At 39.9% G+C, this 142,516-nt stretch overlaps 2 protein-coding genes across 11 annotated transcripts; both read left to right on the top strand.

Annotated features, from left to right (window-relative positions):
* Positions 1-6,566: 6,566 nt before the first annotated feature.
* Positions 6,567-27,309, top strand: MYOZ1 (myozenin 1). 2 transcript variants are annotated; one of them, XM_032982144.2, is made up of 6 exons: positions 6,567-6,810; positions 12,289-12,390; positions 14,022-14,203; positions 22,485-22,716; positions 25,048-25,207; positions 26,053-27,309. In XM_032982144.2, exons 2-6 carry the CDS (start codon positions 12,315-12,317, stop codon positions 26,282-26,284), a joined length of 882 nt encoding a protein of 293 aa, XP_032838035.1. In that variant the 5' UTR covers positions 6,567-6,810; positions 12,289-12,314; the 3' UTR covers positions 26,285-27,309. The 2 variants fall into 2 exon arrangements, with proteins under 2 accessions (XP_032838035.1, XP_032838036.1); XM_032982145.2 differs by lacking the exon at positions 12,289-12,390.
* Positions 27,310-33,827: 6,518 nt separating this feature from the next.
* USP54 (ubiquitin specific peptidase 54) lies at positions 33,828-141,144 on the top strand. 9 transcript variants are annotated; one of them, XM_042799133.1, is made up of 23 exons: positions 33,963-34,120; positions 83,932-84,780; positions 87,479-87,571; positions 97,901-98,035; positions 100,295-100,408; positions 100,570-100,652; positions 104,115-104,220; positions 107,653-107,799; positions 109,157-109,306; positions 110,614-110,782; positions 116,221-116,391; positions 120,481-120,612; positions 120,918-121,298; positions 122,776-123,010; positions 123,873-124,012; positions 125,134-125,307; positions 128,344-128,463; positions 129,607-129,799; positions 132,074-133,530; positions 135,888-136,006; positions 137,116-137,256; positions 138,796-138,982; positions 139,703-141,144. In XM_042799133.1, exons 2-23 carry the CDS (start codon positions 84,634-84,636, stop codon positions 140,362-140,364), a joined length of 5,256 nt encoding a protein of 1,751 aa, XP_042655067.1. In that variant the 5' UTR covers positions 33,963-34,120; positions 83,932-84,633; the 3' UTR covers positions 140,365-141,144. The 9 variants fall into 9 exon arrangements, with proteins under 9 accessions (XP_042655444.1, XP_042655401.1, XP_042655341.1 ...); XM_042799261.1 differs by lacking the exon at positions 33,963-34,120 and adding an exon at positions 58,410-58,509; XM_042799215.1 differs by lacking the exon at positions 33,963-34,120 and adding an exon at positions 58,460-58,637.
* Positions 141,145-142,516: the final 1,372 nt, after the last annotated feature.

Genomic DNA, 142,516 nt, shown 5'->3' with positions numbered 1-142,516 from the left:
AAACATAGTTACCAGGTCTGGGAGCAGTTTGCCAAAGAGGGGCATTGAAGGGACTTGGTGGGGCTATCACAAATTGGAAAAACTGGAGAAGGAATGATCAATTTTTGAGGATACACAAAGTCAAAGCTAAGGCTAGGCAGTGGCTGGTTGGCACAAGGAGGGCCCTGCAGCATTAGTCCCACTGGAACAGGATACAGATGCTGTAAGTACAAAGGAGGACTGCATAGGAGAAGGTACAGTTGGCTTTAAAAGGAGGCAGGACTGAATATGCAGTTGTGCATCACCTTTTAGTTTAGGACAGAAGTATGGCTAGATTGGAAATGGGTCATGACATAAAAGTTGCTGAAAACACTGTGATGAGCTGGAAAACAGCCCCTTTACAGGTGCTCTCAGTATGGGAGTAGAAGACAGGGAAACAGAAAGTCACAAATAGAATTTTATACTAAACATTTTAAGTATCCTTGGTGTCTATTTGCTAAGAATTGAAGTGTTCTAAGAGTCCCAGAGGATCTGTACTCACACACACATACAGAGCTCAGTTTGCTGGCGATTCTAGGGAAACAGGACTGGTTATTCCTTGAATGTCTCAGGCTAGCATCAGACTTAATCCCTACACTAAAGTCATACAAGAAGAAAGCATTCCCTTTCCCAAGGAAGAATTCAGGATATTAGTAGGGACTGTGCATGTGTGTGTGCGTGTCATCTGTGCTCTGGTTTGCACACACCCCTGCTATTTGCTTTCTACCTGTACTCTCTCTTTTGTAGCAACCACCTTCACAGTGTGAAGTACACCAAGAAATCATTGCTCCTGGAGCACTGGCTCTCAAACACAGCAGATGCCCCAGCTGCAGGGAAGGGACTTGCCACCACTTCCTGGGCAGGGGTTGCCCAGCCTTTTGCTAGACCCTCAGGAATGCGTAGTGGAGGCAGGATAAGGGTCTCACAGCCCTGCTTGAGATATGTCTCCACCTCATTAGAGACATCTCATTGCTCCTCTTCCTCAAGCAGAAGCTGTTCTCTGACTAGACTGAGCACAAACTTTGGATGTACAAAACCGAAGGTTCTGGGGAGAAAAAAAGGAGTGCAAATGGGGCTGATGTCAAGCAGTGCAGCTAGTGTGGTTTTACACTAAGTCCAAGCCAAGATTCCTCCACGCAGTTGGAATTTACAATGCATAGCTCTTTTCATGAATGCTGGGGGGCTCTATTTTTTCTTGGAGGTTTTAAAGTGCTTCTCTGTGAGCACCTGAAGATTTTGCATGTGTGCTCTCCCACAAAGAAAAAGAGAGCTGGAGAACTTAGCTAGCAGCTCTAGTCCTGGACAAGCTTGGGAGGGAGAGGAGAGAAAAGGAAAAGTAATACACAATCCTGCCTTTGAATCCTTCACACTGTGGCTGGGCTTGTTCTGCAGGCCTGTGCTTGCAGTGCACATTCCTCGGGGCCCTGAAACATAGGATGAGCATGCTGAGGAGAGAGGAGAACAGCACTTACACCTCACTTGTCAGACTATCAGCCATGAGAGAGGATGCAGGGAAAACCTTTGGGAATGCCTTGAATTAATGAACAAATGTGTGGCTGAGCCAGAAGAGGTGCTGCACCTGGCCGTATGACACAGGAGCAGCCAACCTGAACTGTTGAGGTGATTGTATGTGTTCTTGGAAAGCCAGAGGGGAGGTCTTAGGTCAAGTCATCACTACAGAGCTAATTCAGATCACCAGCATACACTTAGCTCTGGTGAAGGGGAGCAGCTGTGCTACAAAACCTAACTTGGATGATTGCTTTCTCACTCATCCTGTGCTGCATTGCATTGCCAGTGTTCCTGAAAAAATTCCTGTGTGCTGTAGCAAGCTGAATCTCTGTGATTTTTTGCAAACACAGAAGGAGGAGTTCTCTGTTTTTCTAGAAAAGCTGTGGGAAGGAACTCAAGGACTAGCAGTGCTCCAGAAGTTTTGTCTGTAGTCTCCTTGTGGGGGGCTGTCTGTCACTGGCTAGTGGTTTTAGCCACTAGCCTTAGACAGACAAGTTAGCCCAGGTTGAAAACATTACTGAACTCAGGTGTAGAGAGGGGTTGTGTGGACCAGAGAAAGGGTGCTCAAGATAATTCTGCAGTGAAGAAATAACCTCAGAAAGTCTGAATCTTACTCCAGTGTCCCTTTTCCCTCGGGCTCTAAAGGTAAGTGCTCTCAGGGCCTGAGTGTCTCGGGAAATTCATTTTGCCACTGGAAAAAAAGAGATATCTGGCTTTGGGATTACATGTGATTACACGTGGTTAGTATTTCAGTAGTCCCACTCCAGATTTCTGGAAGACACCGATGCAAGCCAAGGAGTGATGGCAAAACAGTGCTGAATATCAGATGTCAGGAGTCAAGTGAGTGGAATAACTGGATTTGGCCCATCATTTCTGATGATGTAATAGGCAGAAGATGAAAAAAGTTAGGTCCAATTGGAGAACAAATATTAAACATCAGAGCAAGGAAAAGAAGCAGGAGCCTGGGGATCCTGCATTTCATTCCTAACATCCTTGTTTCAAAGCTATGTTTAGAAGCAAAACCAAAGTAGTTTGATGGAGCCCCTCCCAATCTTTTCTGGATCTTATGCTGACACAGGACTTGATCTGCAGAAGCATAGAGTGTTGCAGATGAGGCCTACAGTGCTTGTGGTGTATCCCAAATAAGGCCTGTGGCTGCAAGTAGCATGAGATGAGAAATAATACTGAGATGCATCTGCTAAGCTATAAGGAAGAAACCTGCACTACCGCTGGCTTCAAGCAGCTCTACTAGTGTCTGCTCATGAAAATATTGTGGCTGGCCTGTTAGAAAGGTCACAGGTGAGGTTACAAGGAATACTTTTGAGCCATATAAGCTTGTCTTGAACCTCTCCAAATTTCTAATTCCTCAGCTGTTGAACAAGCACAGACATAAACAGTTGTTTGACAAGTTTTAGCTCCCACCTGCTAAGTTATAAGCTGCAGTAGTAGGCCAAACCCCAGTGTCCCCTTGTTAAGCATTTGAAGATGTCTGCATGGGCTCTGATTTAAAATTGCCTATCATCCCTCCTCTCTAGCATGCTGCAGGTTACACACTGCAGCTACGACAATTCTGGGGGTTTATCTTTGCTTCAGAAGTATCAGTCCTTTCCCTGTGAATATATGGGAACACTTGTCAGAGAGAACCTCAAGATCCTGCTGCAGCTGAGAGGAAGAATCTGAGAAGAGACTGGTGTGATGAGGAGTCACAGGTCACCAGACATGAGTACAATGCAAGCTAAGATTGCCCCTCGGAAAGAATATGCTCCCTTTCTGCAATAATATCCAGCATCCCCTACCAGACCCTCTTCCTAGAAGAGACTTGTCAGTGCTCAGAAAATGGGAGCCCAGCGGCAGTGCTCTGTCTGATGGAAGATGTGATCCCAGAATAAGAACACAGTTGGCATCTTTGTTTATGGAAATACATTTTTTCCTTTTGTTTTGTCTTTTTTTTTTTTTTTCCAATTTACACTTTCTATTTGTTTGTGCAGAAGAATAAACTTGTGATATGCACTTTACATGTGGCATTTTGTCACCTTCTTTGCTTGGCACCCAGGAGCATCTGCTATGTGTACAGCACAAGCAGTTAGAACTACCAACAAACTACTAAAGCCAAGAGAATATAAGGAATCCAAAAAAAGGATAGGATGCCTCAGCAACAGAAACACCTAAGTTGGACTTAAAACCCCTATACAATAAAAAATTCCCATGCAAGCAAAAACTTAAGTGAGACATAAAACTTTGGTACTACAGGCTACAAAACACTTACTGACAGGGTGAAGAAATTCATGGACCAGCCCCAGCAGGCCTGCCCCAGCCCTGCCCCTCACACTGCTCTAACCTAAATCCTACTCTCTGCTTGTAAATATATCAGTGTAAGTTTGTCAGCTCTGGTAAATCCAAACATAAACTCACATTGAATGATTAAACTTATTTTTAATATTAACCAAGAGATCAGAAAACCAAATCAGTCAGAAAATCAAATATATCCCATTGTATCTCAGGCTCCAAGCATAATCAATCCTAACTCTAGCGCTAACCCAATTTGTATTAAAGTCTACTCAATTTCTGTGTCCTGAGAGGTTCACTGTGCTTAGTTTAGGAGAAGCGCTAGCAGGTCACCTTTCCCAGATGCATGTCACTCCCAGACAGCAATTCCTGAGCACTGCAGGAGATGCTCATGTCAGGTGTAGGGTTAGACTGCACTCTGGACACTTGTCCAGGTACCATTATGTGGATGTTTTTCAGATTAATTACCAGGAGGGGTCTTGGGACTATCCAGCATATTTCTGATTGATTTGCAGACAGGAAATGCACAAAGGGGCAGCGATGTTTGCTGATGCTAAATTTGAGCTTCTCCCCAACCAGAAGCACAGCTCCCAAAGAACTAGGTCTGCAGATGAACAGGCTGCAGATTATGACTGCATCTTGTTTTGCTTAATAAAGCTGACATAGTAGGATTATGAGCTACTCCAGATGGTTTGACACATTGCAGGACAGTTGCTGCGTCCAGGGCTCTGATTAAATTCCCTGTTAACCTCTACAACTTTCTCAAGTGAGAGTCTTCTCGCAGCAGATCATGTCAGAAGGAGCCTAACAAACAGACTTTCAAAGGTAGAATGGGAGCCAGCCCTGAGGTTATTGGCCCAAAGCAAAACTGAAGGATTGTTCCCCAATCATACCCGATGGAAGAAGTGTCCAGCAAAGAGCACAGCAGGGCAAGTATGTGTCACGTAGAACAGTAATGGTATTCCTAGGCACTCAGACCTATAGCTTCCACAGCCACTAGATGTTGCCACTGTTCTTCTCTGAGTTACCTGGGGTTTTGGCATTCGCCTGATGTAGTGTTAAATCTGGAGGGTTTCAAATCTTAGGAAATCCTTTCTTCCTAATCTATCCTCTTTTGGCATTCGCATATGGTGTTGCTCAGTCCCACGTAACAGAGAAGGCCATCCTCATACCAGGGAGTTTTGGCAGCGAGAGGCTTGCTGCAGCTTGGAGGAGATTCCTGGGTGGTAGCAAGTGGGACATGCAGGCATACAGGCTGCCCAGCAAGTACCACAGCATGGGCATGCCACACACTCCAGCTCTGTGATCAAATCCAACATATTTCTGTCTCAGTCCTACAACTCATCGAGCATTAAGCCCACTCAGTGAAAGGAGGGAGCCTGGCATTAGCTGTTTCTCCTATTGTGGTGCTACAAACTACTGACAAGTCTTCCTGATGTCTGTGTGAAAGTGGACGAGATTAAGCATATATTAAATATTTTAAAATAACAAATATTATATATGGTGAATTTAAAAATAATAATAATAATAAAATAATAATAATATTAAAAAAAAAAAACAGAAAAAAAAAAGCCAAATCAAGACTTCTGCAACTTTTTTTTCAGAACAGATTGAATCATGTTGAAATCTGCTGTTTATAAATACTTTCAGCACAGATCAGTCCTGGGCTCGAAGGAAAAGGGGGAGCAGGGTCAAGGTTTAATTCCCTGTCTTTGGAAAATTAAAATGGTGAAGGTTATTTGCCAGACTGACACTGTTTGCCAGACTTCCACATGATCAAAATGAGCTCAGCCGACAGCTTTGCTGACAACACCTGTCTTAGCTACTGCTTATGTCCATCTTGCACTGTGTAACAAGGCAGATCTCATCTGCTGCTCTTGAAATGATTTTGCAGGCATCAATAATTTGAAGTTAGACCATTTGAAATTAAGTGCAGAAGAATGCAGTGCAAAAGAAAATTAATTTTGAAGATACATGTCAGAGAAAGCAAAACTGTGCGGGCTGTTCCTAAGGCCACCTAAGCAAAGGGTGTATCTGGAAAGAGGGAGGTAGTTACAGGGAGATACATGACAGTTTCTTGTATGATTAAACACTCCTCCATGAAGAGCTGAAATGTCCTACAGGCAGCGCATGTACTACTCCACTGACCTAACTGGAAACTCCATGTACTCAAGCAAAGACTGAATTTAGCCACCTAGCTTCACCACACACCAGGTAAATCCCCCCACCAGACCAAAACTAAAATGGCTCATCAAGCAAGGCCTGTAACGATTTAAAACCTTGAGCATTGAGTAGCATGAGTGGGTAACATAACAGTAAGAGCCCTACATAACTTATCTATGCTGAGTTAGTTGTATTACTTATGGCAGAGATATCAGACTGGTACAATATTCCCAGCAGAAAAAGCCACTGAGCTGCTGAACCTGACACCATGGCAGAGCACATGTGAAGTCTCTGCTAGACCCACCACTGACATTTCTAGATGAGTGAACTAGACACTTCTATCTCTCAGGAGAAACTGTGCATAGAGAGGAAAAAGGAGCAGGATTTAGTTTGCAGCCTGCTAACTGAAAATGGATGGAGACATATAATTTTATTTGAAGGTCGAGTAGGAGGTGAGAATCTCAGTTAAAGATGTGTCTTGGTGCATTAGTGTCAGACTCAAGACTGCTTTATACAAATCATCCTATAAATCCTGCTGCCATACTAATAGGATAAACCCTCTCTTACATTCCTTCTAGGTTCAAGGCTTAGGCTCTGTGAAGTACACTCCAGCTGCACTCTTAGGTCCTGTGTCTCACCCGGTGAATGTATATATGCACATGCAGATGAAAATAACCTCAGGATGATCAGGGTTGCAAGGACAGAACGGGACTTCACATAGCACTGAATGAGGACTACCGATCATCTTTCAAAGTGGAGGTGGCCAAGGTCTCTTCAGAATTTGATCCTGACAACAGCCACAGGCACAACAGCACTGAAAAACCTGGACAAGAGGTGGGTCTAAACCTTGGATTTTGCTACTGGAGTTTCTGAGGAGTCCAGTGATTGCTCTAGGAACCTAAATACTACCTACTAGCATCTAGGGAATAAAGGAATCTCCCCATTTGATCGTTTCAGCTTCCAGATACTATTTCCGAGTCCTGGATAAAGACCCTACTCTGTACTCTCTACTCCTAGCTTACTTTGCTTCATATGCCTGCTCAGCCTGTCTCATTTCCCGTTCCTCACCACTCTGCCTACTTCTCACATGAGACCTTGACATGGCACACAAATATTTTGTTCCCATCAGAGTACAGTTCCCATCAGTCCTTGAAGCTGGACTTCAAGACCATTGGCCTCACCCCTAACCCTGCTTTCCTCTTGCCCTTTGGGCTGGGGATCCACAGAGGAGTCTTGTCTCCTGAAGTTGGCTCGCCCTGAATTGCTATCAGTGCCTTGTTCCTGGTCCTAATCACTGGTGATGTCTGCTCATATCCTGACTGAGATCCTCACACACCATTCTAGACATGCCTTTCCTTCATCTCCTTGCTATTGCTTTGCCCTGGTCTTTCTTGAGTTTTCTAAGAGGGTTCACATCTGTTTCCTGCTCACCTCCAATTACCAGCTAGCCATGGGGCACCTGCTCAGCAACTCTCTCCCTGCAGCTGCCTGCTGGAGCAGCTGTGAACCCCTGGTGTGGGAGGAGGCAGAGGAGCAGCAGGTCATGTTCATGGCAGGGAAGAGCAGCAACACACTTCCCTGCTACATCATCTTTTGGGGTTACACCATGCCTCAAAAACCAGCAGGTTTCCACATGACATCCATCTGGCACAAACTGTTCCCCTAAGGTTTATTTTGTGCTCAGGAAGGCACAGGAGATGAATGGAGAAATAATACAGCAGCTATAAGCTGGTCTCCAAAAAGCTGCTGGAAGCAAGTACAGAGGAGGCAGAGTTTAGCATCACTCTAGTGGCTGCAAGAAAGTGCCATATAGTGTGAGCTGCATTTCTCAGCTTCTCACCTCATAATATAGATTACATTAATTTCCTAGATGATTATCAAAATGGAGCTAGAAACCTCTTAAAATTAAGAGGTAAATGTACCTCATGCCTTTGGGAAAGGAGAGGCAAAGGGCTGCTGATTTTAAGCAATAGAGCAGCACATTGTCTCTGTTCTCACTATGCCCCCCCTAATACATGCCATCCCCTTGTGACAGGCAATAGCTCCCTAGATAAATAGAGTTTAGAATGCAGGGAACTTGAATAGGAGAGCAGCATCTCAAAGAGCACAACTGGACTTAACAGCAAGTATTGGGCACTGGGCAAATGCTCAGCATGGTACTAAACCAATCCAAGAGAAATAAATGTGATGAAGAAATAATCCTCTTTGTTCAACCTGCAGTGAGCAGGGCTTGGCCAACACTGAGAGACCTGCTCCTCTATGGCCACCTGCACTTGGGCAGAGTGGGTGTGCAGTGTGGACAGATGGTCTGTTGTGATAGTAGTATCTGACACCTTCCAGATTTGTGCAGATGTAAATGCCTTCACCAGGCATGAAGCTCTGTGATGGTGCCCAGAGCAGGCAGTGCGTGTTTACAGTTCAACTGTGACATCCCCTACACCTGCTTTACACCGGCACAGCTCCAGGGAGTTACTCCCAGACCACTGGCATGGGAGTGTGGGGGCATGATGCAGGCTGTCCAGCCACCACGAATCATCCTGGTGTATCTGCTGGGCTCAGTGAAGGATGCAACATTCTTGGATAGTGGAAAGTTTACAGCACTGTGTTACAGTAGATACAAATAAGGGAGAATAAGAGCTGTGCTATAGGCACAATGTGAGGTATACATAGTGGTTATATGGATGCAAGCGAGAGGAGGATGGGAAACTTTAGGCCAGGAGATCGCCATACATGCCCTGATTCCTGCCATACATGCCCTGATTCCAAGCAGGGTATAAAGGCTGATTATTGCCCATAGTATGTTACAGCACTCTTATACAGGACCTTCCAAACAGTACTGGAGTTAATGCTTTGTGCTTTCAACTCACCTATCACACTGGGAAGTTTTATACACATTTGGTGCAGGCAAAAACAACTGCAAAATCTAGGGAAAAGGGAAAGGGACTGTTTCCTGATATTCCTTTATATCAACTTTTCCTGCAATTCTATGTGCAGATTAATTTCTACTGCAATCACAGCTGTGTTTTGTTTGGATTGTTTTGGTTTTTTGGTTTTTTGTTTTTTTGGTTTTTTTTTTTTTTTTTTCCCCACTAGACTCTAGGTTTATTCAGTGAACAACTTGATTTTGATCCAATGTGAAATAGGAAGACAGTGTTTTCTGTAGAATTTCTGCTTTACATAGAAGCTGAAAGATATGTGCATCTTTGAGAAATCCAGTAAAATGAGACACGTTTCCGTCATCCTAGAACCAGAACTCAACTGGGTATGGGGGAAAAAACAGGGAGAGTCATCTTAAAATGAACAGGAGCTAAAGAAGGGGAGTCATCTGCATGTACAAAGATACACCAAATGCAGGCATCATCTGCATGTACAAAGATGCACCAAATGCAGGCGTCATCTGCATGTACAAAGATGCACCAAATGCAGGCAATCAACCCTATTGCTGTTGTGAATCACGAAATTTAGTTTCCTCGCTATTTGATTCTGCTGGGTTTCCCCATACACATTACACAGCTACTTCCTAGGACTCTGTAAATCGCTTTCTAGACTTTGTGGGTTTCCTACTATCTCTTGCTTCATTAATGCACTTATTACTCTTCCATGCTTTCTGATGTATTGTTGGAACATGTGGCATTTCAGGAGTTATGCGTGAGAGCCTAGAGGACACTGGGTTGAATGATGCACGGAGGAGGGGGCAGAAAGAGGGTGTAAACCAGAGCAAGACCCAAGAGAGCTTTTGAAGCATTACTGACAAACAGGATATTGAGAAGGTTTTATGAATTTCATTAAAGTACAATAGGAGGAAGAAAGGGATCGGCATGTTGATTTGCACAGAGAGGAAGAAGCGAGGTACCTATGGAGTGCCTGGTCATCCTCTGAGGCAGTGACTGCAGGAGGCCTGAGGAGCAACCTTTTCCTTTCCCTTCTCCTTGGGGCTGGCGGCAGTGCTATCCGAGACTTTGCCCTCTGGGCCATTGGCTATTAATAACCGCAGGATGCCTGTGCGAGCAGCCTTCAGGAGTCAAATTCACAGCACTTCGCATCAGCACTTTGTGCTGGGCAGAGCTCGCCTGCGCCCAGGCACCCTGGGTGAGCGGGGCTGCTGGACAAGCCTCCCCAGCAGCACCCAAGACGGGCTGGGAAGAAGCAGCCTGTTGCCGAGCTCTGGGGCAGGCACGTGAGCTGGTCTGAGCCTGACCCTGCAAGCCTGAGGTGAGTTGACCGGGCAGCAAAATAGTTTAGAGCAGATGCTGGAGAGGGTAAATACTGGTTTGGTTTGCAGCAAAACCAAAGAAATGACTGCTGCATAGACCAATGCAGAAAAAGACAGAGAAATTGAACCAAGGGGTAGAACTTGGGGGAGAAAATTATAATTGTGGCCCTGGCTTTAGATACAGGATAGTGGGGAGGATGGGAACCGAGGCTCTAGCAGCCTCCCTGTGGTGGGGTGACTGAAAGAGCAGTAGTCCCAGTGTAGCTCTGAACCTTGTCCATAGCGAAAGACTGCTGCCCCTTTCCTTACGCTAGACCAATTGCATGAAGCAGGCTTTACACTCCCCAGTTCTGCTGGATTAGTAATGGAGGACAGCAGAATGGGATGGAATTGCCCTCATTGCTCCTTGGGAATGGATGTGCTAGAAGAGCATGGTTCCCCACCAGGGCAAGCCCTTTCTGCCTTGCCCCAGGGAGTCCACGTTTGGGGCATACGGATGATTTCCCTCTGTTTTGCCAGTCTTATGACACATCAGATGGGCCATAACCTCCCACCCCCCCTGCCTGCTGGCAGCATTGCTCCTTTCCTGTCAAGCAGGGCCTGCTTCTTTTATATAGCCAAGCAGATGTCCAGCTGCTCGAGGAGAATATGCAGCGCATGCTTTATGGCTGCACCTGCTCACGCTTGCTTTGGGAATACACCAGGATGGGCTATTTTATGATGTGAACTACATAGGCAGCATCTCAGTGAAAATAAAAGCTTGGAAATCTGAAAGAAAACTTAATCCAAGAGAGTATCTGTCAATATGATTGGAGCTGGTTTGTTGTGGCTGGGCTTCCTTTAGCAGTTATCACCTCATCACATGAAAATCATGTTGCAGAAGGAGCAATGCTGGAATGAAACTGCAAAATACATAGGAGATAAAAATGTCTTGGTCACAACAAGGGCAGTGTACAAACTCCTAGAGCCAGCCGTTTGCTTGCTAGTTTTAAAAAATAACTTACAGTTCAATGTCTTCAGTTCTGAAATTTTAAGCAACTAAAGTGCAAAGAAGCACAAAGACAAAGATGGTTAATTATGTGTCCCCCCTATATGCTGTTGTTTGGGCATGGACAGTGTTGAAGTGAAGGCAAGACATTTGCCCTACTTACATTATGTGTGAGAACCCCCAAGGAGAACTCTGAGAAGCTGCCTGAAGTGGAATTGCTGAGAGTTCTCCTAATTTTCCCTGACTTTCTAGTACAGCTCTCTCATCCTGTCTGGGGACAGAGATGGGGAACACTGTACCAGAAGAAATGTCCCCCTTTCCCTCCTACCCCCTCAAAAATTATATGCGACAAGATCATTACATAAGATACAGGAGCAAGTGACTTCAAACAAATTGGGAGAACATCTTTCCTTTTAACAAGTTTGCCTGTGCCTTCTTCCTCCAGTCCTGCTGTAACAAAACAGTAGCAGTTATAAAAGACAGAATTACTTAGGGTTTTGGTTTGTTTCTTTGCTTTTTTTTTTTTTTTTTTTTTACCCCCAGAACGTGCAGTCTAGTGATTTTCTGAATACCTATTCTGATTGTAATAGCACTACCTAAGTATCCAAACCAAACTTGCACATTATTCAAAATGCTCCCAAATAACTCATGGACAGACCCTAAATTTTTATACAAATACATATACTACCATCTAATGATAACTGCATGGTATTATAATATGGTATGATAGAGCAAATTTTCAAACTGACATTCTGTTACTGCAGCACAAGATGATAAGAGTACCACTGTGGCACATGTGGGTGCTGGGAGTCTGCCATGTTGCAATCAAAATGCATAGTTTGGATGACAATGCTATATGACACCTTGGTAATGCTTCTGCTGTGATCTGCTGCCATATTTTGTTTCATAATGCTAAGTCTACAGAGAACACCACAATGGCCTGCTGATGAAATCCTGTATGGGAAGATACCATTCACTAGCTTCTTCATGTGGAAGGGATAGAAAACCTGTGTGAAATGAAGACTGTGTATCTCTTAACTGTAGATGGCAACTAAAAGAAAGGCAAGAAATACCTTTCCAGTGTTTCATTCTCCATTTCCTTTGTGTTTAGAGCAAAGCAGAGAACCATTTGTGGGAATGCCCCTTGCAGGGACTCCTGCTCCTGTTAAAAGGAAAAAGTCCACTAAACTAATTGGGAAGCTGACACACGAAGGTAAGGTATACAAAATTGCATGCATGAGAATTGTTTGGATTTCAAAGCGTTTAAAATTTACCACCCTGTCTGAGTGAACTCCTAGAGCAAGATGGGCAGTGAATGTATCAGGAGGCAGAGCCACAAACGTTACTAAACCTCAGCCTTCAACCACATCACATTTTCTAATTTACTGTTTGAAAGCATCGCACACACACTCAGGTCAACTGTTGACCTAGATTACACTTTGTAAACCCATAGTCTCCTGCAGTGTTAATTTGGATGTACATCAGTGTGAATGGAAAGAGAACACGATCTTTTATGGATATCAATATGGCAGTGCCTAGTTATACCCTATGTTGTTCTCTCTCATATAACCTTTGTCTCTAATTTGGTTTTTGTCTATGTGGGAGTATTCCATTGATTCCAGCACTTATTAGTTGAAAAAGTCAAAGTGGGTAATACACCAGGAAAAATATAACTTGGGACACTTTTCTTTCTACAGAATACCTGTGTATTAGGTAGGGTGAGTTTTAACTAACTGTGATATCCTCACCTTCTCTTTACTTTTGACAGCATGGGGAAGGTTTTTCGAGGTTTGAAAAGTAGTAATTCAGTGTCATCCCTTTCTTCAGCCCCCAAACAGATATGTAGAAACTTCTTTGCTAGGGTACAGGTATATATTTTTTTGTTTGTCCCTAATCCTTTATTCAAGTAAACAAGTAAGTAAAAATCCAATTTTCGGTTATAGGATATTTCCTTCTGTGCTATGAAATAGTGCTATATAAAATTGGCTTGCTAAAAAAAACCCCATAATTTCTTCAGAGAATGTCTAATAAAATGAATGGGCTTATATCAATTTTATACCAGTTTAAGGATGGAGGTTCATTCTCTGTTGCAAATGAGATGTAGAGGTGGATAAGTGGTCTTAATCTTGCTTAATACAGAAAAAAGAAAGCCTGGGAAAGGTTGTTTGTTTCTGAACGAAAAGCTTTAACTTAATTTCTGCAAGATTTTTACACTGAAAATGTTTGAATCCATTGCTTTGATGGAGAATTGGTGCTACCAAATTAAATGGAAAAGGACTTATCAAGTAACCAGTGTATTAAGACTTGAAGAGAACTTCAGCTACTTTTCCCTTTAAAACTTCTCTTTAAAACAAACAAATAAAAAGATATCATAACATTGAATCTTGCCATGGTTTCAGGATATGTTTAAACCAAAGCATGCTAGAGTGGTTTATTTATTGTATGTCAGCCCAGTTCGAAGAGCTGACTGCCACTCATCTAATTCCAGTGGAGGGGAGGTGTGTAGGGCAGTAACCAGACAAGGCAGTGTTGCATTTTGAGGCAGTACTAAGGAATCCTGCTGCACTGACTGAGGTGCTTCAGATATGGGACACACGCATCTAGCTCCACACTTACGCAACTCTCCTCTGTGCAGATTCGCCCTGATTACAATCCAGAGTAAATTCTACCCATCTACATCCAAAGTGTCATCAATGTAAAAATTTAGTGCATAGGCTATTTCCTAAAAATTTAATTTAGGAGAGATTTTGCCTGCTTTGAAGTCACTACTGATGCTGGGAAGCAATGGACAAGAGATGTGGACCAGAACACTTCCTAAAGCATCCCGTTTCATATGTTTTGTAGTCATGCCACAAGAGGTGTCCAAGCTCAACTTGGGGAAGAAGATCAGCATCCCCAGAGATGTAATGTTGGAAGAGCTTTCTCTCCTCACCAACAAAGGATCCAAGATGTTCAAATTACGTCAGCTGAGGGTGGAGAAGTTCATTTATGAGAATAACCCTGATGCCTTCACCGACAATTCTGTGGTAGGTTGGAGATTAAAACTAAAAAGCTATTCCATACACCCAGGGGAAACAGGAATGGAGTGTATACCAAGCTCTCCTCTCTCTGTATGTGCATGGGCTGTGGAGTGTGGGGAGTGGGAATGATCTACTGGTGAAGAAGTGCAGGAAAAAGCCAAAATTATATAAACACACAAGTTTTAATTCCTTTCATCAGCAGCATTAGTTTCCTTCAGCAAATATTTGGTATCACACATGCAGAAGCATTAGAAAATTCAGTACTGAGTGATAAGGGAGGATTGCATGCTTGGCAGGTGTTCAGAGCTTTGCAGGGCAGGAATAATTGTTTTTGTAACCATTCCATTTCTTTTTTGCAAGATGGAAATGATCCATCCATGTCTGACTTCAGCTCCAGTAGGTGTGGTTCTATTTTTAGCTTAGGATATACTTTTATGCTTCCTGCTGGACAGAGTCCTCTGCTAATTTCTGCAAGAAGTTCCATACATTAAAATTCAGACAGAAACCTCTAACCTGACACTGCAATATCTTCAGTATATTTTCCAGAGGCTATGTTTGTTTTCTTCTATTTTCCTATCAGATATGGTATATAAATTCAGCCATTATTTTTTTTCCCCTTTTTATGAGTTAGTACTGTTATTTAATCTTTGAACTTCTCTCTACAGTTAGTTGCCTGTGTAAGTCATCTGAAGATACTTAAACTCTTACAAATTAAACTCTTCTTTCACATAGTTGTCAGCAGTTCAGTAAAACAAATAGAAAATGTTTCAGGTTCATATGCATTTTGGTGTAGCAACTTCTCTTCTGAAGTTCTTTAAAATTTATTTGGTGTCATTTTGTCCCTTTATGTCATCTATTTTCCAGTCCAAGGAAACTCAAGCAAAATAATAAGAATCAAGCTGAAGAAAATGTTCTGCCAAACAAAAATGTGCTATTTTTTAGCCCTCTGTTGTTTTCAAAAGCAGCAATAAGTAAATCCTTGTAGTTCACTTCTAAAAATTACAGTTTGGGAAGCAGGATGTGGAAAGATGCCTGAAAAAAATAAAAGTCATTAAAATTACAACAGTAGGTCAGATTACAGATCAGGGACGACAGACCAGAAATACAGCAAACATATCTGATGGTGTTAGACTTGGGGCAGTTTCTTCATCTCTTTGTGATTTAAGTAGTTCATCTCTTCAGTGAGTTATCTCCTGGAAAGGATGTAAGAATAAATGGTGTGTTGAACTTCGAACTCCAGATGAAAATCCTAGACAAATGCAAGCTTTTTTTATAAATACTCGGCAATTTCAGAGCTCCTAAAAAATATGAAGGCCGAGTTCATATGTCAGAATCTGCTGCAGTGAGGAGAACTGAGAAAATAACAAGGTGAGGTAATAAAAAGACCGAAGTCCAAACTTCCAGAAATTTGAGAGTGTTGTTTAAGGGTGTCCAATCAGAGAAACACAAAGCAAATGAGTTGTGGCAAACTGATTCAAAACTGGCTATGCAGAGTCCCTCCAAGACTGACATTACAAAGGCTGATGACAATCACTTCTTTTTTGTTAGATGTTTTTCCTCCTTTGTTTATTCATCCATGCCTGACTTTCACTCCATACCCTTTCTGTAGTGAATCTCTCCCTCTGTTCTGTAAGAACACCCCTGCTCCCAAGCTATTTGAGCAAGACTGTAAGATGCTGTGCTATGGAGAAATGTATTTGGGGTTAGACAAGATGCTAACAAGCTGAGGATTTTCTTTATGGCTTTCCTATATGAGAACAATAGCATGGTCTCCAAACAGCAGATGGTACTCTACTTTAAAATCCCCAATGATTCACTTTCAGGGCTATTTTTTTCTCCACATTCATGATAACAAATAACAGATAACAAATCTCAATTGGTCAGTGCAGAAAGACTTCAGTCTGCCCTAGAGCCCTTGTGCAGGGCCGGCTTAGCAGGACCACAAACATAATTGTTACCATTTGCTCGTTGCCCTGTGGGCTCTGCCAGGCTGCACCCACTGCCTCTTTGGATAACTATTCTCAGCACCACAGCCAGCATCAGTTAGCACCTTTGCTGGCAGTCAGAGCAGTGAGAAGAAAAGCTGAGCGATCCCTGCAACTGAGCCATCCTCTTGGAGAGCTGGTTGCTCTTGGACAGGTAAAGGCAACAGATCTGTGGCCTCCCTGTTATCTTCCAAACCATCAGGACAGCGCCTGACCTTAGCATCAAGTAACTTTCATCAAAAAGCCCTTCTGATTGCAATATTTGATTAGCTTTCTGTTCCTTTCCTTTCTTGCTCCTGGCTCTGCTCAAAGGCGGATACAAAAAGAAGGCTTAAACAAAAGAAAATTCTGGGAGGAAGATAATGTCAGAGTAAAGCATTCCTACTGTTACTTCCAGTTTACTTCCCCCCTCCCAGTTAATTTTCACGTCCTTTGCTCCCCATCCCAAAGAAGTCATTGTGCTTTTAAGGCTGTGGGACAGTGAAGGGATTTAAAGCTGGTGTTGCGTTTTCTGCTTTTATGTAATACATTCCTTAACTGTCTTAGAATATTCTCAGGACACACTTAGCAAAACAGGGCAAGAAAGGTCTGGGATGGAGTTTCTTTCCCCCCCCAAAAGTTTGACAGCAAGGTAATGTAATGTAAAAACACACAAAGAGAAAGGTTATTAAAAATAAATCCAAACCATATAAGGGGACCCAGAATAGCCTGTGCTGTAGCCATAAACCTTCCACACAAGGGAGAATATCTCAGCAGTCATGTGTCATTGATCCACCCTCCTCCTTCTCTCCTCCTCCTTCTCCTCCAGCCAAATAACTACACTGGATAATCAGATCACTCTCCTTACTTTTAGTGGAGAAAACATATATATTGTGTGTGCATGAACGTCAGACAGCCCCATGCAAAAGTGAAAACCTGCCACTCTATCAATGCTGCAATGTTTGCAGTTAAAGGCAAACAGTAGGTAAACCCACAGTCAAAAGGACCAACCATTCCCAACATAAGCAAATGAAATGCATTACCTATAGCTCTTTTCAATACTATGACCCTCTTTGCTTGCAAACATGCAGTACAAGGTGATTCGTTCAGGGAGGGCTGAGTTTGACACTTTTAGCACACTGATATCCTGCCAAACAGAGAGAGTTCGTGTGAAGTACTTGTTTGGCGCTGTGCTGCAGAAGCTGGGTTCTGCTGAGCCCTGTCTAGTAAATCAGGAGGATTTCTCCTCACCCCAGGCTGTGCCACTCTGTAACAGGAGCTCTGGTTCTCTCCATGTCTCAGAGAATGTTATCAACCTCACTGTGGAGCCGCAAGAAGCAGTTTACTACTGACTGAAGACCATGATGAAATCCTATCTTGCTATCTCTATCTCTATTACTATAGCATCTGACCAACTACAGCATGAAGGAAATTACTACATTTATTTTTTAATGTTGAAACTGAACGATGGGGTAGATTAACAAATGACCCAAAATCATAGAGAGAAACTCAGTCTTATCTCTAGGTGTCCTAAATCCCACCTCACTGTTCAGCAATTAATAGATCTGCAGTTCACAGACCTTTCCTCCACTTCATAATGCTAAATTTGCTTGGCCTCAAACACATAAAGTTCATGTGAAACTTTATTTCTCATTCCTAGAGTCCCATTCATTATTGCCCTAACTCCTCTCAAGGTCCCACCTCCACTTTGGGAACCTCTGTGTAAGACCTTCTTGCTGTCATCAAGTGGAAACTGAGAGCAAAACCATAGTTATGCTTTTTGGGTGTTACTGTTATGTTGTTTTTCTTCCAGTGAGGATCCTTAAAAATAGTCTTTCTGCTAGTCAAAACCTGTGGCCTGATTTGGGTTACATGCAGGAGGCAGTTTATAGAAAGGCTTGATTTGTCTTGTCTTGTCTTCTCTCCCCTCTCCCCCCCCCCCACCCCCCACCCCCCACCTCTTTCTGCTTTACCTATGAGATTTTAAATTAAAACCATCAGGAAGGTGGAATAACCAATATATGAATAGACAAGTGATCATCAGTAGTACATCAAAAAAGCCAAGACCCACACACAAAAAAACCCACCTTGATACTTTCTCAGACTTGCCCACAAGTTAAAATAAATGCAGTTTCCATATCTTGGCAATGCTTGTATGAAAACAAGTGGAATATGTGCTGGCAAGTAATTTCTGCTGAACTTCAGGTCAATATGACTCTTCAGATAAACTAAGAGAACAACTGTGAAATAAAACATAAGAAGTGAAAAAGGGTTAAAGAAATGGATTGCTCTTCTTCTGGATAATGGCAGGAGTTACCCTGTATTCCTTTTGCTGCTGAACAAGAACTCAGAGGAGTAAGCAGAGGTGAAAGGAAGAAAATGGAAGTGCTTATGTTACATTGCCAAAAGTGGTGCTTCACAGCAGACCAAAGTACACAACCAACCTGCCTCAGAGATTTTACATGTTAAATAATCAGACATGATACATGTGAATGAAAGCATATGGATGGAGGAACAGAGATGTTACCGTGCAGTTACTTTGTTTAATGCACAAGTGTGCACTGATGGCTCTGTTTACCCCTTCATGTACTTAGAAGAATGCCAGTTGAGATCATTGGAGGTAGGGTTAAATGGAAAATGTTAGGAAAAGCATTCTTTCTAGGAAGTCTGTTCTGCAGGGAATGTTAAACCTCTTGAACAAATATTACAGGACAACTGCAAGCTGAGATATCAGAGTGTCTCAGGTTATGACATAAGTGGAGCAAGCCAGCTGAGATGTAGCTTTTCTAGCAAAATGAGCCTTGCTGTGCTGGAGTTGCTTTGGTACAGAAGACCTAGAGGTCCCAACTATACCCAAAGCTGTATAAGAGTGCACATGAAGTCTGATGCCTTCTTACTCAAGAGGTGACTGGTATAGAAACAGTAGCATGTCAGAGAGGAAGAGCCTTTTATTTTCCACAGCAGTTTGTTGGAGCACTGTGAGAAAACTTTGGACTGAAATTCTTAAACTCAGTTTCTTTCATCCACAAAGGAAATGTACAAGGATGATATGAAATATACAGATAAGATATAAATAATTTTGTGTAGTATTAGATAAAAATCCCCATTATTTAGATGGGTAAATTCAGGCATAGAGGCAAAAAATAATTTGTCTAAGATTAAACAGCAAGTCAGAAGTAGACCTGGAAATATAAAGCAGGAGCTCAACCCGTCCTCTTGGGGGAGCATGTTTAAAAAGAAATTAGCTTAAGATACTTTAACAGCTGAGGCTACTTTTTATTTTCATCCTTTTTTTTTTTTTTTTAAGTGAATCATAGGTTTAAGGCTATGCAACTCCAAATTAAGGACCGGGGCACACACTTTGATAAAAACAGCAAGCAGTCTATGACACTCTCCAAGTGTCTGAATTTTAAATCTCCCATCCCACAATTGAGGAGCATTTGAGTGGCTGCCACTGAGAGTACGTGGTCACAGTAACTTCAGAAGTGTTAGTAACCACATAGGCATCAAATCTTTGGGAAGCTCTTTATCAGTGAGGTGGAAATAGAAACACATTTGCTGGCCTCAATCATTTTCTTTAGGGCACAGCAAGGAGCTGACGGGAAGCACACAGTGTCTCCTCCTGGGGACTGCCTGCAGTGACGTCAGGGCCTTGAGATAACTTAGAGATCTCAGCTCCATTAGTGGGTTCATCTTTCATTACCTATTTTTCAAGAGACACATGCAGTAGCTCTAGAGAATTCAGAATTCATTTGTCTAGGCATTCAGCCTGCAGGACCAGACTCTTGCTTAGCACTAAGGACTTCAAAGACATGAGCCCAATTTGTTTAGCCAACCCAGGGGACTACGCATCACATGAACTTGCCACAATTGCTCTCTTGTTACAGTGGATTTAGGGATGCTCAGGGACTGATAACAACCACAACTTCCAGCAACACAAAGACAGGGCAGATGCTACCACAGAGGAACTGTGTGATCTGCCCCCAGATCGAACAGGAGAAGATTATCAGCCTTCTCAATTGACACTCCTGGGTTTCTCTCCTGGGACTTCTACCAACAGGGTCAATCAACCGTAAATGAGAGGTCAGTTTTGTGATGTGAATATGCATATACATAAAAGCTCCCCATGCTGTTAGCAATGGCCCAAGACACACATTCCCCTTAAGTGTAAGCCATATTTCACTCCAAGCACCCTGACCAGAGGCATGCTGTAAGCACTGGAGACAAAGCTGTACCTACTCAGGTACCTTGTTTAGTGATAATACTGCAATTTAAAATAACACCAGATGACAACGATGTCCCTTCTTGGTCACATCAAATACTACTGTGTACGAAATCAAACCAGCCCTTTTTACCGTAGCTCATGTTATACTGATGTTTTATGACTTTTTTTTTTTCTGCAGAAAAGTGCATGTAAGTAATCAGAGGAGAAGAGAAATAAGCATTTAATTCTCAAGAAGGGCACACAACACGGGTGAAGCTTGAAGAAAAACAGATGCAAATCCTATTTTGAAATTACTGAGCAGATCAGTAGAAGCATTAACCTTGCATATATATTAACATTTTGAGAATAACCTCATTCTGACCCCTAGCCCTCAAAATACCCTTTTTTCTGTTTGCCTTTCTACAGCTACATAGCTCCCACGCATAATTGAACAGATTGCCCTGCTAGCTCCTGTGTACAGCTTAATGCTCACAATCCTCTCAGCACTCAGTGCTTCCTGACATTCAGGAGAACATTATCTCCTCTGTTCCTAAAAAGGGAATTCCCTACAGCTAGGAGAAGGACAGGCAGTCCCTAAAGGCCCTGGGGGCACCAGCTCTGCCAATCCAGCCTTCAGCTGGCTGCCTGCCTGGGTTGCAGCCTGGTGACCTGCTGTGAAACCCTGGACACTGTTGCTGGAGACACAGGGAACAGAGGGTTAGATAATTCTGCCTTGAGCCGTGTGGGGTTTGCACTTCTCATCTATTTTTAGCTAACATAACAGCTGGCCTTGGAAGCCTGTTTACAGCCTGGAAAGCTTCTTTTTGCTAAACTGTACTAGGTGTAAGGGTCCTGAGAAAACCTTAACCCTCTGAGCGCCAGCCCTGAGGTTGGTACTCTTGTCTCCCATTGATGGCCTGAGATGAATTTATACAAGCAGAACTGCATCATGAGGAACCACAGATTCATTCAATTCAGCTGTATTTGTTACATCTTTGTGCATCTATAGCCAATCCCCTAGTCCAACAGGAAAGATCGTATGTGATAAATGATCCAGGTTACTTGTATTGTACAGCTGTGTGGGCTGTGATACACAAGAGGTACTTTTTTTTGTATCTGACAGGAATCAAGCTTTGATCTCACTTATGACCAATACAGAAAACATTTTTCTGAACATATTACATCAGTTTCTGTTCCACACAAGTATTTATTAAAATTGCTGTGTGCAAAGACAGGACCTTGTGCTGTCACCACAGGGTCCTGCATGGACTGCTTGCTCTTTCACTATGTACTGTAGGGGCTATGCCTTCTAGCCTGGACTGGGGAGAGTGGATGGCCTGGAAAATAAGACCAACTTGATTTTACTGATGGATACAGCTTTCTTTCTTGCCTTGTTGCTGTTTAGATTTGGTTTGCTAATGCACATATTGCTACAAACAATCCCCTTCCTCTTTGTCATTTTCATCTTGTGGTCTCCAGGAAGTCTTTTATGTTTTTCCAGGCTGCTATCTTTGCAGTCTTTCTCAGCATGTAAACACCCCTCCCCATGCAGACCTTCATATATATGGAAAACAGACATATAGGCAGTCATCTTCCAGGTTTTTATGTTGTCACAGGTACCGTTGTTCTCGTGCCTTGTAACACTTAGCTCCCACACTGTAATCAAGCTGACTTTGCTGGGCTATCTTAATCTTGACATTAAACCACTTCCTATTTCTTGTCCATCTTGCTTTCCCACTGGTTAGCCAATGTATCTCTGTCTGGACCTTTCCCTGCCCTGGCAAAAGCTGTATTTCCTTTCCCTTCCTCCTGTATTTCATACTGATCACTGTTGGGACCACAATACACAGATCCCTCTCTTCTTAGACTGATCATATAAAATGACCACAAGGTGTCCATTAAAGCATGTCCTTCCACTGCCCTTGCTTCTGTTCTACAACTGCTCCTATACTGAATATACAAGCACTAACACATGAAGTTCTGCAGCTGGTTTTGTAACTGAGACACAAAATTGGTCACATCACAGATACTTGGGAGTTCACATTCTGGGACCCAACCCTGCATATGTGAATGGATCATGTCCTGTAACAGGGATTCCAATTCTTTTCTCCTGCCCTAGGATCACTTTCAGAAGTTCATCCCACCAGGAGGGCATTACGGGCAAGATGCTCATGGCTATGCCCATGGGCGGATGGTAGGAGGAGTGACAGCCGGGCAGCATGGCTCCAGTAAGCAGCAGTATCCCGGTGGTCCTCCTAGGCCTGGAAGCAAAGGAGGCTCTAGGGAGAGCGAAGGGGAACGTGCGGGGGAATCAGCTGGAAGTGGTGGAGGAGGCGATGGTACCGAGAAAGGCAAGTATCTCTCTCTGCAAGAACACCAAATAACTAAAGCTACCAGAGCTCATGCCAACCTTACTCTTAGGGGCAAGTAAATTACTTTGACTAAAACCCGAATTCTTCCAAACTAAGTTTCATTGAAAAGCCTAGAAGAGTTGAACTGCCTTTAGCTTGACAGTTTTGTTTGCACAGTTCTGTGTCGCTCAGTCATAGGCAAGAAGCAGAAATACCTTCCTTGGCTGGACCAACAAAATGATGGGAAACTTAACTACTGAGCTCCTAAGGTTGATACAGCAGTATGCCAGTATGGCATATCCTTCTCTTTCAAGGGTTTCACACTGACCATTACTGGAAATAGCAGTATTAGCTCTTTAGCTCAGCAGTCTGACCTGATACATCAGTCTCGAGTATATCAGCCCTGATTTCAATTCAAAACTTCCACCTAAATGAACATCACTTTTTGGATAATCTTCAGAAAGGAACAGCAATATTTCTAAAAGTTAACTGGTAATTACCACTGGTCTACTGGAGCAATATCTTTATGAGTAGAAGTACTTTTCATTTAATTTAGTCTTTGCTTGATTTTATCCTCTCTTTGGCCAGAAACCTCTAGAACCAAATCCCTTGTAAGAGAATCAGCAGGAGAAATCATAATTTTAACAGTCCCTATGGGATTTTACAACAAAAAGCAAATCTGCTTGGGAACCAGGAACCACTGTTGTAAGTGACCAAATGAGTGTTTTGTAAAATCCAAGGCTTTTCATTTACATTCTGGAAGAATGTTCATTTTATAACAAAATCAGCTTTTACATTTCTGGGAATCCCTGTGAAAAAGAAATCTGTGTAGACTGTCTTCTTATAGGAGATTATTCTCCATTGTTATCCTAGTCCTGTGTGCAGGGAGAAGGAGGATTAATATCATCCCATAGCTTTTACTGCACAGATGGATCCCAACTGCTTTTAGTTTCAACCCTAGCAATCAATTTACTTCCAAAGTACTTAGTTCAAGTCCTTCACACGGAAAGAGGGGGGTAGTTGGTTTTATTTTTTTTTAATAAAAATGAGATTCTTGTACATGTCTGCATTTCTCTGAAGCCAGGAAAGCCCAGGATTTTATAAGATTTGAAGAAAATAAGCAAGACAAAGAAAGAAGGTGTGATAAAGGAGAACATTATTTGCCACTTACTTTATAAGGATTTATGTTTTTTAAGCACCATGAAAGCACCAGAATGTTAAACAATAACCTATTATTTCCACCTACCCTAATCAAGCTAAGGAGAAGTCATTCCTCAGTTTTAAGTTTTATGAAGGATGAGAATCTTAAAAGTGTGCTACATATAAATACACAACCAATGTTCTTATTAGAAAGGTAGTATTATACCCAACTAGAAACAAAAAATTTAAAAAAAAAAAGGGGGCACAGGGAATGAAAACACTTGTCTAAGCTCATTTGCTAATGAAGCAGCCAGAAACTAACCTAAAATTTCTGGCAATCAAGTATCTAACTTAACAGCAAAGTTAGCTCTGTCATTGACAGAATTTTAACTTCCAGAGAGATATGCCATCATATTTTCAAACTGCTTTTAGCCATCCTGAGGTGTTTGAGACAGACCTGTCTCTAACATCCTGGTTCAAGAGGGGGAAAATATGAATGTCTGTTCATGTAATCACAAAGAAAATGCTGACTTATAAAAATACTGATACAAGGGAGATGGTAATTTTAGAACAGTCAAGAATAGACTGCTGAGGAAGATGTTATTAAAGACGGTTGTGAGCTGCCAAGACCCTGAAATATGATGATTAAAGGTTTTTGGTCAGGTAGTGTCAACTTCAAAGTTTGATCCTAGTTTTGGATTGTGCAGTCAGGGCTTTGTTTATTGCAACTGATGACGATGGTGAGGTTTATGTAGTGGGGTTATGTCTGCTGTAATCAGACAGATAAGACAGAAGTAAATTATGAAATTGGATAGCATTTTGCCTTATATAAAGCTTCCCTGGAAGTAGTGAAAGAGGTAATGGGATGAGGACATTGTGTTTTGGGATAAGAGGTTTCTATGTGAGAGACCAGAGAGAAGAATGAAAAATTAGCTTTCAAATATATGCTCGAAAATTCCTGGATGAGTGGCTCTTAGACTGTGGTACACCTGGTTTTGTGGATAAGGATGGAAGTAGCATATGACAGCCTTTTAAAAGAGAAATATAACCATAAAATCTCAGACTTGATGTAGGAGCTACAGAATCTGGAAACGAAGCTGGTGTCTTAACTTCAATAGCAGAATGCAGAAAGGCAATGTATTTAGAGTGAGTGTCATCTAACTAGAGTGTTTTACCTTCCTCTGTTCACAGATGGAAAGTCGGGAGGCAAAAAAATCACTGTATTTAAAACTTACATCTCCCCCTGGGAACGAGCAATGGGTATCAGCCCTGAGGACAAAAGTCAGTTGACCATTGATTTACTGTCATATAGTCCCAAAGCTGATTTCCCCCATTACAAGTCTTTTAACCGGTAAGTCTTCTTGGACATTCAGTTCTGTTTATTTAGCAGAAGAAAACACAATAACCCTGGTCATAGCCCTCCTGTCTTGTGCCATGTAAATAAGTTTTAGTTGTACGTCATTTTGCTTAACACAGTCTCCCATGGATGAATGTTTGGAGGCCTACAAAGAGAAGATACATTAAGAGCTAGAGATTTTAATTCAGTTTATGGACAGAAAACCTACACAGCTGGATAAGAGGACTTTAATTCTATTTCCTCTTCTTTCTCGCCCCATTTGTCCCGGGAGATTTAGCTTGCCACTGTTTATTACTGCAGCCATTTAAAGTTCAAGAGTTCAGGAAAAATATTTATGATCAGAAGTCACATACTTCACAGTACTTCAAATAAGAATCAGGATCTTCCTGATGCTTCTGATAAGAATGGAAAGTTTTACAAATATTTCTAAGGCAGCAACAATTTTCTGTTAACCTCTCTATATAATTTTGCCCCTCACTTCCATAGCCTCAGGACATCAGTACCCAGGACAAACCCAAATCCCACTCATTTCTGCAATAATGCAGCCTCTGCTTCCTACATGTTGGGGGTACCAACAGGTGTGAAAGGTGTATTGGTTTGATCGAGATTGATGCAACATGGGTGAAGGAAGTGCACAGCAGAGAGGAGGAGGGGGGCATTTTAAAATCTTTTTTAGTACATAGGCAATGGATACGTATAGGTCCTTGTGAAGGATTTGTTGGCCAGTCAACCACAACAGTGGTAAAAGTCACAGTCTTAATAACTTTGATTATTTATTTTCTAAATCCCATTGTTTACCTATGCTCTGTTCACTAACTCCATGTATTCCCCTTTGCCAGGACTGCCATGCCTTACGGGGGTTATGAGAAAGCAGCCAAACGGATGACCTTCAAAGTGCCTCAGTTTGATATTTGCCCTTTGCTTCCAGAATCTCTCATGATATATAATCAAAATTTCAGCAACAGACCCTCCTTCAACAGAACCCCAATACCTTGGATGCCTTCAGGAGACTCCTCCGAGTACCATATTGAGGTCAATGTACCAAGGAGTGGTGAAACAGAAGAGCTGTAAATCCCTACTGCCAAGGCCAGCTTTTTTTCTCAGTCCCTTCTATTTGCAAGTTGATAGTAAGGAGCTGAAAAGTGCAACTCCAGTTCTGTCAGCACTTCCTTTCTTTTGTCCTTACCCCAGACAAGTTCCTAGCAGGTTCTAAACTTATCTTTGCTGTGGTGTTAATCCATTTCAGAAACAGTTTGAGGGAAAGGAGCTTTTTATTCACCAGGACATAAAAGGGCAAAACTAGGAAGTGTTTTTCTGTTTAGCAATGCTAAATGCTGCCTGTCTGCTCTATAATAAATGTGTTTTGTCATATATTAGCAAGTAATAAAACACAAAGAGGAAAAAAAGCCTTTGTGTTTTCTCTTTTAAAAACGCAGCTGAATCAGTATGGGAATTAGCAATAACAAGTTTCAATCTCACAACTAGGCTGTTAGCATGGGAAGAAATATCAAGGACTGATGGGGAAGATCATAAGACAGATATACATCAAGGTGGCCTGGATAAATACTGCAAAACTGGTGGTGAAGAATGATGACTTCGAGTGGAAATGATACAGGTAATCATAACAGCATCAGAGATAAAAGAGCAAGTGAGCCTCTTGGTATAACAGACATTAAAGTATTTCACGGTCACCTAAGATTCCTCAGTTCTCTAGAGTATAAAATAGATGACAGCTTAAGCAGGTTTTTTCTCACACAAAGAGACCAATAAGGCAATAGGTCAGGAAGGAATAAAGGCACACTCAAGTGAGATGACTTGCCCATAGTTACAGATCAAGAAAGAAAAAGCGTTAATTACAACAGAAATAATTTGACACCTGCCACAGTGCATTACATGTTCAATCATACAGCATCAAAGTCTATTCCACTTATTGTAACAGTTTTTGCCACACACACACAGGAAGAAAGGCAGGCACTGTGAAAAACCAATAAAGAACTTTATTTTTCTACATGAAATACCTTGTTTCATGAACAGTTGCACTCTGACACATAACATACAAGATCACTGTTTCATTACCATACCCTAGCTCAGCCTGCATGGAGACTGGTTTGGAATTCTCTGTGATGGTGCCTTTAGATCAACATTTCCTCTTACAAACAAGGCTAAACAGCTCATTTAGAGGGACAGCTTCCACCGAGGTACTTTTAATTTAGGAGTTTTTTCTCCTTGTCTGGAAATCTCTGCAACAATGTATTTGATTTTTATTCTCTTTGGATAGCTATGTGGTTGACTATTACACTCCTCTAAAAGGCTACTGCCAGGGCTACCCTGAGATCTCTTAAAAATTGTGCTAATAATAACAAGATGCAGAAGTAATGAAAAAGTACTTTCCTAACCTTTCTGCTGAAATGACTAAATAACATTTACTATATATTCTATTAAACGATTAAGATGTATCCATAACTCAGTTCTGTGAGTAAACTTAAAAACATTAAGGCGGTACTTTGATCTTCTGAAGAACATTTCAACAAAAATGAGAAAGGTTGTCTTTTTTGACATGTTCCTATGAAGTATTTGAAGTCTTAGTTGAAAACAAATCCTCAGAAAAACTTGTTTTGTTTCTTCGGATAAAATGGACTCAGGAATTAGTTGAAAACACATTTCCCTCATCAGTTTCCTTTTTTCATGCCTACATAAACACATGCAAATTTCACTGCTGAAAGACATTTAAATGGGAAATTCTCAAATTCTACTGAACTATTAGTTTATTTTGTATTTGTTCTCTGTCTGGAGATAAAGTTGCTCTGTGTTTTCCAACATTTTTAATCAATCTAGCTTTTTCAATTGCATTGTAAATAAGTGGGATGGATTTCTTTTCCAGTTCAAAAAGTATTCTAACTATATTACAAGAATCCAGTCTACAAAGAGAATGTCAGCAGTTCAGCAAGACAAATGAAATTTCAGAGAAAACTAGGTGATACTAAGCAAAATATTGTCCCACCACATCTGAGCATGGCAGGCAGAGCTCAGTGCTGGTGACAGGGTCCATCAATCATCTCAGACATGGTGTGGGGATGAATCAGGCACAGGGGCCATCCATGGTATCTGGTCAGGAACAAAAGGAGACATGGGTGGACAGAAGCTACACTGTGCATCCAAAGTCCACCTGGGAGACAGGATAGCTCCAGCACAGGTCTCAGGTCCAACCAGCAGACCAGAGTGCAAGCCAGCACCCCTACAACGCAGCTCGGACAAGGACCCCAGGCCCAGGACTCAGCTTAAATGGGCTTTCTGGGCCATAAGTGGGTTGAAAGTCCCAGGTGAGGCTGATCAGGGCAACTAAGGGCTGTTGGTACACACAGGGCAATGTTACCAAAATGTGTGAGAATTCCAGAATAATCACATCAATCATTTGAGTTCTACTGGTGCATAATAAAAAAAGGACTAAATAGAATAGGACCTTAAACAGGCAAGGGAAAGGTAAGAAATACAGTGCCGAAATAGCACAGTGCTCTCTGGTGGTGTAGTTTCAAAGTTCTCATGTACAAGGAAAGCAGCAGCATCCAGCAAGTAGGTCAAAGGACTGGATATATACCCAAAGCCCTTTCTGGTTCATCATGTGCTGCTGAAAGAGAGTTTTTGCATGTGCATTCCATTATCCCAAACCCTAAACAGGGATAAAAAGTTGCAATGTGCTTGGAATTAGTATTGTATCACTGCAAATTATTAATTATATTGCTATAATTCATACTTATGAGAGGATCCTTCAGTTTTGGTAAATTTGCTTAACGAGGCATATAGCTCTTCTTTTACCAGTACACTTTCAATCTCAAATCCTGTCAAGCAGAATTTATATGCTTTTATTTCTAGTACAAAATGAGAAATACAGCACTATGTGTTGTAGAACATTTCAGACCACTATTGTCTTGCTGTTTACGTAGCTTAAGATACATGCTAGTTTAGTCATTATTCAAAGTAACGTTAAAAGTCTCAAAAATAATTAATTTCAGTGAGGCTTACAGCTACTGTAACCAGGGCAGAAGTTTGTCCAAAATGATCTAATATTTAAGAGGAAGTAAGTAACTCCTCCTGCTCTTTGCTTTCCTTGGGCTATGATGTAGACTCAGGGGAATTGCCTATGTCAGAGAATTATTTATATCGGGAATAAGAGGATTTTATAAGATTTAATTACAGTGGATTTCCCCCACATACTGGGAGCTACAGAATAGAAACTCAGTCATCTGCTTTTAAGCAGGATCATCGTAGTTAGAGATAAAAAAGAACTAACAAATTATTGAGTCCATCCTCTTGTAGAGGCAGGCTACAGTTCCCTCATAGAGGATGTACTGGATATTAAGCTTATACTCCCTGGAACAGCAGCCAAAAATCCATTTAATAGAGAGGGACTGGCCCATGAAAAACAGATGGGATAGAATTTTGTGATGTTCAGATCTTTCATTCAGGACAAAAAGTTCTTATATTTTTAGTTATTTACAGTGTTATTTTTAGGAATATTATTTTATAGTTTCCAAGCTTTGACATGTTTCTCTCATGTAAGCCACACTGAAAATGTATAAAAAATAGTGCCCACATTCTAATGTACAAGAAAGATGTTTAACAAAATCTCAGCAATACTATCCATAAATATGGACTCATGTTTTAAAATCTTGCCTGAAGTTATATCTGATGGCATAAATATTCAGCAGGTAGTAGCACAGTAGGTATGTTTTTCTGTGTTGTGCAGAAAATCTTCCATCTGACTGCAATGTATTCCCTAATCAAAGGTTTTGCATCTCATAATTGTCCCTCTCATGTGAGCAGCTTGCCATTAGTGATGATGATGATATAATTCATAGAACTAACATCTGGAAATTACATTTGATGTTGTTATTGACAGAGCATTTAGAGGAGATGGCTTTGTCATTACGCTTAGTGACTCTGAAATAAAATCTGGAACAGCTTCAGGCTGTTAGGAGAATATGGGCTGTGTTTTGTTTGACTTTTTTTTTTTAATCATATTGTGAATACATAAAATGTATTCACTTCTCTTATACAAGATGGCAGGCACCAGACAGGCAAGAGCCTGAACACGATTGTTCTGTTACAGAGCGGAGAGGTCTGCATGTGGCCATCCCTCCATGAGAAGTGCTGACTTGTGGTACAAGGCTTGAATATCCACTGCACTGAGGTTTTTTTCTTGTCTGCAAGTATATGTTATCTTCTATAGATGACTGACGCAGGTGCAATCATCTGGCAAGTGCCCCACTTCCAAAGGACAGCCCTTTGGCACAAGAAGCTGCTGTTAGCACTTGTCTGGCAACTTACAGGGTTCACTGCTGCCCATCAGCAGCCTGTGTTCTAATTTCTCTTGAATGTGTATTTGAAAAGTTTGCAAGCCAGCTTGCTGGCTCACAGCACAGTAATACGTTTAGATGCAATCTCATCTATGCCCAAATCCTCAAATTGCAGGTTACAAACTAGTTTAGACAAGTTGCCTGTTCTGTCTTGGAGATGTGCCTGACCAGGACCAAAGATAATCAAACAGAATTTGCAGACACATGCAGAAGCAAGATTGCACACATTTTGAGGAACTTTTGTGAACTGCTGAGTATGTGGGATTTGAGACATTATTAATTATATTCACGGCATCATATATCTACTAGTAAAAGTCTCTTCAGCTAATTTAATCAATTAGCAGTGCATTTATGCTGTACCTCTTGATCTCTATGTATTTAACACACAGTGTCATCTTCCCTCTGATGATCATCATCTGCTTGCAGTACAGTTTACATGACTTTTTAATGAGTGTAAGTATTTGCTCAGATATATTGTGTTAATTAAGCAGGAAAAGAGAACTACATAACTTCTCTGAAGCAATGTTCTTAAATGCAACCTAAACTCCAATCAGCTTAATAAACAAATTTTCAAATATAAACTCTTCCTTTAATTTTCAATTATACTTTTTAGAAACATTCTTTATACCAAAACTTGTAATGCACATTTTCCAACTTTTTAAAGAAAACCTGCAGGTTCTTTATGTTTTGACCTCCTGATTAACAATAAAAACCCACAAAATGTTTTGTGAAAGGAGTTTTAATTTAAAAACCTGTTTTTCATTTAAAGAAAATTCTATCTGGTATACTTTCAAGGAGAACTGACACAAATAAATTTGCAGACAGGGACCACTACCCTTTAAAAAATAGGAAGACGTTACAGGTATAGCTCTAGCTAAAGTTATAATGAACAGTTGCCTTTCAAAAACTCACAGTGAACAATTAAACACATAAATGAGGTGAGATTAATTTAGGGTTATAAGTAGTTTTTCTAATGCCAAACCAAAGTAGTTATTCCTCTTTGTTCTTCTAACAAGGCTTACTGGAAACACTTATTTTTGGGAAATTTGGACAGGGAAGACACAAACATACTACAAAAGGCTGACAAAGATCTCACCTCTTCTCAAGCTCAGATATAAGCCAAGGGCAACACCACTGTTTTACTCCAGGTCCCCTGCATTTGTAGCTGGGGAGAAAAAAATCATACAAGAAGGGTACTAACAGCAGTGAAGAAGGCTAGCCACTAAGCAGTGCCTTACTTGTGCTCCAAAACAACCCTCTACATGAAAGAGTAAATAAGGACTCTGCAGACTTCCCCTTCTTACCGGGGAAGTTCCTGCCTTAAGCAACATTCTCAGTATACATCATTCACTGCAGGAAAAACAAAGTGGCCCCTGGAAAGAGGAACAAACAAATGAGAAACTTTCTGCTGGCCAGTCTAAAGACAACCTATGGGCCTTATCGCGCAGGACCTCTCCTGCTCACAGTTGCTATACAAATTCAATTCCACTGAAGAGCACTTCAGTCAAACTCCACAGTGCCTGAATCAGATGAGTAATTACTTCCATATTCTATTATAAAAACAGCCATACTTTAATGGGCCTGAAGCTAACAAGGATTCAGGGCTTCATTATATCTACTGTCTCTAAATGTTTCTCTTAATTATCTTAGGCCCCTAAGAGAGGATTGAGGCCTTCCTTATTTGCTTGCTTTCCCAGTATGATTGGCTTGATTCGCAAACTGAGACTAAAATGGGATGGGAGGTCACAAGAAGTAAACAAGCATCCTTCCAAATGCACAAACTTTTTTTGGTATTGTTTTAGTGGTGTTAGAAATGCTATATTAACAGCAGTGATACAAGCATTATTGCAGACACCTTTATATACAAACAGTATGCTTTAAGTGTTTGCCCTGGGCAGAAAAAAAGGTGGTCCCAGTCCTCCAGGCATACTCTATGCATATGGTATACCACTGACAGCATACCGGAATTATCAGAAGTTGATAATTCTGGCATATGGGAATACAACTTTTAGATACAGAACATTATGCACCAACTCACTCACTTCTCATATGTAAAAACGGGGCTCAACAACTGGATAAAAAGAATTTCCTCTGCAACTTACAGAGCTGGTGGCACGTCTCTAAGGATTGTTACAAAAGACATATCTCTCAGTTGCTGGGATCACTGAAACACAAGGGCAGAAAAGTAAGCGTATTAGTCCTCATGTCTTCATGTTTCAGTTTGAGTAATTAATTACATTGTTTATTTAGGGTGCTAACACTGAGATATCAAATGCTCATAGAAATGGCCATCCCCTCAGTCATCTTCAGATTCTCTTTACATACATGATCCTGAATTCATAGAAAAGGATCCATTCATTTCAGTGGGCTTGAAATTCCTATCTCGGATATCACATAAAACACCAGTTAATGTTATTACTAGCACTCTGCACTGGTGACAGGAAAATCACATGCTGCTATGTGCAGCTGATGCACATAGGGAATGCGACCTTAATATTAATTTTACACCTTGTCTAGTATTCAGAAAATCAAAATACAAATTTGTAAAAGACCTTATTCAAATTTCCCCTGATCCTGAGATGGCCTAATTCACGCCTGAAATACTTTGATGGATGATGTTCAACATATGATGCTATGGCTCTAACCTGTGAGGAAACCCAGCTCGCACATGAACTACAAGTAAACTTTTGCTAGACATGCACATGTTGGATGTTACCTTTGGCTCCAGTCATATCCCACAGCTATCACAGCCCATACTTTGCCATTGCTGAGATTATACACTCTGCAAACACACCTATTTATTTTCTGGCAGGAAAAAGGTGTTTCTATCCAGGCAACATTACCGATCAAGCTCTGCTGCATCAGCTGCAGGCGCTGAGCCGCGGTAAGCTGCTCCAGGCGCACTGGCCTCGGCGCTGCGAGCCGCGGCCGCCCTTCGAGGCCGGGCCGGGCCCCAAGCCCACCCCGAGCGGGGCTTCCCCCGGCGCTGCGCCGGCCCGGCTCGCTCCGCGCCCGGCAGCCACCGACCCCGAGCGCAGGAGTCTCCGCAGACTAAGGCGGTTTAGCGGGACTCAGCCCCACGCACACCCGAAATTACTCCTAGCTACGACCCGGCTGCCCGCCAGCACGGGGGTTCAACACACCCAACACCTCTCGGCCCTTCTGGGACGGGGCACCGACTTATGCCGCCTGCTCTCCGAAGCGCCCCGACCCGAGGGAGGGCTGCCTGGGCGGGGTGAGGGAACGCGAAACGGCGTTGGAGAAACCAGACCAGACCGAACTGAACTGAAGCGGAATAGCTTGGACTGGACTGGACTGGACTGGGCTGGGCTGGACTGGACTGGGCTGGGCTGGGCTGGGCTCCCTCAGCCCTCTCGCGAGAGGAGGCGCCCCCCGCCGCCGGTGCGGCCCGCGGCTCTCGCGGGACGATGGCGCCTCTCGCGAGAGGCGGGTGCCGCGGCTCCCCGTAGCTATAGCAGCGGGGGATGAGGGTGGCTGAGGGGAGGGGATGCTATGCTATGCTGCGCGTTGTGGCGGGATCCGACGCCGGCAGGTAGGGACTCACCGCCCCGGGGAGGGGCTCGGTCTAGGGTCTGCCGCCCTCCCGCGTCCCGCCCTTCCCCACCCCGTGGGCTCCCGCTGCGAGTGTCCGGAGCCGTCTTTACCCTCGCGGTGCCGGGCGGCAGCGGGGCCGCGGCTCTGGCGGCGGGACGGGACGGGTCGGGTGCGGGCGGGCTGGGTGAGGGAGCGGGGCAGTCCGTGCCACGGCGCCGGATCCACCGCTCTCGGGAGTACTTGGGATTGTTTCCCGCCCGTCCCATCCCCTCAGGAAAAAAAAAAATGCAAAGCAGCCGATAACCGGTGGCTTGTTGCACGTGTCTGGGGACCCTCCGGTGACTCCCAGCTCTGTAAAGCGGTGCAGCCCCGTATGTCCACATGGCCTGGCCTCTGCTGGTGGCGCGGCAGCCAGCCCACGCGTGGGTAGGCTGCGGTCAGCAGGGTTTCTGTGCTGAATGCCAGCCGCGGCCCCCATGGCCTGACCTCCGGCTTAGTTGTAAGTGAAGGGCCCCCTCTGCATGCCTGCAGCTGGCCAGCTTTAGAGGAGGAAAGGAGTATCAGCTAGAGAAAAAGGATACTAAGTATAAAAAGAAAGGAGGCTAAAAATGTCTTTTATCAGAAGGGATCTTTGAGATTAGTATCACTGATACTGCATTATGTTGGTTAATAGCTCAGACGTGGTCAACTGCTATTAAAAGTAAAACTTGCATAGGAACTGTTGGTTAGAAGCTTCTCAGTTATACTAGTATATTTACTCTGTCGGTGCAAGGTACACAAAAGCATGTTCTTTTTATTCTTTCTAAAAAAATCAGAAGCTGCTTGCTTTTCCAGGTTCTGATTTTGCTTGAAATCCATCGTTCGGTAGGAGGATTACAAGTGAGGATTCGTGAGGATTACAGCCCTAAATAGAAACCATAACAATATGCACCTTCTGCTTTCAAAAAGTTGCAGACACAATGGTTTTCTGGTCTTTTAGCTGAGTGAAGTTGTTGTGGGAGTTGTACTGGCTGATTGTGTGTATGAAAAGAAACCAAAAAGCTTTTCAGATTTCAGAACAAATTCTGAGTGTTACAATCATGAAAAAAAATATGTGTGTGAAATGGGAGGAAAAATAGTTGTGTAATTTCTTATGCAGTTTGAAAGAAAGAAACATCTACTGAAAACAGACCTCTCTAAGCTCGTGCTTTTCAGAGTTGAAAAAGAAAATCTACAACTGACAGGTTTTGTGCTGCAATTTACTTGTCATTGAATAGCAGTTTTGGAAAACAATTGCAACAATAGCAACATAGATAGGCTTGTGAATATTTCCTGAGGGAAAGAAAGTACTGCTGTGCTGAGAAGTAAACTGGTGAGGTAATACATGACTTGAACATGACAGCATTTAAAAATAATTGCCAAAAATGTATAATGGGCCAAAAAAAATTTGAATGAGTATTTTGAAATCTGTTCTCATTTAGGAAGTGATAGAAATAATAATTTCAGTAGACAGGATACTCTTTAAATTCTATTCTAGCATATAATCAAGAGTATATCTAATCAAGCATGCTGCATATCATTCAGACTGAATTAAAGAGGAACATTTCCCCCTGCCCTGGTGGTGCCAGCCTTTTGCCACAGTGTTGTTGGGGTGGGGTGAGGGTAAGGGTGTACTTGATTTGTCTGGTACTGACAAACTTACTTATAGTTATCCCAGAGAATTTTGAAATTTTTCTTTCTTTTTGCTAGTGACAGCTGTAAAAGCATTTCAGTTAATTTCTTCAGTCATTTTGAGTAAAAATTATGTCAGTTCTTCTGTCTGTTCTGGGTTAGCAGTCTATTTTGAATCTGTAGTCACGAGTTCATTAGAAAGGATAATGGGAATTTAAATCCTTCTTTATCCAGTCCTGGTGATGTTATTAGGCATTAAGCCTTCTTACACAAATTTTCATGGTGAGTACATGGAAGAGAAAGTGTTTATTTCCCAGTTTGTGGCGCTTCAAAAACTTTGTTACCTAGAGATGAAAGAATAGTGGCAGAGCTCTTAGGTATCCTATTATTGTAGTTATAGTAGATTCTATCTACAGTAATCAGAATTTAGCTTCCATTGTGTTTGAGTGCTCTATAAACATATCTATATGAAGAACTGTTGCGGCTGTCCCATATAACTTTTAATGCAACTATGCAAAACACAGCAGATGATACAAAAAAGAAACTGAGATAGGAAGATGAAAGAAAAATAGTCACAGCTGTTCTTTTTTAAAATCTGCCCGTCTTACTGTTCAGAACCAATAAAAGTCTTATAATAAATGTGCGTCTTGGTACCTGTAGAACTTACTAGTCTGTTCATTTTTCTTATGCAACCTTCTGAAATTAAAGCCCTTACACATCCTTCAGTTTCCTAATGTATGTTCCACCCACACTGATTCAAGTAGTTTATTTTAATTTGTTCTCTGAAATACTCCACTTCTTGCCTTTGTTTAAACTTTGACTTAATTTCTTCCTTTTCTATCAGTAGTGGCTGCAGTCACCCTTCCAAAGTTACTGTGTATTTCTGTCACTGCAGGTCGTTTCCTAGCACAGATATGCAGTGTTTGATGGCAGAGGGGCACTGCAAGAAATCTTGTTACTGTGAAGGAATTTTGATTGTCTTGCACGGATCTCTCTATTGTTCCTGTTAACTGCGTGTCAAGTAATAGGCAGACTTCAGTCTTTAAGATTTTGCCTCCTCTATGGACAGCCCCCTTTGAGGCTTGCACCCCATGTGTGAGACTGCGAGGAGGAACCATAGCCTAGCTGTAGTCTGGACACAATATAGAAGTCTCTTGTCTTACCATGTCTTATCATGTCTCTTGACAGGCAAGTTTAGCATGCAGTTTGTTCCTTCTTTTCTCTCTGTTATGTCACTTGATGCACAGGGTTTCCTGTTCTGTGACCTGAGAAAGTTAAAAGGTTTGGGTGGATCTCACCAGCCATTGTCTGTGAATCACAGGACTAGGGTTTGGCTAAACTAGGGTATCACTTGGCTATGCTACTCCGATTTTATAGCAATAGACTGCATGCCAGCTCAATCATTCAGCTTGCTGAATTTATGTGCAATCATTCAGCTGGAAGGTTAACCTGTTGTGGCTTTCCTAAAGTTACAGTAAGTGTTCTATTTCTGGAGTTGTAGGGAAAGGAAATAAAGACTTCAGTATGTTATCAACACCTTAGTGAAATGAAGGAACCTTTAAGGAGGGCAGGAGGTTCTTACTAAAGTTATTTTTTCCACACTTTTCGGGATTTATGGACTGTGTGTATTCTGTTGTAGTTTTAGGAGTAAGGTTTTGTATTCATAGAGTGTAAAACTTCCAGTATATTTTGTTGTCTAGTGCCCTAAATATGTGAAGTAAAGGTGATCTTAAAGGTGCTATATTAAAACTTGGTGTATCTATTCACTTCTGTAACAGTTATCACTTGGTAAAATGGAGAACTGTGGTACCCGCAGAGTGTTTGCTGTGATTGTTGCCAAACTATTAAGAAGCAAAGGAAGAGGCTAGACTTATGATTTTGAGGCTTAAAACCATCTTTATTCAAATTATGACAGCATGCGGAAAGTTATGTGCTGTTATGGACTAATCCATACATTTTTTATCTAACGTATTTATGAAGAAATGCTGTAGAAATATGACTTCTCTAGTGTCATTCATAGTCACTTGTAAATAAATCCATTTCTGAATCAAGCCCATCTGGAGGAAATACAGTTCTTAAGTGTTGCTGCTACAAGTGTTGTTAAATATTTTGGCTACAAATACATCATAACAAAATGGTTATTAAATTTGATATTCCTTTTATAGAGTACTGTGACCATTTTCTTCATAACCTTCAGCCTTATGAAATGCATCTTTAAACAAGATATCCAAAGAAATCTTTAAGCAGCACTGTGAAATTTCCATTTTAAAACTTGTATATTGGTGTCTTCTTTCTTGTCTTCTTTCTTTAGTAATAAAAAACCAGAAAGCTTTGTACTAGTACAGAGGTAATTATAATTAGGTATCTGAGAGGCAGAAGTAATCTTTATCCACAGAATGATGTGCTGTGCTACTGGTGGTGTAATTTTCATTGTTCCTCTGGCATTCTCCCTAGGTCCTGGTCTGGAGATGGTGCTTGAAGAGAAAAAATTAGTTCTGTCTCTGTTCAGTTTTTTGTTACTTTGCTGGGGTGAAGCTGTTTTCAGGAATGCAAATTGTAATGGTGAATTTTGAGTTTGATAGGAACGGGACTGAGCCTGACAAATCAATTTGCAAAGGCCAGAGCTGTTAGATGATATTAGCTTGCCTTCATTACCAACCAGTTTAGATTTGAACAATGACCTAGAGGTGAAAAGCTCAGTATTGCATTACCAATCCTCTGATCTATCCATATGTTCTCTTGTTTAATGTCCCTGTAGTCCTCTTAAACAGAACATGAAGTAAATACTGAGCATTGTTTGCACTTCCAAATACTAGAACAATGTCTATGCCAATTGTTTGCTGTGCATATGAGGACACGGATGTTAAATATAACAACAATTTCTTACACTCTCTGGCTTTTCATAAGAAACCCTCATACAAATCCAACCATATGGCAAAACCCATCATTTTCTCAAAACCATTAATGAAGAACCTATTGCTACCATTAACAGGAAAATGAATCCACAGCTCTAAGTAGCATACTGGGAGTTATTAATAACCTCAGGCTGCTGCTAAGAAAATGAACTTAAATGAAATATCATTAGAAACTGAGTCATCCCACCAACACTTCTGCATGTTGTATCCAGGTTTGTATTTATCTATGGAAGCCTTTTCAGAGTATATTATTATTACATGTCTACTTTGTTCTTCATTGAGTGTCTTCATTGTGCTCAATGCTGAAAAAAGCATAATGAAAAATTATTTCCATGGAATTCATAATTAGATTTAACAAAATATTTGAAATATGCAGGTAGAGTGCACAATACGTTTTCCCATTCATTCTGAGGTAAGAAGTTTCTAGGCAACCTACTTAAGAGGAGGAGGTCAAGAAATGTAAATAATTGTCCAAGTTATTCTCAGTTTGTAAGGCTATTAAAACAAGTTACCATCTGCAGGTCACAGTTTCTGTGAGCTGCAGAAATAATAAAATTTACATTTGTATGTATTTGGGTTGCCTTTTTATCTCCTTATCCTTTCTCCTTCAATCCTTAATCCCATTCTCCTCCATAACAATGGAGTGTTGTGGATAGTCTGTACTGATTGACCGGCTGCCAAATCAAATAGGTAGGAGGTGAATTTTCCTACTTCTCCCTCACTAAAAGTGCAAATTGGGTTTTTTTCCTCTACCTGACCATCAATTTTCATGTAGTTCACAGGAACATAACTATCTTTCAGATATCTGGTTTTTTATTTCAGAATGTTGGACATTGGCCAACTGATTCAAAAGATGTTGAAACAGAACTGATTGTAGTCAGATGCTTCTGTGGACAATAAAAATAATTCACTCTCTAGTTACTAACGAAATTAGGCTTATGATCATGCTGTCTGATGTATCTTTGGTCTTGTTTGTTTTCTCCCCCTTTTTCAGTTAGAACATCCCATTTAGAGCAGTATCTTCCTTTTTTGCATAGGATTTCTGGAATACAGGATGTGATCCCTATCCGTTTTGTCATTTTTTCCTGCTGCTTTGATTGCACTGCACTCATTTCCCAGGGGTTCTGTCATTAAAAGCAAAATGTCTGAATCTTTATGGGTTTTTTTTGGGAATTGCAGAAGTCAGGTTTTTAAAACTTATAAATTGTGAATGTTTCCTGCTTTTGAGCATCTCTCCAAGCCTGAAATTATGCCATTTTATGTTGCAGATAAGACTTCACTGAATTGTAGTTGGCTGTGAAACTGTAACAGGACATGAACCCTGGTGATCTTTTGCTTAATTATTTTGCAATAGGCCCTGGCTTGTTACATTCTGCCACAATTGATTTGATGTGTGGATTTGATTGAGTGTGCAGTCCTTGAATTTGGAGGCTAGAAGCCTTGCTTTTGGAATGACTTTCCCCTGTCATCTTTTACAGCTCCAAAAATTCAGACAGTTAAAGCTCAGCTGCTTTCCCATTCCATTTAGTTCGGAACAGTGAATGTGGGTTTATTGTAGACATATATTTTTAAAATGTAGTCAAGTTTACAAAATGTATAAAGACTTCTTGGCACAAAGGTAAGTTTTTATGAGTATACGCACTGCAAATAAGCAGTAAGTAATTGCTGGTTCAAAGGTTAATAATGTTAAAGGCAAAAGCAGGTAAGATGAACTGTAATAAATAATGATCACATATTAGTGTCTTGTCTAGAATTATTTTTTATGGTAAAGTTTGTCTCACCAAAATTTATAAATTTATACAGAATTACACACTGTATACTGGGGGCGAGAAGGGGGAACAGTTCACACATGAGAAGCCTGTAGGGAATCAAGGGAGACTAGCTTTTTTTTTTTTTTTTACCCTCCTCCTATCTGCATGAAACTTGTTTTGGCATTTTACACTCTTGAGTAAAAGCCAGCTAGCTTGTTCATTTCTATTAATTGGTAAAATATAAATCGGTATTTGTAGTAGATAATATGTGGTGCATGTAATGCTTATGTTTTTATTTAAAAAAAATGGTATGTGATTTATTGAATTTTGACTTTTTAAAATAATGAATGGACTAAAAATATTTAAGAGTGATTCAGGCGTGGGAGACTGGTTGAAGAGGAGGAATCTTCTGTAAGTATTTCCACTAAATGTTAAAATAAATGTATTTTGGGAAATAGTTAATCAGTAAAGTGTGTCACAAAGCAGAGGATAGCAAAAGACTTTCTGATCCTCCAGCTGTATTCCGAGTAGAATGGATTTATAAATGGATCAATAAACAACAGCTAATGCATCTCAGCATATCAGTACATGAGCTGTACTGTGACATGGAAACAGGTTAATGTCCTCACTAGGTCTGCATGTTATTCAAGAAAATAGGTCATGGTGGGGGAAAGGGAGGAAAAAATTTTAAAATCCCCAAAACGTAAAAGACCCAAAAGTGTTGATTATATACTCTGCTAGGTTTTAAAAATTTTCCATTATACTGTACCTGAGGCATGCTAATAATTAGACAGCAAAACTTCATAAAACTTGTGATTAGTAAACTGCAGCATTCTCTGTGATGTCTATTATGGACATTGTTACACGCAACAAATCTGTGCAGTACTTGTATTGTAATAGATGATATCTGGGGAGTTTATTTAAATACTTTTGAAGTATGTTAAAAAAGGCAGTGCCAACAAACACTTTAGGATCCTTTGATTACGGATGTTTGATGGATTTTAAATATAGAATTATTTATTTTTCTCGGAGAGAACCAGAAAAGAATGCTGCATTGTGAGCTTGGCAGTGCTGCAGGATGAACAACAGTTTTCATTGAAAGTGCTGTTTTTAAGGTGCTCTTAATTTGTTTAAATTCTCAAAACTAGACAACTTCCACAAATTTTTCAGGGAAGCTTTTTAAAACATCTTTTTAGACATTTGTCTTAAAATGCATTGTTTCAACAGAATATAACTTTTTTATTAGCAAAAAGGTATTTACATTATCTTCTTTTAGATAGTTGGGCTTAAGACTGTAGGTTTGATATGGATAGCCATCTTTTGAGAAGAAGTACCTTCTGTTGTGCAAATGTATTTTCTTAAAAGGGAGATCTAGGAAGGTAGTTTAATTAATTTAGTAATATATTTCTTCAATCAGACCATTCAATGTTGTTGATAATTATAGCAGTTATTCAGCTGTATAATTATCACATAAATTAACGTATTTACCACTTCTCCATTGTGTTTCTCTCTCTTCATCTTTTGCTTGTGATGGGTTCTCCTCTGCATGTTTGTCTGGTATTGGAGCCGCAGCCTGGAAGGGTACCTGGACAACTCCATTGTAATCAACTCTTGCTCCGGTAGGATCCAGCAGTGTTCACAGAAGATGGCAGAGTCTTGTCATCTTTACCAGAACAGAGAGCTTCTCAGGCTTAAGGATAGAGTGACTTTTTCAAGTTAAAGCTGCTTTTTCTGACTATGTAGCTCCAGGAACGTTTCTAGGCAGAAGCAGCAGTACAAGGAAGATCTATTTTTCAGTATTATTTTGCAAAGGAGTACATGAGGTTTTGGGAGAGAAAACGTGGAAAATGTTTGACTGTTGCAGCGTCATGCCCAACTGAATTGCTTAATTCTGCTGTGAAGAATATTACTTCAAGTATCAATTACAAAATTATATCACTTTTTCCCTCTGTTAAGGTGTGTGTGTACTGTTTGTGCAGGAGTTAGGACTGATATATAATTTATCAATAAATTTTAACCTTTGAGATATTTTATCCCATGTATGCATAGTAAATAAAAAAATACATAAAACTGATTGAACAAGAATCCAAAGCCTAAAATAAGATTTCTAATTAATCCTAAACTCTTTAAACATCTTTGGATGTTTTTTTATTTTGTTTTTCACAGCAGAAAACATTAAATAATAGTTTGGTTTAGTATTGTTTTACTGCAAATTTAGCTGTTTCTGGCAGGTCTGAAAATGGTTATGCTAGCTGTAGTGCTGCTTTCCACATCTCTACCCTCTCACTTTATTTTGATGGTATCAATAAAAAAAAGTGCAACAGTTGTTCCTGGACTTCCCTTCCTTTTCTTATTCCAGCTTGCCTGGAATTCATTTGAGTAATTACATGAGTGCTAAATGCTGGGGCCTGAATTGTTATCCAAAGATGTGAATGAATTATGATATTCATCTTGTCTGTAATTGTGTATGGCCTTGAGTATGAATAACACTCAAATATCAATAAGCACTTTGATAAAACAATGGAAATGCTGTTCTTGAGCTGAACTCTGACAATTCTCAGTGGCAACTCCTTGTTTTCTACATACTAATTTTTCACTTCTGTGTGATACTGGCTTATTGAGCTGAAATGCCAATAGGTCTCTGTTTTTTATAGGACATAATAATGTCTTCATTTTTCCAGTCATGCTAATGTCCTCATTTGGTTTGTGAAAATCAAACTGATTTTGAATGAGAGGCTGTACAGTCTTTATCCTTAGAGGATTTTAAGACCCAACTGGATAAAATCCTGAGCAACCTGATGTGACCTCTTAGTCATCCTCTGAGCATGAGGTTAGACTGGAGACCTCCTCTGGGGTCCTTTTTAGCCTCAGTTATCCCGTGATTCTGATTTACTTGTTGATCACACTCATCTTCTTCAGCATTCTTTGTTCGAAGCTGCATGAGCTGATCATTTGGAGCGCTCAGTAAATTCCTTCAGTAAGAATGGCATCACGTGAGACTGAAGAATTAGAGGCACCAGCTCAGGAAGAAAAGGAGTGCAGTGAAATTGCTGCCCAACTGTCCTGAGAAGCAGATGAGGACATGGGCAGATTAACTCCTGCTTTGAAGAACATTTCTGTGAAGATTTAGTATAGATCAAGCCATTTTTCTAAGAGGACTTAACCAAACGACGGAATTCTATGATCTAAATTTTAAGAAATTGTGGAGGAACTTGGCTAAGGAAATATTAATTTTTGTACAATAAATAGAGGATTCTGACACACTGCAAAATATTCAGAACAAATTCTCGCTGTTGGTAGGATATAGCATGACTTGGATATAATGCACACAAAGAAGAATTAGAGCAAGGGAGCCAGCACACTCTTTCTCCTAATAAAACTGAGACAAAAGTTCAGACCTACCAGATGAGTTTAGCATGGCTTACAAGCAGGAAATCACCAAGGCACTGTAAAATGTGCCTGTTGCTGAGCTTTTTGCTTCAACTATACATTTTTGGTTGTGTTTGTTGTTGTTGTTATTGTTTTTTGGATTTTTTTTTCCCTTGGATTTTTTTTTTTAACTGATCTAAAGAAAGACAGAAAGAGACCAAAAAAAAATTTTATTTAATTGCATTCATCTGTTAAGCAGTCTGAATTGCATAAATGTTTTAAAAAGAATAGCATTGTCAGTTACTTTTCAGTCTTTTATAAGAAAGGATGTATTTAGATTTAAAAAAAAAAATCTTCAGGATATTTTTTTTTGAGGCTGTATAAAAAAGATTCCTTTTGTCTTCAGAGTAGGAGTTACATCATGAGAAAGTTTCTATAATTCTTCCTATCATAATTTATGCCTCTATAGTATAATTAGTATAGTTTTATGAAGAGGTTAATACCTGCTTAAAGTTACAGTGGGGAGGAAGAAAACTTATTTCTCTATCTAGTAGTAATATTTTCTAGATGAAATTGGTCCTAGACTTACATGAGGTCAGTTTGTTTCAAATACTCATTTTACATTTTCATATGTTATCCTTTGGTGTAGCAAGGAAGGAGGAAGGTAGGAAGGGTGGAGGAAGATCAAAAAGTTGGTTTTCATTTATGTATTTTCAAGGAGAGCTCCAGGTTCAGTGCCTGACTGCCACAGCTGAACTGCTGGTGCTGCATAGTGGTGTTCTGCATGGCCGTGCCAGTTTGCCAAATTACTGTGATGTGAGGTAGGTGCTGGCAGTGCTTTCCAGTGTGAATGATGAAGTGAGATCCAGCTGCTTGTTTTAGACTGCACACAGTTGGTAACTGAAAAGCAGTTAAACAAATAGCTTGCTCGTCACTTTCCCCCACAATGATCTTCTGTCTATCTACCCCCATGATGACTGTAGGCAATAAATAGAATTTTAGCACATATATTAATGTTTGAATTTTCCTTCCTCTGCCCATTCCCATTATTTAGGTGTGTAGTCATGCAGTTTTAATTCTGCCAACATTCTTTGCTCTTAAAAGAACAAAACAAAAAACCCAACAGCTACTGAATACAGAGGAAAGTGTTGTCAAATGAAATGAAGCCTCTTCCATTCCCTACTTTTTTATGTGTATCAATGTGTTTGGTTAGTGTTGTTTTTTTAATTTGTTTATTTTTCCTTTGTCAGAGTGGGGAGAAGTTGCCTTAGCGGCTTACCAAAGGAATTTCCATTGACTGATATTCTCACATTAATGAGAAGCAGTGATGATGATTTTGATGCACCAGTTAAGGACTGGTGAAGGCCAACTATGGGCTGTTCTAAAGAGGTTGTGGAAAAACTCTTGATCTTCAGGAGGGTAATAAACCCTCAGTCTCTTTTAATGAAAGCCAGGATTTTTACCTTACCATCCATAGGTGCCCTAGCTCAGGACAGCATGAAGGCTCTGGGTTACTAGTTCTGCCCTTAATAGTGCTGTCTTTAATCCTTCACCTCACAAGCAGTTTACCTTTCCAGAAGGAATATAAAGAGTAGCACAAAGTACTCCTTGAACAAGAAGTATGTTTGCAACAGTAGCTGATATGTGGGACTTTCCATTACTCTACAGAGTATTTGTCTTCTGTCCATGAACTTCTGGAAAACCATTCTTTGTGGTTTTCCAATCAGCTTTCACAGAGGATTTTGTTATTAATCTTGTAAAAACATAATAATACTAATGGAGCACTACACAGACCTGTCTAGACAAAGCTAATCACTTGAGTTCAGGCTTTTGAAACATGGACACTTACAACTTTTATTAGTAGGCACTTCCTGGAAAAGCTAATGGTCAAACAGCTGTATGCGTCAATTTTTTTCCTTCTGTCTGGGCTTTACAAAATAAATGACACACCTGCAAAATCTATTTAATTAATATTTCCTTCAGGTGTTCAGCAGTATTTTTTGGCTATAATTATCCAAATGACTCTAGAGAGGGAAAATTATATTCTTCTGCCTCACTAGCATCCACTTAAATGTCTTGATTTCTGAATTTGGGGGCAGAGGGGGAAGCATGTGTATGTGTTTGCCTGTCATCTGCATGTTCCTTTGGAAATGCAATGCCAAATCCAGTGATTTCCTCTAAGCTTACTTGGACTTAACATCACAACTTGTTTATCTTATTGCCCTGTTGGCAGATTGAGATCTTTAAAATCATGGTTTTGAAAATTGGAAGTTGGAATAAGAAAACTATATCACTGCCAAAAATCCATTTGACATTTTTATGAAGAAACCTGTTTTCCTAGAGGAAATACTGGCATCTTTGTGTACTTCCAAGGCAAAATTGTGTTGGAGATTCTTTAGTCATTAGGGAAGTTTTTCCTCTGTTGCACTAGGATCTTATCAATGCATACTGGCACTACGGAATTTATTTGGAATTTGGAATTTTGACTAGGATAACACAGAGCAGCATTTGTCATCTTTTTAATGATGTCTGTTCTGCTGCTTCTAACACTAGAGTAATTTCTCTCTTGCAGACAGAAGTTTCTCCCAGGAAAGAATTTCTGTGACTTTGGTGGCTTTTGCTGCCCTAGGCAGCAATCCAGGTTTGGAAATACAGACATTTTCACAGCCGGAATCAGTCCTGTTTTCTTACGCTGTTTAAATTTCAGTCTTGTGAGTCTTTTATTCCCATGGAATGAAGTGACAGGAAAATAGGTTTGCTGGTACCTTCAGATTTCTGGATGCAGCCAGGACGCCAGCATTGAAAGCTTTGTGTTATGAATGACGTAGGTTTTATCTGTCACTTGACTGCCTATTTAGTTATGTTTTGATCAGAAATATAACTCTGCATAGTATAAAAGATAATCAGGTAGAACTGCTAGGTAAAGTATTAGAATGCATTTTTGTAATTGTGTTAATTTGCAAGATGTACTAATAAAAAAACAACAATATTATGTAAGTATTTGGGGAAGTAAATTGATGTGGCTTGCAAATTTACACTTTATGCAAGTTCTGCATCTTTTATAAAGTCCAATGATATTGCTTGCTTACTCATCTATTTCAGATCCTTTGCAGTAAGGAGAAGGAAAATACAGAGGAAAGTATAGAAGAACTTGAGTCTGGTGTTTTGGTTTCAAACATTTGTGAGCCTTAGTACTGAGTTTGCTCATTATATTTGGTCTTCATGGCCATCTCAATGAAGACCATAAGAGCTACCATTAATTAGACCAAGAATTTGCTTAACCCAATTTCTTATTCTGGTGGTATTTGGTAAGGGCGTTCTCTGTTTGGCATTCTCCTCCAGTTAATGCATGTTACATTTCTGAACTTTTAACTTTTGCCACCTTGTTGTTTTCATTAGTTACTCCCCAGAATCACTTGGTTTTTAAGCTATATGGGATCTCTCCTCCTTGCCCTCAATTTTATGGCAGGGTGGTAAGTGGTCATTCTTTTATTTTAGGCTTATACCTGTTGCTACCAATGGTCATGTATTTAGACCTAATATCATACCTCCTTTATTGTCTTTCTGTGTTGGTAGATGTGGAGAATGGTTAATAGAGGAAGGAACTCTGCTTGGTGCCTCTCTGTGGTTGCCTCATTTAAAATTTGTTCTTCGAGTTGACTTTTTCTTATTGTTTGTCCCCAACAATCAGTTGATAATTAGTTGTCTTTGTTTTTATGGCTTTTTATTTCTTTGGTGTGTTTTTTTTTTTGTTTGGTGTGGGGTTTGAATTTTTTTTTCTTTATCTGTTTTGGCTTTCTTTTTTTTGGAAGGGCTTTTGGTGCAGGTTACATTGTTTCCTATTGTCAACTGTGGCCTAAAGATGATGTGTAGAGGAAGATTATGAAAAAAAAAAAAAAAAGGCATGTCTAAGATGTGTCTTGCTTTGTTTGTTTTTTATCTTTCTGACTGTCAGTAGTTTAGGGGTATCCTGAACTGGATCTAGATAATAATCTGTAATTGCCTCTGATCAACCTGTCCTCTGTTAGTAAGTCTAGTCTTTTTGAACCAAATTGTTTTTTGACATAGACAACATTCTGTGGTGGGGAATTCCACAATTTGTTATGTAAATTTGAATGACTGTATTTGTTTTTAAGCCTGTTACCTCATAATTTCTTTGCTTTCTAGGTTATAGTATTATGAAATAATTCAGAGTCGCTTGTGATATAAAGACCTCTATTGCAGTCCCCTTATTCCCTTCCTATCTCCTCTTCTTGTTTTCTTTTGCTGTATCTTTTGCAGTTATATCTTAATATATAAAATGTAGAAGGGTGTGGTGGCAGGAATTATATAAAGAGTCAAGCTTTAGAAGCACAATGGATTTATGCATATACCTGTTAATTTTATGTGCCCCGGGAAGATCTCAGTGAAGTCTGTGTACAAGACCATGTAGTCTACAGTCCTTGATAACACAAATTTTTCAGCACGTTTATCCAAAGTGCTGAAGCTTTGCTCTTTGTGGGGGAGGTTAGCCCTTGCTGGGAGTATATTTGTGTTTAATGATCCCATTGTGTTCTATGCAATTGCACAGCTTTCTAGGTTGCATGTGGAAGGTGTTCTTAGTGAGACAGTATGTTGTCTAACTTGTTCTGTCTTTGCCTTGGCTCTAGATTAATTCTTGCTGTGCCCAATTAAGCAGGGATAACAAACATCTGTGCCTGCAGAAGTAATAACGTTGACAAAAGTTGTGCGTACTCAGTAAAATATAAGCACGTTTTTAAACAGAGCTATGGGCATGATCTGATTTTTTTAAGAGGTAATCAGTTTAAACTTTGCAGTTTCAAAGTAGGCAATTTTTAAGTTGCAGAGCTGTTGACCCATCAAAGGGGAAGCAAGTAGAAGAGCAGGCTGGCGAGCTCAGTTTATTGGGAAATACTTAAGGAAGGAACATGCACAACTTCTTAGCTTCAGTAATATCTTTAGGTTTACCTTACCCATTCAAATAGTAACTGTTGGTGGTTTGATACTATGGAAAAAATGACAGCACTTAAAATTTTAGAGGAATGAGAATTGGACCACTACAACATTTGTTTCCACTGAGTATTTATTACATCAGCATCTATTCCAGCCTTCCCTGTCAAATTTTATGTAGCTGTTTCCCAGGCTTAAATGTGTTAGAATTGGGATCAGCTGCTTAATATGGCACCAATCCCTTGCTTGTTGTGGTGGATGTCTAGAAACAAGGCTTCCTCTAAGAAGCAAGGGGCTGAGGATTTCTTTATTGTCTTTGTTATGTAAGCAGGCAGTATTCCTTTTACTGTTGAAATTTCACATTAATCTAGGTGAAGTCAGTTCTCAGCACATTTTTCACCTTTTTTTTTTTTTTTTCTTTTCAACAAAATTCTGGTTTGAATCTTTCAGTGCAGAGATTTCCACAAATTTACTTTGGCATGGTATCATAAGTAGCTAAAATGGATGGGCACAGAGGCTTGGCTTATTGGAGGATGTTAGCGTAGTACTGGGATTAGAATTTGAGTGTTCAGGCTGTTCCAGTGCTGTCACGTCTCCAGTTCAGTGAGAAGAGGACCCAGATCTTACACGGCCTATCTTCTTACAGAAATAGTTCTAAAAATCTGTTAACTTCTACTTTGGGGGGGCGAGTTCTTGGAGGATACACAAAGCAGCATAACGAAACTACGTTACAATGAATTTTTATGAGTTAGCAGATGATTTTGCTAATGTAACTTGTATAGGTATCTATACACAAGAGAGAAATTAGATTTAATTCAGAAGCTCACCTGCATAGTTCAGGCTTTCTCTGGACATAGATTAATCAGCAGTAACTATTTCTTGTTATGGGTCCTGACTATATAGATGGGATGCAGCTGAGCTTGCAGCTAAAACTAAGCATAAACAAACATTGTGAATACACACTGTACTAACCATTAAATTTCTCTTAGTGAATTGTTAAACTAAATACAGATTTGGATTGAATTCCATTGTGGTTGAGAATAGAGCATAGAAGCTAATCATATAGCAGGTAGTGAACTAGATATGAGAGCTCTTCTTTCCACGTTTAAAGGCAGTATTAGGAGCCTGTGTCAATGTGATTTTTTGTGTCAATGGAAATAGCTGTGACATGAAGCAGCAGTGCAAATCATGTCTACAAGGTGACACATGATTAAGTTATGGTAGCTATAATAATTAATCTACTTCATGTAAAAGAAAATGGAACACAGTTGTTGCATAATGCCTCTTTCAAAATATACTGAATGCCAGCTCACTTTAAATTGGCCAGTAAAATGCTAATAGTGATTAGTATTAGTGTTCAATATTGCTAAGAAGTTCAATGAAAAGAATAGTAACATTTGTAACATCCTTACTAGTTTCCAAAACATTAATCTTTTTTAAAAAGTGTGCCTATAGCAAAAAGCAAGCAAGCAAGCAACCAACCCCCACCCGCCTCAGTCCCACCAGCTGAAGCTTGAATATTTGTCCTTGTAAATTACTTTGCTTCATCAGGAAAAATGTGGTAACCTGTAAATTGGTGACTGAGCAGTTGCAATGTACATTTTTCTTTTGTTAGTATATTGTCTGAGATTTCCCTTGAGTATACATGGTTAATTCACTAGTGGTTTATACTAACATGTTTTGCTTCTCATGGTAATTGGACTAGAAGTGCATTAGCCAGTTAATGCAGTTCAGCTGATTGACAGTATCTTGTTAAGTCATGATAAAGCAGTGTTTTAGCCTCTTCCCTCTGTGGTGGACAAAGCAGGGTATGTTTGGAATGGTACTTTTTTTTTTTTTTCTTCAAAAACATTATATGTATTACATACACATGTATTATAATGAAAGTCTATTGTTATATACGTTAATTTGGGGCAATGACAGTAAGTAACTTTTCTAAATGTAGTGGTGTAACAATGTAGGAATGTACAGAAGGGTTGCTGGTTTTGTGCACTGTGCTATCAGAGCAAATAAACTGCGAGAGCCGGAGTGTCTGTAGGATCATCTGTGTCATACTTAATCTTGTTTTTTATCTGCAATCCCATATATTTAGTACATGTGAACAAAGTACGTGCCTCCGTATCCAACCCAGCTCTATTTACCTAGCTGGGTGTACAGAGACAGATTTTGTAATTGGTGCAGAAGCGATGCTAATATGCAGCAAACGATCTGCTAAGTAGTCTTCCCTAGCTGGTGTGATTGTATCTGGATCACAAAGCTCTGGTCTGTTGCTGTTACTGTCTTACTGCAGATCTCTCTGTTGCCGTTGAACTAGAAATGGCCACCCCGGTAAGAACTACTGCTTCCTTCTCCCGGGACCTTGTCTTGACCTTTGTGGGAGGGCTGCACAGCCTGCAGGCAGCCCTGGAGCACTACTGCCTGCTGAGCTGCCCTCACTGCAGTGTTCTTTTAGCTGCCAGTATATCCATGGCTCTGTAATGCGGGGTTCTTGATAGGCAGAACAATTTTGTAAGATGTACTTTAAGTATAATGAAAATATCCTCCAAATATTAGCAGAAAGGAGTATAAGTGAGCAGCAGTTAGCACAAGAAGGAAATAAAAAGCACAGAGGACGTTTAAGATGGATTCCAAATCCGAAGCAAGATCTTTTACATACTTTTTAGTACTTGGGTAGGCTAGGCTATTTGTTAGGCTGGACCCGGTGAAATCAGTCCTTTGACACGTTAAAGAAAAAAAAAAAAAAGTGAGGGAAGCTATCTTGGTACCACTAGCTGCTGTTTGAGATGCTGGAAGACTTGAAAGTGAAAAGGAGAGGTGGGGGGAAAGGAGCTAGGAAATTATAGACATTCCTCTCTTCTTCCATATTTTTGAACAAATTCTTGCACAAAGTATAAGCCTCTGGGAGATAACAAGAACATAGTCACAACCACCATGAATTTAGGAAGAGTAAAGCGTCATGCCAGTTTTAATTTTCTTCTGTAACATGACAATAAGGCCTGTGAATTGAAAAGAAAAGGGTGAATGTTAGTATTTTCATGTTAGTGAGTTCTTTGGCAGTTTCATGTGATAATTTTACAAACAAATGAAGAAACACAGCCTGAAAGAAACTGTTGTAGAGTAGGAGCAAGACTCATTGGATGACTATGCCTAGTAGGTGGCTATTAATGATTGTCTGTCAAAATGAAATGGTTGTATTGAATGTGGCTCTGCCATGGTCTGTTGGGTCTGTACTCATTCTGCTTCACCTCAGTCTTTTTGTTAATGACCTTGATGATAGAATAGAGTGTGTTTACAGAATTGATTCACTAAAAATGCCCCCAAAACTTGGAGGGAATTTCTATGCATAGGACACAGGTTTAAGAGTACAAAATTATTTTGAGAAAATTGAGAAAATCTTTGGAGATAAATAGGGACAGATTGAAGTTCTACACTTAACAGAAATTGTGAAATACAGAGATTTAGGGTTAGGGAACAAGTAATTATGAGATAATTCTCCAGAATTCCTGATGTTGCAAAAGGGCAAATGTTATACTAGGAGATAAAAATGTGAGTATAGGCTATGAAACATACAGAACAATCTTGTTTTATCTATGGGTAAGTCCTCAGTTCAAGTGTTGTGGCTGGTTAGGGCAAATTCCCCAAGAAAATACAGCTCATCTGAACAGAGGCAATCCAATCCAATATATAATCCAATAATTAGAGGTCTAGAAAATGGGGCCTAGTGGGAAAGACTGAAATACTTTGAACCAGGGAGAGCACTGCAAGGCATAATTTTTTGTGTGTGTGTGTATGTAATAGGCTATTTCAAGAAGGAAGTAAGTTGTCAAGTGTAAGGCCCATCCATGAGAGGTAGGGTAAGACAAGTGATATTGAATTGTTGCAAAAAATGCAGATTAGGTGTTAGACCAGGAAGATCTCAATTTTTGAGATAACTGACTGTTGTTTCTCATAAGGCATTTTCTTTATTTAGCTGTATTTTGAATTACAACATTATTTTAAGACAGATGAACAGTATGTATAGACTTTTTGGAATGTTACTGATTAAAAAATGAACAGTTTGTACATGGAGACAATTTACCCTGACATGGTATCTACTAGACAAGATGATGAAGCAGACAGCCTCCATATTGCCGGTCCTTATACTTCTAATGTCCTCTAACTCAGTAGCCGTCATCTTATTTTTGTTGGTACCTCACTACATAAGTACTAGGTATACCATACAAGATTTTCAGCTTGTTTTTCCTATCAGCAGGCCCTCGACAGGGTCAATTTTATTCCTTTTTCATTTTCATCATGACTTCAGTTGTCAGTCCAGCACTGTGGGGACTCAACATATTATTATCATAAGAAAATAAGGAGTGTACTGTTGGTAATTGTTTTGTTTATAAAATCTTTCCCAATTTCCATTGTGTATTTCCCCACTGAGAAATGAGTGCAAGCCTCAGTTACCTGAGGCTGTAACATGTGTTATTAGCATACTTTGAGTCTCTATTTGCATTGTTATATCCTAGAACACACATCTTTAATCATTGCAGTTGGAAATTACCTTGCTTAGCAATTTTAGTTTCTATTTTCTCAAAGAGAAATAAGTGATTTCATGAGTCAAAGCCAACAGCCTGTGTAGTGTAGCCAGCCAAACCTGTATTCTGTGCCTGAGAGTGGAATTTGTCACAACTTCAAGCACTTTCTTTAAATAGGGCTTTTTGTTTAAGTAAATGTGAAGGAAATTCCATCATTTCAGTATTCCTTCTTTATAATAACTTATTGTGAGCTGCTTCCAATTTACATTTTTGCCTTCTTTTTATTTTCTTTCTTTCTTCTTCCTTTCTTAATACATTGCCCTTTTGAGATGTTTATGTTAGGGAACCTGGAAGTTCAGGCAGTTAGACAAGAGGTGGTGAGCAGCCTTTAAATGCAGGGCAGTATCTGATGTATTAACTTCAGGAGTCCAACATCCTGCAGGGGGAAACATTCTGGAGCTTTTCATAAGTGGAGTTTTTTCTGCATATCACAGAAAGGATCAGGGTAATTTGAAAGATACGTCTGTTGTTGGTTTGGATATGAGGGGGATGATTTGTACTCCTCTATCTTCTGCTAGATCACTGGTTGCTTTTATCCTACTATTTTGCTTTTCCATACCACAGTGAATTTGGGCTAAAAGCTGTAAATTCTAATGTTTTTCCTTCATCATGTTCCTTACTTATCTAGCTGGATGGTCATGTTCATATTATCTGCAAGGGAAGTTATTGCTGACATTGATTATTTAAATATTGATCATTAGCTTTCAAATCTCCAGACAAATACACGTGGGAGAAGACAGCGGTTTGTGCTTGTTTAGGCTCTGGTCATATTTAAATTATATTATTTTTTAACCATCAGAGCCAGAAATCCTTGCTTTTTAATTTGAAAATTCAGAGCTAGCTGTATGAATCTAGCAGGTGATACAGATATTTGGAATAAATAGGAGGACCCTTACTGTAATGGATCTCAAAGTAACACAGTTTATTGCCGATGAATACTTGGTGATAAAATAATCTTTGAAAATTATGCCAAAAATGCTAAGTCTCTGAGAGAATGCCAATAGCATGTAACACTGGAATTGGAAGGATGAGACTACTATGTAGGAGGAATGTATAATAAAGACATACCATAGCATAGAAGTTGCTAGATGTTGCAACCTCATCAACCAGCTCTAAGCAGTACTGATGCTTCTGGGTATATGAGGCAAACCCAGCATTTGGTGCAATTCAAATGATCTAGCTGAGAACGCCTGGGGTCTGGGAGTGCTGTGATGCTGCCAAGGTGAGTGCTGAGCTCATGCCAGCCCTCCAGGTTAGGGTAATAGAGCTGCTTTCCCTGTGTGGCTGAGTAGCAATGAAATCAACAGCAGCAGAGGGCTGTTGGTCAACAGATAGTTTCACATTGTATCTTTCTTACTGTTTTGAAAGCTGTAGGTAGATCAGAAAACACACGTCTTTATTTTTTCTTAAAGAGCTGGAATGTGGATGCCTTAGATAATTTAGTTTTTCATGGAATTGGACTTCTGCCTTGCTTAGCTGCACTTGAAAATCTACTGAGGAAGCACAGACCACCTGTCTTATTGGTTACGGTGCATCGTGTTGCACTTTCTACACTCGACTTAATGAAGATAATATTTAACTTACTTTTGACCAACAAAACTTATTTTTGCATTGCTTTATTCAGTAAAGGAAAAATGCTTCTCACTGTGGAATGCTGGATTAGGCTGTTGGATGTCCTTTTCAAGTACCTAGTATTTGTCTGTCTTTTTGTAGAATGACAACATTAAGGTACATAATTGAAGCTTTATTTATAAGTGTAAGTTAAAGTGTGATGTTATGAAGGTTCTGTTAGCAGATTTACAATCCAAAGTGGCAACTTAGTTATGTCTCAAAGTCTAAAGTTTGAGTAGTAGGTTTCCATTCTGAAGGAAGTTGGGGAAGGTCTATTGTTAACATTGCACTGGGTGCTGATGCACTTCCAAAATGGGATGTGGCTCATCTTTACTGTAAGATCATTGTTGTTTAAAAATATCATAGGTGACTGATATGAAAAATGAAGGCTAACAAGTTAGGCAGTCCTTCTAGTCCTTTCTGCTTTCTTGAGCACAGACCGCCGTGCTAAACTGTACTACTCTCTTACTCTTCAGCAGTATTTCAATGCAAGGTTTTTTATGTGCCTAAACACGGACTATGAGATGGATACACCCACTTTCACTGTAAGTGGAGTTTGAACTGTCTCCTTGCAATACAAGTAAATGAGATTTGTCTTACGTTAGAAACTTAGTAGCTAAGTGCTCTTAAATTACACTGAATTTATTTAGGCTGCTAACAGGACACTGAATTTATTTAGGCTACTGAGATTTGGAAAAAAATCCAGTGGTCTTCATATAAAATCAGGTTTAGAAGCGATTTTGTTGTGATTCACTGTGCAAAACAGAACTGCGCTGTAATTTTAAGTCTTGAATATTCAGTGGATAGCTATGTTGGATGGTAATATGTGTAAATATGTTGCTTTAATTTAATAGTTGGTTCTAGGGGAAGGCAACAGGAAGACAACACAATAGTCTGGATAAGCAATAGCACTGCAAACATGCTACAGACAATAGTCGACCTGTCAGCTATGAAGAGCCGACTTCCAGGCTCCAAGTCAAGTTACATAGCTGCTTCTGTAAGGGTGGGAGCTCAGCGATCAAAAGGGCACCAAACAGGATGGATAACATTCAACTGAGGGATTATTATTTTTTTTAATGTGACATTTTAAAGTGATTAAAATTATTTTTATTGAGGGAAAAGTACATTTGAGTGTATTTAAATTCCACATTTAATACTACAAATAATTAAGATAATCTGTTCTAAATATACTTTAAAATCCCACTGCTTGTTTGACACTAAAATTTTAGCAAAATGAGATGCTAAATTGAAACTAGCACTAATGAACTGATAACCTAGCTTTTGACAATGTGTTGTTTTGGTTGTTTTTAATTATAGTGTAGATATAACTGTTTTGATTGTTCCACACTGTTTTTCAGCATAGAATGAAAGATGAAAAAGCAAAAAAACTTTATCTTTTAATGGAGTAATAGCCTAGAGAGCTGAGCGGATGAGATCTCGTAGTTCTAAAGCTGTTTATCATTGGTGCTTACCATCGATATCAATTTAATTAAGATTATTTTAAAATCTTTGTTTTAAAGTAGTTAAATAAAGTGTCATATAACTTCTGTCCACATGCAGTTTGAGATTAGTATGAATGTGAAATTCCGTTTTAGAAAACATGGCATATCACAGTCATTTTCTGATAGTCCTGATTATTTAGTATAGTAATCTTATGTAAATAACAGCAGTAAAGGAAAAACACAGATCTTACAAATACCCAGCAAATGAGGGGGGAAAAAATAGGATCTAAACATGAAGAAAGTATTTTTAGATGTATGAATCCCTAAAAATGTCAGGGGAAAATGAGAGTTGAATGTAATTCGGGTATTCTAATACATGTATCTTTAATGGTATCTTTCTTACGACCAAAGCGAGATGCAAAATTTTATATATCAGGCAATAATACATTGTCTTAAAGCACAACTCAGCCTGTTCTAATATGAAAACGAGAATGCTGTCGTTCTCTGCTCTGAATGCTGCACTTCCAAAGGCCAACACTGGTTTTGATGAGTACTGTTATAATTGATGGTGGAATCTATGCTTAGAAACAACTAAAAAGGAGGTCTTTTTCAGAACCAAATAATTGTTTGGAAATATCTTTAGATGGTTAAGTAAAACCTTTATGGTATTAGTTGGACAATGACTGACACTTCCATCTATTATGATTTCATCTTTGATATCTAGAAGTAAGAACTGTCACTGAAAGCAGAGATGAGAATTGGGAAAGTAAGTATCATTTCTTGATGTTTTACATATGAGGAACTGGAGTAGAGAGAGATGAATTGATTTGCATGAAGTTGCCCTCAAAGTTGGAGGACATGGTGGTTAATCCTGGTAGTTGGTCCTGGTAGTGAAAGAAATTTAAGAAGTGCCTGCATGGCTGCAGCTTGAGAATTCCCAGCAACCTCCTCAAGGTTTAAGGGAGGCTGATGTGTTTTCATGACTGGCTATATGGCAATACAATGTTTTCTGTATGGATTAAATGGGAAGGATGACACAATAAAGGAACTACTGTGTTTTTATTCAAATTTGCTTCTTGAATAGGAAATTCTAGTGTTTGCATCTTCCATTTAATTCTTCTCTCTTCCACATTTAATGTTATTTGCCCAGCTGAGTGGAAGCAATGCAGATACTGATTCAAAGGTCTCATCCTCCAGCACATTTCCTTAGTAGAGAGGGTCACCAAACAGAGTAAGAAGACAATTGATTTTGATTAGGGAGGAGAATAGTGATAATGGTTTGATTTGTCCCAGTTACGTTTTGAGTGTGACTCATTTGCCAGGCGTTGATGGTACAAACTAAACGGTTATAAGTTTTTGTGCCACAGTAAGTTGGCTGGTTTCTTCTGGCAGAAATACGAGATCTAACATGAATGTAGTTGTTCAGTATCTGGTTCTGTATGTGCTACTGAGAATGGGCAAGCCTCTCTTTGCTGATGGGCAAACTAGCAGTGTGTTTTTGGGGTGAAAGAGGGAAGCTGTGGCCTTCAGGTGCCTAAGAACTGCTGCCCTTTGGACTCTTGGACGGCAAGCGTGTCATTCCGTTGTGGCCATGGCCACTGCTCGTAAAGAGCTGCGGAAAGAAGGGGAGAAGATTTGAATTATGCTGCCAAAATCCACCAGGAGAGCGGTTTGCTTATCCAAATTATTTACATAAGCAGCACCCACCCCTGAGAGAACTTTTTGCGGGGAGGAGGGCAGCAGGTGCCAGGCAGCGCCGAGGCAGAGCGCGGCTGAAGACTCTCCCGCGCTTCCTACAGGTGGAGCAGAGGCGTTGAAAGGCCTCGCGCTGCACACGCGTGGCCCTGTGCTTCCACCCTCTGCCCTTGGGGAGCCCTGCGGGCTCCGAGGGTTACCTCCGCGCGGCCATCTTCTCACCACCCGCTCCGCGCTGGCGACCTTCCCCGTGCCGGCTGCGGAAGCCGCGGCCGCTGCCCCTTTAAGGCCCGACCTGCCCGGGGATCAGGTGCGCGGCCGGGGCGGTGACGTCATGGTGCCGGAGGCGGGGCCCTGGCTCCGGCTCCCGCTCCCGCGCTGCCCGCGCTGCCCGCGCTGCCCGCGCCGCGGGACGGGGCCCCGGGTGAGTGTGCGTGTGCCGGGGCCCCGCCGCCGCGGGACGGGCGGGGGGCGCGGTGCTGCGGGCGGTGCAGCCGGCTGCTGGTGCCGGGAGAGGCGGGGAGGCTGCTCGGTGCGGGTCCGCTGCAGCAGGTGTCGGCTTGTTTTGTGTTGTGCTGGCTGCTGTAGAAGCAAACGAAAGGGTTTCTCCTTCAGCAAACTCGACTGGAAAAATGTGCAGTGTGCAGGGTGTTTAATTATTTACAAACGTAATTTTTCGCTTTTTTTCATATAGGTATGCATAATGGTAAATGCTTAATTTGTATTTACTTGTTTGAACTGTTGCTGAGATAGTGAATGAACGCTAGATACTGCCTAATTTGTTTCTGTTTCTCATGGTGATGGATTGTGCAGTGTACCTGCTGCCCTTAGTAGAAGGTGCTATGTTAAATTTAACTCGTGATGCTTGGATAAATCAAGGCAGTTCCAGCCACGGGAGTTTGGAGTGCAGGAGGGATGTAAAGTGTCTCACAGCTGCTCTCCCTCCCTTGCTAATGGGAAGATTATAGCCCACCTGTATGGAGAAGGGTATTGACTGTTCCCTGTGCCATTTAGGTGGGAAGGTGCAAACCCACGTGGAATTTACACCACTTAACTCTTCTCATGCACAGGAATTGCATTTGCTAGTTCTAGTGAAGGAAGGTAAGGTATTGATTATGGCTTTGGTTGTGGGTTTTGTCTTTGTATTTTGATTTGTTGTTTTGTTTTTTAATAAGGGTAGAGGAGACATTGAAACCTTTAGTTGAACATTCATTTAATCTCCATGATAAGTAGACATATTTGCAGTTCAGATTTCTGACCTGATGGGTTCACTTTTCACCAGATAAATTAAAATTGGCAGAAATAAATAATGGGAAAAAAAATTTCCGTGCTCAAGGGAATTATCACATGAAGATCAAGCTAGCAGGAGGGCCGCTGTCTTTTTCTGGTTAGCAGAAGGATGCGACAGAGTAAAACAAGGCTTTATCAGGGTTGAATCTTGACTAGAGGAAGGTCTCTTTGGTATTCTTACACTAAAAATGTAGGCTAAGACTTCCCTTTGAAGTCTTGAATTGGAAAGGCCCGTCTCTACCACTTCTAATTTCTGCATTAAATTCAAAAGCAGATTTAGTCTCTAAATCTACAGAGGAGGATTCTGGAGTAACTCATTAAAGTAAAGAAAAATACTTTTTTGTATGGCCATATGTATTTGTTACGGTATATGCTATTTTTAGTTTTGAATGCACACCATTCTTCTGCAGGTTTCTTTTACCTATTGCCTTGATAGTGTTTTGATCTAATCAGTATGCAACGGATGCTGTTTTTACTCTCTAAATTTAGCTGCTGATGTTCATATACTACTTTGTATTCTCTTTTGTTCTTTGTAATGGGCATCCTCCATGGGTAGATGGGCTGCAACAGCCTTTGTCCTGGAATGTGCATCATCCCAGTTGATTTACTTCACCCCTTTAAAAAGCCCACTGTAATGTATGTTAATCTAGCATAGTTTTAGACCACTGAAGTCTTTATATTTAGGTATATTCATATATAGTTGTGCTTTGTATGTGCCTCATACCTGGGGAAGAGGAACTTCTGAGTGAATGTCACATTACTATAATGTTTAATTAGTACTATTTATTTGCATACTTACGTAGAGAGTACCAGTGTTCTGTCAGAAGCAGATTTGTAGTTGAAGTGGGTGATGCGGCTTTAGAACACCAGGCTGAGGTGAACAGGTAATCCAGGACATAGTAGGATTAGGCTGTAGGGTGAAATCTGGTCAATTACTTTTCTACTTGAAAATCTCTTTAACTGCTAAGTATCTCTTTTTCATTACAACACATATTACTGTGACAGATGTGACTTTCCGTAGATTTTTGGCGAGTGGCTCATTATTTCCTCTGGAAGTCATCAGCTAATTCTTACCTTCCTTGTTCACATTTTAGCATCTTAAGCCAATTTAATTTCACTGGCCGTGAAACAAACAATAACCTTCATAATGTGTGATTGTATACACTATTGAAAAAGTCACTGGATGTATAAGCACCTGCAATGGCTTTTGTAGGTGCACGCCGTTTTAAGAAATAGTGGTTTTCTAATGAAATAATTAGAAAACATTTCAAGGTGGAAAGATAACTTAAGAAATGCTGTTACTTCCCCTCTTTGTTCTAGTGGCAGATTTTCATAAAGAATTTACGTTTTTGAACAGCAAATTAAAATTTGTTTTAAAATACTGATATCCCCCTACCCCCCAGTGGTCGGGATGATTCCTGGAATCATCTGTGTCACTGATTTTTGTTTTCAGCTCTTCAGTATTGTGGTATGGATTTAACTGCTCTTGGGAGTTCTACACTATACATCCTGGCTGCACGTCAGTCTGCCAAGGTTCAGTCACAGCACAAACACTAAAAATAAGACACAATGAAAAATCATTAGTGGAGGAAATCTAAAATGGTATACGATAAAATTTTATGAGTCTCATTACCTTCTCTATAAGTGTGGCTTTGTGACCTTGTTTTTTCTGTTGTTAAGTGATACAAAAGTAAACTAATAAAGCCGAGGAACTCGAATATTGAAGGGGACGAATTAATATAGGTAGGGAGAACTTTCTTGTGAACTTACTTTCATGTTGGTTTCATGCAGATGTAAGTTGGTTTCCAAAGTGAATCTTCCACCTCCAACTTGTCATATCCTTTTTTATGTCAGCTAGGAGCCTGAAAAGTATTGGTTTTATTTGATGCAGGCTGATGAAGCAATCCTGCATAATCTTCTTTTTCAAGACTTTCTTGCAAGCCTGTTGTCAAGGACTGCAGCATTGCTAAGATCCTGATGTATCAAGGTTTACAGGTTGGGTGCCATCATTTGGAGTCACAAAATTATGTAAGTTCTTGATGACACTGGGAAAAGTGGGTATGGATTTATCTTTCCAGTTACGCTGGTCCAATGCAATGTACGTGCTTTACATAGGAAAAGTTACTTTCTGATTCCCAGTTTAGTCAGACTGTAAATTAATTGCTGAATGTCTCAGGGTCATATTTAAACCACAGGAAATTCCTTTTCCTGCAGGGAAACAAATGTTGTGCCATGCCTTTTAGGGCATAAAATTGTGTGTGTGTCTGCCCCCCCTGTACAGGTGTCAGGAGACTTGTCTGTGGCTTTGGACATGACATGGCATTACAGTCACTGAAAGAATGTGCTCGTGATTTCACCAAGAAACTTAATTTATTGCTTTGTTTGATTAATGGGTGTGTATAACCTGGTGTCTTACTTGTAGTCAAGAAGGCCTTTTGCCATCTCTTTTTGATAGGATATTTCTAAAACATTCTTTTGGCTTTGGTCCACAAACTGAGGTAGAAGTCACAAAAAGCAGGATAGATTAAATGCAGTGCACTGTTTTGCAGTCACTAGGAATAAGTATGCAACAGTTACTTTTCTTGGTTTTGTTTTGGTTTTAGGAGTGTAGTAGCAAGAAGAAATGCAGTTATCTGTGGTATTTGAGGGGGTACCTCTTTGGTATTTTGGTTTGTGCTTGTGTTTGGTAACCTTTAAACTCTGGCTGTTTTACAGACTCCCAGACCTCCCCATACTACAAGTAAAACTGGTTTGAAGTACTGGGTTAGAGTTCCTAGATGTAAAAAGTCAAACTGTTAGCAGGATATGTTCTTAATGATGTGCTCAGATTACTAATGCTTTGTTTTTCTCCCAGTATGTGTTGGTTTTTGTTTCTGTTTTTTATTTGTTTGTTTTGGTTTTTGTTGTTGTTGTTTGTTTTGGTTTCTTTTTGAATCATCTTACAAAAGGAAGACTGGTTTCAATGAGGTGCACTCTGCCTTCTGGTAGACATAAGAAAGAAGACAGCTTTTCAGTTAAGTGGAAAATATTGAGTGTGTATACAAACGGTTTTTACTCTTAAAGTTGTAAGTTAGCCAGATTCATTTGTCAAACCATAAGGTCTGGAAATGGAATTATGGTGATAGTGGGTTTGCTAGCTGAGGACTGGACTTCTTATACTAAGGAATCCTTTCTACTTCACTGCTCCTAAGCTTATTTTTAAAGCTTGTTTAGATTTTTTAGTTTAGACTACAGGCCACAGCTTCTCAAATAGTTGAGTACTACCACCCCGAGCCTCCCCCTACAAAAAAAAAACTTGTGGGGCTACCTAGGGAACATTGAGGAACAGGTCTGGCTTAACACTACCCTGCCCTGTTTTTCCACCTGGTCACTGTTTAATATGACCAGATTGTCGCTGTGGCCACATGAATGCTTGTGTTGCCGTATTGGAGATGGTTGTATGAGGATGAGAATGAGCAGTTGGGAGAGTGAAGGAAACTGGTGGGCATAAAAACTCTGGCCTCATGTTAGCCAGACTCTGAGTAGTCTTGAAAAGTTCTTCTGATTCTCTGTTGGTAACTACCAAAATAACAGTATCTTTGGCTATTCTTTAGAAATACTGAGAAATGGCAAAAAAAGCTTTTTGCTCATCTTGTAATTTACAAGCTACTGGAATAGCTCTAGGTAATCTGATTTAAAAAAAAAAAAAAAGTAGCTCAAATGATAAGGGAGAAAGCAGTATTGATTTTTATCAGTTTTCATTATATGGATCCATTTAGCTTTAAGACTGTGTCAATAAAGTAAAATCAAGATCTTGCTGTGCTTTCTCCACCTCAGACAGTGTTTAAACAGTTGTCTTGTCATGTGTAGGTCAGTTGAGTGCAGCATATATGTTTGTCTAATGTTTGAACACATTGCCTTAAAGTTTATTAGAGTGTTGTTAGATTTTTTTTTTTTTGTTGGCTTTTTTCCCCTCATCTTGAAGAATGCACTGCAGGTGTGGAAGCATGAGCTTCTCTTTGTTAAGCCACCCTCTCCACCCTCCCCAACCCCCTAAAAATAAATTGTGGATGGGCACTGTGCTGTATCCACTTCACAGAATTAACTTTTTTGACCTCAGAAGTTTTCAATGAAGGGGGAAAACATCTGTTTTCATTTTTCAGACTTTTAAAAAGTCCAGGGGATGCATACTCTAAATTAAAACCCACTGTTCTAGAAGAATCACTTAAAGCACTTCCTTAAAACAAAGAGGCTAGAGAAGATTAACCAGGGGTTTTAATTTTCAGCAGTTGTTTTGAACTGATCTTTCCTGGAGCGCAGTTGATGTTAACCTAATGTGTTTTCAGTGGCTGCTTCAGGAAAGGGCTGGGCGAGTTGCTGGATCTCAACTGGGTGCTCCTGCTCTCCTTGCTTGGCTGTGTGGCATGTCTTCTCTCGGGTGAAGTGGCTCATGCAACCTGCTCACAGCTCAACGCAATACTCAGAAGCAGTGGGAGTGCAAGGCGAGGGAAAGTAAACAGACTTGACACAGTCTGGTGTTTCCCACAGTTAAATGAAACCACACCTTCAGTCTGTGTTACCCATTGCCACACAGGCCTCTGCAGATGGAGGTGCAGCTTGGTCTGAGTAAGAGAGTCTAACTTCAGACCACTGTCAAGAGACATTACTCACCAGACCTGCTCTGTTGAATCCTGAGTGAGCTAGCTGATGAAAAAAAAACTATCATTTTTATTTCCATTGATAGAGTTGTTTTTTTGCTGACTTACTGCCCTATACCAGCTCATTTTGCAGACTGCCCAGTGTTAGTATAAGAGGAGCAGAAGGGGCACATGATGGTGAACAGATCTGCCCTGGTAGCAGCTGTCAGGTTGGCATAGCTGTCTCATAAAACACACTGTAAATTACCTGTGCAAGGAGTTAGTGCATCTACATGGTATCTTGGCATTGGTGGCAAAGCTCATAGAAGAAGCTGCCATAACTACTATTTCTCTGCTCAGGTACCCCATGTAGTTCACTGATCTGTGTTGTGCCAGTTAAACCTGCTTACTGCAGGACTGCTCTGTATTCTGAATAACTGAAATTATAGAAATAGCCCCCTTCATACTTTTGTTTTCTGGTTATTTGTAATCCGGATTGTTTTCGTGATGCAGTTTGTAATGTGGTCCTGTACAGGCTGCCATCTGCAGAACAGGAATGAGTGATCTGTGAAAGGTGGGCAGGAACTTCTGCAACCAGCTTCTTTGTTGAAGGCAGTCCAGAAACTACATCTTCACCATGTAGCACTTATTTCTGACAAACTTCTCCATGTAGACAAACTTACGGTATTTAAATTATACTAAATGTTCTGACATTTACAGCTCTATGAGTAGGAGTGCTGTGGTGGGAAATTATTCGGAGGTGAAGGGAAGGGCTAGCATAGCCTTTGCTGGGTGGGAAGCTACATGATCTGCAAGGGCAGAAGGAAGCTGAAATCATATGACTGCAGACATTGGGAAAAGAAATGTTTTCAGTATTGAAAGAATGATTATTGCAGATCTCTGTCATCTATACTTTGTTTCTTGAAAATTTTTTTACCTTATGCTTTTGTCATTTTCTTAGACAATCTCTATTTTGCCAACCATGAACGTATGCTGTAGGCATACATGCTTCTAATAGATAGGGTTGTCTGCAAATACAGTTGCTTCTCAGATTGCTGATCTCAGAACCAAGGCAGAAAAGTAAGGAAGGGAGAGAGGTTCTGGGCTTATTTCTGTTGCTTTATCTTGCCTGGTTTACCTGCCTCATTTCAGTCTGAGGCAGCGATGTGGATGTCTGTATAATTGCTAGCATTGCTGTGGGGTCCTAGTAGCCTTAAGGGGGGCTGCAGTACTTGACCAAAGCTGTTTGAGGGTTGCTGCGCTGACCTAATTTAGGTGAAATGTTAGAAGATTGGAAGCATTCTTTTTTTTTTTTTTCCTTCTTCTTTCTTCCTGTTCTGTGCAGAAATGTGGTAATTGCTTTGAATTCTTTCTTTGGTGGCAGTGAGTCAGATGCTTAGCTGGTGTGTTTGGCAAAGCTGTCTTTCATAAGCACAGCAGTGCTGTTCTACTTTGGCTGGGGACGTGTCTGCTTGTTTCTGTTTGGGGCATGGAGCTTGCTGTCTGACCTGTTTGATCCTCAGCAGGAGGGTATGAAATCTGATTTTCAGTCAGAGGGGTTTGTTTTAGTAGTAAAACACTTACCTGTCCTTTGCTGCTGTATGATTTCAAAAAATTTTAGTTTCAGGTGTGATGGAAGCAGAACTGATCTTGCTTTAAAGAGAGCTTCTAAAAGTAATTTTCATTCTTTCTTCATGCACTGAAGTATTGAAGAACTGGATATTGTTTAGACAGGTTACTGTTAGTCTCTACTGTCCATGTGCTGAGGGACTGTGTAAAATGGTGTCAAAGCAGGTACTTGAAAATGTCCACAATTTGATCCCGACTTCTAGCAGTTACTCAAGTGCATGTGGTGACATGAAGCATTTTATCAAAAAGCTGAGCAGGAGTTCTGAAATGATGGAAACTGAAGCTGAACCAAATAGGAATTTGTAAATATCAGTAATACAGAACTCTTGGGATTAGTGATTTAGGTGCTGCTGCCATTTCATGAGTGTTGGCCCTCACCACCTCAGCAAGGAAATCAATAGAGTCACGGGAATATCTATGTGGTCTTTGAGTAGGAAAAGTGAATGTTTTGTTGAAAGGTGAATGCTTCGTCCTTTGGAATGGGGAGGAGGAAGGGAGTGTAGAGCCTAGTGTTTTCTCTACAAGGATGCTTGCCAGTCACAGGTCATTGAGCCCTGGACATAATACCACTTGAACAAATGGACTTGCTAGCTCTTGGTAAGACTTGTATGGATATTTGAAAGGAAACCTGCAGGTCCAAGTAATCGTGTTAGACACCTGGAAGACTCGGTCACTCTTTATATGATAAAAATGAGGATTGGTATATTACTTTTGCCTGGAAAAGGTCGGTGTTGCTGTTGCAAACTGTGCTTTTAAGCAGTTTGACTTTCTTGAAACAAGCTGTTTGAGGAAAGAGTGCTACAAAGCTAACACGCTGTTTTAACCACACACAGCTGTGGAGCAGGTTTTGAGCCCAGCATGGTTACTGAGCATTGTACTGTTCACAATTATGCCACTATTAGTATACTTCAGAAAATTATTTTATTTGAAGTTCTCATGCATGAATCTAAATATTAAAAAAAAATGTATGTAGAAGCATCATAAGGTAAAACACTGCAGAGTATTGTGCCTTTGCTATATTTTTTCCTTTCTTGTTCTAACTCCCTATTTTTGTCTCACTAAAATGCTATCATTATGAAAAGATATAGTTAAAACTTGGCTCAGCCCCTTATATCCTGCACGACTGGATTGTTCTTAAGGCAAACCAATTTAATTGTATTCCAACTGCTTCCTTTTTGCATTGTTTGTTTCTATTAAGTAAATGGTCCCAGTGGGAATAGTATCTTCAATACCTCGTATGGTCCAGAGTGTTATATTTCAATCTGATTCTGTTTGTTAGCATTATATTGTGCTAGGACAGAAAGACAATGATGTGCATTGTTTTTTGTAACATAACCAAAGGTTTCTTTAAAGTTATTTTGGTCTTGGATATACAGTAACTGTCCCCGTCTGTGCTGTGAATGCAACCATGTTAGAACAACAAATTGATGCTGAATGAGGATGGCACCAGTGTCCTGGAGTCGTACTGTAAGAGAGTCTGGGAATAATCATGTAGTAATGCTGCTTCTGAGCTTAAATAACTGAGTTTATGGGAGGTTTTGGGGATAGGAAGCTGTTTTTCTGATCAAACTCCTTTTTTCCTTGATTGGCATCACTGGCTTTGAACCACAGGGGATGGTTCCAGGAATTGTGCAATAATTGTTCTTTGTAAAAACACTTTTAAATTTGCATTGCAACTGCAGGGCTCTAAACTGAGGGATCAAAACTGAAGCCATCTTTTGAGTCCTTTGCATTTTTTCTGTTAAATGGCTACATGTCACTCCTGGTTATCAGCCCCTCCTAATAGAAAACATCCTTCATGTTTAACTAAACAGTTTGCAGGAACCTTGCCAGTTCACTTGTCGCACTGAGGGGAGCTTTGCCTTGCGCAGACAGGCTGCTGCTGTAAAATGAAGTCACCCCTTACGCCCTTACAGCCCTATCTCCCCCTCCTATGCCCCTGGTCTGGTCTCTTTTACAAAAGGGTTTGGAAAACCTTCCTCTCTCTTGCCTGGCTCTCTTTCCAAAGGGAATTGTCGGTAAGCAGGGCCAAGCCTCTGGCCTTATCTCTGTTGTTGGAGCTGCCTGCCTGGTAGGTGGCAGTGGGGGCAATGCTTTTCAAATGAGACTTTCCTGTGCTGAGGGAGGCCCTTGTTTTTTTGTTTTAACAGCTTCCTATTGTTTGAAACAGTAGGTTGTCCCCTCCCATACAATTCTAGCTCTTTCCTCCTCCCTTAAATATTTTTTTCCATGCAAGTATTACTCAGAGCAGTTACTCTAGCGGTGAGTCCTCTGAGAGTTTTCCCAACCCACTCTGATCTCCAGCTTTTGTTGAAATACCAGTGTGGCGTTCATGCAATGAAGTGGCTTCTGAAGGTAGGTCTTTCTGATTTTTAAATATGTTGTTTTAATTCAGTGTCAGCACTGCTGTGACATGACTGTTTTTTTGATTGAATCCAAGTTGTTACAGGAATTCTCTCCTGTATATGGTATAGAAAATACTGCTTTTCAGCGTGGATTGTCTTTGTTTCTAAGATGCGAAGAAAGTATTGCTTCAGTTTGTTAGTAGTTTGCTTTTCAACATTCTAGTCCTGCTGTGTAGTAGTGTTTCATATGCGTAGATTTTTTTAAAGTTCTGCTGCCTGTGTGAAAGGCCTTTTCTAAGGCATAAGCTGCCCCTGGTCCACCATACCGTAGCTTTTTCTGACTAATAGTATACATGATAAATTTGAAGATGAAGCCAGTAAGAATCTCTTCTCACCTTAATGTTTGTCACAGCTGGAAGGGATGCTGGCAGTTCATTTCCCATCTCTGTTACTTTACAGCATAACTATTACCTACTCAGAAGCTCTCAGGACTGCTTTTTTTGATAGTCTAGATATGATTTTGCTTTCCTCTACTTGTTGAATTCTGTGTTAGTAAGTTGATCATTAAATGAGATATTAAATATATGCAGAGCTTTTTTTATTATTTTAATGTGTTGATTTGTGAAAGTCAACTTGCTTTGGCTGGTTTCCTGATCCCCTGCCTTCTGTAAAGTGTCTTGTTTCCAAAATAAGTAGTAATTATTCTGTGAATTTTGGAAGTCAACCGCTACTATTCCATATTTCTCACTGCTTCAGCTTAGCATGAGGTACATCTTTGTTTAAATTTGTCGATTTGAAAAAAAAAACCCACCAAACTATTTTCATACATTTGGTGATACTAAGCAGAGGTTTTAATTCCACAAAATGGTAAATCCGATTGTGGAGTTTATCATCAGAGGGAGGGAAAAATAATCTATGTATGATTTCCACTGCTCATAATACATTATAATAAACACATTCTGCCTGTATTCCATATTTTTTTTAAGGAATAACTTCTTTGTAATCCTGATCTGTTTTAGGCTGCCTGAGAAATTGATCATTGTCTGCTCTGTCAGGGCTCAGCTGATTCACACCTGGAAGAGGAAGTCCCACTCTCCTTGCCCTGGCTATAACTTCTTGATGAGTTGATTCAGGTCACTAAACCAGTAGGAAAAAAAACAATCCCCTCTCCTCCACTCTTCCCATCCCCCCAACAGTGCTGTGAGCTGAATGTGCTCCTGTGAGCTAAAGGGCAGAGGTGTTAACTGTCTACCCCTGAGCAGTGTGGTGCAGAAAGGGGAGTGCCCTCTTCCTTACTCTGGTGGTGGTGAGATTTTTGGGTTCATTTGTTCATATAAAAAGGTCACTCACATATTTCCTGTCTGAGGTGATAGATCCTTCTAGTATGTTGTACTTGGTGGGAGTTAGAGAAGCTTTAGGCTTTTTTTTTTTTTTAATTTTTTTCTCCTTTGACAAACAGGCATTGTGGTAGACATACAGGGGTTTATGTGTTTTCTGAAGTTCTTAACTTATAATGTAGTTGTACCTGTGGGATACAGCAGTAAACTCAGAGTTTTAGGTGTCTTAAAGACCCAAACAGGCTGATCCCAGGTTAGAGAGTTCCCCTTCTAAGGCCAGAGAAACATGACAAACAGTCAGAGGAGCGAAGGAAGCAGACTGTGGTGGCTGTCACGATGAACAATGGTTTTGGCACACCTGCTGCCTTGCTGCTGAGCGTCTCTGTGCTTGGCAGGAAAGGAGTGATTTGGAGGATAACCAGATAGTTTTGTAGATGTTTTTTGTATGTTTTAATCTTCTCTGAGGGAGAGAAAACAAGCACATGCTTTATAATGTAACAAATGGCTGGTGAAGGTTGGCAGCATCAACTTTTGGGGCAGGATTTAATAATATGCTTAGAAATGGGAAAGTTGATATCATGTGAGACCTGAGGGCCCTTGGAAGTGAATACAGGGAGACTGACATATCAGGGAAAGGGGAAATAGTGGGATATAGTCAAAGAACTGTGTTAGAGAAAATTATGCTCATACTACTGTTCTGGAAGATAAATCTATATACTTTTATTCAAGAAGAAGAGTTTTTCTAGTAATCGAGAAGCAAAATAAAGACATCTGGAGCAAATACATTTGTAGGAAGGTTTTGTAATATGACACAGTTTTTGACTCTACCAAGAGCCAAGTGATGTTAATCAGTTGCTGTTTCTCCTGGGAGTTGTCACAAATGTAAGCTGTGAGACAAGATTACTTCTTCCAAAGAATAGTGTATCACAGCTATGTTATTTCATCCGTTTCCTAGTTGCATCTTTTCAGGTTCTGATGTTTTGTATCATAAAAATAGTCTTTTTAACCAATATATTAATATGTATGTAATGTCACAAGTTTTCTCTAAGTTTCTCATGCACTCAATTCCACAAGAGGGATGTGCATTACTGTTGCCGTTGCAATTGGTAAGTACCTGGGTCACCAGAGTATATTGGAGTTAGAGAACTTTGGGGGACTGCGAAAAAATGAGAACGCTAAAAAGCCAGAAAAACTTCCTTCTAGTCTAGCAAAGAAAATACATCTAACACTGCACTTTTTGGCACAAGTTAGGAGAAGTTCAGCCTCAGATGGTATGACCTCAGTCCTGATTGACCAGAAATGTAAGATTTTTCCAGGTCAGCTGCTTGGTTGCACATGTGCACATGCACGCACTTTGTATGATTTATTTTATTTTCTTAATCACAGAGGAAGGATGCATAGACTATTAATCTGGAAAGAATATTCTTATTTTTTCCTGTCTCCCTTACAGGTGTGTATAAGGAAGTGTTACATGTTGTAATGCTGATTAAGCAATGGACAATAATAATAATAGTAACAGTGCGTCTGAATGCTTTCTTCTAGTATTGAAGGAAAATTTTGTAATTAATTTCTCAACAGAGTATTTATTGTGGTGTAACAAGGTGACTGAAAATACCATCATGGTGTGGTAACCCTTCTTGATAAGGATAGCTTTTGCATATGTTGCTTTCTCGGATGTCAGGTGATCGTTCCTTGAAGGCTGGTTATTCTGAGGGGGAGGATTTATAAACAGGACAATAGTTTTGTCCTTTTATTGCCTTGCTGGTGTTCTGGATCTTCATCTGTTTCTGTACCAATTTTCTAATCTTCCTCAGACCCTCTTCTGTCAAATGTAAGAGTTTCAGAAGCTTTTTGTGTTGTCAGTATATTGTCTAGGGAATTCTGGGGAAAAGAAGTTATATTGTACAGCATTACAATGCTCGGAGATGTAAGCCTGGAGCATTATCAACAGGTCTTGTCCTAACAGGATTTGTCAAGAGGGGGTGTGGGCAACATGTGGCATCTGACTGTTGTGCAGCTGGAAGGTGAAGGCTCTGTCCTGGGACCAGCTCCAGATGGTGCTGGTGTAGAGGCAGCTGTGTAATCTGAACTGGGGGCTGCGGGAAGAAGCAAGCCTCAAAGACCATCTTGGATTGCCATGGCAGGATATGAAGTGCTCCTCAGGTTTGAGGTGGACATGTCTAGCCCTTCTCCTGTGGTGAGCTCCCAAAAGACTGAAAAGATTTTAACATCAAAAAAAGCCAGATTTTATTTAAATAAGTACTAGAAATTTTGCTTTTTAGAAGAGAAAATTCCAAAGAACTAGGGAAAACAAAATGGAAATAAGCTTGTGTGCAACTTTCCCGTTGCCTACTATGTCTCTGCTTCCCAGCCTGTAAGTCACTGAGTAGCCCCAAGTGTCTATTAGAAGTTTTGTGCCATGTCTAAGGCCAGCCATACCCTGCGCTTGCTGGACCCCTGTCCTTTGAACACCTTTGGTACCTCCCCAAGTGGGACAGTGCAAGATGGGGCTGTACCCCTTCCCCCAAGGGTGCTACATGGCACAGCCACACTCTTCAAGGATTACACACATAATTAGAAGCCAGAAACCAAATAATTACATAAATGATATCATCCTCAGACCCAGTTACTTCCTCATCCCCTGCTGTGTGCGATGGAGTGGAAGAACCCCTAGAGCCGCTGTCATCTCTTGCCTAAGACCTTTCCCCAAAGCTTCTCTGTGCTCCAGCCCAAGCCCCATTCCTTGAGGCACTCTGCTTGAAGGGATGAGATGCATCAATTTAGGCTGTGTACTTTTCTCTACAGGGGAAAAAAAAAAAATTAACTGAGTACACAGAATATAACATATCAATTTAGGATGTTGTGCTTTCTAACTTTTATGTGTTCTGGGCTGGACTAAGCCAGAAGCTGTGTAATGCTTTGTGCTTAACCTTGCAGTACTCTCGGGAGTCACTGTTGGAAGAGTATGTTGTTCCTGCCAGATGCATGTTGTCTTTAGTTTCACAAGTGTTTTCGGCCATCCTTGCAGGATCCGATTTGGGAGAGTAACAGAAGCAGCTGCTTGCTTTTCAGTAGAGCTCAGACCCACAGCAGCATTGAAACAGTTGAACCACTGTTGAAAGAAATTAAACTAAATCTCTGAAGTAACCATCCTTTTCTTTACATTATAGGATGAAATTCTGTTGTCAGAAGTTGAGCAAGGGTGCTATTTTCTCCAGATACTCTTTCAGTGTTGACCTCTGGGGCGTTGACGTTCGTTGTTGGCTGGATACTTTGCAGTGCTGTCAGGCCAGGCCTTTTTTTTGTGTATGGGGGCACATGTACATAACCTCAAACTTGCTCTTTTTCATTCTGTTTTAAAATGACAACAGCAACAAAAAGTTTTATTAGGGGTGTTTTCCTCACCACATGTACCACTTGGTTAAACGTATTATAACTTCCCTGGGCACCCACGGAATTCTGTTTTAGATTCATGTTTAACAGGCTTCTTCCAGTTGCAAAGAGACGAACTCTTGTGAACTACTTCTTCGTGCTATTTTTCTGACAAAGAGCAACCAACAAATAATATGGAAAGGCTCCATTCATGGTATATACCTCCTCTCGAGCACTTCCATATCTTTTTGTAGGGAGCTTCTGGTGCCACTAAGTAGTGTCATTTCATCGCCAGGCAGAGAAAGAATAAATCAAAGATGTTGACATCATTCTTCTTTTTCTTACCTCAATATTCAACTGGTCTGTTCAGCTTGTATTATACTGCATTTGCACAGCTTCTGCTTCTGTGACCCATTAGGACAGAGCCTGCTTGTACTTAACAAGAGTCTCTTTCATGCTTTGTGGATGTCTCCAGGCCACAGCAGGACACAAAATAATCTCTTTTGCATTGGTAGTTTCACAGTACTTTCCTGGTGAAGATGAAATAACCTTTCTGAATGAAACCATAACATCACCTCCATAAGCCTGATTTTGATACAAGGTAATTATATCAATGTTTCTGCATTTTATAGAATGAACAGTAGCTTTTTTCCCCAGCAGATCCCAGAATTTTAAGATACTAAAATCTGTAAGGGAAGGCTTGTATAATTTTTTAAAATCAGTATGGAAGTAGTTCCTTATGATAGTATCTGGTAAGACTTACATAAACAGTCTCTTTGGATCATAACTTAGAAATTTGAATTCAGACTTTGAATTCAAAGTGGCCAGAGTTTTGTGAAAGTTCATATGCAAATCTTATGGCTTCACCTTACTTTGAATTCTAACATAAAACGAAAGGTCTGTGTTTCAGAAAACTTTTTTATGGGATACAGTCTGCTCTGCACTTATGCAACTGCCATCTATGTATACTATGCATATTCTATAATGTTTTAATTCCTGATATGTATTTCTGACAAATGTACTGTATACAAAAATCAAAGAAAGTACCTTTTGCCTGTTTTGGCTATCTACTCCAGATTTCATGCAGTTAAATAGGTTGAAATAGATTTGAAGGCTTTGTTTACAACTGCTTGATAAACTGTGTTTTTGTTTTCCAAAATATTCTAGTACATCTTTCAGAATGTCTTATACCAGAAGAATTTAAGCAGAGTGAATTGTCCATTTCTAAGGGGCTCCTCAATGAAAGTAAAATTTCAGGTAACGGAGGTAGCTGCATGTCCTGTTACACAAGGGCTCCTCTCCTGTGTTTGCAGGAATCAATATGTGACCTTGCCTGTATTTGATGTTTAGCTGTGAGTTCAGAACTGGTGTGCATTCAGTTGTCATTATCCTCTTTGAAACACACAGAACCCTGCAAAGTGGCCACTTTATGAGATGGTATGATGGATTGGGGCTGCAGCTGAGGAGAGGAATGGTATTCCACAGCTGTCAGTTCAGCCAGCAGTGGCCCAGTCGGCCAGGTCTGGTCTTGGGGTGCAGGAGCCACAGGAAAGCCATGGCAGCATATTACGAACACTTTATTTGCTAGTGGGAAATGAAAGTAAAGTTTTGAGGTTTGATCCTGGCTATATGCTTCCTGTTTAAAAAGAAATAAACCTCATCAGCTTGCACAGAGTCTTTCCCTCTCATTTTCCTAAATGCATTGATCAGATGTTTTCTTCTGCTGATCTCCTAGTTGTATAGAAAACAAGAAATCAGGCTTTGAGTTCTATTTCCCCTGTTCATCTGTTGCAGGTTGTTGCTGAGGTGTAGGGTATCATGGTATGTTTTCCCCAACCTGTTTGTTCAGTTTACTCTTCCCATATGCTGTTAACTGCTGTTGGATATGGGATGTTTTGATTCAGTAAGCTTTTTCTTGTGGTATGTGCAAGTGTTTTTCCTGCTCAGGTTCTGAAGCCTTCAGTGGGTTTTGTGGGAATATGCTTTTGTATACAAAGCCAGATGAAGCAAAAATGAGTTTCCCTGTTCTTGTTAGTTATGCTTATTCCTCTAAAATGAAGTAGTAATGATTCTAAACCCAAATTGAGATTATTAAGTACTTATGCATGTGTATGCGCACTCGTGATTCTGCTGAAGCGTTATTTATAGCTATACAGCACAGATGACTGCTTAAAAAAAGAGGAATAATCAGCATGTTGTGGATGCTGGGTGCATGGTTTTATATTTTTATGTATAAGTATTAATCTATATAATGTTCTGTGATGCAGCAACATTCCTTCTGTTTGTCAGTTCTAGCAAGGCAGGAAAAAATGATGTGTTTAATACTGGGACCCAGCAGAGGCACTTTAAACTGCTGCTGGCTCTTTATTTACTTTCTCTGTCTATACTTTGTTTGCTCGAGTTCCTCTATGGTGATTTAGTTTTGCATCTTGGTATGTTATTAGTCTGGCAAGAATGTGAGTGTTATAAGCCATCTGGATATGTAGTAATGGTGTGTAGATAAAACACAAAATACAGTGAATTCATAGTTTGAGAATAAGCTGTAACTCTTATTTTAATACCAAATACTATCTTGAGCTAAGAGAAAAGAGAGGAGGAGTAAATGCTTTCTTGGTACCATTGTCTGGCCACAGCTGTTGATCGTAAGTGTCATAAGGAGGTGGGAATTGTGTCTGCCTACCCTCTGTGGAGGTTTTCACTAGCCAGTGGTATCAAAAAGTCCATTATGTGCCTGTGTTGAGGAAACTTGATTTCTGCCCTATGTGTCAATCTTTGAGCACAGCCTGGAGAGAGCAGTGCATTGCAGTATTTGTCTTTGAGATTCTTAACTCATCACTGGAAAGACCTATTTTTCCACCTGAAGGCTGTCCAGCTGTTTGCTCAAACTCTAGTACTACTCTTAATCTGTTGCTATCTTTGCTTACTCTGTATTGTCTTTCCTTTGAAATTGAAGTGCTGATGGTGCTGGAGTTCTCTTTCCTTGTTTTCCTGAAAAATCCATTTCTTGCTTACCTGTGGTTTTTATTCTATGTGAATGTGTGTGTATTAACACACTCAGTTGTTTCAAACGTTACTGAAATCAAGGTATAATGTAAGAGAGTTTAATGGAACAGATGGATTTGTAATGTGAACAGCATATGATTTAGGAATTGATAGCTACTGACTTCTGTTTTAGGGAAGGAAAGGGGTGTGAAGATTGACAGGAGAACTCATAGTTATAACAAGGTAGCTGTTACAGAAGAGGAACTTTTCTGTTCAGCCCTGAAAGCCTCCAAGGTCAGGAAAAGAATGGCAGCAGGATTTCAGGATTTAAAAAGTTGTCAGTCATTAAGCCTTATGTTGCTGAATACTACTGACTGCTTCTGAAAGCTTCTAGGAAGTCTTTAGACATTGTTGGGCTGTAATTTGCAAGCCAAAGTAGAAAACTTTTGTTTTCTTGGGTCACTAGTATTATTGGAAGAGAGATGAGATTATTTTCCTGTGAATAAGGTGCCACAGGAAAAAGGGCCTTAATCTTGTTGCAATAACTGATGGCTGTAAAATACAGAATTCTGTGGTGAAAATGTTTGTTTCTATCTGAAGATTGTATCAAATACTGAATTAATCTTGAAGCTCCCCTTTGGAGAGCCAAGGTAAAGATTTGGAAAGCGAATAACTGGCAGCAGGAGGCTGGCTGAGCATTCGCTAGAATCAAACCAGAATCTTCCATTTTACCATATGGTTGACAGCTGCCCTGTTCCTATTTGTCGTGATGTTCTGTGTTACACAGGATTGATCAGTGATGTTTAACTGCTTTTGAGCACTTGCATAACATTTGAAGCTGCTGTGTTTTCCATGTTAATCAGAACTCCACAAGTTCTATATGGAGTGGGGTAAAACCAGCTTTTCACCCCACTGTTCTTCCTTGTGAAATGTTCAGCACCAAGTCTAGCGGCAGTTAAGGTGTTTTTTAAATACAGGCCTGAATGAATAAACTTAGATTTCATATAGAAGGTAATACAAAACTTCAGGTAAGGTCTTCAGAAATCCAGGTGTGTTAAGATATGCAGGCTTTTATTACCATGTACAGCAGTCTTAAAGAGCTGGGCAACTGTGAAGGGGAGATCTGAAGGGAGTGCAAATTGTTTTGAAATGGTTTGAATTTATTTCAGGCTGGGCAGACTTTCTTAATTTTATATATATTCTTTCCCTCTTCAACTGTCAGAGAAAAGTTGTTGAGATAACAGATCCTTTGGGCTGTGTAACAGAAAGGGGGGCAGCTGCTTCCAAAGGATTTCGGAAGTAGGACACAAAGCTGTGGGCTCATCTGCCTCCATTCCCTGTAACCTCCGCAGCAAGTGCATGTGCTGAAAGTACCGTGATGCATGAGATCAGTGGTTATTAATACCATATTTTTGATATGAGTAAAAGTTTTATCTGAGGAGTGAAGCATGTTTTGGCAGTAAGCCTCACACTAAGTAAATAACATGGCCTTTGCATCTCTAGTTCTGACCTCATCTCTCTCATTGTTTATCTTCAAACAGAAGCTCTTTATTACTTGATTATCCCACATTGTGATCTTATAAAAGTCTCTAAGAAGAGATGCTTTCCTTCAGAAACCTCTAGATCATCTTGCAGGTTATTTTTGATGAGAAAAGGCTGTAATGCTGGATTTAGATATCTAAAACTGTGTGGTTTATTTATTTAGTTATTTGTCTTTTACTGTAATTTGCCTTTGAACGGTTGTTATGTTGAATTAGAGCTCTTTTGAAGATGGGTTTTAGTAGCTTTTTTGATTATTTGAGAGCCAGCTGGGTGCTCTGAGTCCTTTTAACTGCTTTATGAAAGTCTGGACACTGTTACCCTACACTTTCTTGTTAGCTCTATGGGATAAGTGGCATACTTTTCCAGTATTTTGACCAAAAGTCTACATGGTCATAAGTTTGCACAGAAGACAGGTGTTTAACAGCTGATGTCGTTCTTTCAGGAAGGGCTGCAGAAATGGTTGCTAAGAGTTTGTAACCCTGTAGAAGTACCTGCAGGCAGTTGGGAAGAATCAGAGAGGTTCCCATCCAGCTCAAGTGGATAGAAATTTCCAGCCCTCCACCATCACTGAACCTTCTGCAGTTCAAAGCCAATGGCTTTCTGCTGCTTTTTTACTGTGAGAGATGTTCTTTAAATAGATTTGGCTGACTGTCAGGCTTAAAATCAAATGATTCAGATTAGGTAAGTGTTCACAAGATTTCATTACACTGTTTTAAGAGACAGTCCACTATAGTTTATAAAACCCACAAGCATTCTGGATGAAGCTGGAGAACTGCTTGCTGTAAAGAATATCTTCATGCAGTATAAAGCTATGCTTGACCCCAGCAGCTTGCAGAATCTCACTTTGGGGTGTTTTCTGCAGAACATCATCTCTCCATGCCCCTTGTTGGTCTGAGAAGTTAACAGGAACATAGAGTGGGTTTGTTTTTGTTTTTTATGAGTTATTTGTTGGTTTCAAAATTTGTTATGAGAACATACTCTTTCTTCATAAAACCCTTGTTCAGTTTTCTCCCTCCAATCACTGTAGCAGTAAGCTGTCTGCTAGTTCAGAAATGGCTATGTTGCCACTTCAGGGAGCTGTATTCCAAAGAGGCAATTTGGCCCATCAGTATCCTGTTTACAGTTTCTTATAGTGGTTGGTAGGCTGTAAAAATACAGTGGTAGTTGACCAAAACTGCAGTAATTTTGGTCACGATATGTGTTATCCCCGTTTGCTCACTGTTCTGTTGATTCCTTTCAGTTTTGGTTTCTATATTGTCTTGTGGTTGTCTCTCAGAAGTGGCCTTCATTGTCTCTTCTGGGAAACCTGTAGTGTTTGTCATAGGCTTACTGTGCCCCTACTCTCTACAGAAGTACATCTGTGAATTTGGGGAAACTTTCAGTTTTGATCTTCACTCCAAGATCATTTTGATGGTCTTTGCTAGCAACTTTTAGCCTAACATTTGGATAATTACTTTTGCATCAGTGGATAAGTGGAAACATTTTCCCGGCGTCTGAAAGACCGTTTATCATAACCTTACGCAAACTATGAGTGTATTTTCTAGCGTGATTCTGGGAAGTTAGCCTAAGGTCTCCAGTTCTCAGAGCTTTGTTATAACTTTACACCACTTCACAGACTAGGAGTTGTGCAGTAGCGGAATGAAAAGTCAGGAAGACCAGTACGAGTCTGTCATGGGCATCAGCGGAGCTGTTGGTTTTTGGTTCCACCCAGTAGGCACAAGGAGCTCAGAGCCAGTTAACTGAGTTGTTCCTTTAAGAGGAGGATTGACAAATGGGTGTAAGCTTAACAGCAAAAGCATCACAGGCTTTTTTTTTCCCCCTCTTTCTCCCAGCATAACTATCAAGACTGAGGAAATGCATGCATAGAGCAGAAAGTTGGGTTTTTTTCCTCTCTTGTCCCACTTGCACTATCTAAAAATTCCCAGAGGTAGAGTTCAATGGAAATAATTGTACTTTTTTGTAGTTATGCTGTATCATCTAGGTGCACAAAGAAATCTGTCCAGTATTTCTGGCTAGCTAAGAATCTTAGGAAGAGGAGACATCCTCAAGGACTAAGTTGTTTCTTGTTTGGTTGTGCTACAGCTGTCAGGGATGTTTACCTTCAAGATTGTCCCTGTTGGCTCTTTTCTTCATCTGCCCTCATGATTATTTGGTAATGGGAACTTTTTCTGCCTTTCTATTTTATTTTATCTCCTTCAAGATTGAATTTAGACTGACTTGCAAAGCTCTGGCTATCCTTTGGGATGTCTAAACTGTAAACGAAGGTCTTATTTAATTGCAGAGCTATCGATACTATAATTTAGTCCATGCAGAAATTAGAAAATACATGATTTCAGATACATGGAGAAAGTATGTTCTCAAGCTTCTAGTTGTGAAAACTTTTTCCCTCTAGCTGAGAACAGCCATGGGATCAGTCAAGGGGATCCTTTCTGTGCTTCCTCACTGAAAGAAGGAGCCATCTGGGTGAAAACTTTATCCGAAATCCATTGTCTTGGACAATTCTTTTGGTCTTGGGTTTAAAAGCCATTTCTTGTCTGTTCAGGCTTTCAGAGATGTTGTGGCATTTGAAAGGACAATTTGCCCTCAACACCATTAATCTCCTCCCTACTGACAGAAAAGGTGCCAGGATCTTGGGAGTGTGGGGGTTGTCTTTTCTAAAAGCACACACATTCACACATTGAGGCATTTACTTTGTTCTGTGTTTTGAAAGTTTCTTCAGAATCGAAAGTAATGAAAAATAATTTCTGGAACCCTGCTCTTATTTAACAGTGTGATAAACACTTAATTGGTGGTTTGAGCCATACCTAGTGCTAAATGGAAGCATCTCCTTTCCTTAAGTGGGTTGTTGTAATTCAGCCATGTGCCTGGAATGGTTCATCAAGCAATAACCTAAAATGTTTGGAGAGACATGAGACTGCATTAAGAGAGGGGTGTTACAACTTTTTTTTCCTCTTAAAATAAACAGTGATAGTGGGACCTCACCAGAGAATGAAGGATGCAGCTTGAGATGTTATGTTTCTATGAGACTGATTTAGCAAGGTAATGTGAGAATGAACTGGGACTCGAACTCTTCTGTGGTATGTGTCTTGTAGAGAGCTGTGCTCTGCTGTCCCAAGGACAGACTCTGGTTTCTTCAGCCCATGGGTACATGCTGAACCATGGCCAACTTTGCTTGGGGGTTGCACTGCTGGAGATGGCCTGTGCCCTTCTCTTGTCTGTTGAGCCTGTCTCTGTGACTGGGAGCCTTCCCTCCTTGCCAAAGAAAGCTTTTGCCAAACAGCATGAATTCAAGGGAAGGGTTTTATTTTTTTTTTTAAATTATATATTCTTTGTATATTTATATATTACTTATTCTTCATTATAACATTTGTATAACATTATTATAACATTGTGCAACTTTTCAGGGATATAGTTAGCTTTTTTAATCATTCTGGATGTTAATTTTGTAACTTATTTCAGTGAATAGTGTTTTTAATATGATAAACAAAATTCAAGTGCCTTAGAAGTTTTTAGGCTTTCTGCATCAGTTCATTGTGTTTCTAAGATAATATTTTGAGTAATGAACCAAGAGCATAATTTATGCTTTTGCATTAATCCTCTTATTTTGGTGTTATTTCTGTATTAGTAAAATTTTCAGCAAATAGGGTTTCTTTTCTGTAAGAACAGTTTTCTCAGGTCTGATAATACCTTTCTCTTTTACTTCAGACTCAGTTTTCTGGAGTCATACCAAGATGTTACTGGGACATACAGTAGCTACAGTTTTTTTAATCTGTCATCTGGTATTTTCTTTGTGGGTTTTTGGTGGTTTTTTTTCTTTGGTTTTTGTTTTGTGTGTTGATCTTTTTTTTTTTTTTTTTTTTTTTTACAAAAATACAAGAGTTACGTGGCACTGCAGTTGTTGCCACTTAACATTAAAATGCTACAGAAGGCTAGGAAACTCCATTGGCAGTTCAATTGTAGAGGTTTTCCTTGTACTATTAAAAAGCTGTTGGCTTGTATGTGTTCTTAATAGGGGAGCAGTTTTTATCAGAAACTTCTTTGATCAGAAAATGTTTTCTTCTCACTTAACTATGTAATTCCCTGAAGCTTATGGCATGTATGATCAAAGTGTTGTCGTGAGTCGATTTCAGAAAGTAAATTTTGGTTTTTTTCTGTAGTTCTGTGGTTGGAACTGCTTATAAGTAAACACAGTATCTGAGAGAAGTAGCATGTTTGGAGAACAGCTACGTCTACTGACATGCCTGCACAGCAGTAGCCTTCCTCTTCCCTTACAGATCACTGCTGTTTTCTTAGCAATTGTATGTTGGGTGTTTAAAGTATGGGAGGGTTAGCTTTTTTCTACTGATGGTTTATCGGGGAGGTAGAAACAAAACAGTATTTTAATAATGATGGCTGTTTTTTACAAAAATTCTTTTTTCCTGCTTGCTTTTTGTTACCCTTTTTATGGTAGAGCAGAAGCTGAGTGGGACTGTAAATAATCCATACGAATAGTTTCTTACATATATTTCAGATTAATTAGGATTCCATTTTGTATCTAGTATGTTATGTTGGTAAGTTTTTAGAGGTTGGTAAAGTGTGAAGTTGCCATTTATCTCTGGTTTTGTCATATTTGGGTGGTTACCAGCTTAAGTGTTTTCTGTTTGTTCTTAGCTCTACAAAGGCCGTATAGCCAAATGAGCAAACTGAACTTGAGCCTGTGAATGACCATAAGGAATATGTGGTAAGAAGTCAGTTCTGCTAAGCCTGTGCAAATGCAGTGCAGGCAGTAAGCTTGCAGGGTTACTGTGAGAGTTCTGGCCAGTTTGCAGTAGTCTTGCTGCAATGACAGGCGAACTACAAAGCCTCCAATCTGATTCTGGTTCCAAGACAATAAAAATCAATAGCAAAAAAATGTATTCACTTTGTCATAACTGAGACAGTTTAGCTCAAAAAGTTTTCTAGTCCATTTTGAGAGCAAATCTTGTTTTGAACTTCAAGTCCACAGAATAGGTGCTGCTCACAGCTGTGCATCTTGGGCATATTTTGGATTGTATTTTCCATCTTTTTGTCAGTGTTGTGGAAGGAGAAGATAAAGTGCTTGGCTCAGGGCTTTGTGTGTGTTTTTTGTTTTTGTTGGTTTTTTTTTTTTTTTTTGGTTTTGTTTTTTTTTGTTTTGGTTTTTGTTTTGTTTTTTTTTGTGTGAGTTAGCAAAGAGCCTGCTTGCCTCAGCTCATTCCACACAGCATTCTGCTCCGTCTGCAGTGCAGGCTTAGTCACTGCACGTATTGCAAGTGGTGTTGGTTTACAGAGATCCTTAAATTGTTGCTTGAAACTGAATTACCTCACACAGTATGGTTGGCTCATGGTTCATTAAGGGATTGAGCAAAGAAAGGGGGCTGAGGCTGAAATTGCTTTGAAATGAATCTTGTATATGTTCAGCACTCAGGAATGTTGTGCGACAGGCATGGTTATGGTCTGTGTCTGCAGGCTTGCAAGCATATTTGAAAATTTTGCATGGCACACTGGCAACCAAGAAGAATATTCATCTGTGTATAGATATTTGTCTGCCTTACAGCAATGCTGAGACTTCTTTAATATTTGTAGAATTAATTTAATAGAAGTACAAACAAAATATTACTAGAAGGGAATGGATTAGGCTGTTGTAACATATTTGCCGATGTTGAGGAAGTTCTGTGTTTTGACAGGAGATGAATTTATAATCACGTGGAAAGCAAAAAACATGCCTTCACAGATACCTGGGATATCTTTGTAAGGAATTATTCGCTTAATTTTTGCTGATGCACAAACTCTGTGTGTCTACTTTGTAGTGACTTCATGCTGCAATTATTACTTCAGTACAGGTGGAATAGAGTTATATGGCTTATACCAGCCATAATATAAAACTCGGATAATCCTAGGTGTCATTAGAAATGTCCCTGGAAAATATTATGCAGTTGTCTCTAAAGTAAATACAGGTGGGCTACACGTGCAGGAATTTTAAAAAATGTTTTGCCATGAATCTTGTGGTTCCCATTTCTAGGAATTTCTTAGATCAAATTCTTCTTACGTTTTCTGTGAGATGACGGAAAAAGTGAACTTGTGGTGGGAAGAGCAGTTTCTATTGAATGATTCTTCCAACTTCTTCAGAAGCTTCAATGTCTTTCAGAAGGCACTGTATATCCCATGTACCTAGATTAAATAACGAGTAATAGATACACACATAGTTTCTGAATAAGAAAATTTTGAGACTTTTTTTCTGCAGAGCTGTGGGCTGCTGAGTCAGGGGAAGAGCCTTTTGTCTTCTCAGCCTTCCACGTTCACTGCAAAATCCCAGTTCTAGGGTGGGCAACATGGTAGCATGTATTCACAAAATCACAAGTCTTTGTATTACTGTTTGAATGACTAAGAGATCTTAGATAAATTTAACACTTTGAGATTGTAAAGGATACATACAAAAACTGTCATGGAGTTCACATAAATTTTTTTTTTTTTTTTTTTTTTTTTTATCTTAACTTTGTTCTTAACCCTTCCAACATATTCCAGCCCTGTTGCTCTTACATACTTTTCCTGGAATTCTCTGTTCTTTTCCATGTTGTTTTATTTTTTTGGGGTGGAGGAAGGTTTATATTTTTTGCTTTGTCTCGGAAGATTTAGTGTATTGTGGGAGGTGAGGCAACACTGGTTTTGGTAGAACACCACAAAACAAAGAGAGTAATTAAATGATTCAAGCCTTTGATTATTTTTCTCTCTCAAGCTTTCTGGCACAGTTGGGCATTCCGATTGCAAAAGGAGGATCAGGAGAAGGAACTTCTAAAGATCGCACACAGAATTAGAACTGTGTTGGAGACTTTGGTACTTTAAAGCTCTTCGCTCTCAAGTCCTGGAGTTGCTGCTTTTTCCCCTGTGAGGATGTCTCTTTCATCATGCAAGACAGATGTAACTGAAAAGGAGCTGCCAGGGTTTTATTTTGGTTTTGGTTTCTCTGCTCCCTTAGTAATTGGATTTTTCCGATCTTCTGCAGGAGGATTATAAAAGGATTAGGGAAGCTGGGGTTTTTGGGGTGTGGGAGGTAGCTGTTGTTTTTCTCCTCTCAATTGTGGGACCTCCTTGATATGCCATTTGTTCCCTGAAGTCACTGCCTGTTTGGAAGAGGGAGAAGCAGCATAACATGAACTTGCAAGACCATGGATTCCTTCCCTTTGCAAACTTTGTATGTGGCTGCTTGTAAAAGAGGTTTTTGCATACATAAGCATCAAATGAAGGATAGCATCCTGGGCTGGATTTAAAAGCAGCAAACTGCTTGTCCTGATGAAAGGATACTTTCTGTTTAAACTATAATTTGAAGAAGATTGGATGTTGTTACAGTCTTGAAGTTTGGTGAAAGAAAGGAAGGGGTCTGATCAAGTCAAATACTCTGCCAGTCTAAACCTGCATATTCTACAGCTGAAATTGGAAGATGTCTTGGAAAAGAAATTATTTTTCTGTGGGTCGGGGAAATGTACAGGGCATGTTTATTCCACGAAATACAACCTCAATAGCACCCAGTAAAGGTCTCAGCAATGAACCAGGACAGAACAGTTGCTTCCTGAATAGTGCGCTACAGGTAAGAGCACAGAATAAAAAATGTTTCTGTTTTTGGCCTCTGTCTATTGCAGTATTTTCTTAGGCTTGACTGTGCAACAAAAGTAGCCAGGCTTGACTACATAATTGTTTGTGGGTCTAGATAGCATAAAGCTACATTTGGAAATGCAGATTGAGTTACAGAACAGCTATTTTTAACTTTTAGATTTTTCTGGTAAAATCAACACCATTCACATAGTCATCACTTGGTGTACTTGAATCTCTTGTTTGTGTAAACTTGTAATATGTCAACCAAAGATGAAAATACATGTAGAAAATTTATGTTAAAATAATAGAATATTGCATAGGTTGCAATATGTCTACTTCTTAAAAGTAAATTTAACTTTTTTTGTTGAACCAGTCGAGTTCAAGGTTTGATAATACCTATACAAGATCCTTTTTGTGTAGTCCAGTTTTCTTTCTAACTGCTGATTTGTGACTTATTTTAGATGATTGAGCCTTTACCTTTTAATTTAGAAGAAAAAAACCTTTTCCTGTGTCAAAATTTAGCGGAATGGTATGTCTGTTACAGTGGTATTGTCACTACTAAATGTTTTCAGTGTCTGACGTTTGAGATTCAGTCATTCTGGCTGCAGGGTTTAAAACCCTTTCTCTGGATCAGTTTCCATCCCTTCATATGACTTGTCTGTGTAGCACAGACTGTGTCACTGGTTTATTTGTTTTTGTTTTCCCACGGGCATGATTAAGTTCTTCACAAAGTTTAAACTTCAAGATACCCCCCTGATGCAAGTAATACCAGTGACCCTCAATAGGCTTCATATGCCACAAAATACAGGACTGTAGGTACAAAGAGAACTTGTAATAACAAAAGTGGAGTTTCCAGTGGTGTACTGTATTAATTGCTTTAAATTGTAAGGTGTAATCACTGGCTGCCTCCTGATACTGAGTTACTGAACCTAGGTCAGAACTAAGTAGAGTGTAACACCTGCTGCATGCCTTACATGAAGATGAAAGTGTATGACCTGGACTTCGGTTTTCTGCATAAATCATTTTATTCTAAAGCTCAAGGGAGATAGGATACCAAACATATTCACGGTCAAAGCTGAATTTTTAAGAGAGCAAGATGGTGGTGGTTTCATAAAATATATACTTCTGGGTTTGGTTTTTTTTTTTTAATCTTAATTTTTTAACATTCAGTGTTAGTCTGAGAGGCTCTTGAATGTTTGTTGCTACTCACTCTTAAGCATGTCTATAAACATTCAAAATAAGCTCCAAAGGCAATTGCATCGAAAAATTGGACTTGTTCCTAAATGTATTATTTTTTTGTCCTTTTGTGAAGTCTGCAGTAGTTCTTCAGGAATGTTGCGTGTAGTCAGATGGTTCCAAGGCTTATGTTGCTTCCCAGGCCCTTAAGTATAGGGAAAGTTTGAATATAAACATAGCCATGACAATTCTGAAGTTTTGGGAAATTTTACAGATTAAATATTCAATAAACATGTTTTTAAATATAATTTAGGTAACATTTGTGTTGTGTGGTTTAGCTAACAAATTGTTCAAGCTGGAAATACTTCTCAAAACCAGCTCAACTTTTTTCTAGCCAGCTGCTCTGGACAAATTAATCAGAAATAAGAAATTTGGTTCCTCTCTTTATGCTAACGAAGGATTTAGCCAGTCAGATGCCAACCTGGACCTTGCTGCTCTGCCCGGAACCTAGCAGGACATGATTTAGGTCAGGGCTTCTTTCAGTGAAAATTTCAGCCTCCCGAAAGGCTGGTGGCACTGAGACTTACAATGAAGTCCAGTTATTGTTGGTTGAAGCTGAAGTAGCCAGCACCAACAACATTTATGTATAAAGAGCTGACTATGAAGCACTTCAGAGAGTGGTGGTGGTGTTGTTTTACAGATAGGAATTCAGTTAATTGCCCTGGATTGCACAGATTTGGTGGTAAAATTTAAGAATAAACTTGGTGCTGTTACAGCAAACATTGCCTCTTGCTGTTGCTAGCTGAACATACAAAACCTACTTGCTTTTATATGCTGTGACCATACCTGGTCACATACTTGGTATTACACCATACCTGTCCTGAGAGAAAAGTATAATTGCCCACCTAGGTTAGGGTTAGAAATTTGCCAGTAATCGTGGCATGTAAATACAGATACTAATGATAATATTAGGCATACATGGCTTTTAGTAATTTATCATTTTGACTTGCAAGAACTTGTTAATGTATATGCTGTTGGTGATCCTTTTTTCCAGCATTTAGACTTTCTGCTTAGAACAAAGAAGCTGCCTAGGAGGTGGAAGGACGGGCGAGTTCTGGTCCCAGCAGTCAGTGGGGTGTCCTTGGCAGCTCTGCACAGCTTCACGGTGTGGCTGCACAACGGCCAGCCGCGGTGCCAGCGCAGGGGAGCAGTCAGAGCAAGTGCTGCTCAAGCTGTCACTGCCACATGGACAAAGAAACGAGTTTTTTAATCTGAAAGCATATGGCAAGAAATTCAGGCGGTTGTCCTGCTGTAAATTAATATATGTGAATGCTACAGCTGAGGAAGAAAGATGAAAACATCAACTTGCAGTTAGATAAAAGGCATCCCATTTAAAAAGTGATGTTCACTGACATTAGTGTACTTCTGGGATTATTTAACATGTGCAATTTTAATCAGAGTTCTATGCAGTCTTTTACATGTTCATAAAATTTGCTGTGCCCCTTTTTGTGTTTCAGGTTCTCTGGCACCTGGACATTTTTCGCCGCAGTTTCCGGCAAATCACAAAGCACAAATGTATGGGAGATTCTTGCATCTTCTGTGCTCTTAAGGTAAAAGTTGGAAATAAATTAAAAACAATTTAAAAAAATGAGCAGAAAAATTTCTGATATTTGATTAATATGTGTAAACAAACTTGCATCTGGAAATTTGTGAGGTAATCTCATAGATACTGGCCCAAGGCACTCGTAGTACTGGTTTTAAAATATGTTCAAGCCAATAAATTTTGAAAATACTGTAGGTTAAGTTTCAGATACATAGACTCTTATGAATGGAGTATGAATCATTGTGAGCCTCCATGTTGTTTGAAAGATTATTAGGTCAGCCAGTAAAATATCAGTTTTGTTTTTTCTGATTAATCATGTCGTTCATAAATATATTGAATACAGTTTGTATGCTCTGTAAAGGTTACCTTTCCTTCAGAGTTACTTTAAATGTCAGCATGGAGAAAGCCATTTGGTGTTAAGCCTTTCTGTTCAAAACTGTTGATTATGTAAGACCAAAAGGTAATTTCTACTGTAAATATTGTTGTCTGCATTAATTGTCTCAGCTTTTTGTGATCTCTATTTTAAAAAACATTTGTTCTGTTGGTAGATGCAGATACAATAACTGGCTGTCATAGATGCTGCGTGGGCAATAAGATCTAGATGCTAGCTCTGATTCCAGTGTACTTGAGTAAATTGTGCAATCCTACATCTCTATTTGTCTCCACCCATTAATTTTTAGCGCTTCTGTTTTTTTGTGCCCTCCATTCTAAGTTTTGCTGCTTTAAGCCCTCTAACCTTGCGGGAGAAATAGGCGTGATGCAAATATGATGAAAATACCAACTTTAATCTTCCTGAGCAGTATTTTTTCTTTCTGAAATTGGGACTGATACATTTTATTTGTTCACAAATGGGTTGTAGAATCCAACTAAATATATAAATTAATTGTGGGAGAGTTTATTGTCATGAGTTCAGTAATGAGAAGGACAGACAGCATGTCATAAATAGGGCAAAAGAGAAAGTGCAAGGTTTAAATTAAGGTCATCCGAAGTTCACAGGCAACATTTGTACTATAATAGATGTCTTGCTACTGTTAAGTGACTTTACAGGTACTCGGGTATAGATGGACTTGAAATGAGGTATCTAGTGAGTTTTTGGACTGTTGTTGAGGGGGTTTTCTCTTGCAAAAGAACAGCAGAGGAGACTATTAAGGCATGAAAGAAGATAAGTAATTTCCTTCTGAAGGGAAATTTTCTCAAGACATATCTGTTGAAATTATGAGACAGGATGATATTTACAGCAGTGTCATCAGAAGAGGATGTAACAGTGGGTTAGGAGCAAGATAGCACATCTGAAGTGAGAAGTACAGCTATCTAGACAGAGGAAAGTATTAAATATATCCCCTTCCCTATAGGGAAGTGACAACACTTAGACATGATCTGGTTGGAGTTCGTTAAGTTCAGTGGGATACATAATTTGAAGCTAATTCTTAGATCATGCCCTCTAGTATTGCCAAGAGATTCTTGGCATTCTTTGGTAGCTGAGATGAGGACAGAAAGAAAAGGGTTTAGGAAATTATGAACGTAAGTTCTTGTTCTTTTGGGGCTTAACCAGCAGCAAGATACAGCAAGGAAATACCAGGAGATCAGACAGATTCTGGCATTTGAAGAAAGTAGACTGGACTCTTGAGGCAGAGTTGAGAGGTTTTAATATAAAGATAATAGTTAAAAGTATTTTCTGAATGAAAGTGCTGAAAAAGGAGCAGGAGGGGGAGGAGTTAGAAAAAAGGAGAGGATGAACCTTTGTTGAACTGGTGTTGAAAAATGAACTCTGGGCAAAGATGTATCTGGATTAGCAGTACCATTATGAGAGGTGAAAGCACTACAGTAAGACTGGAAGATGACAGGATATCTGGAATATATGTATTAAAAGCAGACATTGGGTTGAAGAGTGTTTAGTGTTGCTGATAAAATCCTTGGTTTTGATGTCTTGCTGAAATGTACAGTATGCTATTATAAACTTGGAAGTGACAGGTAGAGTGGCAGAATTCGCAAATTTTATGCCTGCAGCCATATGCTTATTTTTTAAATTAAGCAGCCTTTGAAAAAAATTGCTGCTCTCTCTCCTTGCTCTCAGATATCAGCAAGGATTTTTTTGGTTTGTTTCCTATCTGAAGTTCTTACCAATGCCATGCTTAGCCAGAAGGTGTTACAACCCTTAGTTTCCAACAGAGCTGTAATGATGTCCCAGATCCTCTAGTATTTTTGCACATTTTAGAAAACTTGCATCTGATTGTGTGCAGAATTCCTATAGCTCACAGAACTTAATGTACAGTGCAAAATTCTGAAGAAATTCTTAAACAAGTGAAGAATTATAAGCATTTCTGAATATGGGCTGTAAGCAATACTTGACAAAGTAAACAAATGAATTCCAACTGGCTTTATTCCAGACCAAAATGTTAGTGTTTTCTCTATCTATGGTCTGTTCATCGTGGGAAGTTTCAGTGTGTTCTACCCAAGCCTATTCCAGAACCTTCAGAAAGTTTACAGACTTCTATTGTAAAACTGTACAAGAGAAAAAATATAGAAATTTGTTTGTTAGAAGTTTTACTCCTGGTTCCCTTAAGTTCATAAAGCAACTCACAGTTTTATGTTGTTCTCTGAGTGATAACATGACAAGTTTCTGCTTTTATTAACTTGTGTGAAAGGTTGATGTGTGTACATAAATATTTGAAAAATTTCCCCACAATTTTTATGCTGTTATCAAGTCAAATAATATTACAAAGATGAGTAATAAAGGGTGTCACTTAATTCTTAAGTTAAACGGTGGATGCAGACCTCTCCTTACCACCCCAAAAAACCCCAAACATCAGAAACATAGGTTGTCTTGCTTGCATGCAACTGAGAAGGTAGGGATTCTAAATGAAAAAGGTATGCACAAAGGATAGCCTGAAACCGTGGAGATGGTTTAATATTCATAAACTCCTGAAGCAGGTGGGGGAAAAAGGCTGTTTAAGATAGATACTTGTTTTCTGCTGCCCTCTGGATCAGTGTTCTTAAACTGCTCTTTTTTTTTTTTTTTTACCTCCTGTAAAAGTCTGGCTGTTTGGCACATACTATCTGTAAACTTGCATAAGACAAATGGCATGATGTGCTTAATATGCACCTAATACTGCAAGCATCACCAAGAGCATGTTTTGTGTCCCAGTGCAACAGGATCATCCCTTCCCTTCCCCTGCCCCAGCCCTCCTATCTGCTCTGGAAGCCTTTACCTGTTGTCCTGCCAGGGTAATGCCAGCTTAGCCTCCAGGTCTTTGACGTCCTCTTTCTCTTGAATCTTGCCTTAGGCTTTGCTAAAATGAGGGAGAAGATTTGGCTGGATCCAGTGAGAACACAAGAATTCGGAGCTCTATCCCATGCGAAAATCTCCCATTAGGGTCTGGGGGGAGGTAATTTGCCCTGCATGCTGTCAGGTGGATCTGCCCAAAATACCTGTCCAGACCAAGCAAGGTGGAGGCAGGACATGTTTACTCTTCTCCAAAGCATGCTGGCATGTTCAGATTCCAGCCTGGCCTGGGAAAGGGGCAATACTTGGGGGCAAGAGTCTGTTGTGTCCCACCTCCACTGCAAGTTCCCTTCACAGGATACCTGATACCTCCCACACTGTGCAGAGAGAGTTCATGCTATTCCCCTGATTTGACCTGTTGCTCTAAAGGCGACATTCGCTCTCCACTAACTTTAGAGGAAGATAGTCTTCACTAAGCTAAATTTAGCCTTTGAATAACACCAAAGAAGTTGTATTTTTTTCCACACTTCCTTGGCTTGCTGCAACTGTTTCTAGGGATTCTGATGTCATGCATAGTTTTTACTGAAAATGCTCAGCTAGTTCTATAAATACTATTTGTAACTTTAAATTACTTTTTATAAAATGAGTGATCACAGGACAGTGATGTCATACCTGATGCCAAATCACATTATATACCACATTGAAGACAACCATTCCACAAATTCTTGAAGTGATTTGGACTTGCTATGCTACCTGGCTATGTTTATGTGGCTACAAAATGAACCTTGAGATCATTTCACACATACAGTCATTGGTTATTTTGAAGTAACCTTGTATCAACACCTATAAAAAGACAGGGGAGAGCTGCAGACTCTGTGCTGGAATCCCAAACACTGTTCCTTAAGATGTGGCATTATTTAAGTGGGTTTTTTTCAGTACACAAGCTGTTCTTACAGCTATGTGGTTTGCCTGCCATAACACTGGAATAGCTTTTTGATTTATTATTAATGTTGAAGTTTACTGTGTTCTGTTTTATTTTCATTTTTCTAGAGCATGGCTTTGCTTTGGTGTTTGTTTATCACAGCTGGAAGAGGGCAGGAAGGGGGAAATCCGTCCACTGTACTGAGCATGCTACAGAGAGTTTGTTCTCCTTCCAGGGATTGTACTGGGACCTCCATAGTGCCAGGATATAGGACAGAGTGCTTTTTGTAGTTCGCAAAGAAGAATGCTCTGTTGATTGATAAATTCCAGTAGGGCTGGTCTTTTCTGTAATTTAGTCATGTGCAACAAAAGCAGGAAGAATGTGAATTTTCTGTGTAGAAATGATGTTGTTTTCTAAGGTGAAAACTGAGAACAATAGGGTATTAGGGTGCTTTCAAGAAGTGGAATGACTGTAGTTCATGGTTCAGATTAGCCACTTGATTGAAATGGAGGGATTTCTTGTGAAAAGTTCATAATATGGTTGAGACAGTAATAGGCTGGTTGCAAAGATTACATCCTCTTATTTTGTGCTTTTTTCTAGATCAGGATAGTATTTCAGGGTAAAACAGTGGTAAAAAGATGTAAAATAATTCTATTGTTTAATTTATTTTTTTTTTTCAGTTGGCACTCACCATTAACTGCCTGACAAATAAACTAGCAGCAAGTACAGTTTCCTGAGTTAAAAAACCTGGTAATAGAAACTTCCAAGTAATGACTGCCTCTTGATCTTGATCACGCAGTTAATAAATTGTCACCTAGTTGATGTGGACACTCTGTGATTTGGGTTTCTTTTTCTGACACCCTCCTAAACAAAACTCACAAAAGGTATATTTTTATTTGATTCTGCTGTAGTAGCAGGGGTGCCTGATTTTACAGACCGTATTGGGACTTCATGTTAGTGTTTAGGGCACAGTGCAAGTAAAATGGAAAATGGACTGTAAAAGAAAGGAATAATGGAAATCTAGGTTGATTGTTATTAGGCTTGGAGATTTGAAAAGAGATCCAAAGACAGAAAACTAAATGGAGCTAGAATTATTTGCTCCCTTGAATGCGAATACAAAATGAGGAAATGTGGGGAAGAAATGTGAGTGAGTGGCAACACTGTGGGTGGAGGCTGATATGGTTGGATGGGAGAAAAGTGGTTTTAGCAGCCAGAATTTTTATTGAAACAGGTTGTTGTACTGAGTAAGAAGCTGCATCAGAAGAGTAGTGTGATGTTCTGGATGAGACATTAGGTACTGTAGAGAAGAAAAAATGTCCAATGGATAGAATGGAGTAAGGACATGCTATTCAGATGGAGAGAAAGTTTAAAAAAAGCCGACCAAATAAAAAAAACCCTGTCACGATTGAGTGACAGCAGGAATAATGTTGAAATGTTGAGCAGTGAGAGAAGGATGAGGATTGGCCACATTAATGATTGTATCTTTTGCTAAAAGACAGAAGCTGTTAACGTAGGGAATACTAAAGTGTTTGGAAGGAACATGTTTTGTTCTTCGAAAGAAATACCACACTGCTAGAGCTGCAGTGATATCCCCATCCAGAAGGAACTTTGGCACAATGCTGGAAGAGAATAATTAGTTCTCAGAAAACTGCCAAGGACAGAACTCAAATTTACAGCGCATGGACACTGATCTGATTCAGTAGCTGTGGCCTGTTGTCTTCAGCCATCGATTTATTCTTGTGCCAGCCTGATTCTACATGCTTGATTAAGAAGTCGTATGTGCATGTGTATCAAGTCTGAGGTTTGTTTCATCAGTATGATTCGACACACAGTGCAGATGTCGATTTACCCCAAATAAATTGAGTACTTCTTTCCTAGGGAGAAAATGTATTCCAAACACTGTTAGGGATAATTTGGAGCATATCTTGTAAACTGTGGGGGGATTCATAGATATTTCAACTTCCAAATCTTTAAAATTTAAAAGAACTCTAAAATGTTAATCCCATTAATTACCTCAAAGAATATTTGTTATCTTTATTCTCTAACCAAATGAAGAACAACAAATTTTATGATCATGCATGTGAATTTTAGCATTTTGAAATAGAAAGCGAAGTTTTAACTTAAATAGTTGTATGATAAAGGTTCCTTGTCTCAACCCTTAGGTTGTCTTCCTGTGAAGCTTTAGAAAGTTTATGTTGATCCCCTCACTGCACAAACTGGGGGAGACTATTTTGGGAGACCACTGACTCTGCAAGCCTTTGTTTTGACATATATCAGAAGCCCAGACCTGTAATAGGAAGGACAGGAAACTTCCAGTTACCAAACTAGGAAAAAGCCTTCTGCATGGTAATAAGCCAAGTGAGGCTCTACAGTAGATTGCCTGAGATGTTTAAGGAATTTCCAGATTTGGATGCCTCTGAAAGCAAGCTGGTGAAAATCAACTGTGTAATTGTAGATATTAAGTTCCTTGGGGAAAGACTAGATGCAATTAGATGGACTTTGGCAATTTATTCCTTTTAAAGAAAACTTGTGCTTCCTAATTCTACTGTCTCTGCTACTCTTTCCAAACCTTTGAAGATCTATAGGGAAGGGGATATGGAGGGAGATGGACTTCTTTATTTTATATAGACCTCAGGAATGCAGTATAACCAGAAGGCATAATGCCTATATGAAGAATCCCTTGCTCATGCTGTCCTCTGTCTTGGCTCGTAGACTTAGCAATGTGCCAAGAATAGGTCATCAATGTAGAAATCAAAGTACTGCTGCTAACTCAATATTAGTAATTGCTCAGATTTTATGTTAAGATGGTATATGGGTAGGTTTTGTTTTTTGGTGTGGTTTTTTTTTTTTTTTTTTTTTTTTTTTTTGTTCTGCATCCTTGATTTTAGTTACTGAAAGCTGGTAAAATAGGAGATGCTTCCCTTGTTCATGAAGCTTTTAGCAGTGTCTTATCATATTGTTGCTGCTGTTAGGGATACGCTCATTTGTGTTGGAATGTAGCCATTGAGAGAGATCATCATTGTGGTGAATATACTAATTGGGTTTTCACTGTCTTCAGATTCAGCTGAAGAAGTTTTGGAAAGAGAATAAAGTTTGAATGTTTCATGTATAAAGTTCTCATTAAGTTCTAGAAGCAGTTGGAGAAAAGGTGTCATGAAAACTCCTGGGGCAGAAGCAGGAGGGCATTCCTGGCCTGCACCCAGCTGGCTTTCAGCCTTGTATATGGAACAAATATGTTAGTGATTAACACTATCACTCAAGGGCAAGATCTGAAATTAAGGAGAGAGATCTGACTTAGATAACTTAGTGATGAAACTGCAGGAAATGCCACACCTGTCCATCTAAGACTGAGACTAGAAAGACCTGTTCTGAAGGTGAGCAAAGAACCTATCCTGAAAGATAAGAAAAGGGGGAACATCCACGCCCTCCAAAAAAAAAAACCCAAAACCCTCACCCCAAAGCCCCTGACCAAACTCCTCTGTGTTCAGAGTATGTCTTGACTCCATTTGAGGTGCTTTTGGGACTTCCTGCAAGCTCCATGCTCCAGTGTGCTCTAAACTGCACTGTGCAATGACATGATAAGATTTGATCTTTATTAGATTAAAATGCACAGTTACTTACTGGTTTTAAGACTTTTTTTTTTCTTTGTAAACTAAATAAGACTATACCATTGTGTGCTGTGTCATTACAAATGTTAGGAAGCATTCTTCTATATAGTATTAGGATCTTTTACTCCTTGATTTTACATATTTATGTAAATGTTACTAAATTATTTCTGTTCTACGGTTGTAGTAACAGATATCAGTTTTCTGTTATTTAATGAAAGGGTTTTTTTTTGTTTTAATTGTGAAAGCTGTAATTATTTTGTAATGCAAAAAAATTTTAAATGCAGAATCTTGTGAAAAACAGTTGCTTATAATTAGGATCACTTTCTCCTTACTGGATCTCTTTATGTTAACTAGTTGGTATGTTACAGGTAAAAGTAAAGTATACTATTTCGTTAAAGATGGAAATTTAAATTAAGAGTTTTGGTTTGCTTGCTTGCTTCTGCTTTTACCTAGTTTGGAGCCTGCACTGATTTTCTCCTCCCCAATAAGAGTACAGAGCCATTTCAGAGCTCTCATTGAAGTAAACTGGGTCCTGTCCATCAGTTCCCCGCAGTGAGGTTGCATGCCAGTCGCTAGGCCAGTGCCTAGTTTCCAGATATATGAAGTGAGATTGATAACAACAACAAACACATTTCTAAAACACAGTCATGAATATTTTCATAATAAATTATTTAATGTGAAGTGCTGAAGCAGGATGGAATTATGTTCCACTGTGCTTTTTTTTTTTTTTGAGGTCCAAATGAGAGAATTGACTATTGAAACATGAAACTTGCTCTGTTATCAGTGACAGATGTGGGAATCAAGGTTGTTGAGCAAGCAGAGATACTTTGTCATTCTTTCAATTTTTATATATGTATATATTAAAAAGTAACCGAGGAGAGGTATTGTCTGTAATTCATGAAGTGTGAGACTTAACTTCCTTCACAGCCTTTTCTTCATTACCGGTTACCTCATTGTTATTTGATACCAACAAAGGCAATATAGTAGAAGAGCTATGGGCTTCAGCACAGTGGGCCCTCACCCATGAATGAACACCATAAGGACTGCCAAAATAAAAATAGCAGTAGAGAGATGGGCATTTTACATCAATATTAGATAATGTCAACACTATAAATGGTACCATTCCTACGGCCAGAAGTGGCAAGGACACAGAGGTTGGTTTGCTGGCTGTGCAGTGGCAGCTGTGTTCTATCTTCCTTCAGCTTCCTCAAAGCAGCTGAAATTGCACAGTTTGGCAAACCTTCTCTCAGTTTACCTGCTCATTTCCTGATAAGAAACAAATAAAAATAGTTAAAGGAGAGAAAGATTCAGATTATTTATTTGCAATTAATATGGATCCTAATTATACTGGGGAGAAGCTTTCTGTAATTAAGGGAGAAAGTGATAGATGAATCAACGTTGCTACAGGTTCTCAGTATAGATTTGAAAGAAAAGCGAACTGTCAAACCAGTTTGAGGCTGGCTTTCTCCTTTGTGACTAAGTTTAGAAGACAGAAAAGCTAAGTGTTGCACAATTGAAGATGATCCTTTATTTTCTTTTGCATTAAGAATGGAGCTTTTCTGCAGTCTTTAGGGAAATTGTGAGGAAGGTTTTATAGGAAAGGACAAGAAGAATTTTGAGATTGACACTGATGAAGATGGTTGCATGTCATGAAATAAGGCAGAAAGTAGAGCAGAGTGGTGATAGAGACAGAATGGTCTTGTGTGAAAATAAGTGCTAGAAGTTTTTACTTAAGCTGAGGATTTTGCATACAGTATTATGTTCCTGGTTTTGTAGTGGGGCACAATGAAAGTTAAATGACTGTTCAGAAGATCTTTTGGAGATCTCACACACATGTGCATGCACATACACACACAATAAAAGTGGGTTCTTAACCGGGGGGAGTATGTACTAAACTTGCATGCATATAACCCACACTTCAAATGATAATGCATCTTCAGAGAACTACTTGTCCTTGCAAATGATTACCCAGATAACCTGTGAGTTACAGTTATGAAAATGCAGGTTTATTGCAACAAGTGAACAGCTGGCCATACATAATTCATGTTGCGCCTTTTCCGTCCTGCATACTGACCCAAAAGTCATCTAATTCTTACCTACTTCTTTTACTTACTGGAAGGTAAATTCCTTAAAGAGTGCAAGTAGCAGGTTGCAGCTGTTTAAAGGCTAAGACATTTGGAAAATGTTGCTTGAAAGAGGAAAGAAGGTGGTGTATGTAAGAAGAAAGCTACCAAGGTGGGAGTGAAGAAGTGAGAAATAGGAAGAAAGAGTGAAGAAGTTTTGGTGTCCATTGTGTTGGCTTCAGGAATCAAATTTGGAGGAAGATCCAAGGGGGATAGACACTGAGGGAAATTCACCCTTAAGCTCCCCGCCCTCCCTTGGATATGTAAAAGGAAAAGAAGTAATACACAAAGGTGGATATGATTTCGAAGAAGGAATTTTTAGCATTTTCTCTTGTAGTCCCTGTACAGTGCAAATATTTGTGTGTTGCTCAATCAAAGTGAGTTAAAGGTTTGTTGTTTGTTTTCAGATAACTTGAGTAATGAAAATATAGTAACCCAACTATTTTTGTTTTCTTACTAGGGTATCTTCAACCAGTTTCAATGTAGCAGTGAGAAGGTACTGCCTTCTGATGCCCTGCGCACTGCCCTTGCAAAGACATTTCAGGATGAGCAACGCTTCCAGTTGGGCATCATGGATGATGCTGCTGAATGTTTTGTGAGTATAACTGAAAGATGGTTTGACAGCATAGATGTGGGCCCCCACTACACAACTTGTGTGTTTTTCATTCCTCCCCAAATTCCATCAAACATTGGGGGTGTGGCCTCAAAAAGCCCACAGAGAGATCCCCAAGCTTGAAGTGATCCAGTGTGGAACTAGTATTTGGTTTGAGAGTCATCGCTAATGATTTTGAAATGGAAATGTCAGTGTTACCCATTTTTACAGTTACTTTTGCGTATGTAATGCTTACAGTCTGAAGTGTGTCTTGATTATGAATTGTAAAGAAAAATTGCACTGCAGGAATCATCCAGGATTCTAGTTTTAAGGATCCATCTCAAAAGGGTGAAAGGACATTTTGTTTGCCAGTTTTTCTGAAATTCTGTTTTCACAAATGCTAGCTAATGGAAAGTAAAAATAAATAAATAAACCAAGCACAAACTATTTTTTGTGTTTGTTTTAAGTTGAGGTAAGCAACAGTAAAACCAGTCATCTCCAAATAGTTCCATTACTGTATTTGTAATCCATCTGACAGTTTGTTTTTTTAGGCTGGTTATCTCACCAGTGTGTTTGGGAGACAGCTTCTACCCAAATCTTGCATCCCTAGGTTTACTCACCTGCTTTCTTTTTATACTCAAACTCTTTCTTTGCATCCATTATGTTAAGATTTTATTCTTACTCAAGTTTTCTCCTTTGTCAGTCTCCTAAATTTCTTTAACTTAATGAAGAGGTATTTTTGTCTTGCTGACCTATTGGCTGCTTCACTTTTTGGAAGCGGTGTCCATAAGCGTGGGCCCAGCGTGTTCATATCTTACTTGATTGTTAATAAAGATGTCTATTCTCAACCAAAATACAAAAATACTGGATTTACTACTGCAAGATATACCTTCTCTCAGGTAAAGTACCCATCAGAGTAGAGTCCTTCCTATACGTTAAATCTTCAATTTCTATCCCTACCTAATTTGACACTTGTGCTGTAGGAGATCACAGAAGTGGGATAAATGCATATAGCTATTGTAGTTCTTCTCATAATTAGGTGGACTGACAATGGGCTTATGATAACCCAAAGTATCTTGTGTTTGTAGAATACTGATATAGTAAGATAGGATACTTTAATGAGCTTGCTTAAAATGGAAGTAGATCATACCAATGAAGTCTCAAAGTGAAATAAATTACATTGGCCTACACAGGAGCCCCTGTGAGCACAGTTAGGTCGAATCTTCATGTGCAGTCCAGCACTCGAGCAGAGTTCTGTATGTAGTAGAACATGTGAACTTCTGATTTAGTTTTTTCCTTGAAAAAGCTGATCTAAATAGCCCATCTGATACAGCTGTTGGAGTCCTCACAAGTGGGATTGTTGAGTTAACTGTACTGACACAAGGATGGTTAAAATAGGTACAAGTTCCCTTTTGAGGTTAACCTTTAAGGCAGAGATAATTCCATAGCTTTTCACTTAGTTAACCTTTCCAGCCCTAAAGGCAGAGATTTAATTTAAATGGCAGAAGAGCTTAGATTCTAAAGTTCAAGGGAAATTGTATGGGGTCAGAGCTATTTTGCCTTATAATTAATTTTGACCTGCTGATTTCAGGCCTATAAACCATCCAGGCAACTCATAGCGACAGTGAAAAGTTTGCTGCTGGAAGAGGTGTCAGTAGACTTCTGGCAGCCCAGATATGTTGGCAACAGTGGGAGGAGAGGAGGTCTTAGGACAAGAACTGGGAACAAGAAAAGAGATGAAGTTGTGTGAAATATCTAGAAAATGTTTGGTGCTTTTGTTTCATGCAGAATTTTATCTGCTTCTTCATTTGTTAATTCTCCCCCTTTTTGATATAATGTGCTTTGTCATATTTCAAAATCCTTGTGGAATGTAGAAATTGATTTGAGTTACTTTGTGTTGATAAGTTAGTGGCAACCCAGTGATTTTAAAACTGCAGAGCTGCTCTGCCTGTTACGTTTGGTCTGATCCATTGATGCTTGAGAATTGGATAGAATAATCAGTAACAGACTCTTTAGCTGTTCAAATAAATAAAAGGTTATCTGACATAGCATTTCAAATCAGAAATGGTAGCCATTTTCTTTTATATCAAAGAAATGCCAACTTCTTTGTTTTTTAAGAAACTTTCAAATATTTACAGGAGCTTCCTGTCTCTGTAAATAAAATGTTTATTGCATCTGACTTGTTTTTATGATTTATATTTTAACTTTTGTCTACATTTGAAATGATGTAATGCTTTTTTTCTGCCCTTTCTCTCTGGCTAGGAAAATCTGTTAATGCGAATTCACTTCCACATTGCAGATGAGACAAAGGAAGATATTTGCACAGCACCACATTGTGTTTCCCATCAGAAGTTTGCAATGACCTTGTTTGAACAGGTGAGGTAATGACACATGCTTTATATAAATCACCAGTTCTCAAGTTGCAAATTCTGATTCCTAAGACATGCACTGCCATGGGAAAAAAGATACCATCAGAAGTGTTGTGGTGGAAATACCTGTGTAATCTTGTCATTGTATTATGTTTTCTTTCTCTTTAGTGTGTTTGTACCAGCTGTGGTGCCACCTCTGACCCATTACCTTTCATCCAGATGGTACATTATATTTCCACAACCTCACTCTGGTGAGTTGAGATTTTTACAGGGAAGAGAACTCCTCTTTTTTTTTTTAATACTGGTATTGCAATTTGATCTTTACCTTTACAGGACTATATGTCCAGAACATGGTTTATTCAAAGTTGGTGGAACTTTGTCATGGTTTGAGCCTGGTCAGCAGCCAACCACCACGCAGCCACTCTCTTTCCCTTCTCTTCCGCAATAAGAAGGGACAGAGAGCCAGGCTTGGGGTTCGAGACAGGACTGGGATGGGATAAAAAAATCCCCCTTTATGGGCACGAGCAAAAGGCGTACTCGTTAGGGGAAAAAAATAAAAACCCTATACATTTATTACAGACACTAACAACACTTAACAGAGTAGGACAGTGAGAAGCATTGCCACATCTTGAGAACACCTTCCCCCCTTCTTCCCGGGCTCATTTCTGCTCCCGATATCTCTACCTCTTCCCCGAGCAGCGCAAGGGCAGGGAATGGGGGGTGCAGTCTGTGCTGCCGCTTACTCCATCTTCGATGGGGGGAGCCTCTGGAACTTGTTCCCCCTGCTCCATCGTGGTCCCCCTCTCACAGGAGACAGTCCTCCACAAACTTTCTCCGACATGAGTCCCTCCCACGGGCCACAGCGTTCCTCACACTGCTCCGTCGTGGGTCACTAACTTTCTCCAACTGGAGTCCCTCCCACGGCTGCAGCCCTTCCTGAGCTGCTCCAGTGTGGGACACCCCCGCATGCTGCAATCCTGCCAGCACTGAATTACAGCAGTGGGTTTACCTTTTCCCACGAGACCCCGGCCTTCTTTGGGCACAGCACCTTGATCAATCCGCAGAAGCCACAGGCCATAATTCAATGTCTGCTCCACCATAGATCTTCATGGGTGGCAGGGGGGGCCACCCTGCCGTCTCACCACAGGATACAGGAGGGTCTCTGCTCTGGCACACCTCCCCCCCTCCTTTCTTCCTCTGTTCCTCCACTGACCTTGGTGTTCACGCAGCTGCAGCAACTCCTCCTCACAAGTCCGACTGCACGTCACCATGTCCCTTCTTAAATACATTATCACAGAGGCGCAGCTGGTTGGCTCAGTTTTGGTGCAGAGGTGGAGTTGACTTGGAGCTGGGGGAGCTTCGAGAAGCTTCTCACAGGGGGCCACCCCTATAGCCCCCTCCCCTGCTACCAAAAAATCCCCACCACTCACTCAACCCAGGACAAGCTTGAATAACTGTAGTAAAGAACATGAGGATTTAGTGGAGAAGAATATATCAGTTTAGGCATGGATCAGTGTCTCTACTTGTTTATGATTCTGAATCTGACAACTGTAGTGGCAAGAACTCGTACGTTTTGAATGACCTTAATTTGTGAGCAGGTGATATAAGAAGCAAGATAAGAAAAATAAGAAATAATTAATGCTGGAAAGGACCTTAGGACATTTATTCCATCCTCCTGTTCAAAACAGTGCTAACTTCAAAGTTGGATCAGGCTGCCTGGGGTTTTGTGCATCTGAGTTTTGAAAATGGTCAAGGACAGAATTTCCATGACTTCTCTGGGCTGCCTGTTCCAGTGCTTAACCACTCAGTGTGAATTTTTTTTTCCTTCTGTCCAGTTAGAATTTCCCTTTCTGCTCGTTTGCCTCTTGTCATTTCTCTTCTGCCTCCGCAAAGATTCTGGCTTGTGTTCGGCTTCTCTGCCAGCTTTCTGCGGTATTGCTCCTCAGCCATTCAGTGCACAGCCAGTACCGCCGCACTGAGTGTGCTCTGTTCAAGGTGGAAGACTTTGTATTTCCCTTTACTGAATTTCATCAGGTTCCTGTCAGCTCCTTCCTCCAATGTGTCGAGATCCTTCTGGATGGCAATACTCCCCTTCTGTATATGGACTACTCCATTCAGTTTGGTGTCATCTGTAAACGTGATGTGGGTGTATTCTGATTCATCATCCAGATTGTTAATGAAAATGTTAAATAGCATCAGCTCCGGTAGTAACCCCTGAGGAACACAGCTCTTAACTGACTGCTAGTTATGTTTTGATCCTCTGAGCCTGAAGGTCCAGCTAGGTTTTTGACTATATTGTATTCTATTTGTACAGTCCATACCTCCCAGTTTGGCCACAAGAACACTGTAGATTACTTGGAAACCTTTCTAGAGACCAAATGATATTCACTGCGCTCACCTCTTCAATAGAACCTGTCTTTTTATGATTGAAGATAATCGAGTAGGTCAGGCATAGTTTGCCCCTGGTAAACACGTGCTGGCTGCTCTGACTCACCTTCTTGTCCTTCACATGCCTGGAGACAATTTCCCAGGGGATTTTGTTTGCCATCACCTTAGGTACTGGAACAAGACTGAACAGCCTGTAGTTTCTCAAATCCTCTTTCTTGGATGGACATAGCTCTTGCTTTTTCTGGTTATTGGGAAACACCCTTGGTCACCATGACCTTCCATTAAAGGAAATGGTGTGCAAAGCAATAGCTTCAGCTCTGTAGTAGTTTGTTGGAATGAATGCTAGAGGAGAGAAATCTTATTTTCTTTTAGTAGGTGGCTGCTCAGTTAAAAGCTGCTTAAGTCTGATCAAGTCAGGAGTCTGTTACTCACTTCTGTCTTGAAATTTTGATTGGGGTGAAAACTCTCTTTGTTTCTTCTACTGCATGTGACATATGCAGTTACAGAGCCTGAAAATACTGTCTTGAAAACCTCTAGTTGTTCTTAGCATGCAGATCTCTGTTAAAAGCTACGACTGTACCAATATATTAGGAGTATTGTAAAGCATTCCCCCTTGTGGCTGCTACCTGCTGTTCCATCGAGCTGTAGTTTTTCTTTGGTTTATCAGCATACATTGTGTATCAGAATATTGTTTATTAGAAAACCAGGAAAATAATTAGGTAAATCATATTTGATATTTAATATGAACTATCTCAATAAATCTTAAGCCACACATTATTTTAAAAACACCAATAAACAGTGATATATTTATTTACCTTTTAAACATTTTTAAGCTTGAACATGCTTTGAGTGCTAGTATTCTTGTGTACTTATTGTTATCTTTCTTTCAGCAACAGTGAAATCAGTTGGGTACTGTGCTATTTTTGTCTATAGTTTTATTATTAAGGATGCGCTTTACTGTGCTCCTTTGCTAGGTTTGTGGTTACCTTAGGGAGCATTTTGAATAAAATACTTCATTTTGACATTAAATATTTATCAAAATGCTAAAGCTTGCTTTTAAGACATAAATTTTAAACCAAACTACAGACTGTTTCTATTTTAAGTTTTCCGTGTTTTCATTATGCAGTATTACCAAGGAAGTTGTAGTAATTCACACTAAATAATGTGATTTCTTTTTTTGTACTACAACATTAAATATAAAAAGCGTTGTGTATTTTAAGGTTCTTAACTTTTTGTAAAATTTAAGTGACACATATACCTAATGTGGGTTTGTGGTTTTATTTCATTATTAAACTTCTGTTTTCCATGCTTTCTCTATACTGAAGCAATCAAGCTATTTGTATGCTGGAGAGACGAGAGAAACCCACTCCAGATATGTTTGGAGAGCTGCTACAGAACGCCAGCACTATGGGAGACCTACGAAACTGTCCAGTTAGTATCCTTAGTTTTCCTTTTAGGGGGGACAGACAGGACAGAAGAGGTTTAGTAGATTACACTGTTGTATATCTTCAACTCATGAGCATTTTCCAGGTTTAGCTCATCATAATGATAAAAAACATAGGTAAGAGAGCTTTCTTTGGGTTTGAATTCAATACTTCTCAGTTATTCAATGAAGGAAGAAAAAACTACCGATGTTGAGTTCTGCTTTGACTAGACACAAGTAGTGAGAACAGGAACAGACAATATGTTTGAATGGAAACTAAAAATGAATGTTTCAGGGACTTGGAAATAATGAAAAAAGGTGATGAGGGGGAATAAATTGGAAATGCTTACATTGCTCCCAGGGAATGGCCACACAATCTGTTCCTGTTCAAGCCTGTGTTGCTGCTAGAAGTATCTATCATATGTTTGCTGTTCAACTTCACTGAGAGTTGGTGAGACCTGCAACACTACCGTTACATGAAGACGCAGTCATGCTGCTTTCATCTATGATGAAAGTTTTTGGGATCTTACCTAAAGAAACAGAAATTACGAAGAACTTGGAGGCTCTGTCTTTTTATAGGAGTTTTCTGTATGTTGACAGTGGCTTTGATTAGCTAGGCTTTTAGAACAGTGTTCCCACAGTTCTTCCAGTTTTTCTGGTGATTATTTCTGTTGAGGGTAGCGTGCTTCATATGAAATAATACCATGAGAAAAGAAGTACTTATTTCTTTTAAAATCTTTTCAGCACTAGCGTGCTATGGCACAGGGAGCCGAACTTTTGTACCAGTTACTGTAATCATGTGTACAAGATTGGTTGTTTTGCCCACATAAGCTTCCATTCAACTTCATTGCTACCCTTCAATTGGAATAAATTGAACTGGTGACCAAACTGCTGTACCTGCATCATAAAGCCAAATGTTGGCCAGAGGGAAAGAGAAAAGGACTGCCACTTCCCACATCCAGAGAGAATATCCCAACAGTGATGGACTTACAGGCTACACAGTAGTATATCTGCAAGAGCTACGCCAAAGGCAGAAATCATCACAGAAGATTTGAGGGAGTGTTGGTTTGTTTTTGAGAGATGTTTGCTGTTCAGAGTGTGGGAGATACTGAGCAGAAAGTGTAGGCTGTAGTTCTTGTGAGTGATGACTGGCATTCAACCACTGTAAAATAATTATTGTGTATGTCCAGCTGATAGTCACAGGCTGATATTCTTAAAAATGTTCTGTTCTGCTGTGTAGTAAAAGTGACAAAATTCAGCTGAATTAAGTCTGTTTATGGCTTGCGTTAAGAAAAATATTTTTTTCATGTAAATACAAAATTATTTTTGAAAGAAATAATCATAAGAGCTAGATTTCTAAAGCAAGAGTTTGATATCTTGTTCTACCTTTTAATTTGAGTATGACCAGATCCAGGGCTTTAGATAAGTGTGCAAGAAGAGTGAGTTATCATTGAACTTTTTTACATATTGATTAATAGGTAGGGCAGGAAAAAGCTACATATTTGCTGCTTCATGTAATGCTACTGTTAGATGCCTCACCAGTCCTTAGTGAAGCAATATGGGCTCTAACAGGAATAGCTTGGCTGCCTGTTCGCTGGGGACAGTGTAATTATTTGCATTTTATTCCCCTGACTTTCTGTAACTTACACCTCTGAAACATTCACTTTTAGTCCATCAAAACATTATTTTTTTCTTTTTAGAATATTGGCAAACAGTGGCTCACTTACCTGAGTAAAAGAAATTAAGATACTGTATTGTTATTTAAAAGATTGGTATGAGTCAAGCTATTTAATAACCAAAGCATGGGAAATTTAATAGAAAGACTTTCTTTGTCAGGATGAACTGCTATTTAACTGTGAAATAATTGGTTGGATAAAATTGCTTACTAGTACTTGCTCCTTTCTTTTTCTGTTTGGGAAATTTTTCTGTTGAGGCTTAGCTAAGGGTGGCATAAGTGTCATGCAAGGGAAGCTTTTTATCAGGATGCCATATTCCTCCTGTCTTGCAGAAAATGCTTAAGTTAGCTAGCTGAACCAAAGAAAACAATTTGAGCGTAAGGTAGGTTTGTTGTGAGGTAATCCACAGGAATGCTTCTACTTTGAATGAAGCTTGCAAAATACGTGTGAATATAGTCATCTTAGTATTAAAACCTCATATCTGCATTTAAACATTACAGTCCTCTACCTGTAAAAAAACCCTCCTCATTGCCCTGTTGTTAAGCTAGTTTCTTCCTGTTTTTTGTTTTGTTTTTTTTTTTTTTTTTCTTTTTTTTTTTTTTTTTTTTTTTCATTTTTGTGTCTCATTGATAATCGGGGCTGAAATTCTAGTTAATTTTCTAGATTGCTGTGGGGAAGAAGTGCTTTATGATCTCTTCCCTGGTTGTAGTGTCAGAAATTACTATATCCAATTGTGAAACTGGTCTCTGTAGAGATGAGAAACGCTTCTCAGTATGAAAATGTTTTTCTTTCTGGAGTCTCGCAGAGTTACCTCTGTGACCTGCCACAGAGGGAAAGTGAGCATAGCAAAGCAACTTAAGCGACTTCGTCATAGTTACGTGTTGTATCTGTTGTTGACGTTTTCATGTCCATCCCACTCCCCACCCTCAAAAGAATGATAATCCACTGATTGCTACTATAAAAGTGAAAATTCCTTTATTCAGATGGTGAGCTTTTTTTCATGATGCTGTAAAGATGCCCAGAATTCCAACAGGTGCCAGAAGGAACACTGAGAAATGTCTGTTTCACAAGCAAGCTTATCTCTGAGAAGTACTCTGGCTAGAGAGTGAGAGTAGACTGGCCAGTCAATAAGCACTGGTAGTTTTTTTTTTAATAAAAAATGGGAAGGGGAAGCAGGAAATTAAGAATTGTTATGTGTTAGTAAAGTACATCTTACTCTCCTGATCTCCCAGCTGCTGTTCTCATATTTATACGAATACTGACCTAACTATCCTGTCTCAGATGAGATGCTTGAGGAACCTTGTAGAACAACCACCTAATTTCAACAGCAAAGCAGCACCTTGAAGGTTTTTTTGAGCTGTCATATAAGCATCAGTCTCTGTAAATAGAATTTTTAATCTGAGATTCTAATCAAAACAAAGTGAGCATACCCTCCAATTCATAAGAATACTTTTGGGATCTTTCATGTATGCTTGCTTATATTTTTTTAAATACGTATACTTTTCCACTATATGTTTTAATCATTATCAGTGATATGAGGAAGAATCATCAGTGTTTACGGTAAAGCTTGTGAATACCAGATAGTATTGATAATGTTCCTCATCTGTGACTCATATCTTGACACTAAGCATATAGTATCTCTTATGTTTCACTACTACCTCTTTGGAACCTGTACTTTTGAAACTCATACTTGTTAGTGCCTTGCCCTAACATTATAAGAGGAGTATGATTACATTCAATGTTTTGTTTTATTTAAATCCACAGAGTAACTGTGGGGAAAAAATCCGTATCCGTCGTGTGCTGATGAACTCTCCACAGATCATCACCATTGGCTTGGTTTGGGACTCAGACCACTCTGATCTGGCTGAGGATGTGATTCACAGTCTGGGCACTTGCCTTAAACTGGGAGATGTGAGTTTTTTTGTATTTTGACAGCTACCTACAAACACAATTTTAAGGTAGTCTAAAGTAGTGGATTGAGAAAAATAAAAAATTACCACCTTTGCCTTTTTGGTGTCTATAAATAGAGAAATAGAGGACAGATCCAAGGAACTGACATGTTTCTGAATGTTTCATATAACGTGTGAAAGTTCTAGTATAATTGCATATTCTCAAATTTCTGAAACGACTGAAAATTAAAAATTATTCCAGAAAACAAAGCTTGTATGAATCAAAAATTATTTTTCAAGTGCAAGCAAATTTTGGATTGGAGTTTGTGCTATGTCTATGAAAATACATATTTACTCTTTAATTTTGAAGAACAGAAGTTTATTTCTTTTTAAGACAAAATATAGTTTGGGGGTGGTTGTTTTGGTTTTTGTTAACTTCTTTAAATCCCATTTTTATAGAAATGTGTAGTCGTAACACTGGAGAGTTCTCTATAACTGAGCAGTCTCTGAGAGATGGTGACTGGCACTGTATGGTTGAATAATAGATTAAGTAGTGCTTGAGATCCAGACGTTTGTCTCCTAGAGGGATTCACTTACATTAGCTGATGCTTTAAGAGTTGAATTCTGGTATACCAAATTGTAGCTATGTCTTATTATAGCACTGAGTTATTATATTAACATAATTAAAAATATATACACACATATATAAAAAAAATGTGCATTGGCCAATAAACAGTGTACCCAAATTAGTGTGAGTTAATGGAAATGTGGTTATGAAAGTGTGATCCTTACATAGTAGAGCAGTAGTGCACTAAAAAATTAGTCCTTAAACTAAATAGACAACAATTTTTTGTGTGCTGAATTCTTTTGACCTACTAACGTCTTCAGTTCATCTTTTATGTGGTGTTGTCATAAATTTGTCTTTGCTCAAGTCAGAATAAATGTCAGCTGTTCACTGTCAGAAATGCTTTGTTTCTACAACACAAAGAGGAATTAATGTTTTCAACAGTATTTGATATGATCAGAAAGCATGACACAGAGAATACAAATTTTCAGAATAGAAGCACACTTCAAATTCTGAAAAGGTATTATATCTTTGTTGCAAATGTCTTCCTTAAAATACAGCCACAGTCTCCAAGACTGACTTGATTCTTGAGCATCTGGTGAGTTGGTAGGACTCGTTCCTGGTCTCTGTTGCTGGCTTTGCTTAAACATTGGTTAATTACTTAAGTATTTATTGCCTTGTGTTCTTGATCTTTTGAAGTAAAAACCTGATGCCTGTCTACAGTACTTTGAGATCTTCAAACATAAAGCAGTATGTAAAATTCTGGGCATTTTATTAATTTCTCCTTTCGTTTTTCTTACCTCCCTTCTTGAAGCTCTTCTTCAGAGTGACTGATGACAGAGCAAAACACTCAGAGCTGTATTTGGTGGGAATGATCTGTTACTATGGAAAACACTATTCTACCTTTTTCTTCCAAACTAAAATCCGCAAGTGGATGTACTTTGATGATGCTCACGTCAAAGAGGTGAGAAAAACAATGTTTAGAAAAATAATCTGTTAGAAATTTGTTAGCTACTGGTGTGTAGATCCTTACTGTTTTCTACAGATTTCAAGAAATTTTAGCTGTTTTTTTCACTGAAGTTCCTTAACTCTGTTGTGTCTTTTTCTGATCAAAGTAAAGCATTCTCAAAAAAGCATACCAGAAATCTCAGAAGCCCTTTTCTTACCTCTGTTCTGTTGGCTGCCAGTCTTGCTTTTATGCTGTTGTTTGAAAACCTACAGTTTGCTTGCACACACAGCTAACATCCATCTCTTTCCCTTGCTGACAAGCAGTATAGCTATGTAGTGTCTGCTTTTTGGGTTCTTTGTTGAAGTATCTAGATGCCAGTCTTCCCCAGATGCTGCCAACAACAAATTTTCCACTTACTTTAGTGCTTTTGCTTTTTCCTTTTTCACCAAGCATGAGGTCCTTGTCATTAAAGATACCATTGCTGGGATGTTGGCACACCATTATTACATCCCATTAGTTTGTTTGGCATTATTTCACACCAGTCTCCTTTTATTCCTTCTAGTCATGAAAGCACAAGGATGAGAGAGGAAAAATTTCTCCTGTAGTCATGCCAAGCACAGTCTCAAGAGGAAAACTCTAATCCTTGCATTTGTTCAATCACATTTCTCTGCAGCAAAACTTTGCCAAGTATAGGTACTGCAGTGCTTTAGCAGAATATTCACGTGGATCAAATCTGTTGAAATAGATGTTCAGTACCTGTATTAGTACACAGGGAAGATATCTGAGATTAATGTAACTGTGAATTATTGCCTGGCCTATCAGAATGCTTGCAGAGATTCTGCAACAGCAGAAATATTCACACACCAAATTGGCTACCTTTGACTTGGATTTGCTGTCATGCTGCTGATGTCTTTTATTGTTCATTTTGTTTATGCTGATGGTTGGATTAAGAAATTTTGTCAACAGGTCGTGGGGTCTTGTTTGTTTGATTTTTTTAAACATGCAAAGTTAGAACATTTCGGAGGATGAAAAACCTTTTCTGCAAAAAAAGTCTGAAAGGGGAAGAATTATTTTGTAATCATATTTTTAACAGGATTTTTAATTTGTTTAGCTATAAGATGGTGAATACCTTGATTTTAGTTAGGTTGGTTCCACAGCTTTCTTGGTGAGTCCAGTTCAATGCTGGATATAGAAAGAGTCAAAGAATGTCAGGGGAAAATCAAACTCTGAAAGAAGTACAAGGAAAAAAAAAGAGCTTATTGTAGAAAATGATGACAGCAAACCTGTCTTGTGCACTTCTAAAATTGTTGTTGTTAATTCAGATTGGTCCAAAATGGAAAGATGTTGTGACAAAGTGCATTAAGGGTCACTATCAGCCTTTGCTGCTGCTGTATGCAGATCCAAGAGGAACTCCAGTGTCAACACAAGACTTGCCCCCTCAAGTGGATTTACAGCAATATAGTAGGACTTGCTATGATAGTGAAGACTCTGGTAAGCAATCTGTCCTATATGCCTTATACCTTTATGCTGTAATGGTGGATTTGAAAAGTTTTTCTTATGTTTTGGCTGTTGTTTTTGTTAGCAGGGGTCCTTGTTGCTTGTCACAGTTGCTCTAGAATTCTGAAGATGACTTTCAGTGTTTTACCTTTGAACCCCTCAGTCCAAGACTGATTGTTTTGGTAGTAATCATTTCCAAAAAGGTTTGGAGAAAGAAACTGATGGGGGGGGGGGGGCGGGGAGTGAAGGACCTGTTGCAGTGTGGACTTAGAGAGGAACAATAACTGATGAGTTCAGTGACTGAATTTATAAATCCATCCGCAGTTTTAACGGGAAGGGAATGAGACCAGAGATGCACGAACACACAAAAATTAATGGAAGCTGCAGAATTAAACTTGATAGGGAAGTTAGGCAAAAGAAATATTAAGGAAAAGTCATAAATGAGTACTTTGCTAGGATGGTGAAGTGGTGTGGGAGGAAGGGGAAAAAATACAATTTTATTAAAGATAAAAACCAAGAGAGACAGAATCAGGGCAGCTTATCTTCAGCTGTTGGCTTGTCTTTTACTCAGATAAAGCAGGACAGGAGATAGGAACTGGTTTGTGGGACACTGAAGGGGAAGGGATTGGCGAAGGCTTATGCCTATAGATCATGTTTACTTCTTCACCTTTCAGGGTCTGTTTTGCATCAAAAAAAGATCTACAGCTATAGATATGTAGCATTTAATATCTCAGAGGCCTTCAGTGCATTGCTACTTCCTGAATTCTTGTATTAATGGCAGGCCATTGAATTAGAAATGTATGTTCAAATAAGGTGCTCCAGAGGTTAGAACTTAGTCTGCTGTATATATTAGTAGTGGTCTGAACAGAGTGTTGGTTTACTGAAGTTCTGGATAATTTCAGACATTTAGTCACTCTCTTGGTTGTTGAGGCTTCATTTAAAGAGGAACAGAGAAATTCTGAGAAAGATATGCAACTGCAATCCAGATAGTGTGAAAATAAAAGCTGGCTCTAAGTTTATATTGTAATGACTTTGCAAAAGAGTATTGCTTCTATTTTTGGATGTTTGCAGAGAATATCCTGAATTAGTGATGGGTTTGTAAGTTGCCAAGAACTACAAGGTAACACTAAAACCAGAAATACAACCTTTCTTCCAAGATTTTAGCCTATTTATACAACTTTAATTCCAAGAGTATTTTATGGTTTTCCTGGCCAATAGCTAAATTTGTGATTCCTGGTCAACAAATCCATAGAGAACATCTGCTGTCTCCTTATTTATGTGTTGACAGTCTACCAGTTACAAAATAAATCTCCAACTTCTCTTAAAAATAAATGCAAATAAAAACACTGTTAAGATGACCTTCATCTCTCACTTGACAAGATGCCTTGCAATTTATTAATCTGTCTTCCTGTTCTGAAAATAATGGGAAGTCTGGAGGGGGGACAGAAGGGTCTTCAGTGCTATATATCAATCGTGAGCACTTCTACAAGCTTCAGGTCAATATACACTGTAAATTTGCCTTGCTGTTCTGCTGGTTGATTTGTGGGAAATACATAGATGACCCTTCTGCTCATTGTCTCTGTAGTATGTAATATTACTGTGTTCTAAAATTACTTGAGGAAGCTGAATACAGAAATATATATATGAAAAGGTGTTTTCGTTCACATAAAATTCAGAATGCTATAGTGAGTAACCTGCTCTTTCATTTCAAAAACACTTGGTGAGTCCTCAGGTCTTACTCCTGTAGTCTGCAGTGTTCAACATTGATACCAAGCTTTTGAGAGAATTTGTGAGATACTGTAGGTTGAAATGCCAGGGTAAATCATCTTCTACATGCTTTCCTGTCAAATAGAAGTGAATTATATTCTAGCCTTGTTGATAGTCTTGTCCATGTTGGGTAACATCAGATAAGGCCTGGGAGGGAAGAGGGGCCCAAGAAAGCTGGTTAATATTGGAGGGTCACCTCCTCCGAGCTTAGGAGTGATGCATCCCAAGAAAGATGAAGTCGGGTAAGAACTCTGGGGCCTGCATAGATGAACAAGGAGCTCCTGGACAAGCTAAAGCATAGAAAGGAAGCCTGCAGAGGGTTGAAGCAAGGGAAGATACCTGGGAGTGATACAGAGAAACTGTCTGGATAGCCAGGGATCAGGTGTCCTGGGTTGAGTGAGTGGTGGGGTTTTTTGGGTGGCAGGGGAGGGGGCTATAGGGGTAGCCCCCTGTGAGAAGCTTCTCGAAGCTCCCCCAGCTCCATGTCAGCTCCGCCTCTGTTTGGAAACTGAGCCAATCAGCTGCGCCTCTGCAATAACGTATTCAAGAAGGGATGTGGTGACGTGCGGTCGGACTTGTGAGGAGGAGTTGCTGCAGCTGCATGAACACCAAGGTCAGTGGAGGAACAGAGGAAGAAAGGAGGGGGGGAGGTGTGCCAGAGCAGAGACCCCCCTGTATCCTGTGGTGAGACGGCAGGGTGGCCCCCCCCCCGCCACCCATGAAGATCTATAGTGGAGCAGACATTGAATTATGGCCTGTGGCTTCTGCGGATTGATCAAGGTGCTGTGCCCAAAGAAGGCCGGGGTCTCGTGGGAAAAGGTAAACCCACTGCTGTAATTCAGTGCTGGCAGGATTGCAGCATGCAGGGGTGTCCCACACTGGAGCAGCTCAGGAAGGGCTGCAGCCGTGGGAGGGACTCCAGTTGGAGAAAGTTAGTGACCCACGACGGAGCAGTGTGGGGAACGCTGTGGCCCGTGGGAGGGACTCATGTCGGAGAAAGTTTGTGGAGGACTGTCTCCTGTGAGAGGGGGACCACGATGGAGCAGGGGGAACAAGTTCCAGAGGCTCCCCCCATCGAAGATGGAGTAAGCGGCAGCGCTGACTGCACCCCCCATTCCCTGACCCTGTGCCACTGGGGGAGGAGGTAGAGATATTGGGAGAACTGAGCCCAGGAAGAAGGGAGGGTTGGGGGGAAGGTGTTCTCAAGATGTGGCAATGCTTCTCACTGTCCTACTCTGTTAAGTGTTGTTAGTGTCTGTAATAAATGTATAGTTTTTTTTTTTTTTCCCCCCTAACAAGTACGCCTTTTGCTAGTACCCATAAAGGGGGATTTTTCTCCCCATCCCAGTCCTGTCTCAAACCCAAAGCCTGGCTCTCTGTCCCTTTTTATTGCCGGAAGAGAAGGGAGAGTGAGTGGCTGCGTGGTGGTTGGCTGCTGACCAGGCTCAAACATGACATCAGGTTAGGAAGACCAAAGCCCTGGTAGAATTAAATCTGGCCAGGGACGTTGAGGGCAACAAAAATATCTTTTACAGCTAAGTTGGTGATAAAAGGAAGACTAGGGAAAATGTGGGCCCTGTACAGAAGGAAAAGAGTGATTTAGTCATCTAGGATATAGAGAAGGCCAAGGTACTCAACGATTTTTTTTGCCTCAGTCTTTAGTGGCAAGTGCTTCAGACACACCTTCCAAAATGCAGAATGTAAACATGGGAATTGGGAGAAGGGAGAAGCACCCTTTGTAGGAGAAGATCAGATTCAGGATCATCTAAGAAACCTGAAGATGCACAAGTCCATGGGACCTGATGAGGTGCATCCACAGGTCCTGAGGGAACTGGCAGATGAAGTGTCTAAGCCACTATCTGTCATGTTTGAGAAGTTGTGGCAGTCTGGTGAAGTTTCCACTGACTGGAAAAGGGGAAACATAACACCCATTTTTAAAAAGGGAAACAAAGAGGACCTGGGGAACTACAGGCCAACCAGTCTCACCTCTGTGCCGAGCAAGACCATGGAGCGGATCCTCCTGGAAACTATGGTTTCAGACTAGAAGGGCGTATTTTTAGATGAGATATAAGGAAAACATTCTTTATCACGCAGGTGGTGAGACACTGGAACAGGTTGCCCACAGAAGCTGTGGCTGCTCCTTCCCTGGAAGGGTTCAAGGCCAGGTTGGACGGGGCTTTGGGCAACCTGGTCTAGTAGGTGCCCCTGCCCATAGCATGGGGGTTGGAACTAGATGATCCTTAAGGTCCCTTCCAACCCAAAACATTCTGTGGTTCTATGATATCCAGAGTTTTCTACAGTAAGATACCTTTTTCAGAATGACCTTTTTGTCTCTCACTATGTGTAACTACAGCTTTTTCTGAATTCCTCAATGTTACTAGGTATCCACAGCCCATAATTCAGAAATGAACAGAGATTGCATATTCTTAAATTGTTAATCACAATCTTGTACCTGAACTTTAATCAAGGGAATCTGATAATTGTATCTAATCACATGAAGATCTGATACTGGAAATTACGGAGGAAAGATTGTCAAAGATTTCGGTGTGATATGTTGTGAAGCAACTGCAAACAACTTCTCTCAATGTTTTTGATTTTCTGTTGAATAAAGATTTCAGTTTACCGGTTGTTTTCTAGTACTCGGTTCTACAGCACTGATTCCAGTTGCCTACATTCACCTTTCTGTGACTGTCATCTCTGTTAAAAGCTGTATTCTATATTTCTTTAGACCAGTAAGGAGGTGAGGGGAAGTTTCTGACTTCAAAAGTTGTTAGGCATCCTTAAATAGAATGCTAACTACAGGACTTGCTCTCACTGGAAACGTGAAGTGCCCTCAGATTGAGTGTTTGTGATGAAACATAAGAATGACTTTCTTTAATTTATTCAGAGAAAGTAGTATGAAATTAATATTCAGGAGCGTATGCATCGTGTATAAAATGGCCAACAGTCTTCATATGCTTCAGATTTCTCCTTATATGTACTGAAAGTGGTGGGAGGAGGTTGTCTTTTTCTCCTCTTTTAATAAGTTTAGGAATTACTTACTGTATTTGAACCATGAGGCTTCATCCTTTTCAGTATCCAACTTGTGCAGGGGATCAATGCTGGCTTCTTGAGAAGGAACAGGTTACTTTGCTTTAGATAATACAATTTCAGTATAAAGTTCTACTAGATAAGCTTTTGCTTGATAATAGATGAAATGTGTTAATTGTTATAACTTGTGATGTTCTTGTTACCCTTACTAATATTTTGTACTTGACTAATTTTTTAACTTTGACTTCTGAAGCAGTGTATTTCATACTTTAATTACACTTGACAGTGTCAAAAAATAATGAAAAATGATTTCAGTGTGGTACTAATGCGTAGTTTTGGTCCAATGGACATGGTTTCATTTTGCACAATAACTCAAAATTTATTAAATCATTTTATCAGGGAGGAAGAAATAAAGATTTGTAGAAGGAATTACATTCTCCCCCCTTCCAAAGGAGAGAGCCTTTCCCATAAGCTCTGGTGTCCTTGAATCTGAGTTTGTATGTTTGGTTCTCTATTTTTTAATTAACTTCTGTGTAGTTTCCTCTGTTTTCTTTTTTTAGCCTCTCCTAAGTGCTATAATAACCCCAAAAGGTTGAAATCTGACATTGTTTCCTTGACATTGCTTTCTTCCCTAGGGAGAGAACCTTCCATCTCGAGTGATACCAGGACAGATTCCTCTACAGACAGCTATCCTTACAAACAGGTGCACCACGAGTCTGTGGTCAGTCACTTCTCCTCTGACTCGCAGGGGACGGTCATCTACAATGTGGAGAATGATGCAGCTTCACAAAGCAGCAGGGACACAGGTAGCAGATACCGTTATATCTGTGTGATCATTGTCATTAAATATGATGACTTCAGTGGATTCCAATGAAAAATCTCTATATATACAACCTGTAACAGAATAGTGAACAGTGTTTAGTATCCTAAATGTTTTTGGTTTGTAATGAACCATTGGCTTTCGCAAAAAATAAGCATAATTTTAAATGTCTTGTTGGCTCTTGTAGACTTGTATCTAGCCAGACAAACATTTACAGATACGTTTTCTGTTATCCACAATCCTACTTGCTGTCTGTTATATAACTCTGTAAGCTGGAGTCTGTACAGCACCATTGTATGGTTTGGTAAGTGTTGTGTGTGTGCTACTTTCTCATCTATGAGCAGTTACTTAATTGCAGGAGTTGCAGCTGTCTGGGAAAAGCGCTTTCATCACCAGAATCTCTCATACTTGGGCACTAAGGAGTTTTTATGTAAGTGGTTGCTGGTAGTATTTACTGCACCAGGGAGGAGCATAAGATAATTTCATGCCTGTGCCACAGAAGCAAGTTAAGTGAGAATCTACAAGGAGGAGACAATCTGTATATATGTTCCTTTGGGCAGCTGAAATGTCTGCCTGAACACTCTTTAATTGAAAAGAGGTGAACTGGAAGTCTGAAGGCTTAGATCTCTATTATTTAGGCCCAGTGACCCTTTTCGCCTGGTTCTGCATACAGTAACTTTCAATATCACTTCTGAAGAAGTAGTGCACGAGTTTAATCTCAGACTTTTCGAGCATCAGAAATATGATCTGCTAAGTCTGTTTGAAAAGTTACTTTATTGTGCCTTAAATAGTCTTTCTAAGAAGACATAAGAGTTGAGTCAGTAACTGTTTGTTGCACCAGTGTCAAAAGCTATCATACCACTTTGTACTCTTAGTTGAAAAATAGTTGCTTTCTTGTATTGTGACAATATATGCGTATTTGGTTTGTTTGAAGCAGTCTATCATACAAATATTTTCACATCAAAATCTGGAAAAAATGTTTCAAGTTGGTTTTCTGTAGTACTCTGGTTCTTCATCAGAGGTCCAGGTAACTAATATATAGTTGTAGATAGCCTGACAGTACTTTTAATATTTTAGCAAATACTTATCACTGTAGGTTCCAGTTGTAGTCCTAGGTAGAGTGTGAGGAAAAAAGGGAAAGTTGGAGCAGAATTTCAGTGATAAGGAAACAAAATTTATGTTGATCCTCAGAGTATGAAGAAGATAAAATTGAAAATGCTAGTGGAATATTGTTTATATATTCTGCAAAAGTGGCACAGAGTTTATTCGATTAGGTTCCTCCCTGCAAAACTTGCCATGCAGAATTCAGTAGAAGAGGGAGGGTAGGGGGATGGTTGCAAACATGTAAGCATGAAGTTCAGTATATAATCTTTTGTTCTGTCATTTTTAGTGACTTTCTCCTTTTCTTTTTCTTCCTTCTCCTACTGATTCTATCCTATGTTATACCCTTCAGCTTAGCCTGTCTCTCCACCTAAATTCAGTTGTCCTCATCTTCCCTGACTCAGCCTTAGCTATAGTCAGTCTGTCCCCTTAGCTAGCCACCTGTCTGGATATTTCACCTTTTTTTCTTACCTACCCAAAACCTTTCCAAAAAAGTCAGTTTGCCAACTCATACAACTGCTCAATCATCAAATGCTGATCCGTGGGGCTATAAAGAAGCCATCCACATTGACCTGCCAACTGAATCATTCTGGGCAAGAGCAGGATTCTTCATTTAATGGCCATTTAACCACTACTCCAGCCCAGAAAATTATGGACCCTACCCCACATCGTCCTGAGGGAAAGGACCACCATTGGGTCGTATGCCCTCAGGCACCCGGGTACTTCAGAGTGGGGGCATGAAGAGTGGCTGCATAAGCCCTCTCTTGCTCCTACCAACTTGTGCTGCTGAAGAAAATGTGCGTATTCTGGCTGCCCTATTCATGCAATTGAAATTTCAGTGGGAGGGAGTAGGGGGCATTCTATCTTAACCTGTTTGATTTCATTCTCTCTAACATTTTTAGACATACACACAATCCCTACAAAACCAAACTTTTCCTTTGAATCTCACTGTTTACTTATGAAGCCACCCCACCTCTGGAGGATGAGGTATTTAAGTGATACATTCAGGAAGGGACAACTTTTAGGCATATGATTGGGCACTCAGGCAGAAATCCTGGCTTGTTATTTTTGTGAAATAAAAAAAAAAAATCATGTAACGTGTTAGCTGATACTCTTGGGATTGTAATTCCTATATTCATGCATTATGTTGGATATAGTCTTTTTTCCAGAGTGTCCAGGTAAAGACCATGAAACCTGTGTCCTGCAAGTTTTTGATTCTTGCCATCTCCTCCATGGCTATTAAATGTCCAGTGATAATAGAACAAAATTTGCAGTTTATGAAAGGAGGAGAAAATACTTATGCAAAGCTAGTAACCTTCATTCTGCAAGGATAAATTGATCTCTCATTAGTCTGCGCAAACCTAAAGGTAGCTCCAGTAGCACTAAATATCTTTAAATAGTTTCTGTCACAGTACTTGAAGGATACTAACCAAGCACACCCTATCAGATTGAAAGATATTTTGGGTGAAAAATATTTAACTGGAGAAGTTACACACTCTGAAGTGAAACATAAGCCTCTTCTATCTTGAGGGAGCCACTACAAGGTTTAAGATAATACTGTTCTTTCAGTCCCTATAAGATGTGTGACAGTCCATGCTGTGAAGGAAAAAAAATAATAATCCCAAAGCACTGACTCATGCTCAGTCACCTAAATGCTGCACATCTTTTATCTTTGCTGTTGACATTTCTCTTTTACTTCATTCATTTCTTCTCTTTTATATAATCTGCTTATTTCTAAAGAATTTGGCTACAAAATCATTCTCCACTTTGCAAATGACTAAAAATACGAATCTTGTGTAGCTTGCCTTTTGTTGTTTGGATTCCTTCCCACTAATTTACTGTAGTATCTTTGTAACAATTGTAGTTGAAGTAAATTATTTTTTCAACTGTTGGAGGTACAATTTTATGGATAAAATCTGCTTTAAAGGTCATTGATGTTTGTTAATTTCTAGAAAAGGGGGAAGGCTTAGAACAGCCAGCTGTGTGTTCTGGGGGCTGTTAATCCGCTATTGGGTAGCAGGGATTTTTCTTTCTTACCGTCCTGTGCAAGTTGAAAGTTAGTGATATAAAGGCTAGAGAAAAGTTGTTGTAGCTTATTCATAAATTCCCTTCTTATCCTGCATCTCTGTTTGGGACTACTCACGTGAGTAAAGCCATGCGTGTGTTTGTGCTTGCAGGTTTAGGACTGTGAATGTGTGAGAACCATAAAATTTAAAGCAGTACAGAAAGCTTGTGATGTCACATAGTCTTAATTCATATTTGATTTGAGGAAATGGGGAATAAATTGTGTGCGAGAGAAAATACTAGCACTCAGACACATAAGCAGTAGTAAGGGAATATTGTCATGTGTCAGCTGATCCGTGTTGATGGTTTGTGTGTATGCTTTTAGCTTGTGGCAGATGTGAATTAGCTGATTTAGAGCTTGCGAGCCAACTGAGGCTTCTTCACTGTAGACTAAGCTTACTCAGGTTACTTAGTATTTGCTACAGGTGAAGAGAGTACAGATGGGTAGTTAGTGCAGAACAGCTGATGTGCAGTAGTTCATTATTACATGGTAACTCGTTCATGTGTTTGAGTCTTCATTCAACAGAGTAGTGTCAAGCAAGCTGTCCTCAGGAGTTTTTTGTTCATGGCTGTTGAAACCGAAAAAGTATTCAGACGGCAAGAAAGCGGTGTCCTTAGACTGTTAGAAGTCAAGGCAGGGTCAACTTTTTCCTCTCCCTGTGGATGACGTCTTTTTAACCAGAGTCCTTGGAGGGGCTGTATTGTTCTTTTATGACCTTAAAAATGGAACAACCTCCTCTCCCCAAGACAAAACCAAAAACTTTTGGATACAAAAACTCAGCTAAACCTGCCAGTTAGTGTTGGAGCATCTGCAGCTCCTAAGGAGCGGTAGAGCTCTGCTGCTCTTAGCACACAGAACACTTGGTCTGAAGACTTTTGTCATCTCTCCTGTGTTATTCTGTCCTTCCAGGCCACCTGACTGACAGTGAGTGCAATCAGAAGCATGTTTCCAAAAAGGGCTCGCTGGCAGACCGCAAAAGGAGTTCTAGTAGGTCTCGGCGAAAAGGAGATGAGGCTCAGTCATCAGGGTACCATAGTGAAGGCAAGAGATGTTACTTTATTTCAAATATCAGTATGTCTTTCTGCACGTTTTTAAGATCCTCAGTGTGTACATGCATTTCTCTTGTTGATTCTTACATCTGTGTCTGTATTTTGTCCTGGTTTTGCCTTTTTTTTGATGTTTGGGGGGTGTTGCCTGGGTTTTTCTTTTTACTTTGTTGGTTTTTTTTTTTTTGTTTGGTTGTTTTTTTTTTTACTTTTCAAATATGCATGAAGGTGCTGCAAGTAGGACTGCTAGTTTTAATCTGAAATTATTTTTGTGGCTTTTCCTGTCTCTGTAAACTTCAGGAGAAACCTTGAAGGAGAAACAAGCCCCCAGAACTGCCCCCAAACCATCCAGCAGCACCAGCAGGCTGAGGGAATTTAAAGAGACAGTGAGCAATATGATCCACAGCAGACCACAGCAGATTTCTCAAACCATCCAGAATTCCCCTCATGGAAGGAGTAATGTGGATCAGGCAGAAACACGACCCTCAAAAAGTCTGTCTGCACACTCTCGAGACTGGGAAGTGGAGAGTATCAGTAGTGAGTCTAAATCCAGTACATCTAGCAGGTACCGGCCAACCTGGAGACCCAAAAGAGAGTCTCTGAATATAGACAGCATCTTCAGTAAAGACAAGAGGAAACATTGTGGCTACACTCAGCTTAGCCCCTTCTCTGAAGAAGCAGGTAAGAGTTCAAGAAGAAAGTTTTGTTTAAGTAAAGCAGGAAAGTGAAATTTTAAAGATGGCACTTAGGTCAGTAGAAAGTCATGTACTTGAAGGCTGGTTTCTATGTGGGTGTTCATGTTGCATGTATGATACGTTTGTTTGCTTTCTGTGTGCTGTATTTCACATGTAAGGAAATAATAAAGGAAGGATTACTGCATGTGCTGCCTAAATGGACACAGGGCTAGACTGCAAAGTATCTGGAAGTTCATCAGTTGGAATGGCCCTCTGTATTGGTCTCATTTTTTTATCTGGTTCATCATGGTATTTTTGCATGATGGCTCAGAGTATGGTGCAGTGAGTAGTACCTTATGTATCAGTGCTGAGTTCTGGTTGCGAGCATAAGAACCTCGCAGCCAGTGATGATTTATCTGGGACCATTTTACACCATAACAGCTCTGCAACTTCTACGTAGAGACTTTGTCCTCAGCTCTGCTGTTTTTGAAGGTAATACCCAAAGTTGTTTCACAACAGATATTATCCTCTCTCGCCTCTGCCCCAGCCCCCCACTTCCCTTTCCCCAGTCTGCAAATGAATGTAACGGTTTGCTCCCTATCAAGAGGAAGGTACTCCTGAAACTGTAAAGGGTGTAGAGAGCAGATGGATACCAGTTCTTGGTTTTTATGTTGTTATGCTACTGGAGCTGCTGTGTTCCCATCTTGGAATGCTTGAAGGACAGTGTGTGAATGAGAAGGAAGAGACTTGTGTGACTGGCAATAGAGTTGTGCTTAGTGAGGATGCTGTTGCAGGAATCTGGGGGCCTGGAGAGAGGGAGGAACAGATGATACCGACCAGGAGCAGGTAAAGGTTGAAAACAATTGAGGAGCATAAAGAAGTATGTATAGGGGAGGTAAAGGGAGAGGAGAACACAGCTTCAGGGAAGGAAGCAAGGGAAACAAACAAGAGGCAAGTGGGAAGACACAGTGAAATCAGTAAAGAAGAATTAAAAAAAGTTTTCCTGTCCACTGTGAACTGTTATATAAGCCTCATCAAATTGTAAATGGTAAAATAAACAATGTAAAAAGTGCAGCATCTGAAGTAGATATGACAGAGTACAATAACAAATATAAACTGGAAATACAGTTGGGTATACTGTAAAATGATCTTGTACAAATGCAAATTGTTATGGGGAGGAAGGAATTTTCTTTCCAGACTTGATTGTTACCTGGAGGGAAATATGATAAGTTATACTAAAGGGGAGAGAATCAAAAATAGATTTGTTGAATAGATTATTGCTTATTATTACTAGGATTACTGTAAAAGTATTGGCGGTTTTTCTGTCTAATATTTCTAATTTTAAACTAAATTAAAGGCAGCACTTCTGTTTTAAGCATGGTTGAGAAGCTAACATATGTATAGATGATTTGCTGGTGTTGAAGCTTGGATCTTCTACCAAGCTACTTTTTTTTTTTTTTTTTTTTTTTTTCTTGTCTTGACAGGTAAAGAGCTGATTGAGAGTGAGGTAAAGGAACATACTGTTCAAGAAACAAGATCAAGCCAGTCAAATGTCAGATACAAGCGTGGTGTGCTAGGCTGGAGTACCCAGCATCATATGGTGGATCAGCATCCTCATCTAATACAGAGGATGGAGTCTGGCTATGAAAGCAGTGAACGCAACAGCAGCAGCCCAGTTAGTCTGGACATGCCCTTGTCTGAAAGCTCAAGCACTCACAGGTAGATTTCAACAAACTCCATTTTTGGAGTGATTGAAGTCTTGATTTCTTTTTTGTAGTTACACAATGGTATAGAACGCTTTTTTAAAAAATGCATAAATGGAGCTCCTAACTCGTAATACAGGTTTATTGGGGCAGGGGAGAAATAGAAGGGAAATAAGAATCTGAGTGAGTTTGATTCCTTTTCTTGTTAGTATATTGATAGCTTACTGCTAGTGAGGAGGAAAATCAATGGGGTTTGGTTGAATGAGAAATGTTGACTAAAATGATGCATCTGAAATAGTTGCACCCTTCGTCTTTGACTTAAACTCCACTAAAATATCAGACTTTGTGCTTGGCCTTTGAACAGCTCATAGACCTTTTTATTTCAGTTAAACTGTTGCTTGATATAAGCCTTTTTCAAAATGAGAAATCAGCAGTCTTGTATAGAAAACTTTGACATTTTCAGTTTGAAAGTTTCATTAAAGTCTGGCAAGACATTTGCAATATTTATAAGCAAAAATAAACACAGCACAGTGTGTTTCTCTCCTTCGCTTAGGAAGCTTCAGGCAGTCACAAACTGAGACTGTTTATGGCCAGAATAGTAGGTTTTCAGCTGTAAGAATCTGTTGAGAACAGCTGTCAGACCACAGTTTTAATATGCATTGCATACTCTTATGAGGAGAATAGAATTACTGTCCTCTGCCTTGTTAACTTACTCTTTCCCTGTTTCTCTCAAGATTTTCTTATGGTAGACTTTTTTTTTTTTTTTAATTAAATTAAAATGCAAGTAAATATTTACATGATTATAAAAAAAAAAAAGGTAGATATAATTTTTCCTGGAGAGATTAGTAAAATGGTAAACTGTAATTACTCTCTTGAAGGGATGTTCATATCAAGCGACCAGGTGGATTGGTTCCTGCCTGGCGTAACATTCCAAAGTCTCACAGTAGCAGTATCTTGGAAGTAGAGTCTACTTCATCAATTGGGAGCTGGGCAAACAGCCCTCACACCATTGGAAATGGTAAGATACCCTTCTTTGGTAGCAGTGGTTTTTCAAGGTAAATTGTATTGGAGTTGTTCTTTACTTTCTGGATGTTTATCTTCTCAGTGAAATTATGAGGAAAGGGAAAAGAAACACTGAGGAACACAGTTTTACAAGATACAACTTAAAAGATTTTTCCAAAGGGAGTTGCAGAAAACTTTGTTGGAATACTCCTTTAATCATGTTGCTCTGGCATCTTTTCTGAGCATTGATTTAACTGATAAAGTAAAGCTGTTTTTCCTGTTGTTTTCTATAATTCAGTATTCTGGCATCAGTGGAAAATACCTTTCCAAGCATAAGCCATAATAACTTAGTAGGATTGACGAGTCCTGAAAACAAGGTCATGATGCTATACAAAATTCAAAATTGTCAGAAATGAGAATGGATATTTATAAGATATTTGGGCTAATGCTGGGCTTTTCTGCAGATATACATTCTGATTATGTATCATTCTGAGCAAATACTTTATTTGAGAGAATGTCTGAGGAAGGGAAGAGGAGGAAAGGAGATACTTTTTGAATACAGGTCATAGTTGAAGTGAGGATGACAACTGATTTCTGCTGTGACTAGGATAATGATATGCTTTATTTTTGTCCCATTTTCATCTGCTTATGCAGTTAGATGAAAAGCATCTCAGTTGGAATCCATTTTACATACTAAAACAAATGATCTGGCTAATTTGACATAGCATTATTTACAAATTATAAGCACAATAGGAAGCCTCAAGATTTCAGCATCTGCTTAGGGTTATCTCTTCCAATCATTCTCTCCGTTCCGTTTGCTGTTTCTTAGGTCAGTGAATCAGGGATGGGCTGTGCTGCAGGGGAGCTTGAAGCAATACTGCAGCATTTCTGCTACTTGCTGACACAAAGAAGGCAATTGGAAACCAAATGGCTTGGGCAGGGTTTTAAAAGTAAAATTTAACAAAGCAAAATTTGTGATCTGAAATTCTGTGGTCTTTGCTTGGTTAGTCTATTATTTTCTAATGTTAATTGTATTCTCCATTAATACTACTTTGTCTTTTAAGAGATACTTGAAGAGATTTTACTAACAAAAAAAGGGTGGTTTGTTGTTTTGTTTTGGTTTTCTTTTTTTGGAAGGTGGTGAGGTGTTTGTTCCTTTAAAGAGTGAACTGGATGAATTGCAAGAGGAGGTGGCAAGGAGAGCGCATGAACAAGAACTACGCAGAAAAAGAGAAAAGGAAATGGAGGCAGCAATGGGCTTTAATCCCCGTCCCAGCAGGTTCATGGATCTAGATGAACTGCAGAATCAGGGTAACTTTTTGAATGCAGTATATTTTGCAAGACTGTAGTGCTGAAGTTTTTTGAACCTTTACACTTAATTTCCTATTGTATGTGTCAGTCTCTCTCTTTTTCTCCCTCTACATTACAATTTTGTACCTTCAGTTAGTGAAAGACCATCAATTTCAAACCTGTAGGATGAGAAAAAAACGTGTTTGGTATTTTGACCAAATTCCTTCTGAAATGAGACAACAAAGTAATGCAGAGGTATTTTTAATATATTTGTACCTTTCCATTTTTATGGTAATATGCACCATTATGAATACTGATGTCTAGATTTAGCTATAAGGCTTTAATCAACATCTTGGAATGAGCAGGGCTGTTTGTACCTTTCAGGTGCCTCAGGTCCACTTGCAGCATAGCTTGTTCTTTTAGGTTATTGTTTTATTTCTGATTGTTTCTGGTAGCATTACTGCCTTAAGCAATTCTGCTTGTTCCTGCCCTTGTACTTTGCAGTCTTTCTTCCTGCCCAGCTGTGCAGCTACAGCACAGGCATGGAAACAAGTACTGTGGCAGGCTTAAGCTGGATCTAATTTAAAATCTGAGCTGGGTTTAGCTTACATATCCTTTCTAAAGGAGAAGAATTGAAAAAAAAAAATATTGAAAAGACGAATACTAAGTTCGATTGTCTTTTCCATGACTCCTCATGTTTCTGTCAGGAGATGGTGGCAGAATAGGTTTAATTGGAGCTGCAGCAGAGAGAACTTGGTGACAGGATTCACATAGAGTGTCTTTGGTTTAGCCCTAAATCTCCATCAGCCAGTAAGGGGAAGCGGTGGGATGAAGTCCACTGACCCAGCTGAGAGTGAAGCCTGAAGCCTGGTAGAGCATTTAACTGGGGGGTTGTTGGCAGGTCAGCAGAGCCAAGGAAGGTGCACTGAACACCTTGCATGCATGCATGCATGATTGGGGCAAACCCACTGTGGCCTCCTGTGTTGCCAGGCCCCCTGGTGTCCCCATGCTGCTTGCTCAAACCTTTTGTAGGCAAGAGTTGAGGTGCTGGTTTGCTGCTACAGGACAGAGGAAGGAGAGGAGCACCCCGTAGCAATGCCAGCTCTGCAGACAATACAGCCAGTGCCCTGCAGCCTACAGCCATGCTAACTGCTTGGCCGCCAGAATGTCACTGCCAGTGGCGGCTGAAAAATATGATCTCTTTGAGAATGTCTCACTGTGGGAATGCATTTACAGTTTTTGCTGACCATCAGTGAGCCACTTAGTTATCCTTTACAGTCCTGCTGTGACCTGCCAGTAACCAGGTGAAAAATTCTGATGTACCTGAGCAGACGGGTATCTTTTTAAATTAATATTAGTGTTTACTTTTGGTAACATAAATGCTAATATGCTAATGATGTCAAAATTGAAAAGTAAACCTCTGTTGTTGATCATGAGGATGTCTTATCTTCTTCTCCTGCCTGAAAGAAAACAGCATATTCTCCAAGACATTACCCCTCTTATCGTATTAGTTGGTAGAAACAAAAATTGCTTAGCTATTCCTTGTTAAAAAGTAAACTAGAATAGCACCTAATCAAAAAAGACTGCAGTAGGATGTTTGAGGAGTTTACAAGCATGGACTTGAGATCTGGGAAAGTTTTTGTTTTTTCCTCTTAAGTCTTTCCGCACCCCAGTCAGAGATGTAATAGCTTAACGTTAACAGACTGCTTGACTGCCTGGAAGGCTTTGCTAGTACACAGAACTCCAGAACACTTGTGACTCATTTTCCCCTCAAGTAAACTGCTAAATTCATGCAAAGAAACTAACTTTAATATACTGGCCTTGATTACAAGCCTCAGTAGCCTTGATTTTGAAACTGAATGTGCTGCTTGATTAACTCACTGCTCTAACAACTCTCACTTCTCTCTGCAGTACTTGCTTTTCATTCAAGTCCTTTGGGGTTTATGGTATAAGAGAGTTTGTGTTTGCATCTGTGCACAAGGGTGTTAGGAAGCAGGCCAGGCCATAGCATATGTTATGCAAGTTGAGAAAATGTAATTTATTGTTGGTTAATAAAGATACTCATGTTCTCTACCACTATGACAGAGACATTCTATTAAAAAAAACCTACCCCTAAACAAACCAAGAAGTCAAGTTTTATTTTCTGTTTCCCACTGCCTTATATGAATGTGTACATCTTGATGCATAACTTGCATAATGCCTAATAGGTGACACCAGATTGTTTGGACATTTCCTCCTCTCAGAACTGGATGTTCTGATGCCAGTACACAGTAGCATCATGTTTCTCTTTTGTGTCCAAGGATGATTTATCCTTTCTTCTCCAGCAATGTTTTCTAAGTTGTTGCAAGAAGAATTCTTGATAATTGTTCCGTTCTTCTCTGCTTCTTAAACCTGTGTTTTTCCTCCTAAAGCTGCAAGGCTGTTGGGTTTTAGTATTTCGTGTGTCTCTTTCAGCAGTTGATTGTATGCACTGAACACATGTTTGTGGAAGTATCTCATGCAGGCATTTACACTTGCACTCAAGTCTGAGTTCTTTTCCCCAGACATCTCAGTTGTTTCAGTTGTTTCCATTTTGAATGGCAGTAATTGGCTATCTGAAGAAGAAACAGATGATTTTGGCAGGGGACTTAACATATAAGGAAAGCCCTGACCTGCTATATTTCTTATATACTGATATAGTTTGGTTTAGATTTAATTCTAAATTGAGATTAATTCCTACTTAACACCAGTCATCTGAACTGACTGTGATATGTCTATACCATCTTTTGTACTGATTTAGACTGTTGAAAATAATATAATAAGCCAGTACAACTCTCTCAAGTAAACAAAATCAGGGGGAAAAAATCTGCTTCGCATTGTTTTACTGTGTGGATGTCAAGCATATCAGGCTGCTCGAGTTGTACTTCTGCTTAGGGAAGGTTAGGTGGTGCTATCTGGGATATGAGCAGCCTCTGTGAGACTCCATACGTGGAAGAATTTGGCAATTGCGAATTGAATGAGGGTGAGTGAGGGTTCTACAATGAATGAAATCAAAATGAAGGGTGCTGCCCATTGCAGGGAGGAGTGATGGCTTTGAGAAGTCGATGCAGGAGGCAGACTCAATCTTTGAAGAGTCGCTGAATCAAGAGCAGAAGGGAGATTGTGCTGCAGCTTTGGCTCTCTGTAACGAAGCTATATGTAAGTAACTCTAACCGCCTGAGCTATTGCGCTTTTGACAGTTTATTAATACAGAAAGAAGTCTGAAACATTGAAGCACGTTAAATGGTCGGGTAGTATTATGGGGATCCAGCTGGTCTTTAGGAATGTGCAGGGAGACAGAATCTTTCCTTTTTACAGGCATTCCCTTTTGGGGGTTTTAGTCTTATCCCTCTTCATCTCTGTTTTTTTCATGTTTACATCTGGTTTTGTTGGTCTCTCCGGCGATATGGCAGTAACAGCACTGGGATGCTGAGGTGCCCTTTTTGGTGCTAAATGGTCTGTTTCAGCAAGCACCTAGTAGGTACTCCCTCTGCCACTTGGTCCTCAATAATTTTTCCCCATCCTCAGGCCAAATTACGAAGGGTATTAAGCTCCCCTGTTTCTCATAGAGGGTCTATCATAGGAAGAAAATGGTATCGCACTCTTGAGTCCTCTGGATTAACAGAAATGAGCTGTGCCGAAGAAAAAAGAAATAGGACATTGAAGTGCTTAAATGCATTGTGACCTTTGAGAATGTGTGCTATGTGATTTCATTTTATTTTCAGTCTTTTTCCATTATGACTGGCTGGCTGTCTCACCCCATGCTCCCCTTGGTCTGTATAGAATGGCTGCGGACAGAGTGGGTAGCTCCTGTGCATTTGCATTTAGAAACTGGTTCTTATGGACTGCAGAATAAGGGGCAGCATACAGCTGTTGTGACAGCTCTATTAGCTTCCATTCCAGCAAGCTGTATGCTGAATCTCATATCCCAGCTGGGTATTCCTGCACATAAAGGGAGTCCCAGGTATGGAGGATACAAGAGAATGGTAGATGACAGAATGAAGCATCAGTGTGGCAGGGTTGGAGTGAGCCTGTGTGAAGGGGATGAGAAGTTGGGCTAAAACATGGATAGTTTTTTTTTTTCTTTTACTTTATTTTGGTTTAGTTTCAATTAACGTGTTTGGACACCTGGCTAAGCTGAATGTGCATTAATGGAAACAATAGCATCCTTGTGAACTCTTTTGTGGCAGTATTTGCATGGTCCATATTTTATGTTCTTTGCTGCATCTTTTTTTTTTTTTCTTTTTCAATTTTATTCCTTTTTTCTGTTTGTTTTCTGCTATGTTTTCTTTTGCATTTTAGCTAAACTAAGACTTGCCATGCATGATGCCAGCGCTAGCACTCACAGCAGAGCCCTAGTCGATAAGAAGCTGCAAATCAGTATCCGAAAAGCACGGAGCCTCCAGGATCGCATGCAGCACCAACAGCCATCGCAGCCGCTGCCGCCGCCAACCTGCCACCCACCACAGGGCGGCACCATGGCCCAGTCTACAAGGTAGTCCAAGTGTATCACCTAGACCCAGATCTGAGCTGCATCTTTGAGCAGTGCAGTCTGGAAAAAAAATAACAAACTATATATATTTCCCTGGAAAGTCCAAATCCTACAGTGTTACTCCCTATTCCTTTCTTCTTTAGGTTAAATCCTATTATAAGATGGTCAGCTACCCCTTTTTCCCCACCCCCAGTGTTCATAGAATAGTTCAGTGTTCAAAATGTGATCTGTGACAGAGAATTGTAGCCGTCGGTGCCTGGCAGCATTGATGCTTTATGCACCAAGGGAAAGAATACAGTGGACAATAACCTGGCTTAAAAGGGGGTGGGTGCTAGGATGAAATGTGCAACTGTTTATAATCGGGAGCAGTTTCAGGACTCAGTCAGTAACAGAGTGTACTACAGTAAAAATCTTGCTATAATTGCTTTTATGTTGGGAACAGCAACCAGTGTGGTTTAGTGTTCTGTAGTTCAAAAAGTGTCAAGTACACGATCTTTTCTTTCTAGTCTACTTCTCTAGTGGTGCACTGGTATAACTCTTGGATCCTGATCCTGTCACCTTGAGTACTCTCCCTGATGCTGTATCATTCTTCATTTTTTCTTTCTGTGCTTCCCAACATCCTATAGCTTGACTTAGTGTCTCTTCATGATTCTTTCTTCCATACTGACTTACTATAGCATAACTAATTCTCTACTATAACTGATCCTTTTTTCCTACCCTCCTTAGCATGCATCTTAATCCTTCTTTCTTCCCATGCCATTCCCTCCTAGCACTAGACCATCCCTATCAAATTTCTAGGCTGTTTCTTGAACTGTTACTTTTCTTCCCTCTCCCCTTTCTTACCTGTTGTATTATCAGAAGCTTAGATGAAATCTCAGATGAGAATCCTTTTCCTTTTCCTTTTTTTTTAAATGCCACATACAGCTATATACTCAGTTAATTGGCACACCTGCCAGGCTATAGTTCATAATGTTCTTTTCTTTTCCTTCTGTAGCTGAATTATATGTAACGAGGACTAATCTTTTTGTCGATCAGGGGTCCATTATATCCTCTTTTACAGGAGAAATGCAGAGCCTCAGTTATGCATTTTGGCAGATTCTAAGAAAATGAAAGAAAGGAACTTTTTAAACTAATTTTGTTAACACTGAACTTGCTCACTGCTGCTCTGTGAAAAGAACATTACTTTTGCAAAAAGTTATATCCAACCAAATGTTAATAGTCACAAAATCACAGAATGGTTTGGGTTGGAAGGGACCTTAAAGATTATCTAGTACCAACCCCTCTGCCGTGGGCAGGGACACTTTCCACTGGAAGCCAATGAAAATAATCTATTCATACCCAGAGTTCTGTACTCTTGATATAAATAACATTGTAGACAGTGCAGGGTTTGCAGTTACTCACAGACAAGGTCATTTTGCTACACATACCAACTAGGTCTTCATGATAGCTTTCATTGTATGCATCTCGAGGAGGAAACAAAGCAATGATGTTACAGGTTCCTTAAGTTCTCTGTAGCCTGTCATTTTCTCACAGGCCCGTGAACTTGGTACTGTTTTGTCTGCATATTAAAATGCTAACTAAATGCAGAAAAATGCCAAGGACATGTATGACCCAAGCATATCATTGTCTTGCATTGGTACATAAAAGAATACAGATTATTTTTAGAAGTATACGTAAAATACAAATTATTACAAAATTATAGTTACATATTTAGCTTGAGCTTTATTTAATGTGTTGGATAAATATCTCAAAGATCATAATACAATGATATGAGAGGAATTTCAACCTGTTCCTTGTCAAGTTATTCTTCATGAAGTTGCCTGGAGAGAGAGGACCTAATGGAAATACTGTCAGTTCATGTTCAGATCATGAACATGTCCAAAGTATTTTCAGATGCATCTCACGTGTTAATGTTGGAAACAGTTATGTTATTTTATAAAAATGCTACTTTTACTATTCTTACAGTTAGCTTTACCCATACGCTCAGTCTGCTGGTTAAAGTGTCTAGGGTGCTGTACAAGAATACATAGAGCCTAACTGTAGCAAAATACGCCTAAAAATATGAAATGGACTCAGTAGATCCGTTATAGTGAGAAATCAGTGTTAGAAGCAAAGGACTAATGTGTGTGTCTACTAAATTAATGCAAAGTCTTCATCAGAATACAGTTAGCAGAGAAAAGTGTGTTGAGGTGTATGTCACCTAGTGCAAACTCTGTACCCTAGGGATAAACATAAGCAATGACTACTGCTAATCATTTACCCTTCTGTGTGTTTTAGTGAACAGACTGGCCCGCTCCAAGTACTGCTGAGCCAGGAGGTACCACTGGAACCCAACAAAGAAGTGGAATTTGGGTCCAGTTCTTTCTTCCACCCACCTGCTTCCTGCCATGAATTGCACTCATCATTATATCCAGAGTCTTCCTCCTTGCCCCCTTCTGAAAGCAATCCATCCAACAGGATCTCTCCAAACTTCCAGTCTGCTTCTGCTGATTTTCATGACCAAGTTCCCTCTTTTCCCTATAGGCAGGGGCTGGCAGAGAGGTCTGCAAGGACTGAGAATGATGCCCATCATAGTGTGGAATTTGCTGACACCACAGCCACAGGGCCAAAAGACTATAGGGAATGCTGCAGTAGCAGCAAGTTAGAAGAGGTTCATAACATAACGCCTACTCTTACACCTCAGTACAAATCCAAGGCTAACACAATAAACTCTGGGTCTTTGCCTACACTGTTTCCCTGTCCACATCCACCACAAGCAGCATCTCCTGAAAAGGACAGCCAGCACAGTCCTTGTTCCAAACTTGCAAGCTCTCCTGTGTGGCCCAGCACTGATCATTTAGGGGCCTATCGTGCAGTGACCCCTGCAGCTTCATCCCCTCCACGGCAGTGCTCCTTGGATCCTTTGCAGAAAACAAATAAGTACTCCAGAGCAAACAGCCATGAGATTTTATTACCCTCACAGGATGAATATGGCACAGCAGAAGGTTGCAAATCTGAGGCTTTTAGTTCAAAGGGACATGTTCGCTCCTTGGCAGAGCAGTTTCAGAAAATGCATGCAGCCTCCCAGAGAAAAGGTACTCATGAAAAAGGCTGGATTGCTGCAGTGTGTCAGGATGAGAAGTCTCCAAAGTTAACACAAAAATCTTTCATCAACCCTTCATCTTCTGGTTACAGACAGCTAATCCATCAAAACCAAGAGAACAAAAACCAGTCTTCTGAAAAATTACATTCAACTGTGGATATTAGGGGTGGGGTAGTTTCTTTGGAGGGTTTTAGTGCCCAACATGTTGCTTCTAAGAGTGTTCCTTCTCACAGTGAAGAGCTGTGTAGAAGAGGTGGACAGAATATAGCAGACCCTGCACCCTACCTGGAAAGGCACTGTCGTGATGGAGGAATGAAACAGGTGGATGATGAAGCTACTAGTAGCGTGGTTGCCTCTATGCCTGTGGACTGTTGGGTGGATAATGTTACTAGGTATTACAGTTCTCAGAAGGCTAATAAGAATACTGAATGGCTTCCTGTACCTGGGAGGAGTCCACCCCTTTCTGATCAGAGAGCAGTTGGAGATGACTTGAGCAGGATCCCAGTACATCTGCATCCACAGTGGAATCAAGACACAGAACAGGAGCTCTCAGAACTGGAATCCCTCTATCAGACTAGTCTGCAGGCATGTCAGGCCACTAGGCCTTTCTTGGGAAGACAGGACAGTGCTAGGTATCCATTTGACCAATCAGGTAAGAATGATGCAGCTGTTTTTCTTGGTTGACCTGGCTATGTACTCCAATATAGGTAAAGGTACATTTTCCAGTCAATTTAGTTAAATGGGCATGAATTTGTGCACAGATGCAGAAAAAGTTTGAGGTTGTGGACTCTGAAAGCATTCTGACTATGGAGGTAGAGAAGCAGTGTGATGGCACTGCCTAGGGAGGCTGCAGAGTAGCTGTTGATCTTGGCAAATGGAGAGCAACATCTTTTAAGAGTAACATAGAAATAATTGATCTTGTTTTCAAGTAGGGACTTAGTTCCTTAGGTCAGGCTGCTGAATTTTGCTGTTTGAAAGTCCTATATCACCTCTGTAATTTATTAAACTGTTTCTGTGCCTGAAGTTAATGTTCTCCACATTTATGAATTTTAACTGACTCTATTGTATTTGAGAATTTAGTCTGTACCTGATTGAGGGGAATAATTTTTAAAAGTGCTTTCAGATCTATGAGAGTTGAACTTGTGTTTTGCTAAGGACTACCTGCTTTAAGTTCCAGAAAATTACTAGTGAAAGCAGCACTGGCTGCATAATCTGTACTTAGATCCTCGAGACCTTGTGGGTTAGTTGGTGCCAAAAGAAAAGGAACAGATTCTGTTGGTGAGAATATCCTGCTGTTGCTGGAGTCATTCAATCAGAGTCTGATGACAGAAGTCCAGTTCCACCTAAGCTGATCTAATCTCCTGCCTGAGATAGGGCGACCTTGATTCTCTGCTTAGCAGAGCAGATTTCTTTATAATCCATGTCATAGCATTAGAGCTACAACTTTTCTGGTTAAATACAAAGCAATCTGAAACTTGATGGGTACCAAAGTGATGTTTATATATACGTGATATATATTGCAATACATACACGAGAAAGGTTTTCCCCTGCCCTGCACCCATGGAGATGGAGCCTCCATTGTTCCTGACAAATCAAGCATGGCTGTGACCAGAGTGAATGCTGCAGAAAACTCTTGAACAGGTTTTTATTCAACAGCTTGAGTTTTCTATGAAACTCTCTCTTGTCTTACAGTCCACTGGCAGACCAGGTGACATATCCAAAGGTGGCCATTTCCCATTTGTTGTCATGTTGGTTTTCTTTCAGAGTTAGGCAAGATCTGACCTCACAACCTTGCAGATACTCTCTTGCATGGGCTTGAATCATAAGGTCTTATGTGTTCCTACTTAGCTTACTGATTTTTGGAAGCTCTTCCTGGAAATCTTGACAGGATAAAGCCCTGTTGCTTTAGTGTTAGCTGGAGCTCCAGAGTTCTTTCATCAAATGCCCCGTTTCTTATGCTAACACTTTTCTTGCCTATTTTCCCACTGCATATGAGAGATATAAGATATGGATTTTCTTCTGAAGTGAAGTTTGTGTTTGAGATCTTTACTTCTGGTTTGCTGTGACTTTCAGATGTCTCCTTCCAAGTTGTACAAATTCTGTATAAAAACAAAAAGGTTGAACCAGTGGATCTACTGTGATGAACTACATGAAAATCACCTGAGTGGGTCTAGGACAGCTCTTTCACTTTTAACTTGGATTACTTAGTCATTTGCAAATGCTGGTTTAAGCTTTCTGCCCCATATCAACTGGTTTTGTCAGACTTATGCATTCAGAATCACAGTGAAAATGTCTGTTTCATTACTAGAGCTTTACCACAGAGATTAAAACGAAGAGGCTGATCCTCCAAATGGCACCTCAATGCAGAAAATGCAACATTACCAGCACATCATCTGTCTTCTTTTATAGACAGTTTCCCTGTGACCATTTTTATTAGGCCATTGATCTGTCTATTCCTTGAGAAATTTTAGAATTATAACTATTTGGTGGGAGTGGCACTGAAGTGAAGTAACTGTAGCAATCCTAGTTAAAAATAAGGCTTAGAACTCTTTAACCAGCACAGCAAATGGCTGACAAACAGTATCATTTGGTGGGAACAAGCAGGTAAATATGTGGGTAATTTAAAGCTGAAGAGTCTTCTTTATCCCAAGTAACTTTAGGTAACTCTGGTAGCTGATATTCTGTCCCTTTAGGCTCCTTAAACTCTCACCTCAGTACCAAACAAGTGCTGCTGAGCAATTAAATCATTTAAGTCTTCATTAGTTCAATTAACTGCTCCCCAGAAGTCTGCAAAAGGGCTAGTGAAGCCAGTGTGCGTATCCTGATAGACTGTCTCCCCTTGAAACGTTGGGAGTTAGCTAATGTATTGATGTTCAAAGGATCTCTGACGATTTCTCGTTCTGTTTGTATAGTCTGTCTGTCTTTGCTCGAGTCAGACCTAAGATAGTTAGAAATGTGCTATAATGTGCGATCAAGTGTTGAATTTAACCATAGCATTTTCCTTCCCAGTCTCTGCGAACCTGAATATGAAGAAACTGCATGCTACAGCTGGCATGGGTCTCTCGAAAACCCCGACAGCAGAGATCGAGCGCAGTCTGTGTGGATCCACTGTCTCTTCTGTCTCCAAGGTGACGTGTTGTTACTTAAGATGTGCTAGAGGGGAAAGGTCTTGGCCTGTGCAAGTGGAAAAATTTACAATGGGAGAAGTAGGGTATATTGTGAAAAAGGTACTGGAGTCATTGATCATAATGTTAGAATTTTAAGTGCAGTGTAGCTCAGGATTAATTAGCTAAAAAATGAATGTTACGTGCACGTTGCATGCAATCAAATTACCTAAGTTCTGACTTTGAGGAACATATCCCTGAAAACTTCAAGATCTAGTCTCTTTGAACACATGAATGTGAATTGCCTTGCATCACAACTTACAGCTGCTTCTTCATGTTACTACTTACAGGGGCACAGACTATTCTTTTTTTTTTTTTTTTTCAACTGTGTCACTACATATTTTGAAAGTGAGGGTCAGTTGGTAGTTGGTCACCTCAAGGTGGGAGAAGATGCTTTTTCTTCCTTTTTTTTTCCTGGGGAGAAAATGTTTAAATAACTGGCAGTTACATATCAGTGCCTGTACATGAAAGCATACAAGTATTTCCAAGGGGAAATGGCGTTTCCTATAGTACTCCCATGCTCATTAAAGGGAGCTTAAATGGTCTTGCTTACATAGAACAGATGAAAAGAAAGAATGAGTAAACATTTCTCTTGCTAACAAAAGATTAGCAAGCTTCCAGCACTCATCAAATAATCCTAGATTTTTTTTTCATTTATGAGAAGGTTGTAGTACTTTCTCATAGGACGACTGTCAGCTGCAGCCTTGCTTATCTCTACAAGGGGCAGTGATGCCTGAAGCAGCAGTTAGTCCTTTAGGTAGATTCATCCCAGTAGAGACTTTGTCCTGGCTTTAGATAGCTATAAAAAAATTAATCTCACTTAGACAAATCAGTGTACATTTACTAAAGAAAGAAAGACTATAAGGAATAATATTTTTAATCACCAGATTCAAACAGATGCATTTGCTTTAAGTTTTCAAGGTAGTACCTGAATGAAGGATTTCAAAAACAAAAGGGCATGGAATTTCACTGAAATATAGTCTGTTAGATTCATATTGATCTCTTAACTGCAATTATTATACAAAATTGATATTATGGAGAGCCTTTTCTGAAATGTGTGATATTGTCTGCAGGTCACATATACCAGAGAACATAGCAGGGAACCAGAAGAGGAGGAAATGTACAGTGCAGAGAATTTCCGTCGCATTGCTCGCAGTCTCAGTGGGACAGTCATCTCAAACAGAGAAGAGACCTTGGTCTCTTCTCACAGTTTTGTAAGTAGAATGTTGTGCAGCTTTCCAAAGAGCCATCATCTGTGTGTAGGGTTGCTGTTTTCTCTGTCTGCATTTAGTAGTTAACAAACAAGACAGCAGACAATTGAATAATAAGCCATGATGAAAGCTTGTCTTTGTGAAATTTTGTTCTTTTTTTGGAAGAAGAATGAGCTTTTATTTAAGTAACAAAGCCATCTTCTTCAGGAGTCATTGCAGAGTAGTACCTGCTGCAGCTGGTAAGCATGTGAGCTAATATTATTTACCAGTATACAAAGACATCCTCCATAAATGTTTTTTTTTCAGTTAAGACTATTTTCAATGAAGCTTCTAGTACACCTATAATTTTAAAAGGATACCCCTAACCATGCTAAAGTTTCTGCTCTCTTGTGGGTATATTCAGCAAGTAGCATTTATAGAGAGTAGAAGTGTAAGCATAAAGGGGAGACAGTTCAAGACTTGGTACTTAACATGCAGTCAGTTACATACAGGAAGTAACTAAAAATAGGGAGATTGATTTTTTTTTTTTTTTTTTTTTAAATTTTTTTTTCCTTTGTTATCTCTTAAGTAGTTTTAGGTGCAGGTTAAAACTACAAGTGAGGAAAACAGTAACAGATTATTGCTGGTGTTTAGCAATATAGCCAGATATAATGTGAAGGTTTGGCTTGGCTTGAATTTTTCACAACCCATGCTTAAGTTTTGATTTGAAACCAACTGCATAATAAGTGTAGAAGAGTCTCAGTTGCAAAATCAGTTTAGACTGGTTGGTCTGATTCTATCTTTCTGCTGTGTACCATAAGCTAACAATACGTCAACTTCTAAATGTTTGCTTCTCAGCATGCTTTGGTTGAGGCCTTTAATGCTTACCTGGAGGTGCTGGCAGAAGCAATTAAAAACCTCCAGCTGTCCAAAACACCCCTCTCTGCTGAAGGTTTTTATCCCCACAACAGAAGCGGCCAAGAGGACGGATGGCTGTCACAACTCTTCAAGTTAGTCACTGGGCTCAAGTGTGTGGTGGTTTCTTATCACACCATTCAGGCATCCCTGCTTTGGGGTAGGTACCTCCTAGTAGAGGGAGGTGGTACAGCACTAGTAAATACTTCAGCTGCAACAGGTAAATCTGTTCATAGTCTGGAATCAGAGCTGTCGGTAAAGTCTGTGAGAAAATAAGAAGGAAGGATCAGTAATACCCTTCTTGATTTCATGGCTTGTGTAGCATGGCAGTTCCAATGCCTGCCCTTGTTCTGTGGATTCAGTTTGTGAACCAAACCTCTGTGAGTGGTTCGTGTTTGTTTTGACTGTTTCTCCTTGGTGTATATTTCCAGTCAAATGCTCCTCCTAAGTAGCCCACCACTGCAGTAAGAGCCTTACTGGATTGATGCAGTTTTTATTTGTATTTGTTTTTCACATACAGATGTATTTTTTTATTTTGGTGACTCATCCCTTTCCTTGGATCAATATCATCTTTGCTTGATTCTACCGAACTCTGTGTTTATTCATCATTTCATGGTTCTTTTCTTCTCCTTTCTCATTTTATAAAAGGAAGCACCAAATAAGAGGAGAATGCCAGTGGACATCAGTCACCGTTCTTCCAGCTCCACTTCCCTTCCTTTCCCCCATGATCCTCCTGTGTTTTCCTTTGATCCCCAGCACAACCCAAACCAGGTGCAGCACCTACCCCATGATGTACTGATGCCCAGCATGGTGGGCAAGGCACGTAAACCGTCAGGTAATCACAGGACTTTTCCTCCTCCTTTGTGATCAGAAATATTGCTGAAATACAACTCTTCCGATCTTGTCTTTCATAATGATGCTTCACCATCTGCCTGAATTCCTCCAGAAATCTGGAAGGACAAGTCATGCTCCTTCTTCTCTGCCCTTTTGAGTTGTTCTGTGATTCTGTGCTAAGTGGACATAACAAAGGGGAATAATCTTTATGGAAACATTATGGTGACATTATATAAAATCATATTTGCATTTTTGCAAAGTATTTTCTTCAGTGTAAAGGTAGCAGTAAGACCCACCACCTTGTTGTCACATATGAGAGTACTTCCACAAGATACTCAAGACAGCAAATCACACGTGCAATTGTGCCAATAGAAATAACCAATGCCTTCATGAGAATTATTTTCCCTGTGACAGCCATCAAAACTAGTTTGATCTACCAGCCTTGTAATATTCTGTTGGGCTCCTCCTTGATGACACAAGGGCTATTAGAGAACTCTGAAGTCTGTGACATCAGCTGTGGTAGGATAAAGAGGAAATGCATTGAAGGAAGTGAATGCTAGAAGGGGTATAGCTAGCTTCTACTCAGAATTTGCATGTCAACCAGTAACTGGATGTACTAGTGATTCTGGTTTTCTTCCATCACCTGTTGGCCACAGCTGAAAGTTCTGAAAGGATGACACTAAAAATATAAAAAATAAAACCTTTTTTTTTCCCCCCACAGGAGATCAGAACAACATCATCCAGAAACTTTTGGTTGTGCCTGACAGGGGTGAAGCTTTCCAAGGTGAAGACCACCCAGCTATGGCACTGAGCTATGGGAGTCTCCCTTGTGCACCCAAAGTCACCCTCTCCCAGGGGCAAAAGCCTCTTGTTAATCCGCATTTAGGAGGTGGAGCATCAAGTGTCTCTGGCCGTTGGCTGAACACAAGCCATCCTGCCAGGCAAACAGCCACGTTACCAGATAAACGAACGGCACTCTGGGGGAAACATGCTGGCCAGCCAGGCAAGAGTTTACAGGAAGGCTTCCTCCAGCAGCCTTCACAGCATCGAATGCATGAATCTTACACCATCGGTTGCGGGCCACCAGCCAGCACAGACTACAGCACTTTAAGAATACCACATGAGCCTTCTTGGGATCCCGGTGCCTCTCACGGTTGTCCCGTGCCCCCTTCTTGCATTAAGGCCCCGGGTCCAAGGAGAGTTGATATGCCCCCAGAAGAAGACTGGCGACAGAACAGCTACACCCCCCAGCCTGGCAGAAGGCGAATGCTGCCAATGCATGTGATGGATGGGACTTTTTCTTCTGCTTCAGAGGCACACAGAAATACACTGGCTCGAGCAGCAGCAGCAGCTACTGGCACCATGCAAAATAATGGCTGGTGAGATCCTATCTACTCCATGTGCCCTAATAAACCGCTGTGAACAGACTATAGCTGTTGCCAGAGGATGGATGATTACATGGAGACAGCAAACTTTCAATCAGTATCTGTGCCAGTTTTGTCTTAACATGTAGCTATACAGTATGTGGAAACTAATTGCACTGTATTTCATTTCTGACACTACTGAACTGCTGTCTGGATGGGGAATCTTAGCTATTCTAGTCCTGGCCTCTACTAGCAAAAAAAAAGAGCTATAGGAATGGTAAGCTTCAGGGGCATTGGTTTACGGGTAAGTTCAGAAGTAGGCACATGTTCTGAAGGAAGACGGCCACTAACAAAAGGACATTTTTAAGGACTCTTTTTCATAAAATGTAGCTTTGGTAAATTCTTCACATAAAAAACCAATCCTTTGGTTTTCCTCTCCTTCCACTCTCCTGTTCCCTTCCTAGGATAAAAAAAAGTAACCCACCTTCTAGGTTCCAGTAAATCTGCACTTGGCAGGCTGGCTGTTAGTAAAGCAAACCCAGTGCAGTGTGCTGAGATCTCGGGCAGAGATCACAGCTGTAGTTGCTGCTGAGGAAGTGGTAAGGAGACATTGTTCATCACTAAACCAGAATTTTCCCCACTTCCTTAAGGCAAACTAACAATGCTTCAAACAGAAAAGACTGTTAATGCTGCACGCTTAATTACACCAATGTAAACACAAAATAAGTTTAACTATTTTAGTGTCAAACATACTTGCTTTTGTAAGTATTTTTCAAATAAATCTATGAAAATAGTTCTATTTACCTGTCTGCTTATGAGCTTTCTTTGCTATTTGGCTTTACTCATCAGTTGGTCTGAAACTGCTGATTTATTTTCTTACTCACTAGGAAACACGAGTAAATTGGTTATTCGTTATTATATTAGTTTATTAACAAAGCTTATGTAATAAATATTTAGTTAGATCAAAGGACACGTCTAATTCTGACCCTGGATTCGATGTGTTTCATCACTCCTCTGTGCTTAATTTCCCCTTCATAATGTATAGTAATTAACAGTGTCCTTTGAAAAGTATTTTGAGATGTCTTTGGAGGGAAAAAACTACAGAATCCATGCAAGACGGTTAGTGTATGCAAACAAGACTCTTATACAAAGAAGTCATTAGAAATTATTGGTGTAGTGAGAAGTATCGTTTTAATAAGAGTTGCACTTCTGCTCTTGCGAATGCTGTCAGGTGTGGTGGTTACGAGTTGTTTAAAACCCGTGGGGGGCAGCGGCGGCCGTGCTGGCGCCGGCAGCCGGCGCGGGGCTCGGCTGCCCTCTAGTGCGTGGTACGCCCTGGGAACTGCTCCTCAGTTCATGGTTCGCACCTCAGTGCTTGGGGGAACTTCATCAGTTTATGCTGGTTAGTCTGAGATTGAGTCTCAATCGCTTTAATAAATGTCATTTCTCAGTTTCTTTTTTCTAAATAATTGCCATTATGCCTATTATAATTACAGTTTCCTGTAACTGCATCATGCTAAATTGTGTTTTATGTTTGGGATTATGTTGCACACTTCTTTGTACTGAACCACCACCCACTAGCAGTGGTTACCAGAACAAAGTACTCTCTTCTTCCATCCCTCCATTCCAAAAACGCCCTTCTGACTTGTTGTTTTCACATAATGGTTTTGTCAATTTGATAACATGACACTTCAACAGTACTAATTTTTCACTAGTTTTCTAAATATAAAACAATGGAGTATTACTTTACTTGAAGCAACTATTTGATTAAGGTTTCGCAACAGAAACAGAATTGTTACTCCCTGGCTGCACATGGACACACCATAGCCAACTGCTAAGCTTCTAGCTGTAGAAATTAAGATTTTAGGAAGTGACTGCAATGCAGAGGTGGATCTTTGTGCAGAACATTCCTGTTGCAGTCTTCTCTCTTGCTGGTTGTATGATATTATTGGAGTAAAGGGAATCTGAGCAGAAGGAGCCCCTGTTTGTTTTCAGCTTTTTGTTATCTTCAGCAGTTGGAGAAAGTTACTGTAGCCCCTGGGTGCAAATGAGGACATGGATAAGTATTTGACACTTTGCTTGACTACCACTCTAAAAAAGTCAGGTTACAAAGTGAGGCTTAAGTAGTCTTGAACTCAATTATCTTAAAAAAATAATCTGCCAAAATAAAT

This window comes from Tyto alba, unplaced genomic scaffold (assembly GCF_018691265.1).
Source record: "Tyto alba isolate M040663 unplaced genomic scaffold, T.alba_DEE_v4.0 Super-Scaffold_1, whole genome shotgun sequence".
NCBI classification, from domain to species: domain Eukaryota; kingdom Metazoa; phylum Chordata; class Aves; order Strigiformes; family Tytonidae; genus Tyto; species Tyto alba.
The sequence above is the reverse complement of the archived record's forward strand: the minus strand, read 5'-3'. Positions and strand labels throughout refer to the sequence as shown.

Excerpts from the sequence above, each read along its gene's own strand:
- MYOZ1 (XM_032982144.2), top strand. The coding sequence starts at position 12,315 with ATGCCCCTTGCAGGGACTCCTGCTCCTGTTAAAAGGAAAAAGTCCACT. Across the intron at positions 12,391-14,021 it reads TGGGAAGCTGACACACGAAG|TCATGCCACAAGAGGTGTCC; the intron begins GTAAGGTATACA and ends TATGTTTTGTAG. Across the intron at positions 25,208-26,052 it reads CATTACAAGTCTTTTAACCG|GACTGCCATGCCTTACGGGG; the intron begins GTAAGTCTTCTT and ends CCCCTTTGCCAG.
- USP54 (XM_042799133.1), top strand. The coding sequence starts at position 84,634 with ATGTCTTGGAAAAGAAATTATTTTTCTGTGGGTCGGGGAAATGTACAG. Across the intron at positions 98,036-100,294 it reads ATGATGCTGCTGAATGTTTT|GAAAATCTGTTAATGCGAAT; the intron begins GTGAGTATAACT and ends CTCTCTGGCTAG. Across the intron at positions 104,221-107,652 it reads GAGACCTACGAAACTGTCCA|AGTAACTGTGGGGAAAAAAT; the intron begins GTTAGTATCCTT and ends TTAAATCCACAG.